We start from the raw sequence: 136754 nt of genomic DNA on the forward strand, positions 1-136754 counted from the left end.
CCCCCACCCCCTTACCCAGGTGGGTCAAGTCCTTGACCTCAGCCTCCGTGGTCGCAGTGAAGTTGCTGAAAGTCTCTGTCAGTGCCTGTAGCTCCTCCTTCAGCTTGGAGTCTGGGAAGAAGAGGAGGTGGGCAAGACAGTTGGGGGGGGGGGGGTAATCCACCATCACAGCAGCCAGCAGCGCTACTGCCATATTTGTCTGTCCCTCCCCACACACACACACACACACACACACCTCCCCAGGCCCCAACACGGCACCCTTTCCAGCCCTTTCCCCAGGGCACCCACTTTGGGATCCAATCACACAGATAACCACCAGCAGCAGGAGGCTGAGGCCCAGCGACAGTAGGAAGAGGCGGGGTCCAGAGCAGAGTCGCTGGAGGAGTGACTGTGGTGGAGGCACCCCTGCAAAAGGAGAGGGAGTGGGGGCTCAGGGACACTGAGGAGCCTGAGGCAGCTCCAGGGCCCAAGATCCTCTGGAACCCCAGGGAGACCTGTATGAATGAAGAAATCCTGGCCGTGGATGAGCCTGAGGGGCTCAATGGGGGGCGGGGGTGGTGGGAGGGAGAAAACTTAGTGCAGGTTTGACCTTCCCCGGCCCTCTCCAGGCCCCTAGCCTTTGCTGACACCTTGTGGCCTGACTGTGTCACAACAGTTGATGAGCTTCACAACCTTGATGTTGGGAGTTTATGGACTATAGACTGTCGGTGAGTGGTCCACCCACCCCCACCCCAAGATAATGTCTTCCCCCCCCCATGAATCCCATTGTCCTTTGGTTGGATTCAGGAAGGGACGGTGGAGGCCCCAAGCCTGTGAGCTGAAGGAATATGAGGCCTGCCCTACCCCCATCAGAGTGCACTGCCCACTCCAAGCTCCAGAGAACCCCATCCTTCCTCAGCCAGAGAGCTCTGCTCCCATAAGAAGGGGCCTCAGCCTTGTCGCAGAACCCTTCCTTGCCACCTTGTCCAGAAGGGTCCCCCACACCACACACACTCACTCGCCCACACATCTTCTTCCAGTCACTTCCACACACCTGCCTATCCCCTCCCTGGGGTCCTGAGAAACAGGTGACATGATTAGTTTGGGGAGATATGCAAAAGCATTGAAAGTTGCCAAGAAAAGGATTCCAGCCCCTGACTCTGCGCCTTGCCTAAAACAAGGCCTGGGGGACCCAAGCTTCTTGGTGGCCCAGAGATAGAGCCAGGAAGTCCAGAAAGAGGCAGGAGCTAATGTAAGGGGGCAAGAACGCCCTCCAATTTCAGGCAGGGGGGCGGCCTCCCCTCACCTTTTCTGATCTGATGCTCGTTTTCCTCATTGTCCAGATGCTGAAGGTCCTGGTACTCCTTTGTCATGGTAGAGCTGGCTAGGCCTGGGGCTTAGGTTGAGGCTGGAACGGAACAGCAGGGCTGTGAGGTCTAAACCCTTCCTGAATGATAGGTAGCTATGTCATAGAGACCCTTTTTTTTTTGCCTCCAGGGTTATCGCTGGGGCTAAGTGCCTGCACCATGAATCCACTGCTCCTGGAGGCCATCCCCCCCCCCCTTTTGTTGCCCTTGTTGTTGTAGCCTTGTTGTGGTTATTATTGTTGTTGTTGACGTCATTCGTTGTTGGATAGGACAGAGAGAAATCGAGAGAGGAGGGCAAGGCAGAGAAAGGGAAAGAAACATAGACAGCTGCAGACCTGCTTCACTGCCTGTGAAGCGACTCCCCTGCAGGTGGGGAGCCGGGGGCTCGAACCGGGATCCTTCACACCGGTCCCTGCACTCTGCACCATGTGCACTTAACCCGCTGCGCTACCCCTCAACCCCAGAGACCTTTCTTCTTTCTTCTTTCTTCTTTCTTCTTTCTTCTTTCCCCAGGCCTGACACTCCAAATCCGGCATCTAAAGTTTTCCCACCAAGCCCTCAACCCTCCATTCCTCCCTACCCATCCCCCACTCACCCCCTCAGTCTTCCCCTTTTTACTTGCTGGAGGTCTTGAGGCCGACTCCTGGGTCCCTCAGTGGTCAATGGATGTCCGGTTAGTGAGAGGGCTAAAAGCTGGAGAACCCGGCTGTATGGAGAACCCTAGACAGTGGCAAGAGGGGTGGGGCAGGTCCATACAAGGGTCCTGCAACCCTGTGCTCTAGTCTTTGCATCTGTGTGTCCTAGCAGGTCGAACCTGGCATCTCCAGTGTCCAGGACTTTGGACAGTAAACAGAGAGAAAATGGAATTGGAACTCAGCAGATGTGTAGGGTAGATGTAGATGTGGGTGACCTCTCCTTTTCTCTGCAAGAACAGGTGGGGGTTCCTGCTTTGGCCCTCCACCTCCACATGTATGCTCCCTCACTCTTCATTGCATGGGAGGGGGAGATCAGCAGCGACACAGCTCAGGAAGGACCACAGGGTACAGTTTGCAATTTATCCCTCTGCCCCTGCCCCCTTCACTTCCTGCCTCTGAATTTCCCAGAATTGCTTGCATCACCAAATATCCCTCACCAGGATCAGAGGAATCCAGCCTCTGCTCTTGCCCAATTCAAGCCTGTGACCCTGATATCTGAGTCTAGGTCCCAGCTTCCCATGGGCTCAGCCATCAGGGTCCCCAAATCCTGCCTGCCTGGCTCCAGTCCTCCCAGCAGCAGGGAACAGAGCTGGGGGTGGGGGAGAACAGATTTCCCCATCTGGGCTGGTGCCACCACCTCCCACTGACTCTCTTCAAAGCTTTGCACTCATTATCCTCTCTCAGCACGGCCAGAGCAAAGAGCATGTCTTCATTCACAGCTAAGGAAGACTGATACCCTAACAAGTAAGGTTGTAGCCAGAGCTACACTGCAAGAAAACAGGACTAGTTGGGGCTGGGCTGTGGCATGACTGGTAAAGCACACATATTAAAATGCACCAAGGGCCCAGGATCAAGCCCTCAGTCCCCATCTGAAAGGGAAAGTCTCTCTGTCCTGTCAAATAAAATAGAGGAAAAGAAAAAAATGGCCACTGGGGGATCAGGTGGTGGTGCATCTGGTTGGGTGCACATGTTACAGTGAAAAAGGACATAGGTTCGAACCCCCAATCCCCACCTGCAGGGGGGAAGCTTCAGAAATGGCGAAGCAGGGCTTCATGTGTCTCTCTATCTCTGTCTCTCTCCTTCCCTCTCTATCATCCCCTTCCCTCTAGATTTCTGGTTGTTTCTAAAAAAAAAAAAGTGTGGGGCCAGGTGGTGGCACACCTGGTTAAGAGCACACATTGGAAGTCAGGCAGTAGAGCAGCGGGTTAATCACATGTGGCACAGAGCGCAAGGGGCAGCGTAAGGATCCTGGTTCAAGCCCCTGGTCCCCACCTGCAGGAAGAAAGCTTCATGAGTGGTGAAGCAGGGTTGCAAGTGTCTCTCTCTCTCCTTCTCTATCTCCCTTCTCATTTTCTCTCTGTCTCTATGCAATAATAAATAAAGATAATTTTTTTTAAAAAAATGGTCCATAAGTACACGTGTCACGAAGTGCAAGGACCAATGTAAGGACCCTGGTTCGAGCCCTGGCTCCCCACCTGCAGGGGTGTCCCTTCACAGGTGGTGAAGCAGGTCTGCAGGTGTCTGTCTTTGTCTCCCCCTCCTCTCTCCATTTCTCTCTGTCCTATCCAACAACTAATGACATCAACAATAACAATAATAACCACAACAAGGTTATAATAACAAGGACAACAAAAGGGGGAAAAATGGCCTCCAGGAGCAGTGGATTCGTGGTGCAGGCACTGAGCCCCAGCAATAACCCCGGAGGCAAAAAAGAAAAAGCCTCCAGGAGCAGTGGATTCATGGTGCAAGCACAATAACCCTAGAGGCAAAAAAAAATAAAAAGGAAAATAACTGTTAAAAAAAAAAAAGGGAGTTGGGTGGTAGCGCAGCGGGTTAAGCACATGTGGCACAGAGCACAAGGGCCAGCATAAGGATCCCGGTTCAAGCTCCTGGCTCCCCACCTGCAGGGGGGTTGATTCACAAGTGGTGAAGCAGGTCTGCAGGTGTCTATCTTTCTCTCCCCCTCTCTGTCTTCCCCTCCTCTCTCCATTTCTCTCTGTCCTATCCAACAACAACAATAATAACTACAACAATAAAACAATAAGGACAACAAAAAGGAATAAATAAATAATTTTTTTTTAAGTGGGGAGTCAGGTGGTAGCGCAGCAGGTTAAGTGCACATGGTGCAAAGCGCAAGGACTGGCACAAGGATTCCAGTTCGAGCCCCCGGCTCCCCACGTGTAGGGGAGTCGCTTCACAAGCTGTGAAGCAGGTCTGCAGGTATCTGTCTTTCACTCCCCCTCTCTGTCTTCCCCTCCTCTCTCGATTTTTCTCTCTTCTATCCAACAATGACATTAATAACAACAACAATAATAACAACAACAACAACAATAAAAAACTAGGGCAACAAAATGAAAAATAAATTATTTATTTATTTATTTATTTTTAAAAAGTGGTCTGGGAGGTGGCTCAGTGGCTATGGAACTAGACTCTCAAGCATGAGATATTGAGTTCAATCCCCTGCAGCACATGTACCAAAGTGATTTCTGGCTCTCTCTCTCTCTCTCTACTCCAATCTTTCTCATTAATAAATAAATAAAGTCTTTAAAGAAAAAGATGTTACCTATTTCAGGGCTCCAAATGTGAAGTCATGTGAATGCTATGTTATGTGAGAAAACTAAAGACATGAGAGTTTTCTATATGTAAAGTATTCAAAAACACATCCCTTCCATAAAAAGTGAAAGCCCTGGGTATCCCTTTGTCTGTGCTTTTTTGGGGAAAAATAAACTTGTCTCACATTTGGGACTGTGGTCAATAATTTTGGTGACTACTGAGTTGTCGTATTCTCTGATATCCATCATAGCCTGAGTGAGTCAGGCAAGCAGACTGGCACTACCTCCCCTTGTAGGAGCAGGGGATCGAGAAAGCACCAGGAGGACTGCTGAGTGACAGACGCTGTGCTCACTCAGCCTGCCAAGCTGGAGAAAGCTGTAGACTTAGGACCTACAAATAATTCTGTTGGCATGTCATCCTTGAACAGAAGTTCTAGAAATATGGTTTCTACCCTATAACATGTTCCCCAAACTTAACTGATTGGGAAGCAGTCCTTAGACTAGTGTCAAAAAGCACTGTCGGGAGTCTGGTGGTAGTGCAGCGGGTTAAGCACATGTGGCACAAAGCTCAAGGACCGGCATAAGGATCCTAGTTCGAGCCCCTGGCTCCCCACCCGCAGGGGGGATGCTTCACAAGCAGTGAAACAGGTCTGCAGGTGTCTGTATTTCTCTCCCCACTCTATCTCCCCCTCCTTTATTAATTTCTCTCTGTCCTATCCATTAAAATAGAAAAGAAAAAAATGGCCACTAGGAGCAGTCGATTCATAGTACTGGCACCGAGCCCCAGCGATAACTATGGACACAATTTTTAAAATACTAAATGCTGGGAGCCGGGCAGTAGTGCAGCGGGTTAAGTGCAGGTGGCACTAAGCGCAAGGACCGGCATGGGGATCCCGGTTCGAGCCCCCGACTCCCCAGTCGCTTCACAGGCGGTGAAGCAGGTCTGCAGGTGTCTGTCTTTCTCTCCTCCTTTCTGTCTTCCCCTCCTCTCTCCATTTCTCTCTGTCCTATCCAACAACGACGACATCAACTACAACAACAATAAAAATTTAAAAAAAGACAACAAGGGCAACAAAAGGGAAGATAAATAAAATTACAAAAAAAAAAAACTAAATGCTGGGAGTCAGGCGGTTAAGCACATGCGGTGCAAAGCGCAAGGACCAGCGTAAGGGTCCCGGTTCGAGCCCTCGGCTCTCCACCTACATGGGAGTCGCTTCACAGGTAGTGAAGCAGGTCTGCAGGTGTCTTTCTCTCTCCCTCTCTGTCTTCCCCTCCTTTCTCCATTTCTCTCTGCCCAACACCAACAATAATAACTACAACAATAAAACAACAAGGGGAACAAAAGGGAATAAATAAATAAATATTTTTTTAAAAATACTAAATGCTGTCTAGGGTCCGGAGACAGACCACTCAGTACAGCACACATTTTACCATGTGCAAGGACCCAGGTTGGAGCCCCTGGCCACCATATGGGAGCATCTGCACAGGGAAGCTTCAAGAGCAGTTAAGCAGTGCTGTGGTGCTGCTCCTTTTCTGCGTCTCTTTTTATTTATTTATTCTTAATACTTTCATATCATTCCCCAGCTTGCTGGACTCCTACTGCTTAAGTAAGGTCTTCTCACAACTTCCCAACAATGATCAGTCTTTTGCTCCTTATTTATTTATTTATTTATTATTGGATAGAGACAGAGAGAGATTGATAGGAGTAGAGGGAGAAAGGCAGAGGGAAAGAGACAGAGAGACACCTGCAGCCTTGTTTCACCACTTGTGAAGCTTTCCTCCTGCAAGTGGGGACCAGGGGCTTAAACCCAGGTCCTTGTGCATTGTAATGTGTGCGCTTAACCAGGTGCACCACCACCTGTCCCTGTCTCTCCTTTTCTGCCTCTTCTTCATCTCTCATCCTCTAAGGGGGCCGGGGAAGTCCTTCAGGAATGGTAGAATCATTCCGATGTGAAGCCCTTCCCCGGCCCCCTTAGAGGATGAGAGATGAAGAAGAGGCAGAAAAGGAGAGACAGGGACAGGTGGTGGTGCACCTGGTTAAGCGCACACATTACAATGCACAAGGACCTGGGTTTAAGCCCCTGGTCCCCACCTGCAGGAGGGTCGCTTCACAAGTGGTGAAGCAGGTCTGCAGGTGTCTATCTTTCTCTCCTCCTCTCTGTCTTCCCCTCCTCTCTCCATTTCTCTCTGTCCTATCCAACAACAATGGCAACAATAATAACTACAACAATAGAACAAGGGCAACAAAAGGGAATAAATAAATATTTATATTTTTAAAAGGGCAACAAGAAGGAAAAAATAGGAACAGTGAATAGGCACCAAGCCCCAGCAATAACCCTGGAGGCAAAAAAAAAAATGCTTCAAGAAGTTTTGTTTTCTCCAAAATAAATAGCTTCAGAAACAGAAGAGGTGACAGGTACTATCAAAGCCAGATGAACAATATGATACTAATTCTAATAAATTACCTGTAAACTGCCAGAAATCATCCTAAGAAACTTAAGAGGGCTTTCAAACCAAGCAATAACATCATCAGTGCTGCAGCTTGAGGTCCCGGGTTCAATCCCTAAAGCCACTATAAGCCAGTGCTAAGCAGTGCTCTGGTATAAAAAGTAAACTAAGGAGTCAGGCGGTAGCGCAGCGGGTTAAGCACACATGGCGCCAAGTGCAAGGACTGGTGTGTAAGGATCCCAGTTTGAGCCCCCCCCCCCCGCTTCCCACCTGCAGGGGAGATACTTCACAGACGGTGAAGCAGTTTTGTGGGTGTCTTTCTCTCCCCTTCTGCCTTCCCCTCCTCTCTCCATTTCTCTCTGTCCTATCCAACGACATCAATAACAATAACAATAACTACGAAACAATTAAAAAGGGCAACAAAAGGGAAAATAAATACAAAAAATAAATTAAATAATGCCACAATGGTGATTTCTGCATTCTGCAAACTTGTCCACCCTTTTCATCTATTCCTTTTTTAAAAAACACTTTTATTACCTTTATTTTTTATTTTCATCTATTCCTTTTTTAACATTTTTATTAACTTTATTTTTTCTTAACCTTCTGCACCACTCACAAAAGCTTTCCCCCTGCAGGTTGGGACCCAAAGCTCAAGCCCAGGTCCCTGTCCACTAGAGCATGTGTGCTCAACCAGGTGCGTCACCACCCAGCCTCCTCATCTATTCCTTTAAGAAGAACGTACCATGAATTACAGTATCCAGTGACAGAAACTCACATATCAATTTTCTATTGCTGAGTAACCAGGTACTATAGACTGGGTGGCTTAAAACAGCATCCATTTATTAGCTGACACTCTCAGAGGCAGAAAGAAGTCCAAGCAAAAGTCCAGCTGGGTTTCATGCTCAGGGTCTCACAAAAGGTGCTGGCAGGGCTGGCTTTCCGTCTGCAGGTGAAGGAGAATTCACTTCTGTGTCCATTCAGATCACTGACAGAGTCCAGTTCCTTTAGCCACAGGTCTGAGGTCCCTGATTCGTTGCCGTCAGCCAGAGATGGTCCTCTGCTCCTGGAGATGGCCTGCATCCTTTGTCAAGTAACACCCTACCCTCCCACAGCCCGTCCTCGAAGTCAGCAGCAGTGCAGGAGCTCCTTTGCATGCCTTGAATCTCTGGCTTTCTCTGTGCTTCAAAGGCATTGGTGAAATGAACTGGGAGCTGGCAGTGGGTAGAGTGCAGGAATTGAAAGCATGCAGCCGAGTTCAGTCCTCTGCACCATGTGTGCCAGAGTGGCGTTCTTGTTCTCTCTCCCTCTCACCAGTTTTTTTTTATTTAAAAAAAATTTAGTATTTTTTTATTTTAATATTTATTAATTTTCCCTTTTGTTGCCCTTGTTGTTTTTCATTGTTGTTGTAGTTATTATTGTTGTTGTTATTGAAGTCATCATTGTTGGATAGGACAGAGAGAAATGGAGAGAGGAGGGGAAGACAGAGAGGGGGAGAGAAAGACAGACACCTGCAGACCTGCTTCACCACCTGTGAAGAGACTCCCCTGCAGGTGGGGAGCCGGGAGTTCGAACGGGGATCCTTGCGCCGGTCCTTGCGCTTTGTGCCACGTGCACTTAACCCACCCGACTCCCAGTAAATTGTTTTAAGGGGTGTGTGGGCCTACCTGAATATTCTTGCCTCAATGTGTATACAACATATGTTTATGTGTATGTACGTATGCATTCACTCATGGAGGTCAACTCTACAGTCCCCTTCCAGTACACGTCTATTTTGGATGCAAAGTGATTGCAGAAAGGTGGGCTTTGGATCTAGGAGCCCCACCTCCAAGGAACTGAGAAAGGCTCCAGAGAGGAGATGAACTAGAGCCAGAGTTCTAATGTGTCCAGGGCAGGGGGGAGGGGGTGGATTTTATCAGTGGTACTAAGTGCCTGGGAAGACAACAGCTAGACAGGTAGCCTAGGCCACTGTTAGGAAGGCACTGAATCTCAGGATGAGTGTTGTGAATGCCATTCCAAAACAGTTACCTACAGTGTGGTCCGGGAGGTGGCGCAGTGATAAAGCTTTGGACTCTCAAGCATGAGGTCCCGAGTTCGATCCACAGCAGCACATGTGCCAGAGTGATGTCTGGTTCTTTCTCTCTCCTCCTATCTTTCTGATAAATAAATAAAATCTTTTAAAAAAAAAGTTACCTAAAAAGTTGGGAACATGTATGCATTCCCACCCAGGGAGGGTCAAGAAAATACTAGAAAGATAACCACCATCCCTCCTTTAAGGGATATGTTTGATAATGTACAAAACAGACTTGTAAAGGACATGGACAAGGACACTAGCACACTGGTGATTTACTGCTGCAAAGGGGTTACTCCCAAAACATCGCTACTAAAAAGGGATATTGATCATCTCACTCTGCTTATGAGGAATCTGGTTATAGTTTGGTGCCTTGATTCTGGCTCAGGATCTCTCATAGGGTTGTGGTCAAAGTATTAGTCACTTTGAAGACTGATCAAGACTGAAGGACAAGCTGACAAGTAAGTGCTAGCTAGCTATTGACAAGAGGCTCAGCTCCTTCCCACATAGCCCTCTCTCTCCATGGGGCTGCTTGAGTGTCCTCACAATATGGTGGCTAACTTAGCCAAGAGTCAATGGTCCAAGTGACTGAGGGCAAGGCCAAATTTCTTAGGGCCTTGCCTCAGATCTAACACTCCATAATCTCTGCACTCTCCTAGTGGTGACCTGAGTGGAGCCTACCCGTGTGGTAGTGGACTATATAGGGTGTGGGTACAGGAAATGAGAATCAGCGGGGGGCCAATTTAAAGGCTAGCTACCCCAGCACTGATAGATGTGTGAACATATACTAGGGAACACATACTCAAAAACATTTTATTCCCAGGACACCTGGACAAGAAAGTTAAAGACTGTGACTACAGTGGCCCACGAGGTGGTACAGTGAATAAAGCACTGGACTTACAAGCATAAAGTCCTGAGTTTGATCCCTGACATCACATATTCACATATGCCAGAAAGATGATCTGGTTCTCTCTTAATAAATCTATAAAAAGAAAAAAAAAAAAACTATGACCAGACTATAGGTCCATGAAGAATTCTGGGCAGTGAAATCAGACCTGAACATTGGACGGTGGCCTGATAGTGGGGTGAGAGGAGAGGGTCAGAGGTGGGTCCTCAAGAATAGGAAGTTGAGTCAGAAGCCGCAGTGCTGACGCCAGTGAGAAACTGAGATCTGATGGTCCAGGAGGTGGCACAGTGGATAAAGTATTGGACTCTCGAGCTGAGGTCATGAGTTCAATTCCCAGCAGCACATGTACCAGGGTGATGTCTGGTTCTTTCTCTCTCTCCTATCTTTCTCATTAATAAATAAAAGGGAATCAGGTAGTAGCGCAGCAGGTTAAGTGCACATGGCATAAAGTGCAAGGACCAGCTTAAGGATCTCAATTCAAGCCCCCGGCTCCCCACCTGCAGGGGGGGTCGCTTCACAGCCAATGAAGCAGGTCTGCAGGTATCCATCTTTCTCTCCCCCCATCCCCGGTCTTCTCATCCTCTCCTGATTTCTCTCTGTCTTATCCAACAACAATAACAAAAATGATAAACAACAAGGGCAACAAAAAAAGGGGGGGAATTACAAGGACTGGCGTTAAGGATCCTGGTTCAAGCCCTGGCTCCCCACCTGCAAGGGGGTCACTTCACAAGTGGTGAAGCAGGTCTACGGGTGTCTTTCTCTCCCCCTCTGTCTTCCCCACTTCTCTCCATTTCTCTCTGTCCTATCTAACGACATCAGTAACAACAACAATAATAACTACAACAACAATAAAAAAAAAAAAAAAACAAGGGCGGGAGTCGGGCGGTAGTGCAGCGGGTTAAGCACAGGTAGCACAAAGCGCAAGGACCGGCTTAAGAATCCTGGTTCAAGCCCCCGGCTCCCCACTTGCAGGGGAGTCACTCACAGGTGGTGAAGCAGATTCGCAGGTGTCTCTCTCTCCCCGTCTTCCCCTCCTCTCTCCATTTCTCTCTGTGTTATCCAATAACGACGACATCAGTAACAACAACAAGGGCAACAAAAGGGAATAAATAAATAAATATTTTTTAAAAAACATGGGCAACAAAAGGGAAAATAAATATATATGTATATGTATATATATATATATATAAAACTTTATTAAAGAAATAAAAAAAATAGCCTCCAGGAGCAGTGGATTTGCAGTGCAGGCACTGAGCCCGAGTGACAACCCCAGAGGCAAAAAAAAAAAAAAAAGATAATAAAAGTACTAAACTGGGGAGTCAGGTGGTAACGCAGCCGGTTAAGCACATGTGGAGCAAAGCGCAAGGACCTGAGGAAGAATCAGGGTTCCAGCCCCCGGTTCCTCACCTGCAGGAGAGCCCTTCATAAGCAGTGAAGTAAGTCTGCAGGTGTCTTTCTCTCCCCCTCTCTGTCTTCCCCTCCTCTCTCTAGTTCTCTCTGTCCTATCTAACAATGGCAACATCAAAAACAACAACAATAATAACTACAACAATAAAACAAGAGCAACAAAAAGGAATAAATAAATATTTTTTAAAAAACTACTAAATTGCAGTGATGCTCGTGTAAGCCTTCCAGGAGTGTGAAGCCCACCAAGCATACATTAAAAAAAAAACAGCGAGAGGGAGTTGGACGCTAGCGCAGCGGGTTAAACACACATGGCACAAAGCACAAGGACCAGCATAAGGATCCCAGTTTGAGCCCCTGGCTCCCCACCTGCAGGGGAGTCACTTCACAGGTGGTGAAGCAGGTCTGCAGGTGTCTATCTTTCTCTCCCCCTCTGTCTTCTCCTCCTCTCTCCATTTCTCTCTGTCCTATCCAACAACGACATCAACAACAATAACTACAACAATAAAACAACAAGGGCAACAAAAGGGAATAAATATTTTTAAAAAGAGAGGGAGATGGGAGTTGGGCGGTAGCACAGCAGGTTAAGCGCAGGTGGCGCAAAGCGCAAGGACCCGCGTAAGGACCCTGGTTCGAGACCCTGGCTCCCCACCTGCAGGGGAATCGCTTCACAGGCAGTGAAGCAGGTCTGCAGGTGTCTTTCTCTCCCCCTCTGTCTTCCCCTCCTCTCTCCATTTCTCTTTGTCCTACCCAACAATGACAACATCAATAACAATAACAGTAATAACTACAACAATAAAACAACAAGGGCAACAAAAGGGAATAAATTTTTTAAATTAAAAAGAGAGAGAGAGAGAAAAGGAGAAATTGAGATTTGCAGCCAGAGAGAAGACTGCATGGGCAGTTCTGCTAAGGAATGGTGTCTGCCAGGCCAATGCTTAGGCCCTGATGGCTGAACGTGTAGTGAGCAAAAGTGAGGGCAAAGGAGTGGGGAATGACAGCACCTGGCCAGGGTCTGGGAGGCTGTTGGAGATGGGCCTGGGGTCTTTAGAGCTTTCACGCTACAGTCACTAGTGGCCATCTTGGATGCAGCCCAGGCTCTGACGACACCAACCAGTGACAACCCAGGGGAAAGCAAGCAGCCCATGACAGATCTACTTGTGGGAGAAGCAGAACTGCCAGTCAGCCAAGCCAGGAAGTAGGAATGACCTTCAGGACCAGTTCTGGACACCACATGCCAGACTCCAAACCAAAAAAGAAATGGAACTCCTATCGGAGTCGGGAAGAAGGAAATGCTTTTTCTCAAGCTAGGGGAGACAGGAGATATAGACAGAAGAGGTTGGCAGAGAGAGACTGTACAAATGCTGAGGAGGAGGCTGTTGGTGCCAGGAATGATGTTAGGAGGTGGAAGGTGAATGCAGCAAGTGTCCAAAGGCTGCTATCAAACCCTGAGCCTATTAGCTTGCACTCAGCTACAAAGTGGACTTTATAATATGTTATATGTTAATATGTTAAATGAGATCAGAGAAAAGCACTTAGCTCAATGTCTTAACACATACAGACGCAGCAAGCTTTTTATTTTTACTCCCAGTACACCAGGACCTCTGAATATGCAGGGAAGAGGGAAGATAAGCTCTGAACAGCAGAGATGTGTCTCCCCCACTTCCTAAATGGTGATCAGCAACTTCCTTGGAGCAGAGAGGGTGCTGGGGTGTTGTCTAAGTTAATACAGCAACATTTCCCCCCTTTCCAGCTGGAAAGTTGTACAGTAGGTAGAGCACTGGACTTGTAAAATGTGGTCCTGAGTTCAACCAGCAGCACTACATGCACCAGAGTGATGCTCCAACCTTTTTCCCTTCTCACTGTCTCTCTTAAGAAATAAAATAAGAGGGAGTTGGGTGGTAGTGCAGCAGGTTAAGTGCACATGGTACAAAGTGCAAGGACCGGCATAAGGACCTGGATTTGAGCCCCAGGCTCCTCACCTGCAGGGGAGTGAAGCAGGTCTGCAGGTGTCTGTCTTTCTTTCTCTCCTTCTCTTTGTCTTCCCCTTCTCTCTCCATTTCTCTTTCCTATACAACAACAACGATATCAATAAAAATAGTAATAATAACCACAACGATGATAAAACAAGGGCAACAAAAAGGAATAAAAAGAGAAAGGAAAGAAAATAAGAAAAAAAATTAATAAACAAGACTATCTGGGGAGATAGCATAATGCAAGACTTTCATGCTTGAGGCTCTTAAATCCTGGGTTCAATCCCCAGCACCACCATAAGCCAGAGCTGAGCTGTGCTCTGGTCTTCCTGATCTTTCTATCTCTCTTATCCAAATAAAATATTTAAAAATAGTGGTTTGGGAGGTGGCGCAGTGGTTAAGCTTTGGACTCTCAAGCACGAGGTCCTGAGTTTGATCCCCGGCAGCACATGTGCCAGAGTGATGTCTGGTTCTTTCTCTCTCCTCCTTTCTCATAAATAAATAAAATATTTAAAAAATATATTTAAAAATAAATAAGACCATTCCCCTACCCTTCTCTGAAGATCTAGGTTCAGGGACGGGCAGTGGCACATGGGATTAAGTACACATAGTACAAAGCGCAAGAACTCAAAGCAAGGGGGAGTCAAGAGGTAGCGCAGCAAGGTAAGTGCAGGTGGCACAGAGCGCCAAGGACCAGCGTAAGGATGCAGTTCGAGCCCCCGGGTCCCCACCTTCAGGGAAGTCACTTCACAGGTGGTGAGGCAGGTCTGCAGGTGTCTATCTTTCTCTCCCTGTCTTCCCCTTCTCTCTTCGTTTCTCTCTGTCCTACCCAACAACGACATCAACAACAATAACAACAACAATAAAACAACAAAGTCAACAAAAGTGAATAAATAAATATTTTTAAAAGATTTTTTAAAAAAGAACTTTCTCAAGCATCCCAGTTCAAGGCCCCTGGTTCCCCATCTACAGGGGGGTCGCTTCACAAGCAGTGAAGCTGGTCTGCAGGTATCTTCCTCTCCCACCTCCCTCTGAATTTCTCTGTCCTATCCAATAAAATGGAAAAAATGGTCACAGAAGCAGTGGATTTGCAGTGCCGGCACTGAGCCTCAGCAATAACCCTGGAGGCAAAAAACAAACAAACAAACCTAGGTCCTGAGTCTCCTCAGCGCTATCCTCTCAGAGTTACAGTCAAACAACCTGCTTGGATGAAACCCCCCCTACCCTTTCCCCCAACTCAAAGGTGGTGACTGTGGGTACTCAGCAGACCTCAAAAAGAAGTCCTTGATTCTGGGGAAATGGCTCCATGGCTCAGCTGGTAAAGCACTGGACTTGTACACCTGAGACTCCCAGTTCAATCCCCAGCACCACATATACCAGATCAGTGCTCTGGTATTCCTCTCATATGAGACTCTCTTACATATAAAATAACATAATAGGGCAGAGAGTAGATGGTTATGCTAAGAGACTCTAATGCCTGAGGCTCCAAAGTCCTAGGTTCAATCCTCCGACCACCTAAACCAGTGCTCTGGTAGCAAAACAAAAAATAAGTAACATAACATAATAAAACGAGGCCCTCTTCAATGAGAGACTGAACAAATGAACAGAGGAATAAAGAGAACACTCAGGACTGACTTTCCAAAGGTTCTCCAGATCTAGGAAAGGCTGAGCATGGTGAGGTTGGGGTGAGGCAGGACTGGTTTAAAGGAGACACACTCTGGGCCAGAAATGAAGCTGAGCAGAAGGGCACAGGCTTCCTATGTGTGAGACTTCAGGTGCAACGCCTGGCACAAAAATAAACAACTTAATAAAGATGTTTTATTAAGTTTTACTTAATAAAGATGAGACAGCCCAGGAGGTGGCATTGCATGTGCTAGAGTGATGCTCCAGTTCTCTCATGCTAATAAATCTTCAATAACAATAATGATGATGATGATATATGGAGCCGGGTGGTGGCACACCTGGTTGCCTCCAGGGTCATTGCTGGGGCTCAGTGCCTGCACTACAAATCCACTGCTCCTGGAGGCCACTTTTTCCATTTTGTTGTCATTGCTAATGTTGTTGTTGGATAGGACAGAGAGAAATCGAGAGAGGAGGGGAGACAGAGAGGGGAAGAGAAAGATAGACACCTGCAGACTTGCTTCACCACTCATGAAGCGACCCCCCTGTAGGTGGGGAGTCAGGGGCTCGAATCAGGATCCTTGCTGGTCCCTGAGCTTCATGCTATGTGCACTTAACCCACTGCGCCACTGCCCGACCCCCTGGATTAAATGTTTTAATTCCAAATGTGTCCAGGTTTTCTTTTAACTTTCAAGTTTACTAAGCACTGAAAATAAATCAAAAGGCCAATGGCAATCACCATCAACAAGCTCTAATGTGTGCTGGGCCATGTGCCAAGGGCTTTACACCTCCCGTTCCTTTTATCCTCACAAGAATCCAACCAAACTGAGCTTCAGAGAAGTTAAGCTTTTTGATCAGGAATAATGACAAGACTATCCTGCTCTTAGCCTCACAGCATGTTCTCTATCGCCCCCTGCCATACTCTCTCCATCAGCTCATAGGGAAACACCCTCTTCCCCTCCTTGCAACAGCCACAAGACTTTAATTCATGTCAGGACTTGCTCTTCGGTTTGTTTGTTTTGTTTTCTTATTTTTTAAATATTTATTTACTTATTCCCTTTTTGTTGCCCTTGTTGTTTTATTGTTGTAGTTATTATTGTTGTTATTCATGTCACCATTGTTGGATAGGACAGAGAGACATGGAGAGAGGAGGGGAAGAAAGAGAAGGGGAGAGAAAGACAGACACCTGCAGACCTGCTTCACCGCCTGTGAAGCGACGCCCCTGCAGGTGGAGAGTAGGGGTCTCGAACCAGGATCCTTACGCCGGTCCTTGCACTTGGCGCTACCTGCACTCAACCCGCTGTGCTACAGCCCAAATCCCTGTTTTGTTTTCCTTTCCTTTCTTTTTTTTTTTGGGGGGGTGTTTTGAAAGAAAGAGAAAGCACTGAAGCTTTGCAGTGGGGATCAGGCCTGAACCTGGGTAGGGCACGGAACAAGGCAGCACAATATCCAAGTGAGCTATTTCGCCAGCCAGGCCTGATTCTCTTCTGCCCCACTCTCTCCTTTTCTTGCTTCATCCCAGTGAAGTGACCTCCGTTTGTCTGCTAACTTCCCAACCATCTTCCCTTGCTGTCACTCTGTACCTGGGGCGCACTCGCTCATCCTCTTCATCCTTAGGACTCAGCTCAGTGCTCCAAGAGGGCTTTCTGACCATTTCCTCAAAACCAACAACACACAGATCCAGTGCCCTGGGAAGTAACACAGTGATCGTAGCTCTGGACTCTCAGCTATGAAGTCCTGAGTATCATATGTGCCAAGGTGATGCTTTGGTTCTGTCTAATGTTACTAAATCATATATATATACATATACATATACATATACATATACATATACATAATATCATGGATTCACCATCTTTTTTTCTTCCTTGTGAATCCTAGTGAGTTTACTTTTTTTTTTTTTCACTCAAATAAAGAAACAGGGAAACATCACCGTACCAGAGACTTCCCAGCCCATATTGACTGCCACATGGTAGAGGTTGAACCTGGGCCACATGCATGGCAAGGTAGGTGCCCAGCCCCAGCACCTTTGTTATTTGTAATTATCTATCTTACTTTCCTTCCTACTGTCTGTTGTCTCCACTGGAAGGACCCCAAGTTCTCTGGGCTTCGCACTCCCAGAATTCCAAACACTGTCAGGCTCAAAGGACCATCTAACTAAGGATCAGCTGATAGGAAAGGAGTCAGGACTTTCACCCACAGTTGTCTGGAACCCAGTGCTCCTATCCATTCAAGCTCACTGTCTTCTCAAGTGGCCAAGGTGGAAAAAAAGCTCCTTATAGCTTTGGAAGGATATACCCCAAACTATTGACATGCTTCCCTCTGTGGAGTGTATGTAATGAGGTGAGGATGGAACTTTCTTATAGCCACATGTGCAACTGCAATTATTTGACTTTTTTTTGTTAAGGTGCATGTGCTGCTCTAGCATATGAATGAGGTGCTTCTGCCCCTTCCTGGTGAGCACTTCTTACCCCCTCAGACCCTGAGCATCACCTGCACACACCTGCCTCAGCTCACAGATTTGTCCCTTCATCCAGTGGTAGAAAACATCCACACAGCCCCCAAACCATCTACTCCTAGTATTGGAGGGAATATATATATATATATATATATATATATATATATATATATATATATATCCATCCCTCTGATGCAGTGTTCCACCACCAGCAAGACATGGAATTGCCTGGAAGGTTTCCTGAACAGCAAATTCTTGGGCCCCATCCCAAGGACTCAGGGGCCTGGCTGGAGCTGGGAAAGTGTCCCCATGCTGGGTGACTGGTTTAAATAGCACACATCCTAAATCTGTCTCTCGGCTTGGATCCTTTCAGGCTGGTGCAGCTATGCTCTTCCCAGAACCCCTGCCTCACCTCAACTCCTTTTTTTTTTTTAATTTTTCTTTTTTGCCTTCTGGAGTCCCTGAATCACAAGCCAAAAAAAAAAAAAAAAAAGGAGGGGGTAGCTCACTTGATGTCAGTAATGGTTCATTTGTGCTGTGGCTAAGGCCTTCATGGTGGGAGTTTATCAAGTGGCAGAAGGAAAGCTGGGAACTGCTCGACATAGCAACCTCTGGGAAGTTTCAGTTAGGACTTAGAGGCAGGAAAATCTGACTCTCTAGAAGAACCAAAATGTGTTCTCCTAAAGAACCAGAGAATCAAATACTTGCCTTCTTGCTTTGTCTACCAGTAAGAAGTCCTATTTGCCCTCACAACTACATCTATGTCTTCTCGTCTTACTTTGGACACTGAAGTTCTAATTTCCTGTCATTGTGTGCAAAGCTGCTTCAATTCTGCCCTATACAGAAGGGACATAAAGAACTCCGATGAGTAAATATGTACACAGTGTTTCTTATCAGCAAATCTCTAGAGCCAGGTTCTAGCCAAAGCCCCATGAACATGAACAAAGGTAGTTTCTTCTCTACTTGACTTAAAAGATCATTGAGCTACCCAACTAAACCAAGATGGCCCCCAAGGAGTGCTCAGGCTTAAATTCACAGAGATTTACGCAAGTCAGTGACTTTGGACAGAGCATCCGGTCCTTCCAGCACGCATTCTACACGACTAACTCTGGAGTCTTGATCTTAAGTTCCCTCCAAGGCCCCTTGCAGGCCACTCTGTTCTCTCTCGGGGTGGGGTGAAGAAGCATCTGACTTCACCAGCCCCAGACCCATGTCCCACCCTGTCTCCCTCCTCAGTCCCATCCCAAATAACCAGGCCACACACCAGGTTTCAAGTATCTGTCTCTTCCTTTCACTCTCTCAAAAGAAAAAAATAAATAAATTGCAGAAGGCGGCAGCATTTCCAGTCTTCCCCTGGCTCCCTGACACCCGATCCCCAACCCCTGCCCCCCCACCCCCCTCCCACATTCCCCACTCCCTAGACCCATCCACCCTTTCCCCCAAAAAAAAGAAAGAAAGAAAAAAGGAAAAGAAAGAAAAAAAAATCCCAGAAAAAAAAAAAAGCCACGGTTAGACCTTCCACTCATGCAAACCAGCAAAGGAAAAAGGTGGGGAGCATGTAGAAGGCAGAGGGCCCACAGTGGAGCCCCCCACTTATTCCCCCCACCAAAAAAATACCACCTTTGAGAAGAAAAATATGGAAAAAAAATAAATAAGAAATCAAGGGACATGGGGAGTTTTGATGGGGGCAGGGGTGACCTCAGACCCTGCCTCAGGAGAGATCAGAGGCCTGTGGCCCTGCATCCCTGCAGTGGGGTGCTCCTTGAGGGGGGCCCTGACTTCTGGAGTGTGTGTGAGAGACACAGGGGAAGGCAGGTGGCCCCCAGTGGGTTTATGTGTGCATTGGGGGCGGGCAGAGTCTAGGGGTCCTAAGGAGCAAGGGCTCAGAACCAGGAGCCCGGCTCCACCCCAGACCCCAGAATCCTGGGGTTCAGGAGCCCAGTTCTGGGGTGCAGGGATACATGCAGAGGAGTGTCCCCCCTCCAACGGGCTGGATCCAGTTAGAAAGGAAATAAATAAGAAGGGGTGGGAGGGAGGCAGGAGGGGGGTGCAAAGGGCTTAGGCAATTGAGTCCAGACCAAGGGGCCCAGGCGATGGAGGCAGGGCGAGTCCAGGCCAAGCCAGGGCAGGAATCAGAGTCTCTCTCGGGCTGGGACCCATATGTAGGGGCCTGAGAGGTCCTCGATGACACGCTTCACCTTGTGGTAGATCTCCTCAAAGCTGTCGCCCTCCACGATGGCTGAGGGGAGGAGGTGGAACAGACGGTAAGGCTGTGTGTCTGGTCAGGGGGTGGCACCAGCCCTGAGGAAGGGACACTGCTTCATGATTCTCCAAATCATAAGCAGTGGGACATAGAGGATCTCTCTCTCTCTCTCTCTCTCTCTCTCTCTCTCTCTCTCTCTCCTTGTCTCTTTCATAGAAAGAGAGGCAGAAAGAGAAAAGAAATGGGGGCCAGGTGGTAGCACTCCCAGTTAAGTGCACAGAGTACTAAAGGACCCACACAAGGACCCAGGTTTGAGCCCTCGGCTCCCCACCTGCAAAGGGGGATGCTTCTCGAGTGACAAAGCAGGTCTGCAGATGTCTTTCTTTCCCTCACCCTCTCTATCTCCTCCTACCTCTCCCAATTTCTCTCTATCCTATCCAGTAAAATGGAAAAAAAAAAAATGGCCATCAGGGGCAGTAGATTCATAGTGCCAGCACTGAGCCCCAGTGATAACCCTAGAGGCAAAAAAAAGAGAGAGAGTGAAAGAGACCACAGCACTGAAGTTTCCGTCAGTGTGGCATGGGCTGGGCTCTAAGCTGAGTTGCACACATGGCAGAGCAGCGCACCATCCAAATGAGCTATTTCAATAGCCCGGGACCTCTCTTTCTGAGCCACCCTCCCAGTTGGGACGGCTTTTGGGGGGCAATTGGTATTGTAGGTGCTAGTTGCAACCTCACCTGAGAAGCACTCTGTAAATTCCTGCTCCAGCTTGGTGGCTCTGTCAAAGGCTTTGCGGGCTTGCTCCTCTGTGATCCGCTTATTGATTTCTCTGTAAAGAGTGAGAAAGACCCAGACCTGAGTGCAGGTCCCATGCTGTCTTCACCTTCTCCATCAAGGAGCATTAAGTTCGAACCCACAGTTTCTCATCTGTAGCACACAGCAAACAAGTAAACAAAAAACACAGTCCCCAATATCCTCCGGGGCCACAGATGCCCCCACCCCCACCCCAGTCAGGTACTGCCCCCTCAAGCAACCTCTCAAAAGGAGCACTCGCAGCTTTCAGCCCCAGTGAAGGGATCAGTCTCCCAGCTGTCCCAGGGGCACTGCTCACTCCAGCAGGTCTGTGCCCCAGCCTGAGAGTTGTAGTGTTATCTAGTCCAAGGACGGGCAGAGGAGAGGCCAGGCCAGGGATTCCCCACATCCTCTGGCCTCTAGATCTCCTGCAGATTCCCCTCAAGAACAGCAACTAGAACTGCTGTCCAGGGTTCCAAGGGGAGAGTTTGACACAGGGGCCTTCTAAGGTCACAGGCGTGGGGGTGCAGAGGGGAGGCCCCTGGGACCATACTCACAGCACATTCTCCAGGGAGCGGGGGCGAATGAAGATGGCGATAGGGTGCAGGTGGGCCGCCTGCAGCCGCCGCACAGCATTGGCTGAGACATCGAGGATGCAGTGCTTCCCCTGGGGGCAGGCAGGGTGGGCGGGGGGCAGCAGGTGGTGGGAAGGACAGACAGAGCAGGACAGGGCACAGTACGTGGGGAGGTGGGGAATAGGAAGATGACCAAAAAGGAAGTGACAAGGATATCACAGGACATACAGGACATACGGGCAGAGTGTGTGGAGGCAGGAAGGGGGCATGAACACAGTGAAAGACAGAGAGAAAAAGGAAAGGGGGAGATGGAGAGCAAGAGGGGGAAGGCAAGCACAGATGGAAAGGATGGAGGCAATGTAGGGGAGTAAGAAACAGGCCGGGAGGAGATCCAAAAGATAGGGGCAGAACAAGATGAGGGGAGGCAGAGCAAGTCGGGTGCAGGAGGCGGGAATAGAACAGGTGAGGCAAGAAAGCGAAAGAGAAGGAGCAAGGAAGTAGGATAGAGGGAGGAGGGAGGGGAGGACAGACAGAGGACAGACAGATGGAAGGAACAAGGAGAGACAGATGGGAGGGAAGCAAGGCAGATGGAGAAAGGAGCCATGGAGGGAGAGAGGGCAGGGTGAGGGGCAGCAGAGAAAAAGAGGCAACAGAGGGATGGAAGAGGGGAGTGGAGACCCCAGAAAGAGGAGATGGAAGATGATGGGGGGGGAGCCAGGTAAAAGGGAGGCAGAGAACACATTGGGGAAAGCCAGGCCACCAAAGACAAGATGACAGGGAAAGAGGAGAAATGGGGCGAGGAGGAGGGAGGGCGAGGAGAGAGAGGACAGATGGTGGTGTAAAGTTTGGGGTCAGGAAGCAGGGGAGGGCAGGAGGAGGAGGGGAGCGAGAGCGGACGATCAGAATCGCCCAAGAGGAGAAGGAGGTGGAGGAGCAAGTCGAGACCCAGCAGGGAAAGAGACAGAGAGAAAGAGAGTTAGAGAAAGCTGGAAGAAGGCAATGGGGTGGGGAGAGAGGAATAGGACGGGGGTGCCAGCCAGGTCCTACCTGCTCTGCCACCTCTCGCACGGACTGAACGCTGGTTCCATACAGGTGGCTGTTATACTGGCCGGCCTCAATGAACTTGTGCGCCTGAATGTCCTTCTCCATTTTCTCCCGAGACGACACAAAGTGATAATCCCGGCCATCTATCTCATATTCCCGCTTGGGCCGTGTGGTATCTGCCAGGAAGTCACCCCACCCCCCCCAGAGATCTAACCGCCATCCCTCTAGCTTAACATCTGCCCCCACACTCCTGAGATCTTAGAATTGTGTAAGCCAACGTTAAATCAGTAACAATTTAAGCGTTTTAATTAAAGAAGAAAAACCTGCCCACAAACCCCCACTGGACCTCCAGTGATGAGGGGGTGGGTGCTGGGGAGACCAAGACAGGAGGGGCAGAGCCAGCTCTGCAAGTACCCTTGAGTGCTCCAAGTCTCGGGCCTAGAATGGCTGAGAAGCACCCCTTCTGTGTTCTCCGGCTCCCCCATGCACACAGGAGGCTCTACTCATGCCCCCCTATGGGTAGGGCTCCTCAGCTCAACCCCAGCCCATCCCCACCTCCCACCTCCCACCTCCACCCCAGGCCCTGACACTCACGAGGAACACAGGATCCGAATTTGTCGGGGAACTCGGAGAGAAGATCATCATTGGCACGGTCCTTGGTGGGCCCAAGGATGATGATGGGGCGAGCATAGTGCACTGGGAAGAGAGAACCGGCTTAGCCTAGACAGAGAATAAAGCTGCAGAGCAGAAGGGGTGGGACAAAGGCAGGCTGGGGGCTCACCTTCCATTTGTGTCACTGTCTCGTAGCTCAGCACAGAGTCTTCTCGACCTAGTGGGAGGTAGGGCGAGGGTCTCTGAGACAGGAGACTCGAGGCCCCCAGTCACCTTCCTAAGGCTAGCAAGAGAAGCTCAGGGTCCCTCTCACCCTAGGTCATCCCAAACTGACCCTACTTACCCTGTGATCCAGAGCTGGAGCCCCAATCCTAGAAAGAAAAGAGCACGCCACATGATGGGCTAAGAGTGCAGCCCGGTGACACCCACTCCTCCACCCAGCTCACCTTTCCCCTTCCACTTACCTTGGCCTTTAACCTTGACCACTCCCGTCGCTCAACCCTATGAGGAACACAGAGAGGTGAGTGGGTAAGGGGTCCCCGGTGAGGGGCCCTACAGCAGTTGATGACCCCATCTCCCAAAAGACCTTGGGACCTTGTGCAACTAAGAGGGATGTGGACTCCAAAGGCTCATGGGAGTCATAGTTCCGAAGAAGGTCTAGCAGACAGGCCCCCAAATAGGCAGGAGACAGACTCAGCACCTACTGGCCACTACTCTGAGGGATAAAGCAGGAAGGGGGCAAGCGCCCTGCAGCCTCACCGTCGTTTACTGGGGATGAAGCCGATGTCATCGGTCTCACTGTCAGAGTGGACCCTCCGCGCCTGCCACCACTCCTCGTCACTGGCGTCGATCACATGCAGCACATCCCCAAATCGGAAGCTCAGCGCCTGGCTCAGGAAGCCACAGTCCTTAGTCTTGTCATAATCAAACAGAGCCCTGCATGGCAGGGGACACTGGTCAGAGCCTGGCTGAGTCCTTGAGAATGGATGCCCCAGCCAGCCTGAGGCCCAACCCAAAAGTGCTGGGTGAAGAGTCTACAGCAAAGCACAGGGGGTTCAGGGTTCACCCACAAGTGCTGTGAATTCTGAGGAAGCCAAAAACTCTGTGGAGATCAAGAGCCCTACTGTAACTCTCAACCACCGTAACTCCATTTTTGAGATTTTATTTATTTTAATTTAGTGGCTTGGGGGAGCCCATCTATGTATTAAGGTGGGTTTTTACATTTTGTTTTAATTATCTTTATTTATTAATTGGATAGAGACAGCCAGAAACTGAGAGAAAAGGGGGAGACAGAGAGACACCTGCTTCACCACTCACAAAGCTTTCCCCCTGCAGGTGGGGACAAGGGCTTGAGCCTGGGTCCTTGTACATTGTAACATGTGCACTCAACCAGGTGTGCCATCACCCGGCCACTTTTTGGTTTTTTTCTTCATTTTTTAAATACACATTTTTTTAAAGATTTTTTTCCTAAGATTTGTTTGTTAAGGAGCCATGTGGGGGCAGACCTGGATGAACTCACACGTTACCATGCACAAAGATCTGGGTTCAGGTCCCTGATCCCCACCTGCAAGGGGAGAACTTCACAAGCAGTGAAGCAGTGCTGCAGGTGTCTCTCTTTCTCCCTATTTTCCTTCCCTTCTCAATTTCTATCTTATCAAATAAAAAGGGGGGAGAGGGGAAATGACCACCAGGAATGGTGTATTCATTGTGCAGGAACAGAGTTCCACTAATAAAACTGGTGGCAAAACAAGTAAACAAATATATATATGCTACTAATTAGAGGAAAAACAAGAGCATCTCTCGCACATGTGATGTGGAGGGTTGAACTCAGACCTCATGCTTGAGAGTCCAATGCTTTACTCACTACACCTCTGGGCCAGTAAAGATTTTATTCATTGGTCAAGAAAATAACTCAGCCCATCAGAATACCAATTTGCATGCCTGAGGCCTCAGAGAACCGTATCTGAGTAGTGCGCTGGACCTTTCTCTCCCTCCTCTCTCCTATAATAAACAAATAAGGGGAGTTGGGCAGTAGCGCAGAGGGTTAAGCGCATGTGGCACAAAGCGCAAGGACCAGCTTAAGGATCCTGGTTCAAGCCCCCAGCTCCCCACCTGCATGGGAGTCCCTTCACAAGTGGTAAAGCAGGTCTGCAGGTGTCTGTCTTTCTCTCCCCTTCTCTGTCTTCCCCTCCTCTCTCCATTTCTCTCTGTCCTGTCCAACAACAATAATAACTACAACAATAAAACAAGGGCAACAAAATGGAATAAATAAATAAATAAATAAAATCTTGGAGCTGAGTGGTGGTGAACCTAGCTGAGCATACACATTATAGTACACAAGGATCCAGGTTCAAGTCCCCAGTCTCCACCTGCAGGGGAGAGCTTCATAAGCAGTGAACCAGTGCTGCAGGTCTCTTTCTCACTCCCTATCTCCACCTTCTCTCTCAATTTCTCTCTGTCTCTATCTAAACCAAATAAATAGAACATTTAAAAATAAATATTTTGAAAAAGAACAGAGAGGGAGGGAGGGAGAGAGAGAGAGAGATTAAGGTGACTCTGCTAAGTATCAAATTTCTGTTAGAGTCACAACCCCCTGGGATCAGGACAGAGATAAAGACTTCTGAGGGGCCAGGTGGTAGAGTGCACACGTGACCACGTTCAAGGACCTGGGTTCAAACCTCTGGTCCCCACCCACAGGGGGGAAACTTCAAGAGCTATGGACCTATGCTGCAGGTGTCTCCCTTCCTCTCTGTTTCTCATGATAGCTAGCTAGCTATCTCTATCTCTCTGTCTCTCACCCTCTATTAAAAAAAAAGCAGCTTCTGAGAGCACTCAATGGAGTAGTGCAGACACCAGGCTCCAGTGATACCTGGGGGGGGGGGGGGACTTTGGAAACAACAGACATAAAGAACAGAGCAGGGGAGGCAGGCGGTAGTGCAGCATGTTAAGCGCACATGGCACAAAGCACAAGGACCGGTGTAAGGATCCTGGTTTGAGCCCCTGGCTCCCCACCTGCAGGGGGGTCACTTCACTGGTGGTAAAGCAGGTCTGCAGGTGTCTATCTTTCTCTCCTCCCTCTCTGTCTTCCCCGCCTCTCTCCATTTCTTTCTGTCCTATCCAACAACAACAGCAATAACAAAGGCAACAGAAGGAAAAAAAAATAGCCTCCAGGAGCAGTGGATTCGAGGTGCAGGCACCGAGCCCCAGCAATAACCCTGGAGGCAAAAAAAAAAAAAAGTTTAATTTAAACAAAAAAAAAAGAGCAGTGAGTCTAGAAAGAAGGTAAGAGACTCCAGGGTCATCTGCTGTCAGCAGGACCCTAGCAGGGAGGGAAGGACTGAGTGTGGTTCTGATGTGAGCCAGATGTCCGGGTGGCTAGAGGTGCCAAACTGTGGGGCAGACAGGGAATCCTAGGGGCAGTGCCAGGCTCACCAGGGGCTAGATGGCAGTAGGGTTATTTGAGGCCAGATCAGTTTCATCAGTGTGGAACCATTTCAAAATGCTAACCTGTCAGGACTTGACTAGAGAACCAGAATCAAGTAAGGTTTAGGGAGAGAACAAGAACTAGCTTGGTGGTTTGGGGGTGGATCCCCCTCACTGAGGAGCCTGACCTGATGTAGAAACCCCTTTTGGGGTTGCTTCGCAGGGAGGCAGTTCCTGAGCCGAGGCTGCTATTCATGAGCTGTTCCCGAAGGTCGTGGATCTTGGCCTCAAAACGGCTATACTCTGGAAGAACAAGAAGATCCTTGCTCTGCCTCCATCCTGACACCCTCCCTCTAGCTGGGCTGAGGCCACATGTCAGGAACCTCCCAGCCCACAAAAGGGAGAGCTTCAGGCCTGGTACCTTCTGGTTTATACTGAGCAATGATCGTGACCGTCTGACCCGCATTCTTCAGGGCAATGGCAGCCTGCTCATGGCTGGCGTTGCGGAGGTCAACACCGTTGACCTGGAAAGAGAGGAGAGGAATTGCCATGGGAGATGAGAACCAGGTTCCAGACTACCCCCAGCCCAGCCTAAGAGATCTAAGCTCTGACCCACAAAGGGATGATACAAGCAGGGGTTGCCCTTCCCTCACCGAGAGGATCTGGTCCCCTTTCCGCAGCTCCCCACTGAGGTCTGCAGGGCCTCCGGCCAGGATAAAGGAGATGAAGATGCCTTCACCATCCTCGCCACCCACAATATTGAAGCCCAGGCCCGTGGAGCCCCTGTGGATCACAATCCTCCTCGGTTCTCGGGGAATGTCTTCCTCGCCCAGCAGGTCCTTGGCCACTGGGGAGTAGCGCCGAGGGGAAGTGGGAGTCATGGCTGTGGGGTAGTCAGTGCCCAGGTAGCTGCTGTGACTGATCTCGTTGTCCAGGTGCTGGGAGTAAGCTGAGGGCAAACACACAGGAAAAGATGAGACAGTCCTCATGGAGACAGCACCCACCCCCACTACCCCTGGATGTCCCTGGGATCCAGACTCAGTAACGGGACCGTCATCCTGCTGGACACTACTAGGGTGCAATGCTAAAGGGGACAGGGACCTCAAATGACAGCAATGTCAAGGGCCAGGAATTCATAGGTGACATGAGGGGTTGGTTTTCCTAGGGGATAAAAATCGAAGGCCAGAGCCGTAGGTATGGCAGGGAGGCCAAAGTCAAGCTCAGTATTCATACCTGGGCTGTGTCTCTCAAATCTCTCAAGTTGTAAAATTCATCTCTCTCTTTCTTTTCTTAATGCCATTCATTTGTCCAAACACAGGGTCATTTTCCACAGTGTTAGGGAAATTCTACTGTGTGGTATGTCTCCACCCTAGAGCTCAAACATACCACCGTAAACCAGAGCTGAACAGTACTCTGGTAAAAATAATAGTAAGTAGGGAGTTGGGCGGTAGCGCAGTGGGTTACCTGCACGTGGCACGAACCACAAGAACAGGCGTAAGGATCCCGGTTCGAGCCCCCAGCTCCCCACCTGCAGTGAAGCAGGTCTGCAGGTGTCTATCTTTCTTTCTCCCTCTTTGTCTTCCCCTCCTCTCTCCATTTCTCTCTGTCCTATCCAACAATGACAACAACAATAATAACTACAACAATAAAACAACAAGGGCAACAAAGGGAATAAATAAATAAAATAAATATTTTTAAAAAAAGATAAATACCCCATCTATCTTTGATGTAAGCATTTCAGTAGCTACTAAAGACCACTGGCTGGTTCTTATTTTTCAAGGGACTGTCAAAGAGTGATATGGTTTTTGTTTGTTTGGAGAAGCACCAATTAGTGGGAGCTGTTATATAAATTTTTTTCTGGTGGGGGGCCAGGAGGTGGTGCACCTGGTTAAGCGTACACATTACAGTGCACAAGGACCCAGGTTCAAGTTCCCGGTCTCCACCTGCAAGGGAAAAGCTTCATGAACGGTGAAGCAGGGCTGCAGGTGTCTGTCTCTTTCCCTCTCTATCTGTCTTCCCTCTCAATTTCTCTCTGTCTCTATCCATTTAAAAAAATTAGGGGGGAATCGGGTGGTAGCGTAGTGGGTTAAGGGCAGGCGGCACAAAGCACAAGGACCATTTTAAGGATCCCGGTTCCAGCCCCCAGCTCCCCACCTGCAGGGGAGTCGCTTCACAAGCAGTGAAGCAGGTCTGCAGGTGTCTATCTTTCTCTCCCCCTCTGTCTTCCCCTCCTCTCTCCATTTCTCTCTGTCCTTTCCAACAACGATGACAACAACAACAGCAATAATAACTACAACAATAAAAAACAACAAGTGCAACAAAAGGGAAAATAAATAAATAAATAGGGAGTTTGGTAGTAGCACAGCAGGCTAAGCGCAGGTGGAACAAAGCGCAAGGACCAGCGGAAGGGTCCCAGTTCAAGCCCCCAGCTCCCCACCTGCAGGAAAGTCGCTTCACAGACGGTGAAGCAGGTGTGCAGGTGTCTATCTTTCTCTCCCCCTCCCTGTCTTCCCCTCCTCTCTCCATTTCTCTCTGTCCTATCCCAACAACGATGACAACAACAGTAAGTACAACAATAAAAAGAAACAACAAGGGCAACAAAAGGGAATAAATAAATATTTTAAAAATATAAATAAATAAAAAAAACAAGGGCAACAAAAGGGAATAAATAAATATTAAAAACAAAACACTGGGAGGTGGACTGCGGGGTGGTGTACATGACTAAGCACACATACTACAATGCACAAGGACTTGGGTTCAAAGCTCTCAATTTCCAGCTGCAGGGAGAAACCTTTGCAAGTGGTGAATCAGTGTTGCAGCTGTCTTTCTTCCTCTCTATCTTCTCCTTGCTTCTCAATTTCTGTCTCTTATCAGACAAATAAATAAATATTTTAAATTTCTTTTCTTGGACATCCCAGGAGGTTGTACAGTGGTTAGGGCATTAGATTCACAGTCATGGGCTCCCTAGTTCAGTCCCTGGCATTGCATGTGGCAGTGACGGATGGTCTGGTTATCTTTCTTTCCCCTCTCTCTCATTAGTAAGTAAGTCAGTCATGACCTGGGAAGTAACACAGTGAGTAAGGTATGGGACTCTCGAGTGTGAGGTCCTGAGTTTGAGCCAGCATCTCCAGTGCCAAAGTTGCTCTCATTCTTTCTCCTTTTTCATTAATAAATAAATATTAAAATACTGGTAAATATCAACATTTAATAATCTTATTAACTAGTCATCGATATTTACATTGTTTAATAATTAAATTTAAATAGCTTAATATTTAAATAATAATAATAAATACATATTTAATATGTATTTAATAAATACATATTTATTTATTTAAATAAATACATATTTTAATAAATACATATGTTTAATAAATACATATTTTTAAAATAGCTTATTTGGATAGTGTGTTGCCATGTGTGCAACCCAGGTTTGAGCCTGGTTCCCACAGCATTGAAGGAAATTTCAGTGCTATGCTTCTTTCATTCTCTCTACCTCTAAAAAAAAAAAAAAAAAAAAAGGAAAGGAAAGGAGGTTGGTGTAGTGCACCAAAGTAAAAAACTCTGGGGGGGTGGGAGTGGGGAGAGTGCATGTCCTAGAAAAGGATGACAGAGGACCTCGTGGGGGTTGTATTGTTATGTGGAAAACTGAGAGATGTTATGCATGTACGAACAATTGTATTTACTGTCGACTGTAAAACATTAATCCCCCAATAAAGATATTAAAAAAAAAAACATGAAAGGAGAGAAGAGGAGAGGGGAGGGGATGGGAGGAGGAAGGAGGGAACTTGCTGATTATAAAGCACTTGCTTCACGTATAATAGGCTCTAGGTTCAATCACCAGCATCCTCCCACCCCCAATAAAAGAAAGAAATTTTCAGGGGATTAGAGCACATGATTTACCATGTGTGAGGACGCAAGTCCAAGACCCTGGCCACCATGTGGGAGTGCCATGCAAAAGGGAAGCCTCATAAACAGTAGAAGAGTGACATGGCATTTCTCCCTATCACCTGACTTCTCTCTAAAGGGGAGGAAAAGGGATATCTGCCAAGATCTGTGGAATCATACAGAAGCAAAACTCCCAGCAGGTAGATAGCATAATGGTTATGCAAAGAGACTTTCCTGCCTGAGGCTCCGAAGTCCCAGGTTCAATCCCCTGAACCACCATAAACCAGAGCTGAGTAGTGCTCTGGTAATATATATATACATATATATGTGCAAAACTCCATTAAAAAATAAAAACACTGGGGCGCTGGGCAGTGGCACAGCAGGTCAAGCACACATAACATGAAGCACAAGAACCAGCCTAAGGATCCCGGTTCGAGCCCCCAGTTTCCCACCTACAAGGGGGGTCACTTCACAGCCAGTAAAGCAGGTTTGCAGGTGTCTTTCTCTCCCCCTCTGTCTTCCCATCCTCTCTCCATTTCTCTCCGTCCTACCCAACAACAATAACAACAGTACTACTAATAACAATAATGGTAACAGCAATGATAAACAAGGGCAACAAAAGAGGAAAACGGCTTCCAGGAGCAGTGGATTCTCAGTGCAGCCAAGCCCCAGAGTGGGGAGTAATTTTCTCATATCAAACTGGTGATGCTGAAGTGCAGTTAATACAGGAAAGGAAACGTAAATGCCTGACTTTCCCTTTATTTACTTTTTTTTAAAGTTGTTTTTAATATTTATTTATTCCCTTTTGGTGTCCTTGTTGTAGTTATTATTGTTGTTATTGATGTTGTCGTTGTTGGATAGGACAAAGAGAAATGGAGAGAGGAGGGGAAGACAGAGAGGGGGAGAGAAAGACACCTGCAAACCGCTTGTGAAGTGACTCCCCTGCAGGTGGGGAGTGGGCAGCTCAAACTGGGATCCTTCTGCCGGTCCTTGCGCTTTGCGCAATATGCACTTAAGCCGCTGCGCTACCGCCCGACTCCCTACATTTTTTTTTAAGACAAAGGGCAGAGAGAGAATGAAAGAAACCACAGCACTGAAGCTCCCTTCAATGTGGTGAGGGGACCAGGTTCAAAACTGGATTTGCACATGGCAAAGTAGACATTATCCAAGTTTTCACCTGCAGACCTGCTTAGCAGCTTGTGAAACAGCCCTCCTACAGGTGAGGAGCCAGAGGCTCAAACCCAGATCCTTGTGAGGATGCTTGTGCTTAGTATTATGTGCGCTTAACCGGGTGCACCACCTCCAGGGCCCCTTAGCCAATTACTGGGGGGGGGGGGGATGCTGGGGCCTCATGCATGTCCAATATCCACTGTTCTGGGACCAATTTTTCATTCTTTTTATTTCAGAGACGCGAGAGTGAGAGTGAGAAAGAGAAGCCAGACAGAGAGGGGCCCTACAGCACAGAAGCGATTCACCATGCACAGAGCTCCCTCAGTGCTGCCCATGGCACTCTCGTGTGGCACTGGGGTTCAAACCCCAGCCTTGTACATGGGAAGATGGACGATCTACCAAGTGAGATATCTCCCAGCCTATCAATTATTCATAAGTATCATTATGATCTCATAGGTTTTTTTAAATATTTATTAATGAGAAATATAGGAGGAGAGAAAGAAAGAACCAGACATCACTTTGGTACATGTGCGACCGGGGATTGAACTCAGCACCTCATGCCTGAGAGTCTAGTGCGTTAGCCACTGCGCCACCTCCTGGACCATGATCTCATAGGTTTTAACATATCTAGTGAGTTTAATGAAGTGGACAGGAAGGAGACTAAACTAGCTGTGTCTTCAACATGACACTACTCATCCCAGCTATCTTCCTCTGGTACATGTGCTGCTGGGGATTGAACTCAAGATCTCATGCTTATAAATCTAATGCTTTATCCACTGTGCTACCTCCCAGACCACCTTCACTTTGGAATGCAAAGGTTTTACAAGGTCATGTTCTACCTTTGCCCAAGGTTTGAAATCAGTGATTTCTCCAAGGAGCCAATGTTCCTTTACTGGCAGCTTAGATTACTCGCACTATGTGGTTTTAATATGGTTTTACAGGCAGAGTAGAGAGCACAATGGTTATGCAAAAGGACTTTCAAGCCTAAAGTCCCAGATTCAATTCCCAGCACCACCATAAGCCAGAGCTAAATAGTGCTCTGGTCTGTCTCTATCTCCTTCCCCCTCTCCCCACATAAATATAATAAAATAAATATTTTTAAAAATAAAAAATTACCAAGAAGGGGGGAGGGAGCCAGATGGTGGTGGCACACTGATAGAGTAGCAGGTTACAGTGCCCCCGGCCCTGCTCATAAAAGCTTCACATGTGAAGCAGTGCTGCAGGTGTCTCTCTCTCTCTTCTCTATATCCTCCTCCACTCTCAATTTCTCTGTCTTCTAAATAAATAAAATAAAATATTAAAATATTTACAATATAATTTCATATTTCTTTTCTTTTCTTAATGTACTTATTTTTTTATTTTTTTTATTGGGGAATTAATGTTTTACATTCAACAGTAAGTACAATAGTTTGTACATGCATAACATTCCCCAGTTTCCCATATAACAATACAGCCCCCACTAGGTCCTCTGAATAATTTCATATTTCATATCAATAGGAGTAGACATGCCCTATTCGTCACCTCAAAAAAAAAAAAAAAAAAAAAGCCTGATCCTGGGACAGAGGGCAGAGGACCTAGTGGGAGTTGTATGGTTGTGTGGAAAACTGAGAAATGTTATGCATGTACAAACTATTGTATTTACTGTCGACTACAGAACATTTATCCCCCAATAAAGAAATTTTTTAAAAAATGACTGAGCTATTTTCTTCCAATGTATTTTCCCAATTTAACTTTTTTTAAAATTATTTTTTATTAATTTTATTTTTGAGAGAGATGCAGAGAGTGAGAGAAATACACACAGAGAGAGAAATACCAGAGCACTGCTCAGCTCTGGCTTATGGTGGTGCGGGGGATTGAACCTGGGACTCAGAAGCCTCAGGCATAAGTCTGTTTGCATAACCATTATGCTGTCTCCCCCGCCCCTTTAACTTTTTTTTTAAAGAATTTATTTATTTATGAGAAATATAGGAGAAGAGAGAGAGGGGGCCAGGTGGTGGCGCACCAGTTTGAATGCACATGCTACAGTGCACAAGGACCCAGGTTCGAGTCCCCTGTCCGCACCTGCAGGGGGAAAGCTTTGCTAGTGGTGAAGCAGGGCTGCAGGTGTCTCTCTGTCTCTCCCTCTCTATTATCCCCTCCCCTCTTGATTTCTGGCTGTCTCTATCCAATAAATAAATAAATAAAGATAATTTTTTAAAAAAGGAGAAGAGAGAAAGAACCAGACATCACTCTGGCACATGTGCTGCCAGGGATTGAACTCGGGACCTCATGCCTGAGAATCCAATACTTTATCCACTGCGCCACCTCCCAGACCACTTTTTTGTTTGTTTAGAAAGTAAGATTATCTCAGCTGGAGACAGCACAATGGTTATGCAACAGACCTTCATCCCAGGTTCTTTCTATCCCCAGCACCACCATAAGCCAGATCTGAGCAATCTTTCTCTCTGTATCTTTCTTTGTATTTCTCTCTCGTTAAAATTAAATAAAAATATCTTTAAAAGAAAAATTTACTAATCATTGTTACTATTTTTAACCAGCACATTGCTCAGCTCTGCCTTGTGGTGACTGACAGGTCTTTTGCCTAACCATATGCTATTTCCCTGACACTCCAGATGAACTTTATAATCAGCCTGCCAAGTTCTGAGAGGAAACAAAATTATATTAAGGAGCCAAGTGGTGGTTCACCCAATAGAATGCACACACTACCATGTCTGAGGACCTAGATTCAAGCTCCTACAAGTGGTGGGGCAGTGCTGTCAGTACCTCTGTCTCTCCCTCTTATCTCTCCCTGTTCCTCACCTCGTATCAAAGCAGTACACATAGGAACCAGGCGGTAGCACACCTGGTTGAACACACCCATTACCATGTGCAAGGACCTAGGTTCAAGCTCCCACTCCCTACATATGGGGGGAATGCCTCACAAGCTGTGAAGCAGGTCTGCAAGTGTCTTTTTCCCTCTCTACCTTCCCCTCCCCTCTCAATTTCTCTCTGTCCTATCAAATAAAACAAACAATGGGGGGTGGCCACTATGAATTCGTAGTGACAGCACCCAGCTCCAGCAATAATGCTGGTGGCACTTAAAACACATACACACACACACACACACACACACACACACACACGGGGAGTAGGACGGTAGCGCAGTGGGTTACGCACACGTGGAACAAAGCGCAAGGACCAGAGTAAGGACCCTGGTTCGAGCCCCTGGCTTCCTACCTGCAGAGGAGTCACTTCACAGGTAGTGAAGCAGGTCTGCTGGTATCTGTCTTTCTCTCCTCCTCTCTATCTTCCCCTCCTCTCTCCATTTCTCTCTGTCCTATCCAACAATGATGACATCAATAACAACAATAATAACTACAACAATTAAAAAAAAGGGCAACAAAAGGGAAAAATAAATAAATATAAAAAATTAAAACACACACATGTTTCTAAGTTGTTAAAGTCAGAGAGAATTAAGTGGAGGACACAGGATCTTCCACTCAATTTCTTATTTTATTTTATTTATGTATTTATGGGCAGAGACAGAAAGAAATTGAAAGAGGAGTGGTCCAGGAGGTGGCGAAGCGGCTAAGGCACTAGACTCTCAAGCATGAGGTCCTGAGTTCAATCCCCGGCAACACATGTACCAGAGCAATGTCTGGATCTTTCTCTCCTATCTTTCTCATTAATAAATAAATAAAATATTAAAAAAAAAAGAAATTGAAAGAGGAGAGATAGACGGGTAGATAGATAGATAGACAGACAGATAGATAAAGGAGAAACTGCAGCCCTGCTTCACCACTTCTGCAGGTGGGAACCAGGGGCTTGAACCCAGGTCCTTGTGCACTGTAATGTGTGTGCATTTAACCAGGTGCACCATTGCCTGGCCCCCACTCAATTTCTTTAAAAAAAAAAAAAATCACATAACGAACGGGTGAAGGTAGGTAGCATAATGGTTATGCAAACAAACTGCCATGCCTGAGGCTCTGAAGTCCCAGGTTCAATTCCCTGCACCATCATAAGCCAGAGCTGACCAGTGCTCTGGTAAAAAAAAAAAAAAAAAAAAGGAATCACATAACATTTAAAGATTATCCAGGGGGTCATGCGGTAGCGCAGCAGGTTAAGCACACGTGGTGCAAGAACCAGTGTAAGGATCCCGGTTCAAGCCCCCTGCTCCCCACCTGCAGGAGGGTCGCTTCACAAGTGGTGAAACAGGTCTGCAGGTGTCTATCTTTCTCTCCCCTGTCTCCCCTCCTCTCTGGATTTCTTTCTGTCCTATCCAACAACAACATCAATGGCAACAATAATAATGACAGCACATCGCATGCACCAGAGTGGTACTCTGGTTTTTTCTCTTGTACTCCCCTTCCTGTTTCATTAATAAATAAATCTTTTAAAAATTCTAAGAAAATTTAGAAATGTTTACAGTGTATACGAAAGAATAATAAAATTCTACAGGCTGAGGATACAGCAAAAATATTGTGCAAAAAGACTTTCATGCCTGAACCACAAAAGATTTTATTAATGAAATAGGAAGAGCAGAAAGGAGAGCTGGAGCATCACACTGGCACGTGTCATGCTAGAGACCAAATTCAGGACCTTGTCGTTGGATTTTCATTCCATCCATTATGCCAGCCCCCCCCATAACTTTTCATTATTATCATTACCATTATCATTATTATTGCCTCTAGGATTATTGTTGGGACTCGCTGCCTGCACCAAGAATCCACTGCTCCCGGAGGCCATTTTTTTTTCCTATTTTGTTTCCTGTGTTGTTGCCCTTATTGTTGTCATTATTGCTATTGTTGTCATTGATGTTGTCATTGTTGGATAGGACAGAAAGAAATCAAGAGAGGAAGGGAGACAGAGAGGGGGAAAGAAAGATAGACCCCTGCAGACCTGCTTCACCACTTATGAGGTGACCCCCTGCAGGTGGGGAACCGGGGGCTCAAATCCAGATCTTTACGCTGGTCCTACATGCTCTTAACCTGCTATGCTACCACCTGACCCCCAAGAGCCCAGCTTTTGATCCACTGTACCGCTTCCCAGGCCACTCTAAGAAGTTTTCTAAATTTTTATTTATCTATTATTAGGTAGAGACAGAGAAATTGAGAGGGTTAGGGGAGATAGAGAGGTCCTTGCAGCCCTGCTTCACCACTTGTGAAGCTTCCCCCCTGCAGGTGGGGACCAGGAAGCTGAACATGCATCCTTGCACACCATAATGTGAGTGCTTAACCAGGTGCACACTGCCTGGCCCCTTCTGGAAATGATGATGATAATGATGATAATGATGATGATGATGATGATGATGATGCCCCAGGGTTATCTCTGGAGCTCGGTGCCGGCACTATGAATCCACTGCTCCTGGCAGCCATTTTTTCCATTTTATTGGGTAAGAGTGAGAGAAACTGAGAGGGGAGGAGGAGATAGAGAGAGAGAGAGAGAGAAAGACACCTGCAGACCTGCTTTACCATTTGTGAAGCGACTCCCCTACAGGTGAGGAGCCAGGGCTCGAACCCACATCTTGAACAGGTCCTTGCACTTAGTACTATGTGCACTTAACCGAGTGTGCCACCACCCAGCCCATACTTTTATTTATTTTTTTGTTTATTTGGTACTGAGTTTCAAACTCAAGAGACTCACACATGAAAGCACGTGCATTTCCAGGGGCTACATCCCTGTTTATCTTCTTTTTTTAAAGTAACTTCTATTTATTCTGCTTGTTTTATTATATTACCTGAAATCTTTTAAGCAGTGATTCCAAGTAGGGTAATTTTTCCCTCTCAGGGGACATCATGGCAATATCTAAAGATATTTTAGGCTGTTGTGACTGGTGGAGAGGAAAATTATTATCATTTGACAGAGGCCAGGAATATTTTACAATTTCCTACAATGCACAGAACATCCTCCACCGCAAAGAATTCTCAAATCTAAAAATGTCAGTAGTGTGAACTGAAAAACTGTTACAAAGCAACATAGAATAACTGCAGCTAGGGCCAGCAAGGCAGCTCACCTGGATAAACACCTGCTTTGTCATAACCTCGACCCACACGCACTGAAGAGAGCTTTGGTGTGGTAGTGTCTTTCCTTCTCTATCTCTGTTTTGTTGTTGTTGTTGTTTAGGATTTTATTTTATTTATTCATGAGAAAGACAGGAGAGAGAAAGAGAACCTGACATCATCCTGGTTCATATGCTGTTGGGGATTGAACTCAGGACCTCATGCTTGACAGTCCAATGCTTTATCCACTATATGCTCAGAATGCTCTCTTTCTCTCTCCCTCCCCTGCCTCTCTCCCTCTATCCGTCCCTCCCTCTGCCCCTCTTTCTCCCCATATATATATATATACATATCTGAAAATGTTGGCCCAGAGAGACAAAGCACCAGTGACAACAACAACAACAAAAATTAATAACAATAGAAAGAATGGGGGTGGGATGGGACACAGTTTTTTGGTGGTGGGAATGGTGTCAATGTACACTCCTATTAATTTGTAGTCATATAAATCACTATTTAATTAATATGAGAGGGGAAAAACTGATTGTATGCCTCAAACTTTTTTTTTTCCTCCAGGGTTATTGCTGGGCTCGGTGCCTGCACCATGAATCCACCGCTCCTGGAGGCCATTTTTCTCCCCTTTTGTTGCCCTTGTTGTTGTAGCCTCGTTGTGGTTATTATTATTACCATCATTGATGTTGTTCGTTGTTGGATAGGACAGAGAGAAATGGAGAGAGGAGGGAAGACAGAGAGGGGGGAAGAAAGATAGACACCTGGGAGTCGGGCTGTAGCGCAGAGGGTTAAGCACATGTGGCAGAGAGTGCAAGGACCCGCATAAGGATCCCGGTTCGAACCCCGGCTCCCCACCTGCAGGGGAGTCGCTTCACAGGCGGTGAAGCAGGTCTGCAGGTGTCTACCTTTCTCTCCTCCTCTCTGTCTTCCCCTCCTCTCTCCATTTCTCTCTGTCCTATCCAACAACGACAACAACAATAAGGGCAACAAAAGGGAATAAGTAAATAAAATAAATATTAAAAAAAAAAAGAAAGATAGACACCTGCAGATCTGCTTCACTACCTGTGAAGCGACTCCCCTGCAGGTGGGTAACCGGGGGCTCGAACCAGGATCCTTACGCCAGTCCTTGCACTCTGTGCCACATGTGCTTAACCCACCGTGCCACTGCCCGATCCCCCACCTCAAACTTTTTAAAGCACAGACTGAGTCTTTTTAATACATAGGCTGAGTCTTTGATATACTGACTCTCTCAAAAGCCTAGACCACGGAGAACAGAAGCAACTGGTGGCACAGCTACATACAAATAATGTCAAAGTACATAAATTATGGTGATGTTGGGTATTATACAGCAAACCCTAACAAAGGGATTTTTCAAAGTTAACCCAATTACCAAATAATGTGATTATAGCAATAACTAGCTATTGTGTTCTTGAACCCCAAGTCAACAGGAATCTCACATTTCCACTATAGAGCCTATATTTCCCCCAGTCCTAGAACCTTAGGGTGGGGTGCACTTTCCTGCATGCTTCTCTCAATTCATATCAAATAATATTGCATCCACCGATCACAACCTAATCAACGCAACGAGTACCACCTCAGCATGCTTCACTTTAGACTGTGTCCAGAGACTTCAGGTGTGGAATGACAACCCTTCTGCTTCATTACTTGGGTGAGACCTTTCCTTTCATAGTATTCTCTAATTCCATTCCAGGTGGTTCATTTCCTAACAAAGTCCAAAAACCTAGATATAGGTTAGGTCTCGTAAGATAGAGCATATGTTCACACCTATCCATAAACTAGGGCAAAATATATACCTGAAAGCAAAAGTACACTATAGTCTGCAGTGAGTACCCCCAGCACTTCGCCTGCACTATTCTAGCCTTTAGGTCCATGATTGTTCAACAATTTGTTTGGCTTTGTATGTTAACTCTCTTTTCAGCCACCAGGTTCCAGATGCCAGCATGATGCCAACCAGACTTCCCTGGACAGACGACCCCACCAATATGTCCTGGAGCTCTGCTTCCCCAGAGCCCCACCCTTCTAGGGAAAGAGAGAGACAGGCTGGGAGTATGGATCAACCTGTCAATGCCCATGTTCAGCGGGGAAGCAATTACAGAAGCCAGACCTTCCACCTTCTGCATCCCACAATGACCTTGGGTCCATACTCCCAGAGGATTAAAGAATAGGAAAGCTCTCAGGGGAGGGGATAGGATACGGAGATCTGGTGGTGGGAATTGTGTGGTGCTGTACCCCTCTTATCCTATGGTTTTGTTAATGTCTCCTTTTTAAAATAAATTTTAAAAAATAATAGAATGATAATGGTAAGAGGCATTCTCGTCTAGGCCCTAACTTAATGAACACACTATTACATCTTTATCATTATGAGATGTTTGTTATTAATTTCTGGTAACTGCTCTTAATCACATTAAGGAAAATACCACTGCTTTTTTTTTTTTTTTTTGTAAATCTTTTAATCTTTCCACATCCTCTCCAAACATTTTGTCTGTTTCTTAATTTTACTCATCCTGATATGTATGAAGTGGTTTAGTTCTAGTCTCCCTGATGGGTAACAATGTTATGTATCTTTTTATGTACTTATTGGCCACTTTTATATCTACTTTGATTAACACAAATGTCTGTTAAGTCCTTCGCTCCTTCTTCATGTACTGTCCTTACCATGTTGTGAGAGTTCTTTGTGTATTCTAGATATAAATTATTTGTTAAATATAACATTTGCAAATAGTTTCTCCCATTCTGTGGGTTGTCTTTTTTCACTTTCTTAAAAAAAAAAAAAAAAGGTTTATTTCATGAGGGAAAATACCACTGCTTTTAGCTTAATAAATTTTCACTGAAAACAGATGTTGAATTTTATCGTATGTCCTTCCCTGAAATGATCTTACTTCTGCCCTTAACTTTTAATGCAATAATTATACATATTCAACAGCTCCAGCTCTGGAGTATTCAGTCACCTTTCAGTTTTCTGAAACAAATTACAACAATCTTATGCCTTTAACAAACTATTAAGTTTGGTTTGCTACTATGTTGTTATAAAGTATCTTATTAATTAAAAAGAAATTGTGTTTTCCTATACTCAGAAAGTGTAAAAAAAAAAAAAGTATCAATTATCTGCTCCTTAAGAATTTTATAGGGGGAGTTGAGCAGTAGTGCAGCGGGTTAAGCGCACATGGTGCAAAGTGAAAAGACCGGCATAAGGATCCTGGTTTGAGCCCCCAGCGCCCCATCTGCAGGGAGTTCAGTTCACAGGCAGTGAAGCAAGTCTGCAGGTGTCTACCTTTCTCTCCCCGTCTGTCTTCCCCTCCTCTCTCCATTTACCTCTGTTCTATCCAACAACGACACCAATAACAACAATAAAACAAGGGCAACAAAAGGGAATAAATATTAAAAAAAGGAATTTAATAGGAAAAAGAAATAATTTTATAGGAGCAGACTGGTAGCTGGGACGATGGATAAAGCTTCATACCGTCAGCATGAGGTCTTCAGTTCAGTCCCCAGCAACACATGCACTAGAGCTCCGGTTCTCTTCCTCTCTCCCTTCCTACCTCTCCTATTAATAAATAAATAAGTATGCAAAAACAAACAAATTATTTTCTAGAGACTAGTGGTGGCGTACTGAGCAGAAAGAGTACATGTCACCACAGTCAAGGACCAGGGTCATGCCCAACTCCCCTTAGGGGAGAAGCTTCAAGAGCAGTGGAGAAGTGCTGCGCCGCAAGTGTGCTACTTCTCTCCCTCTTTATTGATCTCTGTCTCTATATTAGAAAAGAAAGAAAAATGAAAAAAAAAAAAAAGGCCACTAGGAGCAGTGGAGTTTTTGTGCAGCCCCAACAATAATGTTGATGACAAAAAAAACAAATGGCCAAGAAGATGGCACAGTGGATTAAATTTTGGACACTGGGGGTAGGGCAGTAACACACCAGGTTAAGTGCACACAGCACAAAGCGCAAGGCCCGATACAAGGATTCCAGTTCAAGCCCCCAGCTCCCTACCTCCAGGGGGTCACTTCACAAGCGGTGAAGCAGGTGTCTACCTTTCTCTCTCCCTCTCCTCGCTCAACTTCTCTCTGTCCTATCCAATAAAATAGAAAAAATGGCGTCCAGGAGCAGTAGAGTCATAGTGCTGGCACCAAGCCCCAGCAATAACCCTATAGGCAAAAAAAAAAAAAAAGCTTTGGACCCTCAAGCACGAGGTCCCAAGCCTGACCTCCAGCATCATATCCTCCCTATTATTAGTAGTAAATAAGCAGATCTGTAGTCGGGCAATTGCACAACCAGTTGTGAACACATTACCAAGTGTGAGGACTGGGGTTCCAGTCCCTAGTCCCCACCTGCAGGGAAGAAGTTTCACAGTGGTGAAGCACAGCTACTCATGTCTCTTTCTCTCTCCTTCTCTATCTCCTACTCCCTTCTAAATTTCAGTCCTATCAAATAAATTTTTGTAAAGGAAAAAATGGCCACTAGGAGCAACGGATTCACAGTGCAGGCACCTAGCCCCAGAGATAACCTTAGTGGCAATAAAGTAAACAAATAAATACCTTTTAAAACTAAAAAAAGGGAGGGTCTGAGAAAAAAAGGTTTGAGTCATAAAACCAAGTGGGCCCAGGAAGTGGCACAGTGGATAAAGTATTGAACCCTCGAGCAGAAGGTCTTGAATTTTATTCCTAGCATCACATATGCCAGAGTGATGCTTTGGCTCTCTCTCCCATTAATTAATCAATGAATTTTTAAAATATATGTATATATAAAACCAGGGTCAGGTTTTAAGCACACAGTACAAGGCGCAAGGACCCAGGTTCAGTCCCGATCACCACTTGCAGGGAGAAAGCTTTGTGAATAATGAAGCAGTGCTGCAGGTCTCTCCCTCCCTCTCCCTCTCTCTTTTTAATATTTTATTTATTTATTCATGAAGAAGATAGAAAAAAGAGAGAAGACTCTAACATCACTCTGGTACATGTGCTGCCGGGAATTGAACTAGGGACCTCATGCTTGAGAGTCCAGTGCCTTATCCACTTTGCCACCTCCCGGACCACTCTGTCTCCCTCTCTATCACCTCCTTCCCTCTACATTTCTGGTTGTCTCTAACCAGTAAGTAAATGATTTTAAAAAAAAAAGAAAAGAAAAGAATCTTTAATATATATATAACCAAGTGGGCCTTGTGTCTTCTGGGGGAAATATGGCTGACAATCTGTTCTAGTTCTTCTGTGATGACCAATTCTCCATTTCTTCTCCAACCACAGGCTAGCAATGGTTATGGCTATTTCATGTGAAACATCAAAGAGAATACTCAGTGGGGGCCCAGGGAGGTGGAGCAGTGAACAAGGTGCCGGGCTGGGAAATATGGGGTCCTGAGTTCAACCCCCAAATCCCCACCATCCAATGTGTCAGAGTGATGTTCTAGTTGTGTCTCTCCCTCTCTATCTTGTGTTGCTAAATAAATAATGTCTTATAAAAGAGGAGGAAGAGGAATGGTCACTTGGAGTGTCTCAGGGATAATTAGGCTGGGTCATGAGGGGCTCTGGGGTTTGGTGGGCTCTCACAGGTTGTGATGTCCGGGGGAGCATAGCTGTCACTCAGGTAGGCATTGCTGGGCTTGGCCACCTTTAGGTAAACAACGTCATATGTGTTCTTCAGGGCTGCCACAGCATCTTCATGCATGACGTCCTCCAGCCCCACACTGTTGACCTGGGGTCAAAGAAAGCAGACCTTAGACAAGAGTCAGAAACAGCCCTGAAACAGATATGCTAGGCCTGAGGTCACAAAGAAGCCTGAGCTGCCCAGGGTCAGTAGGTGAGACTCCACTGGGAGCTAGAAAAGTGATTAGGGCTGGAAGGTAGAGTGTCCTCACCGCCAGGATCTTGTCTCCAATCTGCAACCTCCCATCCTTGTGGGCCGCACCCCCTTCAATAATCTTCGTTACATAAATACTGTTATCACCAGGGATGTGCTGATTCCCAACGCCCCCTGCAATGCTGAAGCCAAGACCTAGAAGGAGGAGAAGGAAGAGGTGACTCCCCAGGGGCCTGGGAAACAGGCAGGCCTGGGGACAGAGGACAGAGCACAGGGGTGAACATCTAGTGGTGACTGACTACCTTTAGGGCCCTTGATGAGTTTGATCTCCATGAGCTTCTCAGCAGGGGGCTTCCTGCGCATGACGTACAGGCGGACAATGGAGCCTGCTTCTTTGAGGGCCTCCACTGCAGCTGAGTGGGTCACCTCCCTCACATCCACTTCATTGACAAACAAGATGCTATCGTTGACCCTGAGGGAAACAAGGTGGGCCTGAGCCAGGAGTTTTCACTGCTCCGGCCCTCCTTTTCAAGGGAACCAGCATCCTAACCCCTGTCCCCTCTCCCCACCTGAGGCGGCCATCCTGGGCCGCAGCCCCACCAGGAATGATCTTGGTGATGAAAATAGATGGGTCGTCACCGATGTGTGGATTGTCAGTGCCACCTGCGATGCTGAAGCCCAGACCTGAGTTACCCTGGGCAGAAGAAGGGGAAGAGGGTCAGCTCCCTTCAATGCCCACTTCTGGGTAGCACAAGGAGGGAGGGAAATGGGTTAGGAGCTACAGCCAAAGCAAGAATGAACAGGATTAGAGGCTGGCCATTTAGAAAACACAGGGACACGCACACACGGGGGCCAAGGGGACCTCAGACAAAGGAGCCTGCTCACCCTTTCCAACGTGATCTCCTCGTATTCCATTTCCCCCTCTGTTCCATTCACCTGCAACTCCAGCACAGGCCAAAAACACAACAACAGTGAGACAGCCATTCCTGCCTGAGACCCTACCCTGCCCTGCTACAGGAACCCAGACCCTCCCTCTTTCCCTCCTTCCTTTTGCACCAGCCCCCAAATCTAAACAACTCACATATCCTGGGGCTTCTAGGGTGTCTGTGTTGACAATCACAGGGGGAGAATTGGCCTGTGAAGGAGAAAAAGAGAGAGAGAAACAGACAAAAAGCAACTTGAGCCTTGGCTCAAGAGGGAGTTAGTTCATAACTAAGGGTTCCACTGATGGGGCAATCCTTTCAGCCTCTCCACAGAGTCTATTCTGCCACCCCTGGTGCCACACAAGGACCCAACCCCAATCCAGATCACAAACACAGCATGCACACGTGCCTGGCCTTAATCCCGCCCAGTCCAGGCCCCCTGACTGTGGAAGGAGGTGTATAAGAAGTGAGAAGGGAGAGACAGCCAGACGGGGAGATGGCAGATGGTAAGAAGGGAGGGGCACACTGGGTGGGGGGTGGTGAAAGGGAGCCTCTCACCGGATGTAACACCACAGGGAGTTACATTCTTAAGTGCTACACATATACACCCCAGAGCTTATATCCAATGAGGTCTGGCCGCCTTCCTGCTCCTGACTGCCCACAAACACCCAGGTACAGGTATAACGCTGCCCCCTGATCTGCCCCTCACCTGACTAACATTGCCCTACACCCTGCACCTCCGGAATCCAGGGTTCCCCTCAGCTACCGGCTCCTCCTTCCCTCTCGCCCACCCACCATCCAATCCACCCCTTCCTCTAGGGACCCTGTTGCCTAGCAACGGTATCTAAGCCCAGCCAAGGCCTGGGGAGACCCACCTCCTGGAAGCCTGTCGTCAGGACAACGAGGGTGGGAGGGGGAGAAGGGGAAGTGAGAAGGTGTGGCTGAGGAGCAGGAGCTAGCAGACTCTTAATGGCAGAAGCATTAGCTAGCCCGGCCTCTCTGGCCAGAGCCCTGCCCTCCATGAGCCCCGAGGTCTCCTGGAGGGGTGTGGGCTGGAGGGGTGTGGGAGCAATGCATCCTGAATAACCTATCTCTGTTCCCCCATGCAACACACCCCTCACCCCACACAGTGGAAAGGATGTCAGGAGGTGGGACTCAAGGATGACATCCGGGTCCTGTCCTCTCTCATCTCTTCCCTCCCCCTCCACTCAGGAAAGAGTTAAAGTGGGGCGTGGCCAGGCCCCTGACGTTAGTGGCCTCCTCTGGGGTCTCTGGACTGGGGGCGGGCAGCTTTGGGCCAGTCCTAGGGGCTTCCCCAATTGCCAGGGCAACCGCAGCCAAGTCGTAGCTATGGCAATGAGGGAAGGCAAGAGGCTCTTCTGGGGTCCTCAGCCTATCTCCTTAAATATTTATTCTGAGGTGCCAACAGCGCGGCACTCATCAAGGATTCCCCAGACTCCTCGCTCTCCCCTTCCAAAGCGGGTCCCTTCTGTCTCCTACTGTTATTTCTTAATACTCATTACCATTTCCAGGTTCTGTGATAGCTTTCATAACCCAAAATCTATTAAACATCGTCCTATAACCCGCCACATCTCAGCAAATGCTGCTGTCCAGTTTAACAGCCAGCAACTGTCAAAACTGCATCGGCATCCATCCTCCATCCCATAGCCTACTCTCAGTCCCTAGCTCCACCCTACAAGCTTCCAGACCCCATCCTTCATCCCTAGCTGCTTCCATCTGCTTCCCAACTCTTTCTCTACCCCATATCCCATCCTCCATCCACATCCCTATCCCACCCTCCAACCCCAGCCTCCACACTCCACCCATCCATCCTCCCGCCCTAGTCTTAGCCCGTATTGAGTCCCTGCATTTCTCCTCCATCCTCATTTCTATTCTCCAGAGAGATCACACCACTCACCACTCTCCCTTACTCCATCCTCAAACCTTCTAGATTCTAGCCCCAAAATGGAATCCTTCACTTCTCAAGAGTCCCACCTCCTGAAAGTCAAACCTTGTCCTGAGCCCCCCACCCTCCTATTCTTAGGGGCCTCAAGCACTCTCTCCCTCCACCTCCATTTCCCACACTTAGATTTCAGCACTATCCTAACTACCACTTCTCACAATCTCTTCTGACTGTCTCCCTTCTCAAAGGCTTAACCCATGGGGCATGGGGAGGAGGGTGAGTCCAGTAGAGCACATAGAGCAAAAACTTGGGTTCAAGCCACAGGTCTCCACTCCACCTGCAGGGGTAAGCTTCATAAGCAGTGGAGCAGTGCTGCACATCTCTCTCTCCCTCTCCTTCTCCCTACCACTCCCTCTCCCTCTCTTTCTCTCTCACTCTTTTCAAAAACAGTCAACAGTGGGAGTTGGGCAGTAGCAAAGTGGGTTAAGCGCACATGGCGCAAAGTGCAAGGACCTGAGTAAGGATCTTGGTTCCAGCCCCCAGGTCCCCAGCCATAGGGGAGTCACTTCACAAGCAGTGAAGCAGGTCTGCAGGTGTCTATCTTTCTCTCCCCCTCTCTATCTTCCCTTCCTCTCTCCATTTCTCTCTGTCTTATTGAACAATGATGACATCAATAACAATAATAACTACAACAATAAAACACAGGCAACAAAAGGGATTAAATAAATATTTTAAAAAATAGTCAACAGTAACAATGAAGGCACTGAACCCCCATGATAACCTCGGTGCCAAGCAAAACAAAACAAATTAAAAAACTCTTTAATCTTCCTTCTTTCATCCCTTGCAGCCCTCAGAATTTCACAGTAATATTCTGTACCATCTCCCCAACTCTGGGGCCTGACTCCTCTTCCTCTCCTCAGTCCAACCAACTGCCCTGATTTCACAGGTTTATCCCTATCTGCCCAGAGCCTTTCACCTTCTGCTGTCTTCTCACCTAGCTACATGCTTGAATGGTCTTGCTGTCCCTCTCCAATTTCCCCCCTGGTTCTGCCTTCTCATCGCAAAGCCTGCTGTGTCCCCTCCTTGCTTCCTCATCCTTAGGTCTCAGTAACCCTTCCTCATCTTGGTAAGATGTCAGTAACTTCCACATTCCAAAGCATCCTCCGAGAACCCAGCAACCCCTCCCCTGACCCTCAATGTCAGTTTGCCTGGTGGCCCCAGTGGAAACTGAGGGGGAAAGATGGGAAGTGACTTAAAGAATGGGAGGTCTCAAAAACAAGGTCCTTCCTAGGACTGGAAACCACTCTGTGAGCACAGAGAGGGAGGAAGAAGGTGAACAGGTGTTAGTAGATAAAGAAGGGCGCAGAGAGGCACAGAAAGAAGGTCCGGTCAAGGTGAGGTTTCAGGAGGATGAGAGAGGGGAGGACTGAGGACAAATGAGAGAAGTACTGAATGGCTATGGAAGGGGTAGCTGGCAGAGAGCAGCTGACTAACTGCGGTGGATCAGGTGAGAGAGGACTGATCAGGCCGCAGAGGGCCTGAGCTGGGGATCAGGGAGAGACAGGATCCTGCGTGGGAGGGAGAAAGGCAGCATCAAGAACCAGCCAGCCTGCCTGCCTGCCTGCCAGCAGGGAAAGGCAGCTGAGGGGGGAGGGAGCAAAGGAGGGGAGCAAAGGCCAAAGGAGGGGGATGAGGCTGCAAGGCCCCACAAAGTGAAGTCTTGGGCCACACAGATGGAAAGGGCTGGGGACAGGAAGATCCAGGCCCAGAGGCTGAAAGTGGGGGGAGGAGAAGGAGGCAGGGACAGGAGGAGAGCAAATGAGGCCAGCACTAGCACCACAGAGCGCTCTGGACACAGAAATGCAGAGCTGGAGGTGGAGAGTGTGAAGGAATGAAGAGGGCCTGAGTGTGCGTAGGGAGCATCATGGGGGATGCAGGTCTCAACATACCTGTGCTCAGAACACACACACACACACACACACACACACACACATTCTTTAAACTCTACACCCACTCCCACTTGCCTGGCCTCTGTTCTCTATGGGAACAAGGTGATTCCAACCCTCCCCACCCCACCCCCCAAGAAAGCCCCTTTCCCAGACCCTGGAGCCCAAGTGCCAACCCCCCAGTTCCAGCCTCCCACCTACAGCTCTCACCCTACCGGCCCTTGGGGGTGGTTGTAGCTCCGAGGTTCCGCAGGCCGCGCTGGGGAAGGGGCCGCCTGAGTCTCCTACCTTGAGGGGGGAGAGGTGGGCGTGGCCCACGACCCCGTGGATGGCCTCGAGGTGGGACAAGTTCCTCTCCGACACGTGCACCAGCTCGGGGGCGTTTACCTGGTTGGGGAGGTGGGCCGGGCTGTGCTCCAGAGGGGGCGTGTCTTCATCTTGGTAGCGGTATTTCTGGGGATGGGGATACAGGCGTCACTGGGGTTGGCCCAGTGCCTCGGATCCCAGCCGCCAGCGCTCCCGCCCGCTTGCCCGCCCCGCCGCCTCTTCCCAGTGCAGTGCGGAAGGCCCTGGGGCCGGACCAGCTCCTCCCCCTCCCTCTCCTCCAGCCCATTGGCTCCCCTCTCTCCTCCCACCCCACAGCCCCCAGGCCCGCCAAGGCTTTCACACCCCTCAGTTCTCCCCAAATCCTCCTCCAAACACCCTAGGACTCCTCGTCACCAGCACATTCCCTCCAGCCCCTCACCCCTCTCGCTAGGTAGGGTCTCCATCCTTACAGAGCTACAGCTCTTCGGTCACTTGCACCCCCTTCTCTAGGTCCAGCCCCAACTGCTTTGCTTCCTCCACCATCTCCACCCCATGCTTTAGCCTCTCCCTCCTCCCCCCCACCACGTGCTGCTCCCACTCTCCACTCCATCCACCCCACCCTCATCGCCTCAGCCCCCCACCAAAACTTCTCTTTCTGCTTTCGAGCACCTTGCACACCCGGGGTAGAGGCCCGGCATCAGCCACTACCAACATCAAGGACAAAACTAGATGTTCCAGCTTTTTCTTCACTAGCCTCACTGGCTCCCAAGTTGTCAGCAAAGGGATACACCCCTACAAATGCCCACAGGACAGCCAGTTAATCAGATATGCTAGAAGGAGGTGAGGGAGGAGAGGGGCAGAACAGAGAGGCCAGAGTGCTCTGAGAGGTGCAAAGGTAGGTGGCATATTCGTAGACTGAGCAACCCCACTCCCCACCCCTGCCGGGCCTAATTATGAGTTCTTGGTCTCCCTCTAGCCTTTTGCATTGAAAGACACAACATGACCCCCTGTCTCCCTCCCCAATCACAATCTCTTCAAGGGCCTAGGGGTTAGTTTAACAGTAAATGAGATTAACTGGTGGGGCAAAGAGGCAGAGGATGAGGACAACTGGAGACAGCAGTGAAGGACAGCAGCCCTGCCTGGGTCCTCCTGTCCCCACAGAAGCAGACCCTCCCAAATACCAAGCTCAAAAGGATAGATAAAAAAGATGAAGGGAGGGAGTCGGGCCGTAGCGCAGCAGGTTAAGAGCAGGTGGCGCAAAGTGCAAGGACCTGCGTGAGGATTCCGGTTTGAGCCCCTAGCTCCCCACCTGCAGGAGAGTCACTTCACAGGCAGTGAAGCAGATCTGCAGGTGTCTGTCTTTCTCTCCCCCTCTCTATCTTCCCCTCCTCTCTCCATTTCTCTCTGTCCTATCCAACAGTGATGACGTCAATAATAACTACAACAATAAAAAAGAAAAAACAATGAAGGGAGCTGGGCAGTGGCACACCCAGTTGAGTGCACCTATTATAATGTGTAAGGATCCAGGCTCAAGCCCCTGGCTCCCCACTCATGGGGGGGGGTGACAAATGGGACTTTACATTCAGTGAAGCAGTGAGGCAAGTGTCTCTTATCTCCTCACCCCCCCTCTCAATTTCTCTGTGCCCTGTCAAATGAAAAAATTTTTAAAAAGATGAAGATGAAGGCATCATATTCAGGACTCCATCAAAGACTGGAGAATATCCCACCTGGAGGGAGACCCCACCTGGAGGGAGAAAGCTTCACGAGTGGTGAAGCAGGGCTGCAGGTGTCTATCTGTCTCTTTCCCTCTCTATCTCACCCTCCTTTCTCAATATCTCTCTGTCTCTATCCAATAATAAATAAGTAAATAAACAAAAGGCTGGAGAAAACAAAATACACATGGGGTAAAAAGAGAAGGCAGAAAAATAAATTAATTAATGAATTAATTTTAAAAAAAGAGAAGGCAGGATTTTTTTCTGTCAAAAAAAAAGCCCAACATTTTCAGGGCAATCATTTTGTAAGATCAAGCTGGAGGGAGCTTCTCAAGGCCAATGCCTGAGACTAGAGCACGATTCTGGAAATCTTGATGAGCCATGGCTTTGTCCATAGTAGTCAAGACTACAGAAAGAAAACTGAAGGAACGGTGTGAACACCACGAAGACCCTCAAATGAGGGACAGAGGAACAAGTAGAAACAAGGTGCACCAGGATACTTATGAAGAGCCTTAAAGAAAGGTGGGGAGAAGGGGCCAGGCAGTGGCGCACCTGGTTAAGCGCTTACATTACAGCGCTCAAGACCCAGGTTCAAGCCCCTTGGTCCCCACCTGCAGGGGGAAAACTTCACAAGTAGTGAAGCAGGGCTGCAGGTGTCTCTCTCCCTATCTCCCCTCTCCTCTCAATTTCTCTGTCTCTATCCAATAATAAATTTTTAAAAAAAGAAAGAAAGAAAGGTGGGGAGGGGGGCCAGGCGGTAGCCCAGCGGGTTAAGCGCACGTGGCACAAAGCTGAAGGACCGGCTTAAGGATCCCTGTTCGAGCTCCCGGATCCCCACCTGCAGGGGAGTCGCTTCACAGGTGGTGAAGCAGGTCTGCAGGTGTCTTTCTCTCCCCCTCTCTGTCTTCCCCTCCTCTCTCCATTTCTCTCTGTCCTATCCAACAGACATCAACAACAACAATAGTTACCACAACAAGGCTACAACAAACAAGGGCAACAAAAGGGGGAAAAAATAGCCTCCAGGAGCAGTGGATTCATGGTGCAGGCACTGAGCCCCAGCAATAACCCTGGAGGGGAAAATAAATAGAAAAAAAGGTGGGGAGGGGGGTTAGTCGGTAGCACAGCGGGTCAAGTGCACATGGCGCAAAGCACAAGGACCAGGTGTCCCAGTTTGAGCCCCAGTCTCCCCACCTGCAGAAGGGTCACTGCATAAGCAGTGAAGCAGGTCTGCAGGTGTCTATCTTCTCACCCTATCTGTTTTCCCTCCACTCTCAATTTCTCTCTGTCCTATCCAGTAATAACAACATCAATGGCAACAATCAATAATGACAACAAAATGATGGCCTCCAGGAGCAGTGGATTCATGGTGCAGGCATCAAGCCACAGCAATAACCCTGGAGGAAAAGAAAGAAAGGAAGGAAGGAAGGAAGGAAGGAAGGAAGGAAGGGAGAGAAAAAACTACTCAAGATACATTCATTTTCTAGCCCAAGACTTGAAAGCAGAATCCTAAGCTCTGGGTTTTAATACCATGGACACAAAACATAGAGAAGATTAAATAAGGAAAGTATAAGTATCACAGAGCACCTGGGAATAACTGGACCCAAAGAACTAAAAGAGGTTATTTATTCCACACTCAGAAAAGGTGGTCTTCAGCTTGGACAGTACCCTAGAACTGGGGAGAGTCAAGGAAGGGAGAAAGCAGCTCTTCTCTCTCACTTCTCAAGGCTCCCAACTCCCTGAGTGCTGAAGCAGGACCAAAGGTTGTAACCTCAAGTTTTAGAATCTGGGGGAGGACTTAAATTCAATGCCCTTCTATCTTCATCTAACACCCCCCCCCCCAAAGAAAATTACTGAGTCTGATAAGGAAATGAACATCAGGGCCCAAAAAAAAAAAAAAAAATGGAGGGGTGAACAGGAACAGTTTTTCGTGCTAGAAAGAAAATGAAGGTAGGGCTGGGGAGACAGCATAATTGTTATGCAAAATGACCTCATGCCTGAGGCTCTGGGCTTCCAGGTCCAATCCCAACACCACCATAAACCAGAGCTGAGCAGGGCTCTCTCACTGTATCTTTCTCTTTCATTAAAATAAATAAAATATAGGGAGTTGGGTGGTAGCGCAGTGGGTTAAGCGCACAAGGTGCAAAGAGCAAGGACCAGCGTAAGGATCCCGGTTCCAGCCCCTGGCTCCCTACCTGCAGTGGGAGTCGCTTCACAGGCGGTGAAGCAGGTCTGCAGGTGTCTATCTTTCTCTCCCCCTCTGTCTTCCCCTCCTCTCTCCATTTCTCTCTGTCCTATCCAGCAACAATAACAACAATAATAACTACAACAATAAAAAAAGGGCAACAAAAGGGAATGAATATTTTTAATTTTTTTAAATTTTAAAAATATTTAATATAAATATAAAATAAAATATTTAAAAAGCATTTTAAAAGAGTGGCAGTGGGAGAGAGGAAATTGAGGAAATCGTCACAGTGAGCTGCACACATCTCTCCTTGCCCCACCCCCACGGAGGAGGGGGGCTGTCTAGAGCACAGGAAAAGGTTTCTCCAATTGGGAAACCACGTGAGGAAATGGGGAATAAGGAATAGGTACCAAAGTTCCCAGAAGGTGGCTGGAGAAACTTAAGTCCTATGTTCATTCCCTGGAAATGTTTTTAAATATGGGGGAGGGGGTTTGCTGGTGAGGCCGGAGGGCTGGGACATCACCTGGAGGGGTGTGGGGAGAAGATAAATTCCAAAATTGCAAACTAGCAGATGAAGTTTCAGGGTTAGCATCCCTCAGTCAGAGACTACAGGATGACCAAAGCAGACCAGGCAAGAAAGGGGGATCCCCTCTTCTAGCCTACTAGGGCTCAGGGCCAGACAGGCAGAAGCTTGGATGCTATTGAAGGACCAAGCCCCAATAAATTAGGGCAGAATAAGGAAAAGGCCTAGGAGCAACTGCTATCCCCCCAACCCATGGCCCCTTCATCTCCACAGCCCCAGATGCACAGAATGATCTGGAACCCAGGCTTACACCCCCAAAATAGGGGAGTGTGAGTGAAATTGGATGATAGGAGGGAAGACTCACTGAGCCTGTCTGCGAAACATCTGCAACCCAGAGACCCTGCGTCAAGCAGAAAGAAGAGCGACAGCACTTGAAGCTTGAACCCTGAGATTTTGGGGGGTCCGGGAAGACGGACGCCGGGCCGGAGCCCGTACCGCGGCACGTACCCCGCAGAGACACATGGAGGCGAATCTGTTCCGAGCCGACATGGAGAGGGGAGGGGGCGGAGGGGAGGGGTAGTGGGAGAGCAAGGGTCCCAGGGTTGGGGAGGGGGAGGGGCAGAGGGGCGGGGGCTGCGGCGGCCGCGGCGACTGGAGGCTGCGGCCGGAGCGGGGGAGGCGCCTGCGCAGTGCGGGAGAGCGTCATGAAGGGAGAGAGGGGTGAGGGGAGACCCTCTTAGCCATCAACTTCCCGGGTTCCAGCTGTTTCTCTGGACTTCACCTTCATAGCATAAGTCTATTCCGACCTCTCTACAAATATAGTCTTAAAATTTACCAGTTTATCGCTCTGGTTCTTAAGAGACATGCTATTCTACTTAATCTCCCATTTCTAAAATGACTGTTACCGTTCCAAAACCTCACCGGACCTCTCTCTCATCATTACAGAATTCCCAGGATACACAGTTGGAAGCAGCATCCCTCTCTCATTTAAGAAAGATTTCCAAGGGATCTACATTGCCTCTCACAACCCCACCCCCCAACACACAGGTCTCCCAAAATTATTACCATGAACCACATCCCTTCAAATGCCAAGACCTCTCTAAATACCAGTCTAGTCCCACCTGACAGTCACATGGTTTTCCGGAGCATAAAGACCACCTATCCTTGCTGTGCCCTCAAATTAATCAAACCCTTAAACCACTCCTTCTAAAACCACACCTACCCTCAATCCACTGAGACTTTAAATTAGTGCAAGTATTGCCCTTGCTCAAATAGGAACATCCAGATAAGCAGTCATCAAATTCCTTTAGGGTCCCTTGTCCAACCTCCTGAATATAATGATATTTGTGACTTTCAAATATACCAAATCCCAATATAGTCAAGACTTCAATTTTGGGGGGAGGGAGGGAGTGAAAGGGAGGGAAAAAAAGAATTCAATTTTATTATTTATTTATTTATTTTAATTTATTCCCTTTTGTTGCCCTTGTTTTATTGTTGTCGTTGTTGTTGGATAGGGCAGAGAGAAATGGAGAGAGAAGAGGAAGACAGAGAGGGGGAGAAAAAGACACCTGCAGACCGCCTGTGAAGTGACTCCCCTGCAGGTGGGGACTTGGGGGCTCGAACCAGGATCCTTACACAGGTCCTTGCGCTTTGTGCCACGTGTGCTTAACTCGCTGTGCTACTGCCCGACTCCCAAGACTTCAATTTTAGAAACAATTTAATGTATTTTTTTTTTCTTAAATATTTATTTATTTATTTATTCCCTTTTGTTGCCCTTGTTTTTTTTATTGTTGTAGTTCTGATTGTTGTTGATGTCGTTGATGTTGGATAGGACAGAGAGAAATGGAGAGAGGAGAGGAAGACAGAGACCGGGAGAGAAAGACAGACACCTGCAGACCTGTTTCACCGCCTGTGAAGCGACTCCCCTGCAGGTGAGGAGCCGGGGGCTCGAACCGGGATCCTTACGCTGGTCCTTGTGCTTTGCACCACGTACGCTTAACCCGCTGCACTTCCACCCGACTCCCAATTTAATGTATTTTAAAACTGACCCTACAATAGCCCAGAAGGTGGTGCACTAGGTAAAGGGCTGGAATGTCAAGCCTGAGATTCTGAGTTGGAGCCCTGGCATCCCACGTGCCAGAGTGATGCTCGGGTCCTTCCCCATCCCCACTTGCATGACTAGTTTGTTCATTCATTCATTCATCCATTCATTTTACCAGAGCACTGCTTGGTTCTGGCTTATGGTGGGGCAGGAAACTGAACCTGGGACTTTGGAGCCTGAGGCATAAGAGTCTCCTTGCCGGGGTAGGGCAGTAGCGCAGGTTAAGCACACACAGCGCAAAGCCCAAGGACCTAAGGATCCGGGTTTGAGCTCCCAGCTCCCCACCTACAGGGGGAGTCGCTTGGCAAGAGGTGAAGCAGGTCTGCAAGTGTCTTTCTCTACCCTTCTCTGTCTTCCCTTCTTCTATCGATTTCTCTCTGTCCTATCCAACAACAACAACAACAATAATAACAATGATAAACAAGGTCAACAAAATGGGAAAAAAAAAAAAAAGGCCTCCAAGAGCAATGGATTCTTAGTGCAGGCAAAAGAAAAAAAGTTTCTTTGCATAACCACTATGCTATCTACCCCCACCTCATGACTAATTTCTAATATTTTATTTTCACTTGTTTATTAATTTTTACCAGAGTTCAGCTCTGGCTTACGGTGGTGTAGGGGATTGAACCTGGGACTTTGGAGCCTCAGGCATGCGAGTCTCTTTGTATAACCATTATGCTATCAGCCCCCACCCTTTTCTTAAATATTATTTTATTTTTACCCCTTGACTAATTTTTTAAAGCTGACTCTACAAGGGTGGGCAGACACCATAATGGTTATGCAGAAAGACTTCCTTTTGGGAGTCAGGCATTAGCATAGTGGGTTAAGCACAGGTGGCATAAAGCACAAGGACCAAAGCAAGGATCACGGTTCCAGTCCCCGGCTCCCCACCTTCAGGGGAGTCACTTCACAGGCAGTGAAGCAGGTCTGCAGGTGTCCATCTTTCTCTCCCCCTCTCTCTCTTCCCCTTCTGTCTCCATTTCTCTCTGCTCTATCCAACAACGACAATAATAACCACAACAATAAAACAACAAGGGCAACAAAAAGGAATAAATAAATAAATATTTTTTAAAGTAAAAAAAAAAAAAGACTTTCTTTCATACCTAAGGCTTTGAAGTCCCAGGATCAGTCCCCAGCACAACCATAACCCAGATTGGAGCAATGCCCAATAAAAGAGAAATAAGTAAGAGAGGGTGTGGTCCAGGAGGTAGCACAGTGGGTAAAGCATTGGACTCTCAAGCATGAAGCCCCAAGTTCAGTCCCTGGCAGTACATGTACCAGAGTGATGTCTGGCTCTTTCTCTCTCCTCCTATCTTTCTCATTAATAAATGAATAAAATCTTTGAAAAAATAAAGTAAGTAAGAGGGGGAGGAAGGTGGGGAGGGAGGAATAAATGGGTAAGGGGAAGAAGAAGAAATTGACCAGACAGACTGGGTGGTGGCACACCTGGTTGAGCGCACATGTTACAGTGTGCAAGGACCCTGGGTCAAGTCCCCAGTCCCCACCTGCAGGGGGAAAGCTCCACGAGTGGTGAAGCAGAGCTGCAGGTGTCTCTCTGTCTTTCTTTTCTGTCTCCTCCCTCCTCTCAAATTCCGTCTCTGTCAAATAAATAAAGATTTAAAAAAAAAGAATAAGAAACGGGGTGCTGGCATGCTCGAGTGGTGAAGCAACTCTGCAGGTGTCTCTCTCCTTCTCTATCTCCCACTTCCCTCTTGATTTGTCTCTATCCAGTAGATAAGTAAATAAATAGGCCTGTTTCTTGTTTATTATTATTTTATTTTTACCAGAGTATTGCTTATCTCTGGCTTATGGTGGTGCTGGGGATGGAACCTGAGATATTTGATACCTCAGGTGTGAAAGTCTTTTTGCATAATGACTATGCTATCTCCCCAGCCTCCCTTATTCCTTTCCTTTACACTTTTTTTTAAGTTTTCCATTATTATCTTTATTTATTGAATAGAGACCATCAGAAATTGAGGGGGGAAGAGGAGATAGAGAGGAAAAGAAACAGAGAAACTCCTGCAGCACTGCTGCCACTTGCAAAGCTTTCCCCCTGCAGGTGGGGAGAGGGGATTGAACCTGGGCCCTTGTGCATTGTAACATGTGCACTCAACTACCACCTGGCCCCCCTTTTCTTTACCCTTCAACTTCATGCATTTATCCCTTTCTACATCTCAACATCCCTTCCACGATTTTCAATTCCAAGTTTGCTGAAAGGTTCCTCCCAGAAACAATGACCCAAACCTCAAAAAAAGTTCATTAGCTCAGCAAAATAGTTCAGTGCATAGTTCACTGTTTTGCTATGTGCACAACCCAAATTGAAGCCTGGCCCTCACCACATACAAAAAAAAAAAAAAAAAAACCTTAGGTAACGTGTGGTTTATTGCACCCTCTGTGTCTATTTCTGTGTGTGTGTGTGTGTGTGTGTGTGTGTGTGTGTGTGTGTGTGTAATTTACCCGGGGCCAGGTAGTGGCGCACCAGGTTGAGTGCACATGTTGCAATGCACAAGGACCCAGGTTCGAGTTCCCAGTCCTCTCCTACAGGGGGAAAGCTTTGCGAGTGGTAAGGCAGTGCTGCAGGTATCTGTGTTTCTCTCCTTCTCTATCTCCCCCTTCCCCCTTAATTTCTGGCTGTCTCTATCCAATAAATAAATAAAGATAATATTTTTTTAAAAAATTACCAAAGTAAACGCTAGTCTGCAATTTGGAGTGATTCATATACCTTCCAGAACACTCCAAACTGCCTCGGATCTCTTCAAAGGCTTCCATTTTCTCCCAAATGAACCTGAAAGCATCTCTTCCAAGTATTCTCCCAAAGAACATCCACCTTTCCAACTCTTAAAGCCCAGTGAGCACCCTCAAATCTGCTTCTCTAAAATGTCCATACATGTCAAGAAAGAAGAACTTCCCTAGCATTTCGCCCATGCCCCTCTATCCCGGTTAATCAGAATCAGTTAGATGTGCCCCCCAAATGACCCCGATGTTCCAGTTTCACATCAGGGCTGAATGCTTGGATCCGCAGAAAGAGTCTGTGTGGAAGAGGCAAGACTCTAAATTCCTTCTAGTATAGAAAATGCACAGGCTTTAGATCACCACCAGTCAGCGCTATACTCATTAAGGCCCTCCCGCATCCCCCATTTCCTTTTTCCCTCCATTTTCCGTTTCCCTGTTGCCTGGTAACACCGCAATCAAGGACTTTGCTGTCGCCTAGCAACCGTCTCCCTGGAACATGGAGCTGAGGTAGGAGGTTGTGTTCTGATGAAATCTGAACAGGCCTCCATCTTAGGAAAATTGAGACGTCAGATTTGCCCAACCCCCGGATTCTCCTACCCAAAGACCCCCGCGCCCCGCAGTTACTTAGCGAGCCCCGCAAATTCTGCCTCCTTTGGGCACATGGGACCACGCCACGCCCCTAGCGGGTCAGCCCCGCCCCTTTCCGAGGGTTGCAGTTCGCCTCCCTCCACAGCGTAAGCCAGGTCCCGCCCACTCGGCTCCGGGAGGCCACGCCCCCGACCACTGTCCGCCCATTCGCTCCGCGGGCCTCGCCCACACTGTGCCTCCGCCACGCCCCAGACGGTCAATGAATGAGGCCATTGGCCACGCTGCCCGGTCCCCGGCATCACATCTCTGCCCATAAGGACCACCTGGATGGCTTAACCGATTCGCCCCTGGGGGTCAGGCCAAATACCCCCGGGTCTTTCCCCGTTACCTCCCTCCCGCAATGGTTCCGCTCCGCCCACCGCCACCCTCGACCGGCCCTCGAGTCCACCACGCAACATCAGTCGTCGCCGGTTACCATAGCAACGGCGACAGCAGCGCGGAGAGAAAGGGAGGGACGGGGGCGGAGTGGGAGAAAGAGAGACCGAGATATCAGCGGAGATACAGGCTGAGACGGAGTAAATCTTAAGTGATAACTGTAAAGGCAGAATTGGAGCAAATCGCAGGGCCTGGCACACGGTGGGAGCTCAATTAACGTTGCTTAAATTACTGCAGGAGTCTAAATTTAGGCAATGGAGGAAAGATGGAGGACTCTCGGAATTGGGAGGCTCAACGAAGGCAAAGCCTGTGCAGCCCCTACCCCACTCCGCATTTGGCGGGGGCCGGAGCCATGTGCCCCCTGCTGGCTCCTCCAGGTCTACCCTCCCGCTGCCCTGGATAGAAATGAACCACAGCTCCCAAAAGCCTCGCGGGCAGCAACCCTCTAACAGAGGCATCTTGTGCCTCAAGGCCTTGTGGGAGTTGGAGTCCCCGCCATCCCGAGACTGACAAGTTTTCCGGCCAAGGAATGTGACAAGCCTGGGTCTCTCCACGCCTCTGTAAAACCCAAATGCATGATCTTCTCTGTTTAAGGCTCCTTCTCTAGGGGATGCTCAACCCAGGGCTCCATTGAAGTAGGGGTAAAGGGAGATGAATTAGCCTCGGCTTCCCCCTCCCCCAAAAAAAGCTGCCTGTGGAGGTGAGCCCCTCACCCTTGCTGGAAAATGTGTTCACAGTTTGAAAATGGAGCCCACGTATTCTAATTTGTTTGCTATATACACCTGTACACCTGGGGACCAAGTCAGGGAACCAAAAGCTATGGGGCAGGTTAGGTAGCAGGAGACAGGAGGAGGAAAGAATCAGACAGACATTCAAAGAGATAAGATATGAGAAACTAAAGCACAAAAACCCACTGATATTAGAGGGGATAGGGGAAGAAGCAGTGTGGGAGAAAAGTCCAAAGCCACAGAACATGGAACAAGCAAGTAGCCCTGGAGAGGAGGTGCCATCCCAGGGCATCCATGTTCACACATGCATGAAACGTGTACACACGTGTGAGTTTGTGACAGGGAACATGTGTGTCCTTAGCTCCCTCTCCTGAGAAGCTGCAGTTCCCACTAAATATAACCCCCTCCCCAGCCTGTGACTCACACGGACCCCGCCTCCCAGCCCCCACTTCCTGTCCCACCCCCCAACCCCCAGCTGCCTGCCACCCGCCCAAGCCTCCCTCCACACACCAGGCATCCAGCTTCCAGTCCCCGTCTCCAAGCCTAGACCTAGGTATTCTGCATCCCTCATCCCTAGAAAAGCTTGCTTGTGCTCCCATCCCAGATCACCTGCTCTTTCCAGCTCCAACCAGCCAGACAGACACCTTAGTGCAGATCCTCATGCCCCTAGCCCGATCCCCCTGTGGCTGCTTTTCACCCCAGTAGCCTTAAATTCAGGTGTCCTCATCCACCTTGCTCCCAAGTGCCTGGGGTAAGAGGTACATTCCCCTTCATCCGCTCTTCTTCCTCAACCAGGGGTAGACAGTGTGGGTGGAGTTGGCGGGATTTAGCACCTGCCTAGGCCACCTCCAGAATTCTTCACCATCTACCTGGCCCCCTCCTCAAATTCCCTCTCTTCCTAAATCTCTCCTCCTCCTCAAAAGTGAGCAGTCTCAGCTGCTGCAAGCTTCTCCCTCCCATGGGGGGACCCCACCTGGCCTATTCCCCTCAGTGACCCTATGACAGGCCCTAGCCCAATGACAACTCCCAACTAATTCCATATGATCAAGCCCCAAACGAGCAGTTCCCTCAAACTGAGAAAGCACCCCCCAAATGGATCTACCACCAGATGCTTGTTCTTTAGCCTGAAGGCCCATCCATCCCTTCCAGCTGACACCTCCAGACCAGTCAAGCACTGATGACCAACAGCCTTCTACCCCATGCCAGGAGTCCCCTAAAACTGGCCAGTGTACCTGTCTCCTGGGAAGAGGACCCCTGGACATGTAGTCTACCTTCTAACATACAGAAGCAGACTCTCAGGTGAGCCAGGCTTCTCCTCAAACAGCACAGGTGAACCCCCAAACTCACCAAATCCCCCCCAGAAAAAAACACACAAAATGCCCTAAATTTTCCATTTCTCTACAGGTACAAAGGGATCACTCCAGGGGGCACCTGTGGCCAAACCCAGCATTTTCTTAGGTGTGAACCCCCAAAGTAAATTATCACCCCCCAAAATGCATCTTCTGATGCTCTCATTCCAGGGTCCCCAGGCCCAGATCAGGCCTACCTAACCCCTCCCCACAAACTCATACCCTTCCACTCTCCCCGTTTCTAGCCCCCACATCTTGCTTACCTTGGTTGTCACGATACAGAGACAGTCCATGTTGGGGGGCCTGGCCGCGGCGGCGGGTAAGGGGCTCTGACTTCATCGGAGTTTCCTTCCTCCCCTCCGTGGGTTCTCACCCCTCCCCCCTCCGCACCCCACTTTTGCAGGGGGAGCCAGGATGGGGGGAGGGGTGAGAGGGGAAAGAGGGGGTTGGAGAAAGGAAAGGTAGGGGAACGTGGGAGGGAGGGAAAGGGGGCCCTAAAAAGGGGTCCCCAGTGTAGGGGAGGGGATTTGGGGAGCACACCCCGATTCTCAGGAGGGGCGGGGGCACCGGGGGCTGGCAGCCCCGGGGTTTAGGGGCTGGGGCATGAGCTGAGGTGGGGGAGGGAAGCTGGATTTCGGGGAGCCCCGGGGGAGCGGGGAGGTCTTGCCTAACGGCCAGGGGCTAGAGGCCGTGGCGGGAGAGAGGGGTGGGTGGGGGTTGGAGGCGGCAGTGGCCAAGGAAGCCGTGGAGCCGAGGAGGGAAGGGGAGAGAGGAGCAGAGAGGAAGCAGGGGGAGGGAGGGAGGCTGGGAGCGAGGAGCGAGAATGGGGGGGTGCCTATACAGAGTTAACTCCTTCGGTGCCTGCTGGAACCCGGATAATGGGAAAGGAGACAGAAGCCAAAGCTGGGAGGTCACCAGGCAACACAGAGACCAAGACAGGCATCGGCCACGTCGCCAGAGACTATGAGGGTGGGTTTTATTTCTTAGTGGAGGAAGCACCCATAGCTAGGCTGGAGACAGAGACACCAGACTTATTTAAACACTGGAGAAAAGACCATGGGAGGGAGAAAGGGGAGATGGAGGGGCTGGCAGGAGGGGATCCAGGGGACCCCCTCTCCCATAGGGGTCTCAGGGAGAAGCCTGAAAAATAATGATGCCATGCACTTTTCAGTGACTGGGAATGGGGCAAGCAATGAAAGGGAGGGACATGCAGATGGGAGAAGGGACTCCAGGGTAGGACACTATGCAATCTCTGTGCCCTGGCTCAGGACTCAGACACTGAGGCACTAAGTCTCAGTCTAATCCTGGCAATAGTTTGCTCACCCCTCCAGCCCTGCCTGTTCCCTCAGGGGTCAAACACCCCACCCCACATCCCCTTACCTGACTCTCTGAGATGGAAGCCTCATAATAGTCAAGGATATCTGTCACAGGAACAGTACTGAGTTACTCTCCCCCACCCCTGCCTCCATGACCAGCCTGCCTTCATCTTGCCTGCAAACTGGGGAGGATGCAAACTCCCCAAGGCTGGTGGATGCTCATGGAAGACACTGTCCTATGACCCCTGGTAAGGCTCCTGGGTTCCCAACCAGCTCCCCAAATTCAGTTATTGCCTTTGAAGACCCAGGTCATCGTTTTTTCACCATTACTGCCCCTCAGAATAAAGGGGCTACTCACCCAGCAAGGCCTGGAAGAGGTCACTGTGAAGAACTGTGAGGAAAGGGGGTGCCCATCGCAATAGTGGGGGAGCCAGGAGCCAGAGGGCTGACCTGGGAGCTGATAAACACAAGTGGGTGAGGACAGCAATAAGAAAGAGACAGCAAGATCAACACACTTACTCACCTCCTTCCGGGCTCTGCCCTTTATCCCAGGCTCTATGGAGAAGTTCAGGGAGAAGCCCTGAGTCTTAGCAAACCCCCCCACCCCCAAAACCCTCCTCCAGAAGGATTCTTGTTTTTCACCTCTTGGTCTCAGATCTGACATGTCTCTCTTCTGTAACTCTAATCTCCTTAATCCCTCAGGATTGGAGTTGAGCTGCCTACTCCCCACCCAATTCTAGCCACTAGGCAGTTTCTGGACCAACAGAACAGATGTGCTGTTTTCCCCAGGTCCCCAGACACCACCACCATCAACTTCCCCTTTCACCCTCTGAAATCAGACATAACCTGGCTTCATTATGGGACTAGAGAAAAGGATTACCCCCCAGAAGGTGTAGCTTAAAAAGAAAGTAAGCTCGCTTAAATAGCTGCCTTTTTTTTTTTTTTTTAAATAGCTACCTTACTATGTGTTCAAACCAGGTTCAAGTCCAGCCCCCACCACACTGAAGGAAGCTTCAGTACTATGGCCTCTATCTTTAAAACAAACAAATAAAAAGGAGAAGGAGGACCCAACTCTCTCCCTGGCCCTGTTCTCAAGTGGGAAACGCATAAAGAGGGATTTCTTTCTTTCTTTCTTTCTTTTTTAAGATTTTACTTATTTATGAGAAAGGAGGAGCGAGAAAGAACCAGACATCATTCTGGCACATGTGCTGCCGGGGAGGGGATTGAACTCGGGACTTCATGCTTGAGAGTCCAAAGCTTTATCACTGCGCCACCTCCCAGACCACAAGAGGGATTTCTGGACCTAGTGCTAGAGAAGTATGGAGGACAGCATGAGAATCCTTTGGTTCCTTTCAGACTGCAAAGAATCTATCTACCCATAAGTCTAGTTTAAGTACAAGTTTCAAGAAGGGGTGTAGAGAAACGTTCAGAGTAGGGGCCTTTCCCTCTGAAATGTAAAATGTTTCCCGAGCTAGCTATACACCCTAGATCTTAGGAAAATGTTATTCGGAAATACACCCCAGTCTGAGTCCTCCACTCCACCGTTTCCCCTTTTTGTTGGTGGAGACCACAGTAGACAGGCTTTCCGTGCCTCTCATCTGCCTTCATACTCCTTTCCTCCCTAGAAAGGCTTCCTACAGTCTACCCTCTGCCCTCCTGGTTACAGCCACCTAAGCGACTCTCTCCTGTCCCATCTGTGCTATCGCCCCTTCCGAGGAGTAGACGCTAATTTGGACAGGTGAAATGCAGGAGTCTGCGGAGGGTAAGAGACATTTGGAGATCATCTTTGATCAACCAGATTGCAGGGGCGGGTATGAGACCCCAAAACTACATCTCCCGGCATGCCCCAGACCCGGAAGCCCCGCCCACCTCCCAGTGCATTGTGGAGCTTGAGTCAGGGGTGGGGACACCCAGAGTTTGGCAGAACCGACCATCAGAGTGCTAGGTCAACGCTCGAGACGGCGACAGCGGTTTGAAGATGCAGGCTGCGAGGATGACCCCGGGGGTGGGCCAGCAGCTGCTGAGGCTGAGGGGCAGCAGGTGTGTAGATGACTGGAGAGACGGGGTGAGACAGCGGGCCGGGGCACCGGGCCAAGACTGAACCCCCACTCCCCACAGCCTGCGGCCCGGTGCGCTCCTGGGGCAGCCCCTGCCCGGCCCTGCCCGGCGAGCCTATGCCAATGGGGCCGCTCAGGTAAGTGAAGGCGGCCTCGGAGCGGCGGGTGGGAGTCCGCCTCCGTGGCCTTCTCGCCACCGCCAGCAGGGGTCTCCCTCCCCGTCCCTGTCACCTGTCTACCGGCTGGGCGCCACAAGTAGGGGAAAGGGCAAGTCAGGGTGTCCTGGGGTGGAAAGTAGGGAAAAGGTGGCGGATCCTCACTCCCTGGACACCCAGCTTTCTCTCTGCTCTGCACTTCGGGAGTCCGGCCTCATTAAGTATCCCTCTCCCCAGGCGGTTCTGGACAAGTCAGAGACCCTCTCCTCTGATGCTTCGGCCAGGGAAAAACCGGTCAAGGCGGTATGTGGCCCCGGAATCAGGGGAGAGCTAAATAAGGGGTGGACTCACCCTAGCCCTGACACCCTTTTATCCACGCACAGGAATCCAAGTCCTTTGCTGTGGGCATGTTCAAGGGCCAGCTCACCACTGATCAAGTGTTCCCGTACCCAGCTGGTAAGGGAGAAGGCGGCTAGAGCTGGGCAGGGACAGACCACCCAGCCTCCCTTTGCCCGACCAATGTGTCCCTCTTTCAAACCCCGCAGTGCTCAATGAGGAGCAGACACAGTTTCTCAAAGAGCTGGTGGGGCCTGTGACCCGTTTCTTCCAGGTGAGGATTGACGGGTACTTGGAGGGCGTGGACCCTAATGGTCAGGGGAGATGTTAATGACAGGCTAAATAGGAGGTGTCCTGTGACTGTCTCAGGAGGTGAATGATCCTGCCAAGAATGACTCGATGGAGCAGGTGGAGGAGACCACACTGCAGGGCCTTAAAGAGCTGGGGGCCTTTGGTCTGCAAGTGCCCAGTGATCTGGGCGGTGTAGGCCTCTGCAATACCCAGGTAAGAGAGCCCCTCAGAAACATCCCAGTACCCCAGGCTACAGCCCATTTAATTCCCTCCTTGTGACTGGGGCTAAAGTCTGAAGCTACTGTCCCAGGGCCCCCATACACTGTGGACTGACATTTCTAATGTTTATACCAACACTGAACATAACATACCAAGGACATGTAGTCAGTCCCCTTGCTGCCTGAAACATGCTGGTCCTGGTTACCAGGACCTAATGAGTTGTTTTTTTAACCAGAGCACTGTTCAGCTCTGGTTTATAGTGGGGCGGGGGATTGAACCAGGGACTTTAGAGCCTCAGGCATGAAGAGTCTGTTTGCATAACCATTATGCTATCTACCCACTGCCTCTTGAATTTATTTTTTGCCTCCAGGGTTATTGCTGGGGCTCAGTGCCTGCACCACAAATACACTGCTCCTGGAGGCTATTCCTGGAGGCTATTTTTTTTCCCTTGTTGCCCTGGTTGTTTTATTGTTGTTGTGGTTATTATATATTGTTATTAATGTCGTTGTTGTTGGATAGGACAGAGAGCATGGAGAGAGGAGGGGAAGACAGAGGAAAAAAACACCTGCAGACCTGCTTCACCGCTTGTGAAGCAATTCCCCTGCAGGTGGGGAGCCAGGGGCTCAAACTGGGATCACTACGCGGGTCCCTGTGCTTCGCACCATGTGCGCTTAACCCGCTGCACTACCACCCGACCCTTTTAAAAAAATTTTTTATAACCAGAGCACTGTTCACCTCTGGTTTACGGTGGTTTAGGGGATTGAACTTGGGACTTTGGAGCCTCAGGCATGAGAGTCTGTCTGCATAGCCATTGTGCTATCTACCCCCACCCTCCTAATGAATTTCTAAGGTGACAATAAGGGGAAGTTCCTTCCATCAACACCTAAGGCAGACAGCAATGTGGCTTGTGTGCATCTTTCCTGGTCCCACTTACGTCTTCCACTCTGTGGGGGACACCCAGCCCTCCAGCTCACTGTACTGCAAAGTTCAAGTCCCTGTGCAGCCCATTACAGCTTCCAATGAACCTTTCCAACCTTTCCCTTTAGTATGCCCGCCTGGTGGAGATTGTGGGCACACATGACCTTGGCGTGGGCATCACCCTGGGAGCCCACCAGAGCATCGGTTTCAAAGGCATCCTACTCTTTGGCACGAAAGCCCAGAAAGAAAAATACCTTCCAAAGTTGGCTTCTGGTGAGGCATCACTGGGTGGGGGTGGGGGCTCAGCTTGGCAGTATGACCATTGGTACTTAGGTCATCACATGGCTGTTTGGATGAGTGGAGGGGGTTCTGGGAAGGCATCAAAGAACACTGGTAGGGAAATGTGAAGAAAATGCACTGTGCCAGGTGTTCAGTGATTTGTGGAAAAGGGAGTTGAGGGTATGGAGAGGCCCTTGATGCCCATCAACACCCATCATAAAGCAACCCTTCCCACAGGGGAGACTCTGGCTGCTTTCTGTCTGACTGAGCCCTCCAGTGGGTCCGATGCAGCCTCCATCCGAGCCTCCGCGGTGCCCAGCCCGTGTGGGAAATACTACACCCTCAGCGGAAGCAAGATTTGGATCAGGCAATCTTCCTCTCATTTCTCCCCTTTCCACCCTTGCCTGATTTCAGGCTGGTGCTTTCTATCCTCCCAAGTACTGAATGCTCCCTCATTTTTCCACAGTAATGGGGGCCTAGCAGATATCTTCACAGTTTTTGCCAAGACTCCAATTACAGACGCAACCACGGGGGCTGTAAAGGAGAAGATCACAGCTTTTGTGGTGGAGAGGGCCTTTGGAGGTGTTACCCAGTAAGTGGTATAGGGAGAGCCAGGAAGAAGGCGACATTAAGCTCAAGGACAGACTATTGTTCCAGGCCACCCTGTCAATGTGTGTACAAAAGCCAAAGCTAGTGGACAGCACATGCCCTTTGGGACTAATGTGTATGGGCCTGACCTTAAGCTTTGACCGTAGCAACCAACAAACCCCTAACAGGCCACAGGATAGAGCCTCAGCCTCAACACTCTGAGCATGTAGGGAGCTAGTCTGCACCCTCTCATAGGCTGGGAGTTGTAGTTCCCTCTGGCTGATAATAATAAAGGGGCAGTTCTCTCCCAAGGGCAACTTGCTGAACATTACTTCTCCACCCTGCCTTCACACAGTGGACCACCAGAGAAGAAGATGGGCATCAAAGCCTCCAATACAGCAGAGGTGTACTTTGATGGAGTACGGGTGCCAGCAGAGAACGTGCTGGGTGAAGTGGGAGGTGGTTTCAAGGTCGCCATGCACATACTGAACAATGGAAGGTTTGGCATGGCCGCAGCCCTTGCAGGCACCATGAAAGGCATCATTGCCAAGGCGGTGAGTACCCTTCGAGTTTGAAGCTAGCCTGAATCCAAAGCATGTTTTTCTGGTCCTCTTGTAAGACTTCATTCCATGAGAAACTGCTTCCAACCCAGGAGCTTAGCTCTCCGTGGGGCCTGGACTGAGCTCTTGGTTGTGGTCAAAACCTGTCCTTTCCAGCCCTGCTCCCACTCCCTCTCCTCAGGAGACTAGAAAACTAAAGCAGGATACATGTAATAATCTTTTTCTAGGTGGATCATGCTGCAAATCGTACCCAATTTGGGGAGAAAATTCACAATTTTGGGCTGATCCAAGAGAAATTAGCCCGGATGGCTGTGCTGCAGTATGTGACTGAGGTAAGGGTCCTCTCACCCTTTCTGGAACTTGTGGCAGCCTTCCCAGTGGGTCAGACTACAACTCCCAGCAGCACCTGGGGCAGTGGGTCTCCAGCTTTACACCAATGCCCTAGGGGATGCGGGGAGGCATAGCCGGCTCAGCTTCTGCAGGTCACGTTTTATCGCTGTAATGCTTCCAGAGGCACCCAAACTTTATTCTATATCCCCTCCAGCACCACCCTTACCTCTTCACCACTTTCAAGAGTCAGATCCCTTGAGAACCCTGATGAGCAGACACATATTTTGATGTGCCTGACACTGGAGTTAGAAGGTGATCAAAAGCCATGTGGAGCTAGGCCAGACCTGCTTTGTAAGAACTGAGTGAACAAGTCTGATCAGTCTCTTTTCCTTTTCCTTCCCATGTCCCAACTACGCAACCTCAGTCTATGGCTTACATGGTGAGTGCCAACATGGACCAGGGATCCACGGACTTCCAGATAGAAGCTGCCATTAGCAAAATCTTTGGCTCGGTGAGGCCCCGGGCCTGCAAGGAGGGGGAGTCCAGGTTCAGAGTTGAGCTTCAAAACCAATCTTATGTGACTTTTTTTTTTTCTCCCTAGGAGGCAGCTTGGAAGGTGACCGATGAGTGCATCCAAGTCATGGGTGGCATGGGCTTCATGAAGGTACATAAGGATTCCTGAGCCAAATCTCCATGGAGGGACCAGGAAGAGGAGGTAGGCTGGTCTCAGCAGGGGCCTCTGATCTGTCTCCCCCATGGTAGGAACCTGGGGTAGAACGTGTGCTCCGAGATCTTCGTGTCTTCAGGATCTTTGAAGGGACGAATGATATTCTCCGTCTATTCGTGGCACTGCAGGGCTGTATGGTAAGACAGAAGTGTGTGTGTGTGTGTGTGTGTGTGTGTGTGTGTGTGTGTGTAAAGGACAGTGAGTTCTGTCGGTCCTAACTGTCTTCTTCCCCCACAGGACAAAGGAAAGGAACTTTCTGGGCTTGGTAGTGCCCTAAAGAATCCTTTTGGGAATGCCGGCCTCTTGCTAGGAGAGGCTGGCAAACAGCTGAGGCGGTAAGCTTTGGGTGGGGCCAGGCTGGGCCAGGCCAGAGGCAGGGCCAGGCCAACACATGTCAACTTAAGTCAACTGCCCCCTTCCTCAGGCGAGCAGGGCTGGGCAGTGGCCTGAGTCTCAGTGGTGTCGTTCACAAGGATTTGAGTCGTAGTGGTGAACTGGTAAGTGGTCAAAGGGAGAAGGGAGGGCAGCCTGCATCCAAGGTTGATGGGGCTGGGCCCCCCATTTGAGCCCATGGCTGTCTTCCCCATCTCTTTAGGCGGTACAGGCTCTCGAGCAGTTTTCTACCGTCGTGGAGGCCAAGCTGATAAAACACAAGAAAGGCATTGTCAGTGAGTGAGCTCTACCCCATCCCCACCCCTTTCCCTCTCCCTCTACTGACGCCCCTCCCTCCCCATCTACCTGACAGATGAGCAGTTCCTGCTACAGCGTCTGGCAGACAGTGCCATTGACCTCTATGCCATGGTGGTAGTTCTCTCCAGGTGAGGCGGCACTGTGGGAGGTCTGAACAGCAGTTGGGGTCTGGGGCCAAGGTCACCGTCTAGATTTGTTCTCCTGTTTCTCACCAGGGCCTCAAGATCCCTGAGTGAGGGCCACCCTACAGCCCAGCATGAAAAAATGCTCTGTGACAGCTGGTGTATTGAGGTGAGAGGCTCAGGGTTATGTGCACAGAGAACCCACTGGGGTTTCCCATGGCCAAGAGCAGGTGGGGTCAGAGGCACAGGTCTGACCACTGCTCCCCCCTCAACCCACAACCCTCTCCCAGGCCGCAGCCCGGATCCGGGAGACCATGGCTGCAGTACAGTCAGATCCCCAGCAGCAGGAGCTCTTCCGGAACTTCAAAAGCATCTCCAAGGCCTTGGTGGAGCGCGGTGGTGTGGTCACCAGCAATCCTCTTGGTTTCTGAATCCCCCCAACTAGGGCCTGGCCCAGAATGTGCCTTTCCTCAAGCCAAAGCCCACAACCCCTTACTCTGCGCCCTGCTTCTGCCTTGAAGAGGGCCTTGTTGTCATAGGGCTGTGCCTTCGCAGGAAGCACTTACTGCCTCACAAATAAAGCTTGAAACAAGTCATGTTTGTTCTACCATGTCTCAGTTCTGTCCCTGGCTGCCTGCCTCCCTCCCAAAGAAAGGAGCCAGAGGTGTGGGAGTTTTGCCCTTATTGCTTTATTTGGTGTTTTATACAAGTGACTAAAATAAATAAAGTAACAAAAGCAGCTACATGGCCCCCAAATACCAAGTACCCAATTTCCTTTCATCTGTGTCTAGGGTATCTGATCCCCTTCTTCCTCCCAGGGTACCATTGTCAACCCTTCACCCCACTCAGGACAGAGCTGGTTGGGCAAACAGACTAGGAGGTCACATTTTGAGGTTAGAAGAAGGGGTCGAGGAGATGGGGATTCTTCATATAAAGAATTGTCTACTAAAAAAAAAAGTTAAAAAAATGTAGGAAAACCTATTTCAACCCCCCCAAAAGGCTTACAAAAAATAAAGCTAAAAATAACCAAAGGTCCCTTGTACACCCTGCAGGAAGAGGGAGGAACCAGGCACTGCTGGTAAGTCACAGTGGCACAGCCTCACAACAGGCAACAGCCCTCAGGACTGAGCCCAGGCACCAGAGGAGTAATGAGCACGTGTGACTGGTGACATCCAGTCAGGACGGGAGCACCAAGCACTGCTGGGCAGGCCAAAGGCACAGGTCTGGCATGGCCCCAGTATGGGCTCTACATGACATCCACAAAGAACTCACTGGGGTTGCCCATGGCCATGTGGAAGCTTTGGCGGCTAGCTGTCAGCTCTGGGGGCACAGAGCCCAAGTCTCTGACTGGAGGGGCCCCTGGGGGCTGCACAGGAGGCACAGGAGGTGGGGGTGGGGGCATCATTACCACCATCATGGGATTATAAGGGAGGGCCATGCCAGGGGGCGGGCCATAGGGATGGAGCCCTGGGTGGGCTCGGAGATTGAGAGGACCCCCTGACGAGCCCCTGGACGGTGGTGGGCCCCCATCACTGGTACTGCCAGGTTCCCCACCCCGACGAATACTGCCTCCCCGGCTGGAGGGCTCGGACTCACTGCCACTGCCAGACTTGGACTCGGGGGCCCGCTCCTCAGGCCTCCCTGTGCGTCCCGCACCCCCATCACTTCGTGTTGACCCACTGCTCCGGCTCCCTATGGGAAGAAAAGGGTTGAGGCAAATGAGCCCTAGTCCAGGGTCCTACTCCGGCCCCTCTTCTCCTTCCAGGCATCCCCTTCAGCCCCCTCCTCAGGCTCTGGTTGTGTCAGTATCTAGCAGGGACTTACCCTCACTGTGCTGGCTGCTGGCGCTGCCTCCACCATAGGTATAAGACGAGAGCTCATGGTAGGGTGGGGGCTGGGGGCTGTATGGGTGTGGGGTTGGGTACTGGTAGGGAAAGGTGGGCAGCAGGGGCCAAGGGGTGGCCCCAGGCAGAGGAGCTAAGGTATCCTGGTCGGAAGCCCCACTGGAGCCGTCGTTATCATTCAGAGACAGATTGACCAGGTCTAGAAGACAAGAAACAGTGCTTTCAAAGGCCAGGCCTCTGAAATATTAAGAGAAACTGAGGAGCGTCTCTCCAGATCAATTCACTGTGGCAGTTAAACAAGAAATCCTGGGACCTCTGACAGGATGTTCCCCACCTGCCACTGCTGTAACAGGGCAGGAACACAGGATCGACACAGCCCATGCGCTCTGGGGGAGGTGTGTCACAGGGGCTTCAATACTCCTGGTTAGGACTTTCAGTTAAGAGGGAGGGCAGAGGAGACAGCATAATGGTTACACAAAAAACTTCCATGTCTGAGGCTCTGAAGTCCCAAGTTCAATCCCCAGCACTACTGTAAACTAGAGCTGAGCAGTGCTCAAGCTTCTCCCAGTATGGGGGAGGCTGAGCGCAAATCGCGGGTTGTGCACATAGCAAAGCGGGCACACTAGTAAGGCGGGCTGTCTCGCCAGCCCAAGTCCACAATCTTTTAGGAAACTCCGGAAGAGGCACTACCCAGCAGACACAGCCTCGCCCAGGCACGGCTTGGCAAGAAAATGTGGCTGACTGGGAACCTCCCTTGTCCCCACCTGACCAGTGCACATTAAGTACTGCCTGGCCACCCCTAGTGGCCCTGGCTGGTTTCTGGGCTAAGAAGTCCAGGGGTGGACAAGCAGCACAAGGCAGCCTGAGTTGCTCTCTCAGGATAAAGACAGAGGTACTCACAACTCTCACAGCCACCACTCAGGTCTCCGAAGACATAGTAGCACTGCTCAGAGAAGGTGATCTTGTTTACAGTGTGCCGGATAAGGCCCGCCTTGAGCAACCCGCTGGCGTACTTGCGGGCTTCCCGCCGCTCTGGAAAGCCCTCCACATGGTGGTACAGCCAATCAACCACATCCGAGCCTGGGATGGCGCAGAACAGAAAAAGGCCTCAGATTCTCCCCCTCACCGCCCCACCTAGCCTGTTCCCTTTCTGTGCCACCTGCCAAGGGCCCAGTATTACCCAAAAAGGCATTGGGAATAGTGATCTTGAGCCACATGCGGTCCCGAACTTCCAGTCCAGACTCTGGAGCTGCCATGGCCTTGGTCACAGAAGCCATGTCTGTATGAATGGAGAGACTTCGACCCTCACAGCCTGACAGAGACAAGAAGGAGTCAGAAATGGGAGCCAAGGGGGAGGGGGGTCGAGTGGTAGCGCAGCGGGTTAAGCACACATGGCGCAAAGTGCACCGAGCGGCGTAAGGATCCCAGTTCCAGCCCCTGGCTCCCCACCTGCAGGGGGGGCCGCTACACAAGGTCTCTCTTTCTCTCCCCCTCTGTCTTCCCCTCCTCTTTCCATTTCTCTCTGTCCTATCCAACGAAAACAACATCAATGGCAACAGTAACAATAACGACAACAGGGGCAGTGGATTTGTAGTGCAGGCACCAAGACCCAGTGATAAGCCTGGAGGCAAAAAAAAAAAAAAGAGAGAGAAAGAAATGGAAGCCACTCCCACATCACTACTGAAAGGTCCTCCAGGGAGAATGGGCTGCCAGCACAGGGGCTCACCATCAGGCAGAGAGGACCCCGATGTAATGGTGCTCATGGACGAGGAACCTGGATAGGCTGGGAATGTGCCAGTCAGTGCAGCTGAGTGTGAGACCCAGGCAGCGGGGTCAATTGGCTGGATGGGCTCATCTGGGAAAGAGAAAGCCATCAAGGTGGTCAGTTCCCAGCCTCAGAAAGCCAGTCCTGGCCCTCCCCGACGCAGGCTCCCGCTCCCACACCACCCCAGCTCTCTCCACCCATCTCCAATGTCCTGGAGGTTCTGCCCCAGCTCCCTGCTCTCGGCTGTCGGTCCTGAGCATCACTCACTTCGAGGAAGAGTGAAATAGGCCTGGGGAGAGGGATCCCAACACTTGGCCACCGTCAGCACGATGGGGCTGTGGGGAAGAGAAGCCAGTCAAGCAGAGGTGGGGGAAGGCATCATGAGAGTGGAAGCCTGGAATGAGAATGGGTTGAGGACAAAGAGAGGGAAAGAAGAGAAGAGCAGACATGGTAGGGCAAGAGAAAGTGGAGAACCAACATGATTTCAACTCACACTCTCTAGCCCCACTGAGTGCTAATCTAGTAATAGGGGAAGCTAAACCGTTTCATGAACACATGCACAGGTGGTGCGGCTACCAGCGAGAGACTTAAGGTTCCCTTTGTTATAGTCACAACAACAACAAGCTAGAGAAGGGTGTATAGCCTCGTGGGGCAGTGAGATCAGGAGAGGGAAGGGACAAGAACTGAGGCGTGCGGGGGCAGGGGGAGACAGGGCTTGTGAAAGCAATCTTTCATGTCATGATCTAGGCAATAACTGTACCGGTACTTATCCACTCTGAATGATTCCACATTTTACGTGTCTTGGCCTCGTGTCCTTTTCTGATGAGTGCCAAGTATTGCAACTTCATAAAATTGTAAGACAAAAGGAAAAGGCAGAGACAAGAGGCATGTAGGCCCAGAGAGGCATAGACACTCACCCTGGCTTGTGGACAATGTCCCTCAGCACGCGCACTGCGTCATCATTGCTCATGTTCTCAAAGTTCATGTCATTCACCTAAAAGTGAGAGGAAGTGGATCGGAGACAGGGCAGGAGGGCCTGGGAAAGCCCGCCTGGGTCGCCATCAGTGGCACCGCCCCAGCACACCTGCAGAAGCATGTCTCCTGGCTCAATGCGCCCATCAGCTGCCACAGCCCCACCTTTCATGATGGAACCAATGTAGATGCCACCATCTCCCCGCTCGTTGCTTTGGCCCACAATGGAGATGCCCAGGAAGTTGTACTTCTCTGTGGAGAAAGTCCACATGACTGGGAATGTCCCGATCATATGACCCCCAGAATCCCTGAAGACAAAGTTCTTCCCAGCCTGCCAGCTCCCCAACCTCCTGGCTCCCTCCATACCCATGTTGAGGGTGACTGTGATGATGTTGAGAGACATTGTGGAGTCGGTGACACTGCTGAAGGAGGAGGTCTGTGGAGGGAAAAGGAGAACCCAGGGCAAAGGCTGAGAGTCTCACTGTCAGTGTCTTTGCATCTCCTAAGCCAAAACCCATGGCTCCAACTTCTCCAAAGCCCAAGTGTCCCGGGAGAATCTCCCTCACCCTCTCCAGGCGGGGTGGCCGTTGTTTCCTCCGTCGCCGGTGGCGCTTGAGGAGGCGGGAGGCACTGCTCTGTTCTGTGGAGCTGCTGAACCTGGAGAGAAGTCGGGGAGGGACTCTCACAGGCAGAAGTAATTATGAGGTCGTGAGAAAGGACAGACAGCTGGGATCAAAGAGGAAAGAGGTGGCTGGTTCTCTGGAGAAAGATCAGGAGAGCTATACCTGCTCATGGTGTCATCCTCGTCCGAGTCTCCCAGACTGGTGCTCTCCAGCTCACTGGTCATGAGGGTAGAGGAGCTCTCGTACCCAGCCAGGTGACGCTCCAGCCTTGAAGGGCCACTGGGCCGGTGGGCCCCAGCTGAGTGTAAACAGGAACTTGAGGAGACAAGCCTCTTCGTATTTACTTGTTTACTTATTTTTTTAAAATAATTTATTTATTCACGAGAAAGATTGGAGAAAGAACCAGACATGATCATGCTGGTACATGTGCTGCCAGGAACTGAACTCAGGACTTCACGCTTGAGAGTCCAATGATTTATCTACTCCGCCACCTCCCGGAACACACTTACTTACTTTTCACCAGGGCACTGCTCAGGTCTGGCTTGACTCTGAGAGCTCAGAGCCTAAGTCATGAAAGTCTTTTTGCATAACCACTATGATCTCTTTTTAATATGAGAACTTTTAAAAAAACATTTATTGTTATTGGATAGAGACAGAGAGAAATTGAGAAGGGAAGGAAGCTAGAGGTGAGAGGAGGAGACACCTGCAGCCCTGCTTCACCACCTGTGAAACTTTCCCTTTGCAGGTGGGGACCAGGGGCTTGAACCTGCATCTCTGCACACAGTAATGTGAGCACTTAACCAGGAGTGCCACCGCCTGTCCCTCCCCCCACACAAAATGCTATCTCTTCAGCCTCGATTCTTACCCTCAGTAAGGTACAGGTTCAGTCCAACCCCCGCCCCGCCCCCAGTATACCCAGCTTCAGGGCAAGCCCCCCTCACCGCCATGCTCACTGCTGTCTCTCCTGCGAGGCCGCTCCCGCCTCAGAGACACTACTGACTCTGTTTCTGTTTCAGGTTCCAGATTTTCACGACTGCTGGACACATTAGGGCTAGATGGACAAAGATCGTTTCCAACTGAGTCAATGGAAGAGGATTCCAAATCTTTTGGCTTTCCTTCCCTCAACTTAAGAATTTCAAGGACTTACTGGAAAGACGGTGGCCTGGAGTCCCCAATACCACTAGTTCTCTCTGGCGGCAGAGGAGGTAATGGTGGGGGTGGTGGTACCAGTTCTGTCCGGGGTTCATGAGCTGCAGAAGCCATCTCAGGTTGGGAGTTATCTGATGACACCAGCTAGAAAAACGCAAATGGCAAAGAAACAGCTCAAGGCAAATGAGACGTATGAGATGAGACTAAGGAAAACAGCTAGAATGGGAAACTGAGAAAGTCTAAACAGAAGTACAAAAAGAGGGTCCAGAAGAACAAAGCTGAGGGGCTCCAGCTGGTTCTCTAAAATAGCTAAGGAGGCAAAAAGTCATGACAGACCACACTGAGGCTTAGAGGAACTTGGTAATGCAGGAGGGACTAGGCCCGCAGAGCCAGGGCCCCTTACCCAGGATACCACCCTTCCGTTGAAGCAGGGAAGGCGAGCATTGTCATCTGAAATTTCTTCTTTCACCACCCTGCCGAGAGATGAGCTAAAGGTCAGTGAGACTAGATCAGTGCCCACCCTACACACCCATTCAAAGTTTCTCCCTCCCTGTCCAAGTCCATTTGTCTTATACCTTAAAAAAAAAAAAAAAAATTATCCAAACTCAACTCCGTTTCCTTTTTTCACGTTTTCTTCCTAGTTCATCCCTAGGGGCTCAATGCTGCCCCAAAGACATCTTAGTCTGATTCAAACTTCTGTCCCTAAGGCTAGCCCAGGTGCTCACTATACCATCTAGTGAGCACAGCTTTAAGTAATCTAATCTCCCTAATAGGCCCCAAAGTCCCAGGTACTTGCCCCAGCCTCTCAACCAACAGATGAACTAACTCTATAATGCCTACTCTGCTCACCATCATGCCCCAGTCACACAGCAGAGTACCTGACATTTGCAGGTGTTAAGAACATGTTTACTAAAGAAATAAACATACAAACTACGAGACACTCAGTCCTGAACTGACTCACATTCACACCCACCCCAAGTTAGCATACCCTGTCGATTTACATGTTAGTCTAATATGGTATTGTGAGTCCACTTACATGCTTTTTTTTTTTTTAATCAGAATGCTGCTCAGCTCTGGCTTATGGTGGTGCCAAGGATTGAACCTGGAACCTCTGGTGGCTCACGTCTGAAAGTCTTTTGCAGAAGCACTATACAAACTTAATCTCATTTGCCATCCAACAGACAAAGCAGCTCGGTCATTACCCATCTCTCTCAGCATAATGCATCATTCTCCCCAGCACAGCCTATTTTAACTTGCCAAGTTATTTTAATTTGTACCACCATAACTTAGTTTTTGGACTAGAGAACCCCAATACCAACAATGACAATTCCTATTCACCAAGAACGTACTGTGTGTGGCAGACCTGTATTAGGAATTTTACTGATTATCTCCACTTCACAGATGAGACCATGGCACAAAAATTGAAACTAATTCCCCAACAGCAGACAAACAGAACTTAAATCCAAGGTAACTAAGGTAATACCCAAGAAAGTACTACTTTCCCTCAGCCCACGAGGTGATACAGTGGACACAACATCAGACACTTAAGCATGAGGTCCCAGTTCTTTCCCTGGAATCACGTGCCAGAACGATGCTCTATAGTTCAGTCAATCCCCCCTCCCCGCCTCCAACAGTTTAAAATAACATTTATAAACAACTACTTTCCCAACGTGCAACAGGTTTTCTAGACGCATCTCATTCGGCTCAGCTCTCTTAGAACCCAAGCTAAGCCAGTCTACCCCAGCCTTCAAGAGCTGGGTTAAGAATCAAGGGCTCTATTCTAAAGGCTATTTTTAAAAAAAAAGGGGGGGGGGCTTACTCTGCATTATTTAGTGTTAGTCTAGCCCAGAACATCCCAAATTACCCCCAGGGCAGCCCAATTCTAGCACAGCCTAGAATGACACAAACACACACACACACACACACACACACACACACACACACACACACACGTCTCACCAAAATAGACCAGAATATCCCCAATAAAGCTGTCTGTACTAGCATCGGCTCCAGCAGCCCTGCCTATTCAAGAACATTGAGCGCCCCAATAAAAACCAGACACGAATGGAAACCAATACATCCAAGCAGAAACCAAAACGGTCCATTTCTCCAGAATAGCCTAATGTACGTCAGAGCAACCCCGAACAACCTAATAAAGAACTCTTCAGATTAACAGACTAAAACGTTCCCAAGCAATCCTGCCTGCCCATAGCATAAATCAGAATGATCCAAACTGCCCCAATATGTTCCAGTCGACATCAGGAGATTCCACAACGCCCCTACATTGTTTAAAGTGCGCTCCAGAGGCCTGTTGAGGATGCACCAAACTGCCAGGCCGATCTGCCTCGGCACAGTATAGAACACAACCAAATAATCCAGTGCCTCATTCCAGCCCAGTCTCGCATAATCCTCTCCACTCGGGTTCAGCACAGCCCAGCCTGCCTGCTTTAGCAATACGAGTCTTAATCCGGTCAAGCATAACCCTGCCCGTCCTCATAGAGCCAATTTACACCAGCAAAGTGCAACTCGCCTCGTTATAACCCGTCAAATTCCAGCATGGCCCAGGGTGGTCGTGTGGCCCTCAAGGCTGCCCAATCCACTTCAGCAGAGCCCCCGATCGCCCCAGAATAGGCCTCACGCTCACCCAAAATCCTGATCCATAGACTTGAAGAAGTACTTAGCGCCCGCGGGCCGTTGCAGAACGCTCTTGAAATCGCCCAGGGTGATGCGCTCAGCGGGCACAGGGATCTTGACCAGGTAGGGAGTCTCTTCTTCATCCAGGTGGTAGATCACCTTCGTCTCCCCGGCGCCCCCGCCCCCCGCGTTGCTGCCCGCCATGGTCTCGCCCGCGCGCTCCCAGGCTCCGCCGCCCACCCAACTGGGCTAGTCGCCCCTGCCGCGCCTGCGCACACCTGCACACCAACGCGCGGGCGCCTACGAGTCCGACCCGTTGCTAGGGAGGTGCAGTGGGCAAGAAGGCACGAATCCGCGGGGGACGGCACCGGGACAGGACCGCGGTGGTACAGTAAGACCCCAATCCAGACACTGCCGCCACCACCGTGAGCCACCGCCGCCAACGTCGCGAGTGCCCCGCCCACCCCTTCCCATGCCACGTGACCCAAGCAGACCCATCCCGCGCTCCCCGGAACGCCCCACCACGTGACCAGATCCAGGCCACGTGACGCCAGAGGCCCCACCCATCACCACACCACGTGATACCTTTCGGCAACGGCCTCCCTACCCTCAACGGCCCCGCCTCCGACTGTCCCCACCCGCTCTCCTGAATGCCCGGGCTTAGGCCGCTGCCCCCGGGGACATCCCAGCAGCTCCCGACATCCCAGCAGCTTGGGAGGGTCTGGGTCCCGGTCTGGGGGTAAAGGGGGGAACTGGAAACACAGGTTGGTGGGACAAGGGCAGCCGGGTGCGTTTCATTTTCAACTTTTGAGGTGGGTTTGTCTCTCAAACTGGCTTTAGAACAATTTTTCACCAGCTTTCCCAAAGCCTCCCTCCCAAGCAGTCAGTGAGGTTTATAAACACAAAAGAGCCCACTCTTCTTTATTTACAACACGCAGGCTGTCTGTACAAACTGCTGGCTAATATTAAAAACAAGAGGTGAGCGGATTTCACCTGTTTTCCTTCTTCAGCCAGTTGGTACTCCACCTCTGGGCTGCCATGCCCAAAAGGGGAAGCCCCCAAATTAAAAATACAACTGGTGTCGAATAAATGGGGAGATAGAAGAAAAGATTAGGGAGGGGAGTGCTATATTTACACTAGAGTTTTTATAGACATCTGTCCCATTACATCCCATTCCAGCCCAGGTCGAAAAACTGGAGGAGACCCGAGGGACAGTGGACACGTGATGGGCCCAAGTTCAAGTCCACAGGGTGGGGAGAGTAGGATAGAAACATGAGACACTCATTTTCAAACAAGTCTCCCTTGGGAATTTCTGCCTTAAAATGAGACACTATCCAAGCTCCAGGGTATAGACCGAGGACCTGGAGGCTCAATTCCCAAGTCATGTTGCCATTTGGAAGTTCCAGCCTAGAGACGTCAAGGTTCTCCAGATTTAGGAAGCCCCCCTAACCGCCGTGCTTCTGGCCGCAGTTCCTTGCATTTCTGACAGTAAAAGAAGTCAGGGACATTAGTCTTCTTAATCTTAGCACAGGAGAGATGGATCCACGTCCCACAGAGGCTGCACTCAATCATGGGCCGTCCTGCAAACGGCTTTCGGCAGTAACATGTGATCAAATCCCACGAGTCATCACCTGGGGAAAGAAAGGTTTGCTTGGTGTTTTCTCTGAGCTCTCTGGACTCCAAGTGCCCCAAACCCATCAGCCCAATGCCCGTGGGCAACCCAAACACCTTACCTGATTCTACCATGATGTCCTCATCCATGACCCGCATCTCGCCTTCACTGGAGCTGGCATCTCCATCTTGGCTTGTTTCTGTGCTGCCCACCTCCTTGCTTTCACTGTCAGTAGGAGCTCCTTCAGGGTGCACTGTGACGGGGGGCCTAGGAGCCTCAGGGGGTGTTGGCAACACAGGGGTTGGGGTTTCTCCCATCATTGCTGCCATGTCATCTTCCTCCTCTTCCTCCTCTTCCTCCTCCTCCTCCTCCTCTTCCTCAGAGTCTGTGTCACTGGGAGGTGCCCGAGGAGGACCAGGAGGTGGGAGTCTATCCCCCCGATCTGCCTTTTTCAACTTCCGCTTCTTGCTCTTCTTGATTCGAGACCTCTTTTCCCCATCCCCAGGAGCTGGTCGAGGTCTCCGAAGAACCCCAAAGCCAGCTCCTCCTGGCCCCAACTTTCGGTTCTTGCGGTCCTTTTTTCGAGGCTGGGGAAGATCCCCCTGGGACAGGGGCATTGGGGTGAGAGCGGTAGGGGGGCGGGAGGTGTGTGTCAGTGACGTGGGGGACAGTGGAGATGCCATTTTAGGCCCATCTAGATCAAAGAGAGAGTCCTTGAGCTTCATCTTCTCAAGCAGGGCGGCACTGTCAGGGGCCTGTAGACGTGAGAAAGTGGACCTTGGGGGTCCTGGCTGGGTGGGACCTGCTTGCGCAGCCCTTCTTTTAGAAGACTTTGCCTTTTTAACAAACGTCTGGATAGTTCGTAGATCTGAAGGGGCTGAATCCCAGCCATCACTGTCTGCTGCACTTTCACCTCGCAATGGAGAGCTGGAACCGGAAGCTGGCCAGTCACTCTCCTTAGAAGGGGGAACAGACTCAGGTCAACAGGGAGCCCAGTGCCTTTTAAACCCCTCTACAAGCCCAACTTAAAAACCAAGACCTCTACCCCCAAATGTCCTGCTAAAACCACCAAATTAAACTATACTCAGAATTTATCACCGCCCTTTTAATCATTTCCTCTTAAGCACCTTATATTTCCTGTGCTCTAAATTCCAGGTCCCCTCCCACTGTCCCCTGCTCAGAGTGTTGCAACACTGAATCCCCCAGAACAAACCCATTAATTTCTTTAGCTGGTTCTGCAAAATTGATTTTTCCCATTTTCAGTTTCCCAAAATGTAACCCAAAACATTCAGCTATTAGCAGTAACACAGATTAGGGCACCAGCACAATGGTTATACAAAGACGTAATGTTTGAAGCACTAAAGAGTCAATCCCCAGCACCACAGTAAATCAGAGCTGAGCAGTGCTTTTGAAAAAGTAATAAAAGGGAAAAACAGTAACCCAAGACCATCCACTGTTGCCCAAGTTCTCTACAGTCCCCACTCCACCCAGGATACTAATTTTGGCACCAGAATCCTCAGTTTCCAATCCCCATAACCATTCTGATAGGTTTCATCTGTGAAACACATCTGCACCACAGCCCCTTCACAGTGCCCCAAACCAGTCGTTCTCCTGCCCCTACCTCTTTGCTAGAGGGAATGTAACCAGCATAGGCCAAGACAAAACTGCAGAATTTGTTGAAATCCTCAATTGTTCTCCTACGCTTCTCTGGTGGCTGAAAGGAAGGATACATGTATCAAATGGAGTTTCAGAGGAGTATTCCCAAAAGGATAGTCCCTGGAGTGAGGACTCTGGAAATGGGGGTGGGGGAACTAGAATACTACTAGGCTGCTGCAAGGATAAAGGAAATCTTACCTGAGTCTCTGGCTTAAGTGTCGGAGGTGGATCTGTGGAAGCAATGGACAGTCTTGGGAAACAGTCTGATCAGCAGGGAACCCCGCGCTAAAACTCGGAGGTCCCAAGTGGGAGACCGCGCCCCCCCCCCCCCCCGCAGGATCCCCCGCTCGGCCGGCAGCCCCCCACCGAGCTGGAGCCGCCCGTCCCCGAGGGGCGGAGCCTGGGCGCGGCGCCCTCTCGGGCCTCCCCACAGCGCCCCCTCCCCCGCACCGGCCTGGCGCCCCGCCCCCCACGGTGTCTCCAGACCCGTCCACACCGACCCCGGGCGCCCCACCCCGCTACGCCGCTCCCGGGACGGAGCCCGGCCGGCCGCCGGCCCCCAGCCCTTTCCGCCGCCGCCTCCGCAGCCCCGGGCCGCCGAGACCTCACACGCCGCCGCCCGGCCGCGGCCCCGGGATGACCACGCGGAGCCGCTCCCCGCCCTCCGGCCCCTCCGGCACGAGCACGAGGCCGGCGCGCCCTCACCCCCCACCCCCCAGACACACGCAGCCAACGCCGCTCCGCTCGCACCCGGACCCGGACGCGGCCCCGCCTGCCCCCCCCCCCCCCCGGTGCTGCGCGCCCCACAATTTCGCCGCCCCTCCGCCCCCATCCGGGGCCTCGGCCCCTCCCCGCCGCGAGCTCCTCGGGCTCCCCGCCGGGCCCCCGGGCCCATATCCCGGCGCTCCGGCCGCCGCTGCCCCTGCGTCCCCCGTGCTCGCCGCCAAGTCGCGGGGCTCCGGGTCCCAAACTCCTCACCCCCCCCCCCCCGCCAACTACTCTCTCCGCCTCCCTCCCTCCCTCCCTCACACAGACGGCCGCCGCCACCCTCCTCACCCCTCGCAACTCCGGGGCTCTGACCCCGCCGCCCAGCTCCCCCAGCCCGCCGGCTTGCCCCCCGCCGCCCCTACAACCACCCGGCCCCCGCGCCCCCCGCAACTGCCCCGCGCCCCGGGCCCCCGCCTCAGACAATACCCGGAGCCCGGCTCCCCCACAAGTCGCCGGCGCTCCCCGGCGACAACTACCCGAGCTCCGGCGCTACCGCCACAAACTCCCCCGCCCGGCCGCGTCCACATCCTCCCTCCGCAACTCTGCGGCCCCGGCTCCCCCTGCGCCCGGCTCCGGGCCCCCCGCCTGCCGCCGGGCCTTTCGGCCCCGAGCCCCCGGAGTCCCGGCTTCGCGGCCCCCACCCCCCACCCTCCCCACACACCGCGGCCGGCCGCCAACTGCCCCCCGCCCGGCCTCACTCTTCCTCCTCCGGGGCCTCCCAACTCGGGGTCTCCCACCTCCCGGCCCGGCCCCCCGACCCCTCCTCGCGCTCCCCCACCGGGCTCCGGGGCTCGACCTCCAAGTTTGCCAATTGATTCCGCCTCCGGCCCCCACCCCCGGCGGCTCAGCGCTCTGTGTCGGTCAGGAGCTCACCTTCGGGACTGGGCTCCGCCATGGCTTCCAGCATCGCCCCCTCCCCTCCTCTCGGTCCCGCGCCCCCCTCCCCTGAGCCGGGAATCCCGGTGCCGCCTCCGGTGCTCGGTGCTCCTACTGGCTCTTCCCACTGAGGTGTCTGCCTCGGCCGGGTGGTGACTCAAGTCCGCTAGTCGCTGCTGCCACCTCCTACCACAGGCTCCCGCACTCCCGGACCGGGCCCCCTCCCCCCGCTCCGCCGGCCGCCTGCTCCCTCCTCCTCCTCCTCCTCCTCCTCCTCCTCTCTCTCCTCCCTCCCTCCCTCCCCTTCTCTCCCCCGCCCTTCGCGGGCGCCCATGCGCAAGGCGTCAGGGGACTTGTAGTCCGCCTGAAGACAGCGGAAAGAGAACTGCATAAGCGGACGGGACTTCGTTTCCCAGCAAGCCACAGATGTGCGCAGGCGCACTAAGCCGCTCCCGCCCCCGGGGAGTGGCGGAGAGACGAAGCAGAAGTGTAGAAGAGAGCGCTCAGACTCCTGGGAAATGTAGGCTGGGCGGGGCTAAGAAGGGGAAGAAGGGATTAGAACTCTTCGGCCACCGTACTCAGCGTTGGGCCGCTGAAGGGGAGCGGGGCGGGGGGTAGGAGGAACCGCTTCGCTTCCGGTCAGACGGAGAAGTGATGCTGGGAGATGAAGTTCCCGAGGCGATAATGGCTGCCTCCTCCCGGTCTTCCTCCAGCATTCAACGCCAGTGGACCCCATACGCCCGCACAGCACAAAGTCTGCCCAAGTAGCACAGGACGGGGTACTTTTAACCTGCTGTCATATAACTAAGTTCGCTTAATAGAAGCGGTTATGATAAACTTGGACGTGTTTATCTAAAACAGGTATTTTCCAGGTCAGGAGGTGTTGGCAGCGACAGCTTGGACATTAAAGGTGCGGGGTCCCGAGTCTGATCCCCTGGTATCGCGTATGCCAGACTGATGCTTTGGTTCTTGCTCGTATTAACAATTTTTTTTTTTAAAATAAGTGAGCAAAGAAGAGGCTTTCAAACTTCCTCCACAGAAACCCATAGGAAAAGCATCAGGCCCCACTATGCATATGGGCCATCTATCACAACAAAGCACGCTACTTATGGGGGAATGTTACTTTCCTTCTAGCCTCCTATTTATTTCCATACCACTGAAAACCGAAGGGGGGGGACAGGGAGGGAAGCAACACAAAGTAAAATCCAGTTCAGCTTGGTGGTTTCCTCTTTATTGATGTGTCTCCTGCCTTCCCCTCCACAATTTCAGTCCCTTCCATGGACCTCCCAAAAAGAAGGTAGTGAAAGGGATTGTTGGAGTTCTGAGCCCCTTGGGCAGTTAGAAGGGGAACAGAAACCAAAACAATGACGATGTGACAGAGACTGACAATCTAAAGTAGAGTGGGGACAGTGATAGAGAAAGGTGAAAAGAGGTAAGGAGAGATGAACTCTCCCATTAATCCTGCTAAGAGGAGCTGAAGAGAGAGTCTCAAACGTTAGGAAGTGAAGATCCTGAAGAAGGGAGGTGGTTTTTGAGCCTGAAAGAGGAGGAGCAGGTGGGGGTGGGGCACAGCTCTTTATAGAATGGGAAAAAACCCCCCCCCCACCTCAGGGGCAGCAGCTTCTCAGACCATAGACACTTTCATCACTGTAGGCAATGTATAGAAAGAAGTCTTCTTCGTGGTGTTCCTGGGGTGGAAGCAGAAGATGATGGTGTTCAGGCTCACAGACAGTAAATAATTGAAACACACAATACTGAGACACATTATTAAAAACATTATTTTTGATTCCCCAAAGCAGTACTTTGACTCTCTTCTTTACTGGCTCCAGGTCTGAGCTGCTTCATCTCTAGACAAAAAAAGATCTCAAACTGCTCTCTGCTGCCTTGGCAGGAGACTGGGGAACAGACTGAGAAGAAAGAGTTCAGACCAAAACAGTTGCTCCAGCTCACAACTGCCTGGGACTTTTGGACCCTCAGGCATGACATTCTCTTTGCATAACCATTATGTGATCTACCCCTTCCCCCACAACCTACTTCTTATCTCTCTACCCCCACTGCCTTTATGGAAACCTCAACCCAGCTCTCTGAAACTTTAAGATTAAAGATAAAATTAAGAGGTAAATAGGTAAATAAGCAGGTAGATAGCATAATGGCTATGCAAAAAGACTCTCGTGTCTGAGGCAAACAAAACAAAAAACTAAGCCAGCTAGCTACTCCAAGAACACTAACATAAAACTGTCTTACTCTTAATTCCCCTCCAACTCTCTCCAAAGCCTCCACTACACTTCCCAGTCATCATACCTGGTATAGTTGACCCATTGTAGCACTAGTGGGTGGAATGACATTGTTGACAAAGAAAAACAAGGCATCCTCAGCTCGGAGATGAATTCGCTTCCGGATCAAGAAGTAAAACTGACCAACTGCCAGAAACACAAGGCATAATGAAGTCACAAGGCCACAAATGGTCGCAAAAGAACTGCGACATGGAGCTTCCTCCCAGAGATCGCACTCCCACCCACAGAAAGCAAATCTGGCTGGTTTGGTCGGGTTCCCACCTGTGAGATCAGAAGGCACCAGGTATTTCTTTTTATCCAGGTCTCCTATCCGAGCTTTGGGGGCCTTCTCTACTATCACCTTACGGGGGGGGGGGGGAGGAAGAAGGGAGACATTATGTATACAGACCCACCTGTCAAGAACTCAAAACAATATGTCCAGTGCCCAAACCTACGCGTCTTTTTGTCTCTCTCTGCACAGTCGACGTGGTCCTGCTATCCTGACCCCACTCAAATTCTCCTGAGCAACCAGGGTCCCGGCGCAGGGTGTCATAACAAGCGCCTACCTTAACCACACTGAAGCGACCTATCTGGGGTGCTTGGAGCCTCAATCTCCAGCACCTCGGTAGCTGGAAGGACGACTTTATGAAGCTCTGTCAAACTCCCTATGGACTCCCACGCGATCCCCAGGGCTTTCCTCGCCCACCCAGTACCCCCTCGCCCGCTACCCTTCTCCTCTCACCGCCGCCAAGGGACAGCGCTGTCAGGTTCCTCTGAGCCTGCACAGCCTGATGCCCACGCTGCCCGACCCAGACCCAAGCCAGGCTGCGGCGTCAGTGCCAGCGCCCCAAGCTGTCCTCACCGGGACCCGGTCCGGATATTTCTTTCGGATCTTCTCGCCTTCAGAGCGGCGCTTCTCGAACGGATGCTCCTCTTTATACACGAACTTCATCCTCCCGGGAACCGGGCTGGACCGGGCTGGGCTGAGGGAACCCGGCTGGGGGAGGGGGGCCGGGACAGGGGGCGGCGGCGACGCACAGGCGATTCAGCGGAGCGATTCCGAGGTTTGCGGCACTTCCCTATTCACCAACCCTGCGGCCGACCAACGGGAGCCGCCCCACCTGCTACATTACGCTGCTAGCGTAGCGCCAACTAGTGACCGCCCCCCTCCGTCACGCCATCCGCGTAATCACTTTGGAATCAAGTTGTGAGCTACGTAGATGACGTAGTCAAGGTGATTGGCTTTCTCTATCATGGAAAATAACTGAATACCCGTTCCCCGACTTTCCCCACGCGGAACCAGGCATAAAAGAGGGGAAGAGATGGCAATTATACGTCGAGACTTGGGTTTTAAAAAGCTATTTTCAGGAATTGTAGAGGGAAAAATAACAGCGATAATTGCAAGGATAGCTATTCACGAAACTCGTCAGTACGCTGAAGGCGGCCGTTGACACCAAAACAAAATAGTGCCCAGCTAGAGAAGCTGGTCTCCAGAAATCAACGAGCAGGAGTGAAATATCTATTCGGTGACATACAGAGGAAAGCTTAGGTTCCAACAATGAGTGGAGCAATGGGGAGCTGGAAAGGAGGCCCGATATGTAAGGATATGTAAGGACTACGTCAACGCGGAAGAACACTAGTGTTTGCAGCAGTGATCATGTGATCACAGAGAAGGGCGGAGCATCACGTGGCGGGTGCTTGGAAGTAGAGCCGGCTGGGGGGGGGGGGGCAGGGCGGCGGTAGGCTGGCCCAAGGCAGGGAGCCGGGGCGGAAGTGCAAGCAAAGGCTGGTCTTTCTTCTGCAGCTGCTTCTTGTGTGCAGGTTTCACCACCCGCTATGTATCTGTCTTAAAGCTCTAGTTCCCTCAGGGCAAACAGCTGTCCTCTGATTCTCCAACCAGGGACCCTGTCCACTAAAGTAGGACTCCACATTCACAGCTCCACCTCGCAAAGTCAACACCACCTTTGAACTCAAGGACCCAACAGCCTCTGCCTAAGGACGCTGTCAGGGTGGATACGCACAAAGACCCTTCCTCCCTCCATTTCCCAACACCCAGAGAAGGACCTAGGGCAGTTTTGGTTTTAAAGGTATAATGCATGGATTAAAAGAGGAAAGAAAAAAGGAGAAAGAGGAAGAGAAAGTTGATTACAAGTCTGACGGAATCTATAAGGGCAAAGAGGGGGGGAAAAGTAGGGGGGAGACAAGTTTTTTGGGAAAACTCAGTGGCCCAAAATCCCAGATTCCCACCCACAGCCCAGCCCTTGGAGTGAAGAATTAGATCAGTTTTGTACAAGAGTTTTTTAAAAAAAAGAAAAAAATCAAATCACAACAAAGCTTGCTTGGTTTCTTTTGAGTCTCCCAGATTACCAAATGTCTGTTTCTCTCTCTAGCCAGTCAGTCCTGTCTCTTCACCAGACACTGTTTCGGGCCTTCCAGGCCTCCGTTTGTTTATGTCCCAGGTATGCGGCTTCCAGGAAGTGCCAACTCGTAGTTAGAGTGAGGCTGCTTCAGAGTCCGGCCCATGTGTCTGTCCATCAGGACTCCAAGTGGAGTTCAAGGCTCCCAGGGCAGAGAGGGGAAGGAGGGGCAGACCCTGCCCAGGCAGTCCTCACCATTGGACAGGGTATTAGACGGCATCCTGAGGGCTCACCCTCCCTTTCCCCCCCACCCCAATGAAGGTGGAGGGGGAGCAGTTGTCACCAGAGCCTATGTTGGTGAAGGTTTCGACTCAGCACAGAACGAACATCAGCGGTGAACCTGGGGTGACAATAACTTGCATTGGTAGAGTCCTTAGAGTTGATATCCTCACCACACTAGATTAAAACAGCCTCATAGGAGGCGTGGGACAGAAATAACCACCATTTCCACACAATCAGACTGAGATTTAGTTTGCCCAAACCCAGTGGCTAAAAGTGATGTGAAGACAGGTTGGTGTAGGAAGACCTGGATTCAAAGGCTAAATTCTTAAGGGAAGAAAGATAAGTGAGTAAGGGAGCACAAAGTTTTTTATTCCGCCCTCCCCCACCCCAACTCTCCCACAGCCTCCTTTCCTCAGAAATCTAAATGTCTAGTTTTCCTTACCTGAGGGCATCCAGCATTGGAAGCAGGTTGAGGAGGGCGGTGTCACTAGGGTCACTGAACCAGGATTTGATGGGGATGGCATTGTCTAGGATGGGTAAAAATCACATGAGAACAAAGGATTCAAAAGAATTTATGTGTTTTATTTTGTTTTTTCCCTTTATTTGGGAATGGGGAGCATTACTTTACATTATCTCCTGCCCACCCAAACTCAGCAACCTAAGTATAACCTTGATTTATCTGCTGCACAATAAATTAATTTTTTAAAAATATTTATTCCCTTTTGTTGCCCTTGTTGTTTTTGATTGTTATAGTTATTGTTGTTGTTATTGATGTCATCATTGTTGGATAGGACAAAGAGAAATGGAGAGAGGAGGGGAAGACAGAGGGGGAGAGAAAGATAGGGACACATGCAGACCTGCTTCATTGATTGTGAAGCGACTCCCCTGCAGGTGGGGAGCCAGGGGCTCGAACCGGGATCCTTACACTGGTCCTTATGCTTTGCGCCACCTGCGCTTAACCTGCTGCACTACCACCTGACTCCCAATAAATTAAATTTTAATGACCACGTGGCACTTAATGTGAGAATTCTCATCAAACTTACTGCTTATGTTGTCTAACCTAAGGAAAAATTGATCTGCAAAATCTGGTTGATGAAAGGTGTATATCTCATTTAAGAAAAACAGCTTGCTTTCTGGACCTACAATAAGCTGGGAAATCTTAGCTCCATGTATTCTAAATACTTCCTCAAAACTACTTCCTCATTCTGTCTCATCCCCTTCCCCCATACCTGGATGGCTCCTGTAAGCCCCTGGGGAGTTATCCAGGATGACAATGCTGGAGAGGTCACTATGGACCACAGAGAGGTCCTTGATGTAGCTGCCCAATTCCAAAGTGCAGTGCTGGAAGGCAGGGTGAGCTGGGCATCAAAAAGAGTCTCGCACCCTCTGTTGAGTGCTGCCCCAATCTCAACAACACCCACAGGCAAACAATTCCCACAAAAAGGCTACTGCAGTTTGTCCTCTCCCCTCCCAAAGTCTCATTCTAGGGCAGCTGATTGAAACTTAAATCCCTCCCTGGTGGCCTACACCTCCTGAGTGTCACTCACCAGCCCCGGTCCTAGTCCTTTACCTGCCTGTAGTACCTCCTCCTGAGAATGCTCCTGCTGTTGTCCAGTTTATCTGCCACAGCAGAGCCGTATATCTCCATGCTTGCTGTGAATACCACCAACTCATACCACTGGCTCACCTGTAAGAGAGGGAGGGAGGAGGTGTCAGAAGGCTGGATCATTCTCAAGTAGCAGACAATTCTCGCTCATCAGGTGTCCGTTCTAGTCCTTAATGCCTTTCAACAATGTAGAATGTCTTTGGGAACACAACATCCTGAAAAGTCCCAAACTCAGAATCTTAAGACACCATATACCCTTTTAGATTCAGACACAACAACTGAAGAACAAGAAACCATGACACAAAGCGCAAGGACCGGTGTAAGGATCCCAGTTCAAGCCCCTGGCTCCCCACCTACAAGGGGGCCGCTTCACAGGCGGTGAAGCAGGTCTGCAGGTGTCTATCGTTATCTAACAACGATGTTAGATAACAACGTTATCTAACATCAATAACTACAACAACAACAACAAAAACAAGGGCAACAAAAGGGAAAATAAAATCTTAAAAATTAAAAAAAAAGAAACCCGCAGAAAAAGTTACAGAACAGTTAAGCCCAAATAACTGGACACCATTCTCTAACCATGTTACAACCTCTTCATCTGCCCCCTAAACTGCCCCTTTTTCCCCCTTTGCATTATCCAAAATCCTCTAAATTCTCAGAGCCTAAAACTCTCTCTTCACCCACAAAGCTTTCTTCAGCTTCAGTAAACTCACCACTTCTAAGAAGAAATCCACATGCGGCCTCTTATGTACAAAGAACCGGACAGGATGTTTGTCTATAACCACCTGGAGAGAAACAGTGGGGGGGGCTGGTGGGGGGAGTCGTGACCAGCACCACACAGACCTAAATGACACTCCCACCCTCCCAATGTCTGCTTCCCTCCTCAGGCTGACTCTGGTGCCAGAGGATTAGGAAGGAAACAAAAAAGGACTCAGGAAGTTGAGAAAATAAGTTCAGGTCTTGAGAAGAACAAGAGACATAACTATTCTATCACTTCCCACCCACCCATGCCACCCTCCACACACACACCTTGAGGATGAAGTCAGGAGGGGTTCCAGGCCGGACTGTGGGCCTCAGGACCCCATCATGATGGGAATGAATAAGTGTCTCATCCAGATCCAACACAAGGATTTTCCTCTTCACCTGGCCTGAAACACAGTGCAGAAGGTATAGTGCCAATTGATCTCTGCCCAGACCTTGAACTCTAATCCATTAAAAAGGAGTCTTCCCATTCAGCATACTCACTTAGCCGATTCCGGGACACAGGAGATAAAGGAAGGATATCATATCGAACAGTTTGGTACTGAATTACCTACAAACAGCAAAACAGAGGATGAGAACACTTCAAAACAGAGGACAAAGAACTCTTCCTTGGCAACAATAGGTACCACATTTAAATATTTACTGTAAAGGGGGTCGGGCTCTAGTGCAGTGGGTTAAGCGCACATGGCAAGAAACTCCAGGACTGGAGTAAATATTTACTATATAATGGACACATTGTAAGTGACTTCAAACTATTTCGTTTATTCCTTGAAACAACAGTATTGTTTCTGCCTTTTTTTTTTTTTTTGATAGAGGCAGAAAGAGTGACTTGAAGTGTGCTGCTCGGCCATTTATGGGACTCAGGTTTGAGCCTGGCTCCCACCAAACTGTTTCTTCTTTTTTTTTTTTTTTTAAGAATTTATTTATGAGTGGGGGTAGATAGCATAATGGTTATGCAAACAGATTCTCATGCCTGAGTCTCCTTTAAGGCACAGGTTCAATCCCCCGAACCACCAAAAGAAAAGCCAGAGCTGAGCAGTGTTCTGGTTAAAAAATAAATAAAATGGATTTATTTATGGCCAGGGGAGATAGCATAATGGTTATGCAAAACAGACTCTCATGTCTGAGGCTCCCAAGTTCAATCCCCCGAACCACCTTATGCCAGAGCTGCCTAGTGCTCTGCTGTTTCTCTCTCTCCCTCTACATCTCTCTCAAAAATAAAATAAATAAAATATATAAAAAAGGACTTTATTCAAGAGAGATAAGAGAGAGAGAAAGAACCAGACATTATACTCTGGTACATGTGCTGTCAGGGATTGAACTCAGGACCTCATGCTCGAGAGCCCATTGCTTTATCCACTATGCCACCTCGCCACCTCCTGGAGCAGTGGATTCATAGTGCAGGCACCGCAAGCCCCAGCAATAACCCTGGAGGCAAAAAAAAAAAAAAAAAAAAAGACGAAGAAGAAAAAAGCACACTGTACAAGTAAGCTATTTTGCTGAGCCCATTTTTGTTTTTCATAGTTATTTATTTATTTATATTTCTTAAATTGCCACCAAGTTATTGCTGGGACTCAGTCCTACCACTACAAATCACCATTCATTTTTTTTCCTCCTTCACTTTTTTCCTTATTTGAAAGGTCAGAGAGAAATTGAGAGGAGAAAGGGAGAAAGATAAGCAGGGGCAGATAGCATTATGGTATGCAAAGAGACTGTCATGCCTGAGGCTCCAAAGCCCTCAGGTTCAATCACCTGCACCACCATAAACCAGAGCTGAGCAGTGCTCTGGTTAAAGAGAGAGACTGCTTCACCGCTAGTGAAGCGTCCCCCTTGCAGGTGGGGAGCAGGGGCTTAAACCCAGTCCCTTCTCTTCAAGCAGGCGCTCTACCACCCAGACCCATTTTTTTGTCTAAAATATTTATTTATTTATGAGAAAGATAGAAAGAACCAGATATCACTCTGGTACTGCCAGGGATTGAACTCAGAGCCTCATGCTTGAGAGTCCAATGGTTTATCCACTGTGCCGCCTCCTGGACCACCCCCTTTTATATTTTTAAAAAACAATTTATTAGTATGGGAGAAAGGAAAGAGAGAACCAGAGCATTGCTCCAGCCATGAAATGCTGGGGATGGAGCCCGTGCTTTAGAGTCCCGTGCTTTACCCAGCGACCCACCCACCAGGTTGTTGTTTTGTTTCTCTTAAGGCTTTATTTATTAGTAAAGAAGAGGAGAGAGAGAACCAGAGCATCACTGTCACGTGATGCTGAGGACTGACTTCAGGCCCCGCGCGTGCCGGACCAGCGCTCTACCCATTCTGCCACGTCTAGAATGCATGTCCGCTTTAGCAAAGGATAAGGTGCAGCTGAGGAGATGGCACAGTGGATAAAGCATTGGAGTCTCAAGCATGAGAGGTCCTGGGTTCAATTCCTGGCATAATATGTACCAGAGTGATGTTCTGGTTCTTTCTCTTCCTCACAAACAAACAAAAAAAAAAAGCCCAGAGTTGAAGAGATTAAATATGCCTAGTGTTGCAATGCAGTTAGAAATTGGCTTGTCTCCCAACTAGATTTTTTTTTTCTAAATCTATAACATGGAATTTTCTTAAACTCAACTGTATTTCCAGAACAGCATAGGTGCAGTGGCTGCTTAATGCTAATGACAGAACTGAAGTGGTGGCCAGGACTGCGTAATAACGCAATGAAATCTACCACACAAATGAAATGGTACTTTGGCTTCTCTCTCATTCTTTCTTTCATATGAGACCCTCTATCTCCTATGGAATAGATAAAATACTTTTTTTTTCATTAAAGGGAAGTGGTACGGTGGATAAGGTCCCAAGTTTGATCACCGGCACTGTATATGCCAGAGCACTGCTCTGCTTTCGCTTATGGTGGTACAGGGGATTGAACCTGGAACCTTGGAGCCTCAAGCATGAGTCTTTTTTTTTTTAAAGCTTGGTTATCAATTATTTTTATTTATATTTAAAAAAATATCTATTTATTCCTTTTTGTTGCCATTGTTTTTTTTTAATTGTTTTAGTTGTTGTTGATGTCGTCTTTGTTGGATAGGATAGAGAGAAATGGAGAGAGGAGGGGAAGACAGAGAGGGGGAGAAAAAGATAGACACCTGCAGACCTGCTTCACCGCTTGTGAAGCGACTCCCCTGCAGGTGGGGAGCCTGGGGCTCAAACCGGCATCCTTATGCCAGCCGGTCCTTGTGCTTTGCCACGTGTGCTTAACCCGATGCGCTAGATGCGCTACCACCTACTCCCCAGGCATGAGTCTTTTTACACAATCACTATGCTATCTAACCCCACTCCCTCTTTCTTTTTTTTTTTTTTCCCTCCTCCAGGGTTATTGCTGGGCTCAGTGCCTGCACCATGAATCCACCGCTCCTGGAGGCCATTTTTTTTCCCCCTTTTGTTGCCCTTGTTGTAGCTTCGTTGTGGTTATTATTATTGCCCTTGTTGACGCAATTCGTTGTTGGATAGGACAGAGAGAAATGGAGAGAGGAGGGGAAGACAGAGAAGGGGAGAGAAAGATAGACACCTGCAGACCTGCTTCACCGCCTGTGAAGCGACTCCCCTGCAGGTGGGGAGCCGGGGGCTCGAACCGGGATCCTTATGCTGGTCCCTGCGCTTTGCACCACATGCGCTTAACCCACTGTGCCACCGCCCGACCCCCTCCCTCCCTCTTTCTTTCTTAACTATTCTTTGATTGGGCAGAGAGCAATTAAGAGGTGGCAGGGGAGATAAGGAGAAAGAAATACCTGCAGCATTGCTTCACCACTTGTAAAGCTTCCCCCTGCAGGTACAGATGGGGGGGGGGTTGCGACTCGAACCTGAGTCCTTACTCACTATGTGTGTTTTCAACCCCGGGTGTGCCACTGCCTGGCCCCTTCTCCCTGTCTTTCTTTCTTCTTCTTTTTTCATAACATTTTATTTATTTATTTATGAGAAAGACAGGAGGAGAGAGAGAAAGAACCAGACATCACTCTGGTACATGTGCTGCCGAGGATCAAACTCAGGACCTCATGCTTGAGAGTCCGATGCCCTATCCACTGCACCACCTCCCGGACCACCTCCCTATTTTTCATAAATAATTTTTAAAAGGTTGTTGAAGTGGCAGAGCTAAGATTATACCCTTGCAGTTTGACCAAAAGCCTGCCCTCTTTTTTTCACATATATTTACTTTCCCTTTTGTTGGCCTTGTTTTTTATTGTTGTTATCGATGTCATCATTGTTAGATAAATAGAGAGGGGAAGGGAAGGCAGAGGGGGGAGAGAAAGACACCTGTAGACCTGCTTCGCGGCTTGTGAAGCGACTCCCCTGCAGGTGGGGAGCTGGGGGCTTGAACCCAGATCCAGGATCCTTACACGGGTCCTTGCTTTGCGCTACATGCGCTTAACCCACTGACTCCCTAAAACCTACCCTCTTACCCATATTATCCTGCTTCTTTGAACAGAGAAACGCACAGCCCTTCCCACCTCCAGCCCAAGGATTCTTTGTGACAATTCCTATGATCTCCTGTTAAGGATCAAGAACCCAAAATTCCTTACTGCACATGAAGGTAGGTGTCAGGAAGAGAGAAGTCTTTGGATCCCTCAGGGGACTAGAGAGAGGTAATCTAGGGGCTGTCAGGTCAGCTAAGTTCCTCTGGCTGGGGGCCACCAGACCTATTTTAACCAGCCACCTGTCCATTTCTGTCTTTACTGGCCAAGTCACAAGTTAGGAAGAACCTCAGCACTCCGAACAACCTCTTTATCCTGGTACCCAGGGCAAGGCAGAAAAACCTGGAGGTCCCACCCACCAAGCTAACTGAAACAGCTGTGCCTGAGAGGTAAGTAAGGGTCAAGGACAGTACCACCTGGGCCTTCCGGCCTGTCCAAGCTTCTCTAGAGGTTCCTATTTCTTACACTTGGATCTCTCCCATGTGAAGCCTGGCCATTTCCTAATCTACTCTTTTCTTTAAGCACAGACAAATGTTTTTCAGTCCATCCCTAGACAACCCCCAAGCCTCACCAGAAACAGAAACACCCCCCCAGCAAACCAAAAGGCCCTCACCCCCTAATCCTAAGGCATCTGTCCTTTTTTTTCTCTGGGCCACGATGAGGGCTGCAATAGCTCAGGTGTCCTGTCTGCTATCTTGGGTTGCACACGCTGGGCATGGAGGGAATGCTCTAAGCATTTGCCAAAAAGGGGGTGAGGAGAGAAACCAGATTGCAAGGGAAAGGGAAGACAAAAGACTGTCAGTGCTGCCCAAAGGAGAGCAAATTTCACAAGTTGCTAGTCTCTGGGAGGGCTTTAGAAGCACTTCCTGCACCCAGAGCAGAAGACAGACATTTAAAGAATGGGGGATGCTTGGAACAAATCCAGGCAGAGAAATAATGCTTAAAGAATACCCTGGAAGCTTGTCCCCCTGCACCCACCCACCCCCCACATACAGGTGTCAGAGAAATGGTTTTTCCTTCAGTCATGATCATTCAGGACAATCCTCACCCCAGAGTGACCCATCCTAATCTTCAAGGAGAGACTGAAGCCAAGACCAAGCCCATTCCCCCAAACAAGCAAGTGAGCCACCAATACCACCAGGGTTTTCTGAAAATTCCTTAACCTAGACTGTCCCTTCCTTGACCTCGGGGTCTGCCAAAGAATGCAGACCAGGAACCTCTACAACCCAGCTAACTACATCATTCTAGATTTCTTCAGAGACTTCTCCCAAGTGGTGATAAGACCACAAGAGCATTCACTATGTGTCATTAGCCTAAGAAGCTTTGACCTTGGAGAAAACTATGGAGAACTGAACCCAGGGATACTTGGGTACATCCAGTCCCCATTCCCCAGAGTCCCTCACAATGCTAGAGTCTCTCAAACTGAAACCATACAACTGGCTGATAATGTACTTACTCCCTTCCTAACCAAAGGTGCCCACCATGAAAGCATGCTCTCTCTAGTCTTAAGATCTGGATAAATTCAGATAGTCACAGTCCCACTGTAAGTCTTAAGGACCATTTTTGAAGTGGTTCCCTTAATGCGAATACAGGGGTTTCTCCTTCCCAATCCAGGGCTTTTTCCAAGTCCCCATCACACATAACCATCTTCACCCTCCAAACACAATCCCTGTCTCTACCTCATTGTAAGGCCACTCATGGAGGTTCCTAGTGACCTGGGGGTCTTTCGGAAGCCAACACCAACAGAGCTGCTGCCATCAAACAGGTGTTCCCCGCCTCTTGATTTCTCCACCACAACTCCAGCTCTCTTCAAGAGCGCTCCACCCACCATACAACCCCCCCCCCCACACCGAGTTGCCAAATCCTGTGCCCATCTAGGCCTCCCCTCCCACCTCGGTTCTGCTACAAGGGTCTCCCCCCTCCCCACCCCAGACCCATCTCGGAGTGCCGTGACACTCCAGCAGAAGTCGCTGCCAGGACTCCCTCCCTAGGCCCAAGCGGAGGCCCGGTACCTTCCGAAAACCCCTGCGCACCGCTGCCGGAGGTGCCCCGCCACCACCCAAGCTCACCGTGCGGATCTGCCTCCGCAAAAGGTAAATGAAGAAGCTCCAGAGCTTGGCGGCGAAGGCCACGAAAGTACGCAGCCCCAGCAGACACTGCGTCCGCATCATCCCGATGACCCCGGCACCGCCGGCCCCGGGGCCCCCGCGGCCCAGCTCCGCCAGCCCCCCGGGGGCAGCCCCCCGCCGCCGGGAGGGGGAACGGGGGCCCCGAGTGGCAAGAGAAGCTGCAGAGAGGGGCACGGGGCGGGCGGCTCAGAAAGCCACCCCCGGCGAGGGGAAAGCCCAGCGGAACGGGCAACTGGGGGACAGGCGTGGGCAGCCCGAGGGGACCCACATGGGCGGGGAGTGGCACTGACGGCCTCGCTAGGGCTGCGGGCTGAGACGGGTCGGCCTAGGATGGGGTCCTCGGAGACCAGAAGGGAAGGGGATGGAGAATTGGGGGAGGGGGCAGTGGGGAGGGGACCGGGGAGACGGGAGGGAGAGGAAGGGGGAGGGGAAGGGAGGGAAGCGAGGGTGGCCTGCTGCGCAGGCGCGCTGGGGGGCTGCCCGCGGGAAAGGGGCGGGCGGGGGCAGCGGGGCGCCTAGGGCCGCGGCGGCAAGGGACCCGCCAGCCGAGCGGAGGCGCCGGGAAGGCGGGGGAGGGGGAGCCAGAGGGCGCGGCTGGCTGGACCGGAGCGGCCTCCCCCTCCCCGAGGTCGGAGTTGCCTTAGCCGCTAGAGAGCGGGGGTGCAGACTCTGCAGCTGGATTTCCCACTCTGACAGGCGCCATTTTACCGCCCAAAGGGCTCACTCCTTTCTTCCCCCCTCCTCTTCCCCTCTGACACTACTTCCGGTGGTGACGTGTATTCGCTTCACCAGGACTGTTCCCTAACTCAGTGAATGGGGGTGGCGGACTAGGAAAATGGAGTGTGATCCGAATGAGGCCGCAACACTACGCACGCGCAAAAGGTGGCGGCGGGGCGGGGCCTGGAGCGCGGCTGGCACGGCGTGGGCGGGGCTAAGCGACGTCACTTGCCCCCGAAGTTAGGGTCACCCGACGTCCCGCTGCGGCCTTCACTTCCCGGGGCCGACTGCTTCAACGGCTCCTCCCGCTCTAGTCCGAATAAAAATTGTGGAGAGGGTGCGCCGTGCCTACCTCTGCGAGCCTGAGCTAGGGAGGCAGCCTCCCCGCGTGAACTCCCCAGGGAATACTGAACATAACAACCTCTTTCCGGACTGTGCCAGGTCTTACGGAAGGCTGAGTGCCACGCCCCTGTCGCCCGAGGAGGAGGGGCAACGGGTGGTGACGCCATCACAGAGCGTCTGAAGAAGGACCCGAGACATCATGAAGATGTTGGAGTCGTTGTCCGCTTTTGGCGGCCTGGTGCTGCTTCGGGGTGAGGACCAGAGAGGCAGGACTTTGGGGACTCAGCATGAGGCGGGGAAGGTAGCGAGAAAGGACTATGGATGCGAGGAGTAGAGGTCGTGACGGGTTCTTGAAGGCGGGGATTTCAGCGTTGGCATGAAATGTATTCATCCCTTGCTCTCCCCAGATTCCGTGGAGTGGGAGGGACGCAGTCTCCTGAAGGCACTTATCAAGAAATCTGCACTGCGGTGGGTATTCCGCAGATGGTCGGTCCCATCCCTCCCCCTCCCCACCCCCACCCCCCACCCCCCACCCGCACCCCCCAGGGAACCTCAGCCTAATTCCTTGACACTCTCCCCCATCTCTACCTCAGTGGGGACCAAGTGCACATCCTGGGATGTGAAGTGAGCGAGGAAGAGTTTCGTGGAGGTTTGGACGTCAATATCAACAGCCGGTAAGAACAAAGGGAGGAGATGTCATGGGATGTGGAGCCTCTTATTAAGCAATTTCCTTTAAGGCAATAAGCAAAAAGCCTGGTGCGGAACAGCTCCTTAAACCCTCACTGAACGAATAGATACCTCTTTCAAGAGGCAAGAATTCAAAGGAGTGGGAGCCGGGCGGTGGCGCAGCAGGTTAAGCGCACATGGCAGAAAGCGATATCAGGATCCCGGTTCGAGCCCCTGCAGGGCGGGAGGGATGTGTGTGTGTGTGTGTGTGTGTGTGTGTGTTCGTGTTCACTTCACAAGCGGTGAAGCAGGTCTGCAGGTGTCTTTCTCTCCCCCTCTCTGTCCTATCCAATAACAACGACAGCAATAACAACAATAATGACAATAAACAAGGGCAACCAAAGGGGAAAGCAAAAAAAAAAAAATTAGGAGTGATGTACTGTGGTGAGTATCTAGAGAACTGAAAGCAGGTATATTGAGCAAGAGTAATAAAAGATCATCTACAACTTAGACCTAGAGGATAAAACTTGCTCTGCCTTAATGGTAACTTCAAGTTACAGCATCTATAAAATTAGAGTTATAGGGGAGTCCAGCGGTAGCCCAGCGGGTTAAGCACACATAGCAGGAAGGACCCGTGTAGGGATTCCAGTTGGAGCCCCCTGCTCCCCACCTTCAGGGGAGTCACTTCACAAGCGGTGAAGCAGGTCCACAGGTGTCGTACCTTTTTTTTTTTTTTAATATTTATTTTCCCTTTTTTGTTGCCCTTGTTTTTGTTGTTGTTGTAGTTATTGATGTCTTCGTTGTTGGATAGGACAGAGAGAAATGGAGGAGGGGAAGACAGAGAGGGGGAGAGAAAGAGAGACACCTGCAGACCTGCTTCACCACCTGTGAAGTGACTCCCCTGCAGGTGGGAAGCCGGGGCCTTGAACAGGAATCCTTAGGCCAGTCCTTGCGCTTTGCGCCATGTGCACTTAACCCACTGCACTACCTCCCGACTCCCCTTAGGTGTCTATTTTTCTCTCCCCCTCTCTATCTTCCCCTCCTGTTCATTTCTCTCTATCCAACAACAGTGACATCAGTAACAGTAATAACCACAACAACAATAAAGCAACTAGGGCAACAAAAGGGGGGAAAACAGCCTCCAGGAGCAGTGGATTCGTGGTGCTGGCATCAAACCCCAGCAATAACCCTGGAGGGGAAAAAAAATTAGGGTTACAATAATGGGCGATGGGAGAGTATCTTGAATTTAATTAAAGTTAAAAGGTATCTGACAGGGCGAGTGGTGGGATACCAGGTAAAACACACACATCACCAAGTGGGAGGGCCCAGATTAAATCTCCACCCTGCAGGTAGGAAGCTGCGAGTGTCTCTTCTATGTCTCTCTCTACTCTGTCTTTCTGTCTCATTCTCTCTCTCTTTTTTTTAATCTTCATTTATTTACTGGCTAGAGACAGCCAGAAATCAACACAGAAGGTGGTGATAGGGAGAGAGACAGACACCTGCAGCCCTATTCACCACTTGTAAAGCTTTCCCCAGCAGGTGGGGGCTAGGGGCTTGAACCTGGGTCCTTATGCACTGTAATGTGCGCTCAACCAGGTGCGCCACCGCCTGGCCCCTCTATCTCATTCTCGTATCAAAGAAAATGGATGAGAAAGTAAGAGTGTGGAGTCACCGTGCAGGTACTAAGCCCCAACAATAACCCATGGCAAAAAAAGAAAAAGATTACATATATTGGACATAAAACAAAAAAAGGGTAGGGAAGGTGGGGAGAAACATCTGCAGTACTGCTTCACTAATGGTGAAGCTTCCTCCCTACAGGTGGGTGCGGGGGGCTTGTACCCAAGACCTTGAGCATTGTAACGTGTGCTCAACCAGGTGCAGCTGAGTGAGGCAGGATCCTTGGGTGGCTACTTGTGCTTCATGCTGTGTATGCTTTAACAGGTGAGCCGCTGGTGCGCCCCCCCACCCCATATTTTTTCATCTCCTATAAGATCTTTTACTTGGAGGCTAGTACGAAACACAAGAACCAACCTGAGGATTCCAGTTTGAGCCCTGCTCCCCATTTGCAGGGGGGTCACTTCTAAGGAGGTGAAACAGATCTACACGTGTCTTTCTCTCTATCCTCCCCCTTGTCTCTCAATTTCTCTCTGATCTGTCCAATCAAATTGAAAAAAATTGGCCTCCAGGAGCAGTGGATTCATCTTGCCAGCACCAAGCCCTAATGATAAGCCTGTAACCCAAAAATATATACACATAGGCACTAGCCTAAAATCAGGGGGGAGTCATCTGAAAATCTGAGAGAAGAGCAGTAACATAATGCTTATTAGATTAACTGTGACAGCATGGCAAATTGGCTAGAAGGGAGCAGATTGGCTATCGAGAAATCAGATGAGACGGAGATGCTACTGCAATTCCTGGTTCACTCAGGGCTACATGTACTGAGCACTGATTGTGATGTGCTATAACAGTAACGAATGAGGCAGACATACTCTCTGCCCTAGTGAACTTTAAGAGATTAATGGTTGATAACAAGGCATAAAGCAATGAAGTTTTTAGGACAAATGTAAAAGGGCTTTGGCATGCATCATTCACATGATTTGCAGACTAATATGAATTACAGGAGATCTCTGAACCCACAATGGTGCCTGGTTAAGAATATTACTTTGGGGGCCGGCCAGTAGTGCAGTAGGTTAAACGCACATGGCGCAAAGTGCAAGGACTGGCGTAAGGATCCTAGTTCAAGCCAACCCCCATCCCACCCCCAGCTCCTCACCTGCAGGGAGGTAACTTCACAGGTGGTGAAGCAGGTCTGCAGGTGTCTATATTTCTCTTCCCCTTTCTGGACTTCTCCCTATCCTATCCAACAACAGCAGCAGCAGTGAGAACAAACATTAACAACAACCAGGGTAACAACAAGAGCAACAAAATGGGAAAAATGGACTCAGGAGCATTGGGTTCGTAGTGCAGGCACTGAGCCCCAACAATAACCCTGGAGGCAAAAAAAAAAAATGATTATTTCCCTGTCAAGGTAGTGGATAAAAATAGTACTCAACTGATGTTCAGCTGGGAAGCAATTACAGAAGCCAGACCTTCCACCTTCTGCATCCCACAATGACCTTCAGTCCATGCTCCCAGAGGGATAAAGAATAGGGAAGTTGGGAGTTGGGTGGTAGCACAGCGGGTTAAGCGCAGGTGGCACAAAGCGCAAGGACCTGTGTAAGGATCCCAGTTCGAGCCCCCAGCTCTCCACCTGCAGGGGAGTCGCTTCACAGGCAGTGAAGCAGGTCTGCAGGGGTCTGTCTTTCACTCCCCCTCTCTGTCTTCCCCTCCCCTCTCCATTTCTCTCTGTCCTATCTAACGACGACGACATAAATAACAACAATTACAACAGCAACAAAAGGGAAAATAAATATTAAAAGATTTTTAAAAAGAAAGTCTTTTAAAAAGAATAGGGAAGCTATCGGGGAGGGGGATGGGATACGGAGTTCTGGTGGTGGGAATTGTGTGGAGTTGTACCCCTCTTAACCTATGGTTTCTGTCAGTGTTTCCTTTTTATAATTTTTTTTTTTTTAAGTAGTACTTAGGCAGTAGCACAGCGGGTTAAGCGCACATGGCACAAAGCGCAAGGACCGGCCTAAGGATCCCGGTTCGATCCTCCTGGCTCCCCACTGCACAGGCAGTGAAGCAGGTCTGCAGGTGTCTCTTTCTCGCCCCCTCTCTATCCTCCCCTCCTCTCCATTTCTCTCTGTCCTATCCAACAATGACGACATCAGTAACAACAATAATAACTACAACAATGAAAAACAAGAACAACAAAAGGGAAAATAAATATTTTTTAAAGTAGTATACTTGAGGGCTGGCGAGATAGTTCGTGTGCATAGTGTGCTGCTTTGTCATGTGTGCAACTTAGTTTTAAGTCCAACACCACTGAATTGAAGGAAGTTTCAGTGCTGTGGTCTCTTTCTTTCTGCCTCTTTATCAGGAGAAAGAGCACATTGCAAGCATGTAGGGCAGCATGGAAGTGGGCCAGGTGGTGGCACACTGATTGAGCACACAAGTTACTATGCTCAGGGGCCTGGGTTCAAGACACCAGCCTCCAGCTGGAAGGGAGAAGTTTTATAAGCAGTGAAGCAGTGCTGTAGGTGTCTTTATATCTCTCCTCAGCTTTCTCCCCTTCTCTCTGTTGCTATCCAGTAATTAATTAATTTAAAAGATAAACTAAGGGACCCAGTGATGGTGCACCTGGTTAAATACACCTGGTCCACACCTGCAGGGGGAAAGCTTTGCGAATGGTGAAGCAGTGTTGCAGGTATGTGTCTCTCCCTATCACCCCCTTGCTCTCAAAATTTCTAGCTGTCACCATCCAATCAATAAATATATTAAAAATTTTGGCATATTGCACCAAAGTAAAAGACTCTGGGGTGGGTGGGTAGGGAGAATACAGATCTAAGAAGGATGACAGAGGACCTAGTGGGGGTTGTATTGTTAAATGGAAAACTGGGGGATGTTATGCATGTACAAACTGTTGTACTTACTGTTGAGTGTAAAACATTAATTCCCCAGTAAAGAAATTAAAAATAAATAAATAAACTTATATTAAAAGATTAATTAAAAAGTGAGGGCTGGATTAAGCACACACCGTATGAAGCCAAGGACCAGCTCGAGGATCCCCTTTCGAGCCCCTGGCTCCCCACCTGCAGGGAGGTCACCTCATAAGCGGTGAAGCAGGTCTACAGGTGTCTATCTTCCTCTCTCCCTGTCTTCCCCTTTCTCAATTTCTCTCTTACCCAATAAAATGGCCTCTAGGAGTAGTGGATTTGTAATGCCAAGGCCAAGCCCCAGCCATAACCCTAAAGATAAATTAATTAATTAAAAATTATTACTTGGGCTAACTAAATAACTCATTTGGGTAGTGCACTGCTTTGCCATGCTTGCAATCCAGGTTCAAGTCTGATTCCCACCCCCCCAATTGAATGCAGCTTTCTTCCTCTTTCTATCTAAACAAACAAATGAACAAACAAAAATAATACTTTAGGTTACCTGGAGGGTGGCACTGTAGATAAAGTATTGGCTGAGTTTAATCCCCAGCAATGCATATGCCAAAGTTAGGCTCTGATTTTCTTTCCTCTCTCATTAACAAGTAAAGTTACATAAAATAGATATATGTATATGAGATGGCTCCTATGCCAAAGCCAAGCAGTATTCTAGTCTCTTTGTCTGCCATGTCAATAATTTTTAAAGTCTTTTATTTATTATTGGATAGAGACAGAAATTAAGAGGGTGGGGGAGATAGAGCTAGGGAAAGAAACAGACACCTGTAGTCCCGCTTCACCACTTGTGAAGCTTTCCTCATGCAGGTAGGGATCGCAGGCTTGAGCCTGGGTCCTTGTGCACTGTAACGTGCACTTAACCAGGTGCGCCACCACCTGGCCCTAATAACAGTTTATTTATGGGAGTCGGGCGGTAGCGCAACGGGTTAAGTGCACGTGGCACCAAGTGCAAGGACCAGCTTAAGGATCCTGGTTTGAGCCCCCTGGTTCCCCACCTGAAGGGAAGTCTCTTCACAGGCAGTGAAGCGGGTCTGCAGGTGTCTGTCCATCTCTTCTCTCTGTCTTCCCCTCCTCTCTCTCCATTTCTCTCTGTGCTATCCAACGACGGCATCTGTAACAACAACAATAATAACTACAACAACAATAAAAAACAGCAAGGGCAACAAAAGGGGAAATAAATATTTTTAAAAATTATTTATGGGAGTTGGGCGGTAGCGCAGCAGGTTAAGCGCATGTGGTGCAAAGCACAAGGACCAGAGTAAATATCCCAGTTCGAGCCCACCTCTCCTTACCTGCAGGGGAGTTACTTCACAGGCAGTGAAGCAGGTCTGCAGGGGTCTCTCTGTCTCTCTTCCTCTTTATCTCCCCCTTCTCTCTCAATTTCTCTCTGTCTCTATCCAATAACAAATAAAAAATAAATAAATAAGTAGAATTTATTTTCCTTTTTTTTCTTTATTGGGGGGAATTAATGGCTTATAGCTGACAGTAAAATACAGTAGTTTGTATATTCTAATATTTATTTTTTTTTACCAGAGCACTGTTCAGCTCTGGCTTATGATGGTGCAGGGGATTGAACCTGGGACTTGACGGATCCTCAGGCATGAGAGTCTGTGCATAGCCATTATGCTATCTACCCCCACCCTTACATTCCAATTTTATTTTATTTTTGCCTGCAGGGTTATTGCTGGTGCTCAGTGCCTGCACCATGAATCTACTGCTCCTGGAGGCCATTTTCCCCCCTTTTGTTGCCCTTGTTGTTGTAGCCTTGTTGTGGATGTCATTTGTTGTTGGATAGGACAGAGAGAAATGGAGAGAGGAGGGGAAGACAGAGAGGGGGAGAGAAAGATAGACACCTGCAGACCTGCTTCACCACCTGTGAAGTGACTCCCCTGCAGGTAGGAAGCCGGGCCTCAAACAGGTGTCCTTAGGCTGGTCCTTGCACTTTGCACCACTTAACCCGCTGCGCTACTGCCTCACCCCCACATCCCAGTAATTTAATAGTACTTTAACATTTGTTTGTGAGCCCTACTTTTTTTTTATTTAATTTTTTATTTAGAAAAAGGAAACATTGACAAAAACCATAGGATAAGAGGGGCACAACTCCACACAGTTCCCACCACCAGAGCTCTGTATCCCATCCCCTCCCCTGATAGCTTTCCTATTCTTTATCCCTCTGGGAGTATGGACCCAAGATCATTGTGGGATGCAGAAGGTTGGAGGTCTGGCTTCTGTAATTGCTTCCCCGCTGTATATGGGCGTTGACAGGTTGACCCATACTCCCAGCCTGTCTCTCTCTTTCCCTAGTGGGAAAGGGCTCTGGGGAAGCAGAGCTCTAAGGCACATTGGTGGGGTTGTCTGTCCAGGGAAGTCTGGGCAGCATCATGCTAGCATCTGAAACCTGGTGGCTGAAAAGAGAGTTAACATACAAAGCCAAACAAATTGTTGAACAATCATGGACCTAAAGGCTGGAATAATGCAGATGAAGTGTCGGGGGAGGGGGGTGTCCTCCATTTTGTAGATAGCTAGTAGGCATATTTTAGTTATATTCCAAAGGGCCTGTAGCTATACTAGTGTTTTGGGTTTTGCTTTTTCCTGAGCTTGAAATCTGATATGCAGATGGATCCTAATTATTGTCTGGGGAGATGATGTCATGGCTGGGAAAAGGACCAGAAATCTGGATCAGGGAAGAGAGTAGTAGCTCCCTAATATGGGAAAGGGGTATAAATATTGTTGACTGTAAACCCCATCGATTTGATGTAATCTGGGGCCCATAATTAGCTTAGGAGCCTGTGTGACCTCTGCATCCCTCTAGATCTGAGCTCACATTCTGTGGTCATGAGTAGGAACGTTCCATGCTGCCCCAGTATCAACCCATCTTCCTCAGGTGTAGCATCCCCCTTCGGAGGATGGACCAATCTCTCCCATTGTTGATACAGGTTGAGGGCAAGGTCCTACGAGGGCCCACAAAGGGGTCTGTTTTGTTGTTCCTGATAGAGATGACCGGTAACAATGGAGAGAGGGATTTATTTGAATTCTAGGCCCATCATGTCTGTTTGAGAATCTCAGGACTCCCTGATTAGGGCCCCAGCTGGTGGAATGGCCTGATAGTGACTAAAGAGTCATCATTAAAATATGCCATTCTCCTGCCCTTATTCAGCTTTTGCAGTGTCCTTGCTTTGATAAGGTTAGCTTTGGAGTGAGTGAGAAAACTGTAATAGGAAGTAGGTGAGGAGGGTATCTAAGTCTAAGTGGACACTATTTCATTATGAACTTGATACTGACTCACTACAGACTATTGTGTATTTTTGCTTTCAGGTATATATTTTGCCCTAATTTATGGATACATGTGAACATATGCTCTACCTTACGGGATCTGGTCTATATCTAGGTTTTGGGACTTTGTTAGGAAGTGAACCTCCTGGAATGGAATTAGAGACTACCATTCTTCTTCTTCTAGCGTTTGCCCTTCTTCCGTAGCCAGTTAACAGCGTCAGGTTGAGCCTGATGTAAAGTTTCGAGACCTCCTTTGAATCTGGAGAGGTGGCAGTCGTTGACTATGTGGGTCATAGTCTGTCTGTAGCCGCAGGGGCAGTTCGGGTCAAAAGGAAAGGTCTCACCCAAGTGATGAGGGTGATGGGTTGGCAATCCATGCCTGACATCTCTGTACCACAGTCTGAGGTGAAGCATGCTGAGATGGTACTCGTTGCACTGATTAGGTTGGAATCGGCAGGTGCAATATCATTTGGCCTGAGAAGCATGCAGAGAAGTGAGCCCCACCCCAGAGTTCCAGGATTGGGAGGAGCCCTACTTTTGTATCACACATTGTTATACAAGTGTTAGCATATATAGCTTAAGATGAGATGCACTCGCTTGGCCCCCACTGTACTGTGGGAAGCATAGGTGCTGTGGTGTCTTTTCTATTTTCATTTGTATTCTTTGATTTCAACTTAATTGATAATGTGTCTGCCTGCCTCTTCTTTCTCTCTCTCCATGTCTCTGTCTTTTTTTTCTCTCTCTCTCTGTCTTTTTTTTCTCTCTCTCTCTCTCTCTCTCTGCAGAACACTGCTCAACTCTGGCTTATGGTAGTGCAGGGATTGAACCTGGCATTTTTGGTCCTTAGGCATAAAAGACATTTGCATATCTCCTCAGCCCCTATGGTAGCTTTCTATCTCTCTGTCGCTATCTCTGTTCTTCTCTCTGGGTTGGGGAGTTGTCCCACAGCAGTGAAGATGCTCCTCTGACCAAAAGAGAAGCATGCAGTGTATAGTGAATAAAGCATTGGACCTATAAGCATGAGGTTCCATGTTTGAGCCCTGGGTATAACATGTGCCAGAGTAATATTCTGTTCTTTCTCACATATGTTGATATATCTTTTTTTTTGTTTGTTTGTTTCCAGAGTTATTGCTGGGGCTCAGTGCCTACACCATGAATCCACTGCTCCTAGAAGCCATTTTTCCCCCCTTTTGTTACCCTTGTTTTTGTACCCTTGTTGTGGTTATTATTGCTGTTGGTGATGTTGTTTGTTGTTGGCTAGAGAAATAGAGAAAGGAGGGGAAGACAGAGGGGGAGAGAAAGCTAGCCACCTGCAGACGTGCTTCACCGCCTGTGAAGCAAGTCCCCCACAGGTGGGGAGCCGGGGGCTCAAACCCGGATCCTTGCGCTTTGCACCAAGTGCACTTAACCCACTGCACTACTGCCCGACCCCCTCTTTTTAAATTTCTTCATTGAGGAGCTAATGGTATACAAAGTAAAATAAAATTAATAGTTTGTACATTTGTAACGTTTCCCAGTTTTCCACATAATTCAACCCCTCCCAGGTCTTCCTCATAGATAAATCTTTTGTCTTACTTTTTCTTTTTATTTATTGTTTTTAATTTCTTTATTGGGGGTGTTTAAGTTGACAGTAAATACAATACTTTGTCCATGCATAACATTTCCCAGTTTTCCACATACCAATACAACCCCCACTAAGCCCTCTGCCATCATGTTCCAGGACCTGAACCCTCCCCCCCCATCTCAGAGTCTGCTTCAATACACCATTTTTTATTTTTATAAGCCTCTCTCTTTTTTTTTTTTTTTAAAGATTTTATTTATTTATGAGAAAGATAGGAGGAGAGAGAAAGAACCAGACATCACTCTGGCACATGTGCTGCCGGGGATCAAACTCAGGACCTCATGCTTGAGAGTCCAAAGCTTTACCACTGCGCCACCTCCCGGACCACTGTCTCTCTCTTTTTAATAACAGTCACAGGAAGAAAAGTTAGAAAAGGGGGGGCTGAGTGGTGGCACACCTGGTTAAGTGCAAACATTACAGTACGTAAAGATCCAGGTTCAAGCCCCTGGTCCCCACCTGCAGGGGGAAAGCTTCACAAGTGGTGAAGCAGGGCTGCGGCTGTCACTCGGTCCTTTTCCCTTTCTATATCCCCCTTCCTCTCTATTTCTGGCTGTCTCTGTCAAATAAAAATAATAATAAAAAAGTTAAAAGAAGAAAAAGAACAGTTCTTTTTCACATGAAGTTTCTCAGGGTTTCTAGCCCGAGCCAGTCTCTTTTAGAACTGCTGTACTATCTGTAGTTGGCATTGTTTGTTTGTTTGTTTGTTTTGTTTTGTTTTCATATTTATTTATTCCTTTTTGTTGTCCTTGTTTTATTGTTGTAGTTATTATTGATGTCGTCATTGTTGGATAGGACAGAGAGAAATGGAGAGAGGAGGGGGAGAGAAAGATAGACACCTGCAGACCTGCTTCACCGCCTGTGAAACGATTCCCCTGCAGGTGGGGAACCTTATGCCGGTCCTGGCGCTTGCGTGCGCTTAATCCGCTGCACTACTGCCCAACTCTCTAAAAATACATTTTATTTATTTATTTTAATGAGAGAGAGAGAGAGAGAGAGACTGTGACCAAGATCAAGACAAACACTGCTCAGCTCTGACTTCTGGTGATGCTGGGTATTGAACTTGGGACCTCAGACAGAGCCTTAGGCTTTCTGAAGGTACCCTAAGCTGTTCTATAGGCAGGAGCTATGTCTCATTTCCTCTCCTTCATCTGTCAAGAGAACAGTACACAGTAGGATATATTTACTGATGAGAACTAGCATTTAGTGTGTGTATTAAGCACTGTGCTGAATGTCAAGATATTAGTGTCCCCTTTTAAGAAATTGAGTGGGAGGGGGATAGTCTAGTGGCTGTGCAAAAAATTTCATGCCTAAGGTTTCAGAGTCCCAGATTCAGTCTCCCATCACTATAAGCCAAAGCTGAACAGTACTGTAGTCTCTATATCTCTGTCTTTGAAAAAAAAATAAAAGGAGAAACAGCATAATGGTTATACAGATGAGTCCTATGCCTGAGGCTCTGAGATCCCAGGTTCTATCCCCAGCACTGTCACCATAAGCTGAATAATGCCTGTGTTAAAAGAGAAGAGGAGGAGGAGGAAGAAGAAAAGGACGGCAGGGTAGACAGCATAATGGTTATGCAAAGAGACTTCCTGACTGAGGTTCCAAAGTCCCAGGTTCAATCCCCTAGACCACCATAAGCCAGAGTTGAGTGGTGCTCTGCTAATAAATAAATAAATAAATGTTTCAACTAGTAGGGCATAGAACTGAGGTTAAGTGCATGTGGCGCGAAGTGCAAGGACCAGCGTAAGGATCCCGGTTCGAGCCCCCGGCTCCCCACCTGCAGGGGAGTCACTTCACAGGCAGTGAAGCAGGTCTGCAGGTGTCTGTCTTTCTCTCCCCCTCTCTGTCTTCCCCTCCTCTCCATTTCTCTCCTATCCAACAACGACAACATCAATAACTACAACAATAGTAAAACAACAAGGGCAACAAAAGGGAAAATAAAAATTAAAAAAAAAAAGAAACAATAAATCTTTAAAATAAGATCTTTTAAAAAGAAAGGGGGGTAGGGGTAGATAGCATAATGGTTATGCACAAAGACTGTTATACCTGAGGTTCCAAAGTCCTAGGTTCAATCCCCCACACCACCATAAGCCAGAGAGTCTTATAGGCTGGAGACTTAGTTCATTTCATAGGGTGCCAGTATTGCTATGTGTATCACCCAGGTTCAAGTCTTAGCACTACAAAGCAGGTGCTATGGCAAAGGAGAAAGCTTCAGTGCTATGGTTTCTTCCTTTCTCTCTGTTGTCCTTACGTGGATGAAAAAAGTGTCCTACAACAGGGAAATCACACATGCTCAAGGCCCTGGTTTCACAGATAATAGTAATAATAAAACCTGAGACTTAGATTAAATGGTTTGTCAAATAGGTCATCTTAGGCAATTAGCGGAGCCAGACTTAGAATTCAGGTCAGTCTGACACCAAAGTCTGCTTGCTTGCTTTCCTTCCTCTTTGTTTAATCTTATTTGATATGACAGAAATTGAGAGGGAAAGGGGAGAGACATTGCTTCATTGCTCATGAAGCTCACTCCCCCCCCCCCCCGCTTCTACCACCACCACCCCCAATCTGCTCTCAATCAGTGTAATCTATCTCTCAGTAATAACCTTTCTCTACATAGGGTCCTAGTGAAAAATTGAGAGGAGAACCATAGAGATCAGATGAAGGTCAAGTTGAGGAAGCAGGGCTATATTATAATGTCTCCTGTTTTTCATTTGTAGGTTGGTTTACCATGACTTCTTCAAAGACCCACTCAATTGGTCAAAGACTGGGGAAGACCTTCCAGGGGGGCCCTTGGATGTCTTAAGGGCCATATGCAAAAGGACAGATCCTGGTCCTGTCACTGTTGCTCTTGATTCACTCAGCTGGCTGCAGCTCCATGTCCCCTGTACCACACTTTGCCAGACCCTGCAGGCTCTGAGCTATCAGTACTCTTCCCCTGGTAAGAGCCCCTCCTTTGTGACTTCCCATCACTCATCCATTCATCTCTCCTTGTCAAGGAATCTACCTCTTTCTTCCCTGAGGAAAAGTATATCTGGGATTTCTAACTGGACCTTCTATCTCTAACTTTTATTTCCATTAAAGTGTGTGTGGGGGGGTGGGGTGGAAGAGACACCCATACCCCACCATCTAGAGCGCCATTCCAGCATGTATGGTACTAGGAATTGGGCCTAGGGCCTCAGGCATGCAGGTTGAGTCACCTACATCACATCACCATCCTGCTTTCATTCTTGAATTCTTTTTTTTACCAGAGCACTGCTCAGCCCTGGTTTATGGTGGTACAGGGAATTGAACCTGGAACTTCAAAGCCTCAGGCATGAGAATCTCTTGTGCTATCTCCCCTACCCTTGAATTCTCAGTATTGCTATCTGCCAATTGTGTTTTTGTCTTCCAACTCTTATTTATTTATTTATTTTTTACCAGAGCACTAATCAGCTCTGGTTTAAGGTGGTGCAGGGTATTGAACCTGGGACTTCGAAGCCTCAGGCATGACAGTCTGTTTGCATAACCATTATGCTACCTACCCCTGCCCATCTTCCAACATTTTAAAAAGATTTTATTTAAGTATTTTATTTATTAATGAGAGGGATTGAAGGAGAGAGAAGAAGAACCAGACATGACTCTGGTACATGTACTACAAGGGATCAAATTCAGGACCTCATGCTTGAGAGTCCAGTGCTTTATCCACTGCACCACCTCCAGGACCACTGTCTCCCAACTTCTTTACTCATTTATTTCAGTCAGTCGGCAAACATTAGATATGTATATGTCAGGTAGTTAATTGCCCTCCAGAAGCTCAAAGTTCTAGAAAGGATACAAACAAGCTCGTAACCACAGGAGTCCGATAAGGAGCATGAAGAGAAAGGGAAATGTAGAGTATCTTAAAAAAAAAAAAATCGAGGGAGTCGGGCTGTAGCACAGCGGGTTAAGCGCAGGTGGCGCAAAGCACAAGGACTGGCATAAGGATCCCGGTTCGAACCCCGGCTCCCCACCTGCAGGGGAGTCGCTTCACAGGCGGTGAAGCAGGTCTGCAGGTGTCTGTCTTTCTCTCCTCCTCTCTGTCTTCCCCTCCTCTCTCCATTTCTCTCTGTCCTATCCAACAATGACAACAACAATAATAACTACAACAATAAAACAAGGGCAACAAAAGGGAATAAATAAATAAAATAAATATTTTTTAAAAAAAGAAACTAAAAAAAAAATCGTGGTCCGGGAGGTGGCGCAGTGGATAAAGCATCAGACTCTCAAGCATGAGGTCCTGAGTTAATCCCCGGCAGCACATGTACCAGAGTGATGTCTGGCTCTTTCTCTCTCCTCCTATGTTTCTCATTAATAAATTAATAAAATCTTTTTTGTAAAAAGCAGCTATTTAAAAAAAAATCTTTATTTAGAGGGAAGAGGGTGATGGAGAGAGAGACAGAGACTTGCAACATTGCTTAACCACTTGCAGAGTTTTCCCCCTGCAGGTGGGGACAGGGGCTCAAACCTGAGTCCTTCCTTGCTCACTAATGTGTGCTCCTCAACCAGGTGCACCACCACCTGGCCCCACAGAGTGTCTTAAGAGACTGAAGAGAAAGGGTCATTGGACGATGTGGCCGGGCTGAGAGCACGGATACCAGCCTGGAGTACACTGTGGGCACTAGGATGGACTTTGAAATCAGATGCCTAGTTTTGTGAAAGGTGCTTTGCATTAAAGAATTGGGTTCCCAGCTTTCTCTCAGCATCAGTGCCCTTGATGGAGAGGTGGGCAGCAAGATAATTCATCTGGGAACACAGCTAGTTTGTGTACATAACACAGATCACACATCCCAGCCTATACCAAGATACTGGAAGTAGCTTCCTTGCAGTGTTGTAATCCACTTGAGGTTAAAGCCCAAGTGATGACCAAAAAAATCTTTTTTTTAAGTTAAAGATGGTCAGATGTCAGTGAAAATGCTGACCTTTATAAGACTTAAAATGTTCAAGTATGGGAGTCAGGCGTAGCGCAGCGGGTTAAACACACGTGGTGCAAAGCACAAGGACCCATGGAAGAATCCCAGTTCGAGCCCCCAGTTCCCCACCTGCAGGGGGTCACTTCACAGGCGGTGAAGCAGGTCTGCAGGTGTCTCTTTCTCTCCCCCTCTCTGTCTTCCCTTCCTCTCTCCATTTCTCTCTGTCCTAACAACGACATCAATAATAGCCACAATAACTATACAACAACAAGGACAACAAAATGGGGGGGAAAAAATGGCTTCCAGGAGCAGTGGATTCGTGGTGCAGGCACTGAGCCCAGCAATAACCCTGGAGGCAAATAAATAAATAAATAAAATCTTTAAAAAAGAAATTGTAGTCTAGGGACTGTGCAGTGTCACACATATTACAAAGAGAAAGGCACAGGTTCAAGCCCCCAGTCCCCACCTGCTGGGGAAACCTTCAGAGATGGTGAAGCTGGTCTGCAGGTGTCTCTCCCTCTTTATCTCCTTTTATTTCTGTCTATCCAAAATAAGTTCTAAGAAAAAATTGTAGTCAAGCTGTGGTGGAATAGGAGCTTCTTTCCCTGTTTGATCTCATGCCTTTAGTGTAGACACTCCTTGTAGCCCTCTGTACCATATATTTCTTGTCCTTCAGGTGACAACTCCTCAGAGGAGAAGGTGTGTGTGCTGGGCCTGCTGCACGAAGAGCTTCATGGCCCAGCCCCCACAGGAGCATTGAGCAGCCTTGCTCACACAGAGGTGACCGTGAGTGGTACAGTGGGCCAGGCCTGGGTAGCCCACATCCTATATCGGAGACCCGGACAGCTTCCAGCTTGTCAGGTCAGAAACCTTAGGGGGTTGGGGATGTTGGAGGGGCACTGAAGTCTTCCTTGAGAGAAAGTGCAATCAAAACATTGATTGGGGTTGTCCAGGAGGTGGCGCAGTGGGTAAAGCATTGGACTCAAGCATGAGGTCCTGAGTGTGATCCCCCCCATAGCACATGTACCTAAATGATATCTGGTTCTTTCTCCTGCCTGAGAATTTATCTATTATTATCTATTTATCTATTCTGATAATTTATCTATTATCCTGAAATTTTATCTATTTCTCATTAAGAAATAGATAAAATAATAAAAACAGAGAGGAGGTGGGGGTGGATGAGAAAAAGAAGATGGCCCAGGAAGGCTGCTAAGCAGTAGTATTGTACATACAAAAGACTGTGGGCTCATTCCCTTGCACCACATTAGAAGGAAACGATAGGGGAGTCGGGCGGCGGCGCAGTGGGTTAAGCGCACGTGGCGCAAAGTGCAAGGACCAGTGTAAGGATCCCAGTTCGAGCCCCTAGCTCCCCACCTGCAGGGGAGTCGCTTCACAGACGGTGAAGCAGGTCTGCAGGTGTCTTTCTTTCTCTCCCCCTCTCTGTCTTCCCCATCTCTCTCCATTTCTCTCTGCCCTATCCAACAGTGATGACATCAATAACAACAATAACTACAACAACAATGGAAACAACAAGGGCAACAAAAAGGAAATAATAAATAATTTTTTTTTAAAGGGAGGAAATCATAGAGCCAGGACTTTATGGGTTTCATTTTGCTAAAGCACTGCTCAGCCCCAGCTTACTATGATGGTGTTGGGGGTTGAATTTGGGATAGCTAACTGGTGCCTCGGGCACAGTCATTTTGCACAATCACTGTGCTATCTCCCCAGCCCTTATTTATTATTTTAATGAGAGATACAGAGAGGAAGATAGACCAGAGCACTACTCAGCTGTGGTTCATGGGGGTATTGGAGATTGAACCTGGGAACTCAAAGCCTGAGGCATGAAAATCGTTTGTATAACCTTATGCTGTCTCCCCAGTCCAGAGCCAGGATTTAAACACACTATGTGTGACTTACATTCTCTGAGAGTAACTACAAAGATACTACCTTCCAGGGATTCAGACGGTAGTGCAGCGGATTAAGCACAAGGACTGGCATAAAGATCCTGGTTTGAGCCCCCGGCTCCCCACCTGCAGGGGAGTCTCTTCACAAGCGGTAAAGCAGGTCTGCAGGTGTCTATCTTTCTCTCCCCCTCTCTGTCTTTCCCTCCTCTCTCCATTTCTCTCTGTCCTATCCAACAACGACATCAATAACAACAATAATAACTACAACAGTAAAACAAGGGCAGCAAAACAAAAGGGAATAAATGAATAGATATTAAAAAAAAAAAAAAGATAGCACCCTCCCAGAAATGGGAAAAAAGACAAAGACTACTAGTGGTTACTAGGAGATCCTTCTCTATCGGATTCATCAGGAGAGGTTGAAGAAAGAGAAGTGGAGAACAAGAACCTGAAAGGATGGGGGTGGTGTGTACTTGGGTCTCGAATACCATATGTCAAGATCTGGGTTCAAGCCCCTGGCCCCCACCTACAGGTGTATGTCTCTTGCCCACCCCCTATATCAGAGAAAAAAAGAAGGGGAAAAAAAAAGAAAAACCTTACAACCATTTACATGAAAGATTGGGAGCTGGTGAGGTGAGGTCTGGTCCTCTGGCTTGTTCAGTTAAGATAAGAAATTTTTTATTATATTTATTTTCCCTTTTGTTGCCCTTGCCGTTTTTTGTTTTTTATTTATTTTTTTACAGAAGATTTTTTTTTCTTTTTCTTTATTTTATTTATTTATTCCCTTTTGTTGCCCTTGTTGTTTTATTGTTGTAGTTATTATTGTTGTTGTTGTTGGATAGGACAGAGAGAAATGGAGAGAGGAGGGGAAGACAGAGAGGAGGAGAGAAAGACAGACACCTGCAGACCTGCTTCACCGCTTGTGAAGCGACTCCCCTGCAGGTGGGGAGCCGGGGTCCGAACCGGGATCCTTATGCCGGTCCTTGTGCTTTGCACCACCTGCGCTTAACCCGCTGCGCTACAGCCTGACTCCCTGCTGTTTTTTATTGTTGTTATTGATGTCATTGTTGGATAGGACAGAGAGAAAGGGAAGACAGAGAAGGGGAGAGAAAGATAGACAGACACCTGTAGACCTGCTTCACCACCTGTGAAGCGACTCCCCTGCAGGTGGGGAGCCGGGGGCTCGAACCAGGATCCTTATGCTGGTCCTTGCGCTTCATGCCGCCTGCACTTAACCCGCTGGGCTACCGCCCGACTCCTGAGAAAATGTTTTTAATACTTTGCTTTCTTTTCCCCAGACTCAATGGTTTTCCATCCTGCCTGACTTTGGTTTGGATTTCCAAAAAGGACCCCCCTTAGAGCCCCAGACTCACCTGGGTCCTCGCAAGCCTGAGGTATTTGACATTGCCAGGGCCGGGCAAGGGAATAGAGTTTGGGGTGTGGCAGCGGAAGAGAATAAAAGCTGTGGGTGGGAGTGAGGATGATGGCGATGTTAGCAGGATATCAGAGATTGGCAGTAGCCTTTATGCTTACCTGCAGGTGGACCCTACAGCTCATTTGACCTTTAACCTTCATCTGTCCAAGAATGAAAAAGAAGCCAAAGATAGCCTGACTCTGCCCTTCCAGTTCAGCTCTGAAAAGTAAGGCTGGGGCCTGGGTACCTGACAGTAGAATCCCTCACCTGGTCTAGGAGGTGGGGCAACAGCAGGTTATTTTTTAACTTCTCAGGCTTTATGGGGGGCTGAAGTCCATCTCCAGAGACAAGTTTGAGGAGTGGCTCTCATCCGCCCATACTCCAATCATGGCAGAAGGCCTTCGTGTCTTCCTTTCTTCCTCCCCCCCACCCCCTTCATTGGCGCCTTGGGTTCCAACTCCACAGTCATCCTGAGCCATCTGGGTGTGGCTAGACCAGACACTGCAAGGTGCCCTATCTCTAGGCAACCGCAACTAGGACAGGAAGTTAAGTGGTCACTGCAAAGGCTAGAGGGGAAGGTGGGGGAAAGCTTCTGATTCCTTTCATTCTGTGGGTGTGTGAAAATAAGACTTGCTGTAGGATACTTGCCCTCAGGCCTCTAGCAATTTAGGATGTTAGGAGATAGGCTAAATAGCTTATTCCAGAACCAGCTGGTGTTTCAGTATTAACTGAACAAAAAGGTCAGAGAAAGAAACCTGGGTCCAAAAAATATATATATGAAGGCTAAGGAGTCAGTCCCCTCAATAAGGTTATAAAGATGTGACTCCATTATCTGCCCCATTACCACCATTTCTTTCCTTGTTTTTTTCAGGCAGCAGGCTTTACTGCACAATGGACCAGGCCAGGCCACCAGCCAAATCTTCTATGAGCCTGATGCTTATGATGACCTAGACCAAGAAGACCCAGATGATGACCTAGATGTTTAACTGGTCAGAAAATTTCTGCAAACTATAATTGGAAGATCTTGAGCTATCCTTCCTTCCATTATTGTATTAGCCGTCCCCTCCCCCCTGCTGCTGCACCTTTGTTCCCTGTGTCTATATAGAGGCCCTGCCTTGTGACCCATAAGCCCCAGGAATGGAAAGGTGTGTGTGTGGGGGGTTTGAGAGAATAGAAACACCCTTCCCCAAGCATAAGTTAAGATTATATATACATATATATATATATAAATTTTTTTTTAACTTAGTTTGGAGAGAGGAAGACAGAAATTGAGAGGGAGTGAGAAAATAGAGGGAGAAACATCCAAAGCAGCACTGCTTCTCCACTTGTGAAGTTCCCCCTACAGGTGGGGACCAGGGGCTTGAACCAGTGTTGTTGTGATGCGTGCTCAACCAGAGGTGCCACCTCCTAATCCCTTATTTTATTTGAAAGAGAGGTCAGAGCACTGCTCAGCTCTGGTTTATGGTAGTGCCAGGGATTAAACCTGGGATCTTGGAACCCCAGTACTTTATTTATTTATTTATTTATTTTTAATATTTATTTATGAAAGGGAGAGAAAAATCACACCTAGGATTGATCTGCTGGCCTCATATTTCCAAGTCCTACACTCTACCTGTTGACTCACTTCCCCAGCCACAATAAAATACTTCAAGAGGAAACACTGGTGCCTAGCTATTTCATCAAGAGTTGGGAATAGAGTTTGGGAATGGGTGAATCCCAAACTCGAGACCCAAGAGGGAGATACCACAGAGCAGAGCTTCCTCTGCTGCCGTAGCACCTCACCTGTGGTCTTGGCGCTTGAACTTGGGCTGCACACATGGCAGAGCACCACCTTTCCAGAGCTTACTCTCTCACCCCGTTCTCTGTGTAACTGGAAAAGTAGGTGTACTTTAGGTTCCAGGCTCCCCATAAGGTTCTGAATCAAAAAATCAAAGACCCTGAAGGGAGGAGAAAACCAGTTTTCCAAAACATTTTTTATTACTGTACAAAAAGCACACCCTCCCCCCTCCTTTTTTCATTTCCCTTACCAACCCCTCAAGGAACTGTACATAGTGTGCAGGACTGGAACAACTGGGAGGCTGCCACTCCTCACCCTGCCCACAGGCTGAGCTCTGTGCCCCAGGTCCTGTTAGGTCCCCGGGCTGATAGGCTGGGGCACAGGGTGCTAGCTCACACGTACTCCTTGGCAGAGTTGGGCTTCGGGTAGGAGCGGGGTGCACTGTATCCAGTTTTGCTCTCCCTCCTAGGACAGGAACAAGAGAGCAGTGCGCCTCCCAGGAGGACCAGAGCAGAGCCTGCCCAGCCAATAAAGATGGCAGGCCCAAACTCAAACCTGTGGAGACACGAATTGGGGTCAGAAAACCTGGCCTGCTTCTTCCAACCCCTCTTAGGTTCTCAGACTTACTTAGTATTCATGGGGACCAGTGGGTTATAAAAGTCTGTGACAATCTGGTGGCCACTCCAGGAGCAAGCTGTCAGGGCAGCAAGACCTGGAGAGAGAATAAGGATTCAGAACTTGGTGAGCACAGCGACCACCCTCCTTCCTCCAAGAGGGGAGGGGTCTTGGGGTCACCTGTGCTCACCTGCCACGATAAATATTATGCCTCCAGTCATGGCTATTCGGGCCTTTTTCACCTTGTCATCTCCTGCACAGTTTGTACACTTCATGCCCATCGTCGCCACGGTCATGGCCAGGAAGCCCAACACCAGAGATATCACCATTAGGGCTCTAGTGGCCTGCAGGGCCGCTGCGGAAGACAGGCAGACAGGTGGCCTTTAGAAGGTTCCAGACTTGGAGCCGCCAGCCGCGCCCACTAAAACTACCCAGGTGGCTGGATCCCGCCGGCCTGAGACACCCTGCACCCCCACCCCAGGGTGTCGCCCCCTCCCCCCCCCCCCCCCCCCGCGCGGCCCCGCCCCTCCCGACTTGGAGGCCTAACTGCTCCGCCCCGCCCTCCCGGCCCTAAGACCCGCCCGGGGCACCAAGGTTTCGGTGAAACTGCCCAGGCTGGGGGGGAGGGTAATGGGGGAGCAGGAAAGCGGGGGACAGTGGAGGGAGTCGTGTGCGCCACAAACCCAGATCTGATCCCACAAGGCCACGAGGTTTGTGGTTTTGCTAATCTGTGGATAAGATTAGCGGCCGCAAGCGGCCAACGTCAAGCAGTGCTGTGGCTCAGAGCCCGGGGGTCCCCGCGGCCCGGGACTGGTCTGGGCAGCGGGGGAGGGGGCGACGCCGGCCTGGGGCTCGGCTAGCCAAGGCCTGGAGGGAGCGCGCCTAGAAGTGGAAGGGGGCGCAGCCTGGTCGGGGTGGCCCCACTTGCGGCAGCCAGAACCCCGACCCCCCTGCTCCGCCCAGGTCCTTTCCTCTCTGCACTCTGCGGCCAGCCCTGCACCCCCGACCCAGTTCAGCACACCTCCCAGCAAACTCCGCCCTGGGCGCGTCCGCCCCGTCGGTTCCCTGCGACCTCGGCCCCGCACCAGCCTCCTGTGGACCCCGGGACCTTACCCGGCAGGGCGAGCACCGAGTCGTAAATTTTGCAGCTCATCACACCCGTGCTCTGTATGACGCACTCCATCCACAGCCCCTTGTACACGGCCTGGGACGTGATGATGTTGTCGCCCGCGTAAGAGCTCATCTGCCACTGCGGGATGGCAGTGCACGCCAGCAAGCCCACCCAGCCCAGCAGGGCCATGGAAAAGCCCAGCAGCTGCAGGCCCGAGTTGGCCATCGCCGCCCTCCGAGAAGACTTGGGGGTGCCGGGCAGGCGATCTTGCAGTAAAGGAAGTCTTGGGAGCAACCCCACAAAAGAAAAGTTGGTAAAGTCCTAAGTCACTCAACAAGACAAAAAAAAAAAGTTTCAGCCGAGTAACTGCAAATCTCCGTCCCCCGAAGTAAACAGAAATGTACCTCTCCGGCGGGGCGGGGTCCCCCACAAGAGCGGGAACAGGCTAGCTGGGAGGGCGGGTAGCAGACAAAAGCGACCCACCGGGCCAGGCGCTCCCCTCTGGCGCTCTGTGGCCCTGCTAGTATCGAGGCCCGAGGGGCTTTCCGGGCGCGGTTCTGGACGCCGGGATCTGCAAAGGCCCCGGGCGGTGGGCCCCGGGCTCCGCGTTAGCTAGCGAAGCTGCTCGCGGGCAGGTGCGGTGGACAGGTGCGGCGCACCTGAGTATATGTAGGGCGTCGGGGGCGAGCCTCGGGAGCGCGAGGGGGGCGGGACCTGAGGGGCAACCGAGGGTGACCTGACGTCACCGACGGGGCACTCACCTGAACCGGAAGTCCTGGCCCCCACCCCTTCTTGCCCAGGTGAGAAGGAAGAAATCGGAGCACCAGCGTCACGCCCCTTCACTTGCCGGGCTCGGACCGCAGGTGGGGAGGAGAACGGGTCTCCTCGGGGGTCTCACGCTCAGAGACAGTCCCTCGGGGCTGGGACTCCCACGACCGCCAAGGTGCCCCCGTGCCTCTCCGGGACAGGTGTTCCCGGACGCGGCGGAGCATGAAGGGGGTGGGGCGGGAACATCATTGATCAGCGTTGGCCCCGCCTTCCCCTCCTCCCAGGACTCGCGGTTTCCAGTCCAGGTGCTCTTTGTCCAGCTCCACTTTCGCCCCCGCCCTCTGCTTGCTCTTCTTTCTCTTCCGTCTCCTAGCCCGGCCGGTCCCATCGCCAAGGGGCCCTGCCGCCAGTCCCGCAGAAATCCGCGCTTCAGCAACCTTCTCGGGGTCCCCACTGCGAGAACCACCTTCCCCGCTCTCCCCGCCACGGCCCTGACCCTCACCCAGCCTCCAGTAGACACCCGACTTCCAGGCTCCGGGCCCCAACAGTCCCAACCCCGACAGGCCTACTGCCTGGGCTCTTGGCACTTCACCTCGGGCACAGTCAACACCTCCGGCTACCAGGGTCTTCAGAGCAGCAGGCAGAAACCACTGAGGCCAGAAGCATGCAGAGGGTGGGGAGGAGACTTAGGCTGGAGGCAGAGTTTTGGCCACACCCAACATGTCCTTCCCTGGGAGTCTTTGCAGGCCAACCCACCCTGCCACTCCCCCAGACCTCTTCATCCTCAGCCTGGACTCACCATCCTGTCCTCCCTGACATCTGGCTCCACTGTGGCCTTTAACGTAGCCTTCAGACTCTCAGCTCACCCTCCCGAATCCTCCCACTCTCCCCAAACTATTGACTCTTCCTGTCTTCAACCATCTTGGAGCCCAGAGTCACCAGTTATTTCACACACACACACACACACACTTTCCTGCCTGTGTGCACATCACCTTCCTCCTCCCTCGACCTCACCCCCTAGTCCACCTTCCGCCTTCTCATAGCTACTCTCTCACGTCTTCCTTATAGTTATTTCTTCTTCCTGCCTTTCTCCCTCTGTTCATTCTCCTCCTCCTCCTCCTCCTCCTCCTCCTCCTCCTCCTCCTCCTCCTCCTCCTCCTTCTTTCTCTCTCTCCAGAGCACTGCTCAGCTGTGGCTTATACTAGTGTGGGAGACTGAACCTGGAACTTCAGAGCCTCAGGCATGAAAGTTTTTCTTAGGGGCCGGGCGGTGGCTCATCGGGTTAAGCGCACATGGCTGGAAGCACAAGGAATGGTGTTAAGAATCCCTCACTTGCAGGGGGGTCACCTCATAGGCTGTGAAGCAGGTCTGCAGGTGTCTATCTTTCTCTCCTTCTCTGTCTTCCTCTCCTCTCACCATTTCTCTCTGTCCTATCCAACAACAGCAATAACAACAATAACAATAACAAGGGAAACAAAAATGGGAGGAGGGGATGTCCTCCAGGAGCAGTGGATTCGTGGTGCACTGAGCTCCAACAATAACCCTGGAGGCAAAAAAAAAAAAAGTTCCTCATGAACATTAAGCTATCTTCCCTGGCAAGCACAGTGATTTATGCAACAGATTTTCATGCCTGAGGTATCGGAAGTCCCAGGCTCATTCCCTGCCACCATTATAAGGCGGAGCTGAGCAGTGCTTTGGCAAAATAATAATAACTCACTAAGTATAAAATAATTCATCTAAATGAGAGGCTCCCTCGCTATCTTGTTAGATAAATAAAATCTAGACTAATAAACTCTTTCTTCTTCATTTCCATTTTTGGACTTTTGATTAGAAGTGAGCTTTGGCTTTTTTTTCCCTCCAGGTTTATCTCTGGGGCTCGGTGCCAGCACTACAAATCCACTGCTCCTGATGGTCACTTTCACCATTTTATTGGATAGGACAGAGAAATTGAGAGAGGAGGGGAGAGAAAGACTAGACACCTGCAGACCTGCTTCACTGCTTGTGAAGTGTCCCCCTGCAGATGGGAAGCAAGGCTTGAACAGGATTTTTGCATGGGTGCTTGGCTTAGAGCTGGGTATGCAAACAAACCCTAGTGAGGTTGGCTTTAACATTTTTTTCTTTTTTTTCCCCACGTTAATGAGAGATACCAGAGAATTGCTGCGCTTTGGCTCACAGTAGAGCTAGGGGAGGTGGGGTGAGATTAGTTTTTAAGTTGCTTTCTTTTTTTTAAATTTTTTTAATTTTCTTTATTGGGGAATTAATGTTTTACATTCAACAGTAAATTCAATAGTTTGTATATGCATAACATTCCCCAGTTTCCCATATAACAATACAACCCCCACCAGGTCCTCTGTCATCCTTCTTGGACCTGTATTCTCCCCACCTTTAAGTTGCTTTCTAACCCTAAAATTGTAGTTCTCTTTACAGGAGTGCTATAGGGCCTTGAATAACAGATTTGAACTGTACAGGTTCACTTATGTGGAGTTTTTTTTCAAGATACAGTACTATAGGTGTATCTTATGTTATTTTTTACACTTTTTATTCATGCTTAAGAGTTCAATGCTTTCTCCACTGTACCACCTCCTATATCACAACATTTTGTTTATTCATTTATTTCGGATAGAGACAGAAGTTGAGAGGGGAGTGGAAATTAGAAAGGGAGAGAGATACACCTGCAGCATTGTTTCACCACTCTTGAAGCTTTCCCCCTGCTGCAGGTGGGGACTGGGGACTTAACCCTGGACCCTTGCACACTGTAATGTATGTGCACAATCAGGTGCAACACCTCCTGGCCGTGTGTGTGTGTGTGTGTGTGTGTGTGTGTGTGTGTGTGTGTGTTCATGCCAGGATCAAACTGAGCCTCATGCATGTGAGAAGCATATGCTTTACCACTGAGCTATATCTCCGCCCCCATCTCAGTAATATTCTTTCTTTTTTCAATATTTTATTTACTGGATAGAAAAATAGAGTGGGGGAGAGAGAAGAGACACACTAACATTTCTCCAGCTTACTTTATTCTAAGAATATAACATGTAGTGGGGGCAGGCAGCGGCACACAAAGTTAAGCACATATGTTACCGTGCATACAGACAGGGGTTTGAGCCCCAGCTCCCCACTTGCTGGTGGGAAGCTTCACAAGTAGTAAAGCAATTACTGCAGGTGTCTGTCTCTCTCCTTCTCTATCTCCCCCTCCTCTCCCAATTTATATCAAAAAGAGAGAGAATATAGTATGTAGCATTAAAACATACAACATATGCAGTAATAGTTATTTAAGACTTCTGATAGGCTATTAGTAGTTAAGCTTGGGCTGGGAAGACGCCATATGTTTATACAAAAAGACTTTAATGCCAGAAGCACCAAAGACCCCAGGTTCAATCTCCAATACCACCATAAACCAGAGTTGAGCAGTGCTCTGGTAAAAATAAATAAATAAAGCTAAATTAAATAAGTAAAATTAATAAAAGAAAAATGTAAAGCAGGGAAGATAGCATAGTGGTTATGCAAACAGATTTTCATGCCTGAGGTTCCAAAACCCCAGGTTCAATCCCTCACACCACTAGAAGTTTGAGCTGAGCAGTGCTATGGGAAAATAAAAAGTAGTTAAGTTTGGGAAGATAAAATAAACAAATACATGGCGTATCGCACCAAAGTAAAAGACTCTGGGGTGAGTGGGTGGGGAGGATATAGATCCAAGAAGGATTCAGCGGACCTAGTGGAGGTTGTATTGTTATATGGGAAACTGGGGAATGTTATGCATGTACAAAATATTGTACTTACTGTTGAATGTAAAACATTAATTTCCCAATAATAATAAAAAAATTTTAATTAAATAAAAAAATAAATACAGTGATCCAGGAGGTGGTACAATGGGTAAAGTACTTAACTCTCAAGCATGAGGTATTGAGTTCAACCCCCAGCCAGAGCTGAGCAGTGCTCTGGTATTTCTCTCTGTGTCTTTCTCTCTCTGCATCTCTCTCAAAAATAAAATAAAGTGGCGCGGGAGGTGGCGCAGTGGATAAAGCATTGGACTCTCAAGCATGAGGTCCTGAGTTCAATCCCCGGCAGCACATGTACCAGAGTAATATCTGGTTCTTTCTCTCTCCTCCTTTCTCATGAATAAATAAGTAAAATAATAAAAAAATAAAAAAAATAAAATAAATAAAAAGTGAACAAATACATACCTTCTCCCCCTCCTTTTTTCCCAGAGTACTGTTCAGCTCTAACTTCTAGTGGTGTGGGGGATAAACCTGGAACCTCAGAGCCTCAGGCATAAATATCTGTTTACATAACCATTTTGCTATCTCTCACATTCACTTCGAACTATGAGGGGTTAGGACCCCTAACCCTCATGTTGTCTGAGGGTCAACTTCAAGCTCACAGTCGATACTTCGGGCCAAGATTCCACCACCTCTTGCCTATACACTGAAAACTCTCTAAAACTATCTCCCAGCATTGCCAATTGGCCTTCAAAAATCTATTTTCCTTTAAATATTATTTATGGGAGTCGGACAATAGTGCAGCAGGTTAAGCGCAGGTGGCACAAAGTGCAACAACTGGCATTAAGGATTCCAGTTGGAGCCCCCAGCTCCCCACCTGCAGGGGAGTCGCTTCACAAGTGGTGAAGCAGGTCTGCAGGTGTCTAGCTTTCTCTCCCCCTCTCTGTCCTCCCCTCCTCTCTCCATTTCTCTCTGTTGTTTGTCCAACAACAAATGACATCAGTAACAACAATAATAACTACAACAATAAAAAGGGCAACAAAAGGGAATAAATAAAATATTTTAAATATTTATTTATTTATTTTATTGGATAGAAACAGAAATTGCAAGGGAAGCAGGGAGATCATGAAGTAGAGAAAAAGAGAAACACCTGCATCATTGATCATGAAACTTCCCCTCTGCAGACAGGGACCGGAGGCTTGAACCTGGGTCCCTGTACATTGTAGTATGTGCACTTTACCAGGTACATCACCACCTGCCCCTCCACAACCCCCCCCCCCCCGCAGTGACTTGTTTCTTAAACACTGAAGCACTATTCAGATCTGGCTTATGGTGGTACAAAGTACTGAACCTGGCTCTTGGAGTCTCCAGTGTGAAAGCTTTGTATAACCATTACACTATCTCCCTGCCTCCTTAAACACACACACACATGCACACACACACACACACATGTGCTGTGACTTTCTGTTTAAAATTTATCAGTGGCCACACCTATGGACATCTAATCTTTGACAAAGGTGCCCAGACTATTAAATGGGGAAAGCAGAGTCTCTTCAACAAATGGTGTTGGAGACAATAGGTTGAAACATGCAGAAGAATGAAACTGAACCACTGTGTTTCACCAAACACAAAAGTAAATTCCAAGTGGATCAAGGACTTGGATGTTAGACCAGAAACTATCAGATACTTAGAGGAAAATATTGGCAGAACTCTTCCACATACATTTTAAAGACATCTTCAATGAAACGAATCCAATTACAAAGAAGACTAAGACAAGCATAAACCTATGGGACTACATAAAATTAAAAAGCTTCTGCACAGCTAAAGAAAATACTACCCAAACCAAGAGACCCCTCACAGAATGGGAGAAGATCTTTACATGCCATACATCAGACAAGAGGCTAATAACCAGAATATATAAAGAATTTGCAAATCTCAAAACAAGACAACAAATAACCCCATCCAAAAATGGGGGGAGGACATGGACAGAATATTCACCACAGAAGAGATCCAAAAGGCCGAGAAACACATGAAAAAATGCTCCAAGTCTCTGATTGTCAGAGAAATGCAAATAAAGACAACAATGACATACCACTTCACTCCTATGAGAATGTCATACATCAGAAAAGATAACAGCAGCAAATGTTGGAGAGGGTGTGGGGTCAAAGGAATCCTCCTGCACTACTGGTGGGAATGTAAATTGTTCCAACCTCTGTGGAGAACAGTCTGGAGAACTCTCAGAAGGCTAGAAATGGACCTACCCTATGACCCTGCAATTCCCCTCCTGGGGATATATCCTAAGGAACCCAACACATCCATCCAAAAAGATCTGTGTACACATATGTTCTTGGCAGCACAATTTGTAATAGCCAAAACCTGGAAGCAACCCAGGTGTCCAACAACAGATGAGTGGCTGAGCAAGTTGTGGTCTATATACACAATGGAATACTACTCAGCTATAAAAAATGGTGACTTCACCGTTTTCAGCCGATCTTGGATGGACCTTGAAAAATTCATGTTAAGTGAAATAAGTCAGAAACAGAAGGATGAATATGGGATGATCTCACTCTCAGGCAGAAGTTGAAAAACAAGATCAGAAAAGAAAACACAAGTAGAACCTGAACTGGAATTGGTGTATTGCACCAAAGTAAAAGACTCTGGGGTGGGTGGGTGGAGAGAATATAGATCTAAGGATGACAGAGGACCTAGTGGGGGCTGTATTGTTATATGGAAAACTGGGAAAATGTTATGCATGTACAAACTATCGTATTTACTGTTGAATGTAAAACAGTTACCCAATAAAGAAAATTAAAAAAAAAAATCTCAGTGGCACTGCTGAGATGCCGTTCACCCACCAGATTTGGCAGATAATCTCTGTGCCCTGGTTTACTAGACTTTCAGGGCTTCAGTCATGCTGGCCTTCTCTCCTAAAGAGAGAACAAATGTTCCTTGTCACCGAGGCATCTGCTCTGCTCTCTCTGTTCTTCTGCATCTACCAGTGTTCCACGCAGCCACCTAGTTCCCACCTTATCCTCCAGCTCTCATCTCAAATATCACTCTGGAGTCTGGTCTGCTTACCCCACCCCAGATTCAGTCAGGTCACCTCACCTCCTCACCAACTCACCACCTCACTGCTACTTGTACTTTTCCTTCAAAGTTCTTATCATAGTTTGGAATTATTTGCTTTGTGTGGCTATTTACTCAGTGTCAGTCTCCCCACTGTGCTACAAGTTACAAGTAGCCAGGGATGTATCTGGGTTTTATCACCAATAAATATTTGATGAATGAATAGATCTCAAATAAGCAACAATTGCATCTACTTGTTCGACAAATAGTTTCTGAGTATTTAGATAATGTACCAAGTTTGACACTGTGACACCTGTGAACCTGATACAATGATGTTGTGAAAGTGATAAGGGAGGTGGTAAGGTGTCTGAGCTTAAGGCTTGGAAACATGAGGTCCTAAGTTTGTTCCCCTGCATCATATGTGCAGGAGTAATTATTTTATATTTATTTATTTATTTGTTCCCTTTTGTTGCCCTTATTGTTTTATTGTTGTAGTTATTGTTGTTGTTGGATAGGACAGAGAGAAAAGGAGAGAGGAGGGGAAGACAGAGGGGGAGAGAAAGATAGACACCTGCAGACCTGCTTCACTGCTTGAGAAGCGACTCCCCTACAGGTGGGGAGCCGGGGCTGGAACTAGGATCCTTATGCTGGTCCTTGTGCTCTGCGCCACGTGCGCATAACCCGTTGCGCTACAACCTGACTCCCTGCAGGAGTAATTTTTTAAAAAATATTTATTTATTAGTTCTCTTTTGTTGTCCTTGTTGTTTTATTGTTGTAGTTATTATTGTTGTTATCGTTGTTGGATAGGACAGAGAGAAATGGAGAGAGGAGGAGAAGACAGAGAGGGGGAGAGAAAGACGCCTGCAGACCTGCTTCACCACTTGTGAAGTGACTCCCCTGCAGGTGGGGAGCTAGGGACTTGAACTGGGATCCTTGCGCTGGTCTTGCACTTTGCACCACCTGCACTTAACCTGCTGCGCTACCGCCCGACTCCTTTAGGAGTGATTTTGTTTGTTGCCACCAGGGCTATTTCTAGGGCTCAATACATGCACTATGAATCCACTGCTCCCAAGGGCCTTTTTTTTTTTTTTCCATTTGGCAGAACTGAGAGAAATTGAGGTGGGGGAGGAGATAGAGAAGGGTGGAGAGTGGTCTTGGAGATGGCACAGTGGGTAAAGCATTGGACTCTCAAACAGGAGGTTCTGAGTTCAATCCCCAGAAGCACATGTACCAGAGTGATATCTGGTTCTTTTTCTCTCTCTCTCTTCTCCTATTTTTCTCATAAATAAATCAATCTTTAAAAGAGAGAGAAAGAGAAGAGTGGAGACCTGCAGACCTGTTTCACTGCTCATGAAGCAGACCCCTGCAGGTGGGGAGCCAGGCCTTGAACCTGTGTCCTTGCACATAGTGCTATGTGTGCTTAACCAGGTGCTCCACAGCTGGCCCCCCCTGACTCCCCCTCTTTAATAAATAGATCTCTAGGGGTCAGGTGGTGACTCATCTGGTAGAGCACCTATGTTGTCATACACTAGGACCCAAGTGCAAGCTCCTGATCCCCTCCTGCAAAATAAAATATATAAAAAAAGGTGGTTGGGCGGTAGCGCAGTGGGTTAAACTCACGTGGCACAAAGTGCAAGGACCGGCATAAGGATCGTGGTTCAAGCCCCTGGCTCCCCACCTTCAGGGGAGTCGCTTCACGGGCGGTGAGGCAGGTCTGCAGGTGTCTGTCTTTCTCTCCCCCTCTCTGTCTTCCCCTCCTCTCTCCATTTCTCTCTGTCCTATCCAGCAACGAACAACATCAACAATGGTAATAATAATAACCACAACGAGGCTACAACAACAAGGGCAACAAAAGGGGGAAAAATGGCCTCCAGGAGTGGTGGATTCATGGTGCAGCCACCTAGCCCAGCAATAACCCTGGAAGGGGGAAAAAAAAAAAAATATATATATATATATATATATATATATATAATTTTGGGAGTGGGCGGTGGTACACATGGCTGAGTGCACATGTTACAGTGCACAAGGGCCCAGGTTGGAGCCCCCCAGCCCCAACCTGCAGGAGGAAACGCTTCAACAAGTTATGGGGGCAATGCTGCAGGTCTCTGTTTCTCTCTTGAGACCAGAGCACTGCTCACTTCTGGCTTACGGTGGTGCTGGGGATTAAACCTGGGATCTCAGGGCCTTAGGTGAAAAGCTTTTGCAGAACCAGGGCCAGGTGATGGCGCACCTGGTTGAGCGCACAAGGACCTGGGTTCAAGTCCCTGGTCCCCACCTGCAGGGGACAGCTTTGTGAGTGGTAAAGCAGGTCTGCAGGTGTCTCTCTGTCTCTCTCCCTTTCTAGCTTTCCTCCTCCTCTCAGTTTCTGGCTGTCTCTATCCAATAAATAAGTAAAGATAATAAAAATTAAAAAAAAAAAAAAGCTGTCTCCCCAGCTTGCAGGTCTCTGTCTTTCTCTCCCTCTCTCTGAATCATTCCCTATCAAAGTCAAATAAATTTTTTTTTGCAGTTCGAGCCCCCAGCTCCCCACCTGCAGGGGTGTCACTTATAGGCTGTGAAGCAGGTCTGCAGGTGTCTATCTTTCTCTCCTCTGTTTTCCCCTCATCTCTCCATTTTTCTCTGTCCTATCTAACAAAGATGACATCAATAACAACAACAATAATAACTACAACAATAAAACAACAAGGGCAGCAAAAGGGAATAAATAAATATTTTTTAAATTTTTTTGAAATATATATATTTAATTTTTTATTATTATCTTTATTTGTTAGAGACAGCCAGAAATAGAGATGGAAAGGGGAAATGGAGGGGGGGGCAGGTGCTAGGGAGTGGGTGCTAGCACAGTGGGTTAAGCACGCATGGCTCAGACCAGCAAAAGGATCACTGTTCAAGCACCCGGCTCCCCACCTTCAGGGAGGACGCTTTACAAGCGGTGAAGCAGGTCTGCAGGTGTCTACCTTTCTCTCCCCCTCTCTGTCTTCCCCTCCTCTCTCCATTTCTCTCTGTCCTATCCAACAACAACAAGAGTAGTAATAACAATAATAATAACAACAAGGGCTACAAAAATGGGGGGAAAATGTCCTCCAGGAGCAGTGGTTTCGTAGTGCAGGCACCAAGACCCAGAAATAACCCTGGAGGCAAAAGAGAGAGAGGGAGGGAGAGAGAGACATGCTAGAGGTTCCAAAGTCCCAGGTTCAATCCCCAAACCACCAAAAAGCCAGTCTGGTAAAAGAGAGAGAGAGAGAGAGAAAGAGAAACACATGCAGCACTGCTTTACTACTTGTGAAGATTTCCCCCTGCAGATGGGGGCTGGGGGCTCCAACCTGGGTCCTTGTGTACTCAACCATGTGTGCCACCACCCAGCCCCAAAATAAAATATTTTTTAAATAAATAGATATCTAAAAAATTATTGACTTGGGGCCAAGTGGTTATGCAGTTGGTTTAGCACACATATCACTATATGCAAGGACCCAGGTTCAAGCCCCGACTCCCCACCTGCAGGGGGAAAGCTTCATGAGCAGTGAAACATGGCTGCAGGTGTCCCTCTCTCTCTTTACCTCTGTCTCACCCCCCCCATCAATTTCTGTCTCTATCCAATAATAAATAAATAAGTAAAATAAAAGATTTCCTGGGAGTTGGGTGGTAGCGCAGCGGGTTAAGCGCAGGTGGCGCAAAGCGCAGGGACTGGCATAAGGATCCCGGTTGGAGCCCCCGGCTCCCCATCTTCAGGGGAGTCGCTTCACAGGCGGTGAGGCAGGTCTGCAGGTGTCTATCTTTCTCTCCCCCTCTGTGTCTTTCCCTCCTCTCTCCATTTCTCTCTGTCCTATCCAACAATGACGACGACATCAGTAACAATAATAACTACAACAATAAAACAACAAGGGCAACAAAAGGGAATAAATAAAAACAAAATTTTCCCAACACAATCTCCCCAGACAATATGTTGGGTCCACCTGCATGTTAGCTGTCAGACTCAGGCAAAAACTAGTAAAAAGCCATGGGCCCTTTGGAATATACCTAAAATAGACCTATTAGCTTTTTCCAACACATAGACCTCCAAATCTTCATCTGCAATATTCTTGCCTTTAGGTTCATGACTAGTCAACAATTTGTTCTGCTTTATATCTTAACTCCTTTTCAACCATCAGACTCCAGATGCTACCATGATGCCAACCTGACTTCCCTAGGAAGATGACCCCACCAATGTGTCCTGGAATCCCACCTCTCCAGAACCCCACCCCACTAGGGAAAGAGAGAGACAGACTGGGAGTATGGATCGACCTGCCAATGCCCATGTTCAGCGGGGAAGCAATCACAGAAGCCAGACCTTCCACTTTCTGCATCCCACAATGACCCTGTGTCCATACTCCCAGACGGATAAAGAATAGGAAAGCTTTCAACGGGGTGTGGAGGTTGCGATAGGGAGTTCTGGTGGTGAGAATTGTGTGGAATTATATCCCTCTTATCCTATGGTCTTGTCGATACCTCCAGTTTATAAATTAAAAAAAAAAAATAGAGATCTCCTAAAAAAACAACATTTAGGGAAAAAAAAGCTATTGACTTGACTATTGTGCCTGCTTTACCACGTGCAGATTTGAGCCCAGTCTACCACAGTGAAGGAGGCTTCAGTACTGTGATATGTCCCTCACACTCTCTCGGTCTCTCTATCTGAAAAAGTCATCCCAGAGCGGTGATGAAAAATAAAGAAAGAAAGAAAGAAAGAAAGAAAGAAAGAAAGAAAGAAAGAAAAAAGCTCTGAAAGACAGCTCACCTGGTATGTGCAGCAGGTTCAAGCAGGTTCCTTGCACAGCACATGGAGTGCAGTGGCCTCAGAGGAAGCTCTTCTGCTGTGGTTTCTTTCCTTCTCTGTTTTCTTTCTTTCTTTCTTTCTTTCTTTCTTTCTTTCTTTCTTTCTTTCTTTCTTTCTTTCTTTTTTCCCTCCAGGGTTATTTCTGGGCTCGGTGCCTGCACCATGAATCCACTGCTCCTGGAGGCCATTTTTTCCCCCTTTTGTTGCCCTTGTTGTTGTAGCCTCGTTGTGGTTATTATTATTACCATTGTTGATGTTGTTCGTTGGATAGGACAGAAATGGAGAGAGGAGGGGAAGACAGAGAGGGGGAGAGAAAGATAGACACCTGCAGACCTGCTTCACCGCCTGTGAAGCGACTCCCCTGAAGGTGGGGAGCCGGGGGCTCAAACCAGGATCCTTATGCCGGTCCTTGCACTTTGCACCACATGCGTTTATCCCACTGCACCACCGCCCCACCCCCCTTCTCTGTTTTCTATCTATCGAAAATGTCAACCCGTATCACCTGCAACAGACATCTACAAATAGATAAAGACAGTATGTTCAGGTGACTTAGATCCTAGAAGGAGGAAAAAGGCAATAAAAACATAAACAAATAGTGTATGTTTGCAAGCTGTAAAAGAGGGCAGTGTAATGAGGTTGGGTCCAACCTAGAGTGACAGCCAGGAGCCTTCTCTGAGGAAATGACTGCTAAATAATGAAATCATCTGTGAGGATAATGTTATAGGAAGAAGGAGCAGCAAGCACAGATTGTGTCACCATCTGACACCCTAGAGATCTGATTAATGCAAAGGGAGAGTAAGAGCGTCACTGTGGCCTATATGATCCAGAGGTTTAAGCTCAGAGCCTCATGCTCCTGGCGGTCATTTTTTCCATTTTAATGGACAGAACAGAGAGAAATTCAGAGAGGAGAGGGAGAGAGAGAGGGAGAGAGAAAGATACCTGTAGGTCTGCTTCACTGCTTGTGAAGCTTCCTCCTGCAGATGGGGAGCTGGGGCTCAAACTTGGATCCTTGCATGGGTTCTAGTGTTTAGTACTATGTACACTTAACCAGGTACACCATTGCCTGGCCCCGGTTAAGTATTTTTTTGTGGGTGACTGTGTATTAAATCCTAGACACATTAAAAAAAGAAAGCCAGATGGAAGTAGATAGCATAATGGTTATGCAAAAGGACTCTTATGCCTGAGCCTTCACAAAGTTCCAGGTTCAATTCCCCACACCACCATAAGCCAGAGCTGAACAATGCTCTGTTAAAAAAAAAAAAAAAAAAAAAAAAAACACTCAACCAGTCTTCTTTTGTGGTCCATGAGGTGGCACACTGGACAAAGCATTGGACCCTCAAGCATGAGGTCCTGAGTTCAATCCCCAGTAGTACATGTACCAGAGTGATGTCTGGTTCTCTCTCTCTCTCCCCTCCTATCTTTCTCATGAATAAATAAATAAGTTCTTAAAAAAAGCCTTGGGGAGTCGGGTGGTCATGCAGTGGGGTAAGCGCAGGTGGCACAAAGCGCAAGGACCGGTGTAAGGATCTCAGTCGAGCCCCCAGCTCCCCACCTGCAGGGGAGTCGCTTCACAATTGGTGAAGCAGGTCTGCAGGTGTCTGTCTTTCTCTCCCCCTCTCTGTCTTCCCCTCCTCTCTTGATTTCTCTCTGTCCTATCCAACAACAACAACATCAACAACAACAATAATAACTACAAGGGCAACCAAAGGGAATAAATAAATAAATATTTTTTAAAAGCCTTGGTGAATAATAAAACATTGGTGCCATTGTTCTGCCATGTCACAAACTAGGTTTGAGCCCAGCTGCCACCGAATTGAAGGAAGCTTCAATGTGGTATAAGCAGAGAGAGATTGGTATACTTATTGGTTGAGAAGCCTCTATAAAGTGAAAGGAGAGGGATTTATGAGTAAGTGAATGGGAAAGTGTGGAAGTGATCATCAGACATGGGAGATTTTTCAGTTCAATAGAATAGAGAAAGTTGGTTTTGGAGATGACAAAGCCTAGGGTAGGAACTTGAGGTTAGGCTAAATGGAAAGATCATTAAGTGAGACGGATGCAAACAAGGAATTACAGACATAGCACACTGGTCATAAACACTAGTGTTTATCTTTATTTATTTATTGGATAGAGACAGGTATAAATCGAGAGGGAAGGGGGTTATAGGGAGGGAGAGAGACACTGCAGTCCTGCTTCACCACTTGTGAAGCTTTCCCCCTGCAGATTGGAACCAGGGGCTCGAACCTGGGTCCTTGTACATTGTAACATGTGCGCTCAACCAGATGTGCCACCACTTGGCCCCTAAAGCTTTGGACTCTTAAACATGAGGTCCCGAGTTTGATCCCCAGCAGCACATGTGCCAGAGTGATGGATGTCTGGTTCTTTCTCTCTCCTCCTTTCTCATAAATAAATAAAATAATAAAAAAAAGACACTAAAAGAAGAAGGAAGTGAAAGAGAAGGAGAATGAAAGCAACAAAAACAAGGAAAGACAGAAATGAGAAGGACTGAGAGGGTCCAATCAGATGGAGTACCTGAAGGGTTTTGAATTCAGCAACAATGATGATAGAGACACAAGTGTCAATAGGAGACAATATGCCAGGTGCTAAAGCTATTAGTGAATGTGGGTGAGTGACCATCTTTTTATTTATTTACTTATTTTCACTTTTGTTGCCCATGTCTTTTTATTGTTGTTGTAGCTATTATTGTTGTTATTGATGTCATTGTTGTTAGATAGGACAGAGAGAAATGGTGAGGGGAAGGGAAGACAGAGAGGGGGAGAGAAAGATAAGACATCTGCAGACCTGCTTCACCGCCTATGAAAGGACTCCCCTGCAGGTGGGGAGCTGGGGGCTCGAACCGCCCCACGTGCGCTTAACCCTTTGCACTACCACCCGACTCCCAAGTGACCATCTTAAAAGCCATTAAACAATAATAGCTAAGTGGTCTGGGAGGTGGCACAGTGGATAAGGATTTGGAATCTCAAGCATGAGGTCCCAAGTTCAATCCCTGGCAGCACATGTACCAGAATGATGTCTGGTTCTCTCTCTCTCCCCTCCTGTCTTTCTCATAAACAAATAAAATCTTTTTAAACAAACAAACAAAAAAAACAATGATAAATAGTGGGAGCTTCAAAGGAGCAAACGGTTTTTGAAGGATAAAGGGAGAATAATGGTCTAGATGCTATATTAGAGCAATATTGGGAGCTCCAGATCCTGCGGCATATGAAGTAAAGTCAAAATACAAGTGGGTGCGGGGATGGGAAGACACACTGGGAGGTGGCTGAGTAGTGAAGCCCATGTCCCGCCTCAGCATGAGGTCCAATTCCATCCCCACATCTCACTGGAAAAAGATGAGAGGAAGAAAGAAAGAAAGTAAGTAAGAAAGATGGGGTAGATAGCATAATGGTTATGTAAAGAGACTCTCATCCTGAGGCTCCCAAGTCCCAAGTTCAGTCCACCCCCTCCCCAACCCCCCTCCCCACCCCATAAGCCAGAGCTGAGCAGTGCTCTAGTAGAAAAAAAAAAAGAAAGTACTTTCATTTCACTCTTCACCCTCCTTATAAACAATAAAGTGACTTTTAAATAAAAGAAAGAGGGATGGGGGTAGATAGCATAATTATTATTATGCAAAGAGACTGTCATGCCTGAGACTCTGAAGTCCCAGGTTCAATCCCATGAACCACCATAAGCCAGAGCTGTGCAGTGCTCTGGTGTTTCTCTGTGTCTTTCCCTCTCTGCATATCTCTCAAAAATAAAATAAAAGAAAGAAAGAAAGAAAGAAATCCTTCAAGACAACAAAATTTCAGGTTTCAACTAGATCTAGGAAATGGCATATACAGAGAAAAGGTTTTTTTTTAATCTTTATTTATTGGTTAGAGAGGGCCAGATGGTGGCACACCTGGTTGAGTGCACATGATATAATGCATAAGGACCGAGGTTCAAGTCCCCAGTGCCTATCTGTAGGGGGAAAGCTTCACGAGTGGTGAAGCAGTGAAGCAGGTATCTCTCTGTCTCTCTTCTTCTCTATCCTCCCCTTCCCTCTCCATTTCTGGCTATCTCTATCCAATAAAGAAAGATAATTAAAAAAGAGAGAGAGTGTGTGAGAGACAGAGAGACACCTGCAGCCCTGCTTCACCACTTGCAAAACTTTCCCTCTGCAGGTGGGGACCAGGGGCTTGAACCCAGGTCCTTGTACATTGTAACCTGTGCACTCAATCAAGTGCATCACTGCCCAGCTCCATGATGACAGTTTTGAGTCCAGAGGTTATAGTGCAAGAGTCAGAAAGGTCAGGTCTGGTTCAAAGACTAGGTAGGATGAAGGTTTATAATGAGGTAAGCAAGCTGGTATGGGAAGAAAACCTACTCACTTGTTTCTGTTGGGAAATGTGTTTTGACTTCTGATAAATCAGTAAATGACTGGGGAGATAACATAGTGGTTGTGCAGAAAGACCTTTGGGCCTGAGATACCTAAGGTTTCAGGTTCAATCCTCAGCACCACTATAAGCCAGAGCTGAGCAGTGCTTTGGAAGAAAAAAAAAAGACAGAAAAAAATGACTATATGTTTTAAATATACAAAATGATTCAAAAGTATTAATTATAACGGAGAGCCAGGAGATAGTTCACCTGGTAGAACCCACACCCATACAATGCTGTCTGAGCGCGCAGAATCCAGCCCCTGGCCACCAGAGGGAAGCACCTGCATAGGATAACTTCTCAGGCATGAACACATACTGCAGACCTGCCTCACCGCCT

The 136754-nt window shown here is 48.8% G+C and overlaps 9 protein-coding genes and 1 long non-coding RNA gene across 25 annotated transcripts in view; 3 read left to right on the plus strand and 7 right to left on the minus strand.

Annotated features, from left to right (window-relative positions):
* LOC103112310 (asialoglycoprotein receptor 1) overlaps positions 1-2288 on the minus strand; it is a 3642-nt gene extending 1354 nt beyond the window's left edge. Inside the window, exons 1-4 of one of the 2 annotated variants that reach the window (XM_016188051.2) lie at positions 1965-2288; positions 1286-1387; positions 289-405; positions 16-111 (exon numbers count right to left, since the gene is read on the minus strand). In XM_016188051.2, coding sequence (XP_016043537.1) covers positions 16-111; positions 289-405; positions 1286-1352 — 280 coding nt within the window. In that variant the 5' untranslated portion in view covers positions 1353-1387; positions 1965-2288. Of the gene's footprint in view, positions 1-15; positions 112-288; positions 406-1285; positions 1388-1941 lie in introns of both variants that reach the window. The other variant, XM_007521714.3, reaches the window with a different exon arrangement.
* Positions 2289-6263: 3975 nt separating this feature from the next.
* On the plus strand, positions 6264-117800 carry LOC132542047 (uncharacterized). Its single transcript, XR_009553188.1, has 2 exons — positions 6264-6411; positions 117512-117800. It is a non-coding gene; the product is annotated as an uncharacterized LOC132542047 (long non-coding RNA).
* Positions 18676-61168, minus strand: DLG4 (discs large MAGUK scaffold protein 4). Of its 9 annotated transcripts, none has more exons than XM_016188065.2 (20): positions 60656-61168; positions 48126-48191; positions 44048-44101; positions 43852-43902; positions 43536-43660; positions 43269-43438; positions 43025-43161; positions 42717-42861; positions 26774-27069; positions 26542-26644; positions 26309-26423; positions 23457-23633; positions 23162-23198; positions 23041-23068; positions 22867-22914; positions 22680-22781; positions 22089-22261; positions 21024-21133; positions 20412-20503; positions 18676-19710 (listed from the first exon to the last, which is right to left on the minus strand). In XM_016188065.2, the coding sequence occupies exons 1-20, from the start codon at positions 60683-60685 to the stop codon at positions 19604-19606; spliced, it is 2166 nt and encodes a 721-aa protein (XP_016043551.1). In that variant the 5' UTR covers positions 60686-61168; the 3' UTR covers positions 18676-19603. The 9 variants fall into 9 exon arrangements, 8 of the variants coding, with proteins under 8 accessions (XP_016043551.1, XP_060060253.1, XP_060060256.1 ...); XM_060204270.1 differs by having other exon boundaries at positions 43852-43910; positions 44047-44101; positions 48027-48191; positions 60656-61113; XM_060204273.1 differs by having other exon boundaries at positions 43852-43910; positions 44047-44101; positions 60656-61111.
* On the plus strand, positions 63592-69576 carry ACADVL (acyl-CoA dehydrogenase very long chain). Of its 2 annotated transcripts, XM_007521752.3 has the most exons (20): positions 63592-63748; positions 63827-63902; positions 64158-64223; positions 64304-64376; positions 64466-64530; positions 64626-64760; positions 65813-65957; positions 66201-66330; positions 66430-66555; positions 66907-67105; positions 67339-67443; positions 67866-67952; positions 68043-68105; positions 68204-68305; positions 68406-68503; positions 68593-68665; positions 68764-68836; positions 68914-68986; positions 69074-69149; positions 69271-69576. In XM_007521752.3, exons 1-20 carry the CDS (start codon positions 63687-63689, stop codon positions 69409-69411), a joined length of 1968 nt encoding a protein of 655 aa, XP_007521814.1. In that variant the 5' UTR covers positions 63592-63686; the 3' UTR covers positions 69412-69576. The 2 variants fall into 2 exon arrangements, with proteins under 2 accessions (XP_007521814.1, XP_007521821.1); XM_007521759.3 differs by lacking the exon at positions 64158-64223.
* On the minus strand, positions 69654-78451 carry DVL2 (dishevelled segment polarity protein 2). 2 transcript variants are annotated; one of them, XM_007521770.3, is made up of 15 exons: positions 77978-78451; positions 75737-75806; positions 75332-75477; positions 75126-75235; positions 74347-74482; positions 74128-74218; positions 73928-73997; positions 73674-73813; positions 73507-73583; positions 72857-72924; positions 72551-72679; positions 72005-72136; positions 71725-71904; positions 70805-71023; positions 69654-70672 (listed from the first exon to the last, which is right to left on the minus strand). In XM_007521770.3, the coding sequence occupies exons 1-15, from the start codon at positions 78169-78171 to the stop codon at positions 70227-70229; spliced, it is 2208 nt and encodes a 735-aa protein (XP_007521832.1). In that variant the 5' UTR covers positions 78172-78451; the 3' UTR covers positions 69654-70226. The 2 variants fall into 2 exon arrangements, with proteins under 2 accessions (XP_007521832.1, XP_060060258.1); XM_060204275.1 differs by having other exon boundaries at positions 75138-75235; positions 77978-78391.
* Positions 78872-83110, minus strand: PHF23 (PHD finger protein 23). 2 transcript variants are annotated; one of them, XM_007521787.2, is made up of 5 exons: positions 82877-83110; positions 81434-81465; positions 81201-81293; positions 79701-80535; positions 78872-79598 (listed from the first exon to the last, which is right to left on the minus strand). In XM_007521787.2, the coding sequence occupies exons 1-5, from the start codon at positions 82908-82910 to the stop codon at positions 79384-79386; spliced, it is 1209 nt and encodes a 402-aa protein (XP_007521849.2). In that variant the 5' UTR covers positions 82911-83110; the 3' UTR covers positions 78872-79383. The 2 variants fall into 2 exon arrangements, with proteins under 2 accessions (XP_007521849.2, XP_060060259.1); XM_060204276.1 differs by lacking the exon at positions 82877-83110 and adding an exon at positions 81986-82145.
* On the minus strand, positions 84089-86249 carry GABARAP (GABA type A receptor-associated protein). Its single transcript, XM_007521805.3, has 4 exons — positions 86015-86249; positions 85435-85513; positions 85181-85299; positions 84089-84567 (listed from the first exon to the last, which is right to left on the minus strand). The coding sequence occupies exons 1-4, from the start codon at positions 86102-86104 to the stop codon at positions 84487-84489; spliced, it is 369 nt and encodes a 122-aa protein (XP_007521867.1). The 5' UTR covers positions 86105-86249; the 3' UTR covers positions 84089-84486.
* Positions 87476-97495, minus strand: CTDNEP1 (CTD nuclear envelope phosphatase 1). 3 transcript variants are annotated; one of them, XM_060204278.1, is made up of 8 exons: positions 96677-97493; positions 90643-90709; positions 90427-90545; positions 90111-90182; positions 89366-89478; positions 89021-89132; positions 88234-88318; positions 87476-87909 (listed from the first exon to the last, which is right to left on the minus strand). In XM_060204278.1, exons 1-8 carry the CDS (start codon positions 96776-96778, stop codon positions 87881-87883), a joined length of 699 nt encoding a protein of 232 aa, XP_060060261.1. In that variant the 5' UTR covers positions 96779-97493; the 3' UTR covers positions 87476-87880. The 3 variants fall into 3 exon arrangements, with proteins under 3 accessions (XP_060060261.1, XP_007521878.1, XP_060060262.1); XM_007521816.3 differs by having other exon boundaries at positions 89362-89478; positions 96677-97489; XM_060204279.1 differs by lacking the exon at positions 89021-89132 and having other exon boundaries at positions 89362-89478; positions 96677-97495.
* Positions 96502-117800, plus strand: ELP5 (elongator acetyltransferase complex subunit 5). 2 transcript variants are annotated; one of them, XM_007521828.3, is made up of 9 exons: positions 96502-96700; positions 97895-98046; positions 98203-98263; positions 98389-98469; positions 110617-110837; positions 113504-113688; positions 116027-116122; positions 116268-116368; positions 117014-117800. In XM_007521828.3, the coding sequence occupies exons 2-9, from the start codon at positions 97995-97997 to the stop codon at positions 117126-117128; spliced, it is 912 nt and encodes a 303-aa protein (XP_007521890.1). In that variant the 5' UTR covers positions 96502-96700; positions 97895-97994; the 3' UTR covers positions 117129-117800. The 2 variants fall into 2 exon arrangements, with proteins under 2 accessions (XP_007521890.1, XP_060060260.1); XM_060204277.1 differs by lacking the exon at positions 96502-96700 and adding an exon at positions 97698-97809.
* A 300-nt stretch (positions 117801-118100) lies between these two features.
* Positions 118101-120321, minus strand: CLDN7 (claudin 7). Its single transcript, XM_007521837.3, has 4 exons — positions 119648-120321; positions 118725-118889; positions 118547-118631; positions 118101-118474 (listed from the first exon to the last, which is right to left on the minus strand). The coding sequence occupies exons 1-4, from the start codon at positions 119868-119870 to the stop codon at positions 118312-118314; spliced, it is 636 nt and encodes a 211-aa protein (XP_007521899.1). The 5' UTR covers positions 119871-120321; the 3' UTR covers positions 118101-118311.
* Between the last annotated feature and the right edge of the window lie 16433 nt (positions 120322-136754).

The sequence above is a fragment of the Erinaceus europaeus genome, chromosome 12, assembly GCF_950295315.1.
Source record: "Erinaceus europaeus chromosome 12, mEriEur2.1, whole genome shotgun sequence".
Lineage (NCBI taxonomy): Eukaryota > Metazoa > Chordata > Mammalia > Eulipotyphla > Erinaceidae > Erinaceus > Erinaceus europaeus.

What these genes read in the sequence shown, in the direction of transcription:
- CTDNEP1 (XM_007521816.3), bottom strand. Translation starts at nt 96,778, where the DNA reads ATGATGCGGACGCAGTGTCTGCTGGGGCTGCGTACTTTCGTGGCCTTC. An exon ending in GGAGGAGGTACTACAGGCAG is followed by an intron (nt 89,133 to 89,361) that starts GTAAAGGACTAG and finishes CCTGCCTTCCAG; the next exon opens with CACTGCACTTTGGAATTGGG. An exon ending in GGCTTACAGGAGCCATCCAG is followed by an intron (nt 88,319 to 89,020) that starts GTATGGGGGAAG and finishes TACCCATCCTAG; the next exon opens with ACAATGCCATCCCCATCAAA.
- PHF23 (XM_060204276.1), bottom strand. Translation starts at nt 82,130, where the DNA reads ATGGGCCCGGGGGCCCGGCGGGGAGCCCGAGGAGCTCGCGGCGGGGAG. An exon ending in ACATTCCCTCTAGCAAAGAG is followed by an intron (nt 80,536 to 81,200) that starts GTAGGGGCAGGA and finishes CCCCCTTCTAAG; the next exon opens with GAGAGTGACTGGCCAGCTTC. An exon ending in GGACATCATGGTAGAATCAG is followed by an intron (nt 79,599 to 79,700) that starts GTAAGGTGTTTG and finishes TTCTTTCCCCAG; the next exon opens with GTGATGACTCGTGGGATTTG.
- GABARAP (XM_007521805.3), bottom strand. Translation starts at nt 86,104, where the DNA reads ATGAAGTTCGTGTATAAAGAGGAGCATCCGTTCGAGAAGCGCCGCTCT. An exon ending in GGTGCCTTCTGATCTCACAG is followed by an intron (nt 85,300 to 85,434) that starts GTGGGAACCCGA and finishes TGTTTCTGGCAG; the next exon opens with TTGGTCAGTTTTACTTCTTG. An exon ending in CAATGGGTCAACTATACCAG is followed by an intron (nt 84,568 to 85,180) that starts GTATGATGACTG and finishes CTTCCACCCCAG; the next exon opens with GAACACCACGAAGAAGACTT.
- CLDN7 (XM_007521837.3), bottom strand. Translation starts at nt 119,870, where the DNA reads ATGGCCAACTCGGGCCTGCAGCTGCTGGGCTTTTCCATGGCCCTGCTG. An exon ending in CTCGGTGCTCGCCCTGCCGG is followed by an intron (nt 118,890 to 119,647) that starts GTAAGGTCCCGG and finishes TGTCTTCCGCAG; the next exon opens with CGGCCCTGCAGGCCACTAGA. An exon ending in CTGGTCCCCATGAATACTAA is followed by an intron (nt 118,475 to 118,546) that starts GTAAGTCTGAGA and finishes GTGTCTCCACAG; the next exon opens with GTTTGAGTTTGGGCCTGCCA.
- DLG4 (XM_060204270.1), bottom strand. Translation starts at nt 60,685, where the DNA reads ATGGACTGTCTCTGTATCGTGACAACCAAG. An exon ending in AGGAGATCACGTTGGAAAGG is followed by an intron (nt 43,661 to 43,851) that starts GTGAGCAGGCTC and finishes TCTTCTGCCCAG; the next exon opens with GGTAACTCAGGTCTGGGCTT. An exon ending in TTGGAGACAAGATCCTGGCG is followed by an intron (nt 42,862 to 43,024) that starts GTGAGGACACTC and finishes CTTTGACCCCAG; the next exon opens with GTCAACAGTGTGGGGCTGGA.
- ACADVL (XM_007521752.3), top strand. Translation starts at nt 63,687, where the DNA reads ATGCAGGCTGCGAGGATGACCCCGGGGGTGGGCCAGCAGCTGCTGAGG. An exon ending in ATGCCAATGGGGCCGCTCAG is followed by an intron (nt 63,903 to 64,157) that starts GTAAGTGAAGGC and finishes CCCTCTCCCCAG; the next exon opens with GCGGTTCTGGACAAGTCAGA. An exon ending in GGAAGCAAGATTTGGATCAG is followed by an intron (nt 66,331 to 66,429) that starts GCAATCTTCCTC and finishes ATTTTTCCACAG; the next exon opens with TAATGGGGGCCTAGCAGATA.
- DVL2 (XM_007521770.3), bottom strand. Translation starts at nt 78,171, where the DNA reads ATGGCGGGCAGCAACGCGGGGGGCGGGGGCGCCGGGGAGACGAAGGTG. An exon ending in GAGGATGACACCATGAGCAG is followed by an intron (nt 74,219 to 74,346) that starts GTATAGCTCTCC and finishes ACTTCTCTCCAG; the next exon opens with GTTCAGCAGCTCCACAGAAC. An exon ending in CAGGAGACATGCTTCTGCAG is followed by an intron (nt 73,584 to 73,673) that starts GTGTGCTGGGGC and finishes TCTCACTTTTAG; the next exon opens with GTGAATGACATGAACTTTGA.
- ELP5 (XM_007521828.3), top strand. Translation starts at nt 97,995, where the DNA reads ATGAAGATGTTGGAGTCGTTGTCCGCTTTTGGCGGCCTGGTGCTGCTT. An exon ending in CTATCAGTACTCTTCCCCTG is followed by an intron (nt 110,838 to 113,503) that starts GTAAGAGCCCCT and finishes CTTGTCCTTCAG; the next exon opens with GTGACAACTCCTCAGAGGAG. An exon ending in GACAGCTTCCAGCTTGTCAG is followed by an intron (nt 113,689 to 116,026) that starts GTCAGAAACCTT and finishes TCTTTTCCCCAG; the next exon opens with ACTCAATGGTTTTCCATCCT.